The sequence below is a fragment of the Crocodylus siamensis genome, chromosome 5, assembly GCF_052110815.1.
Source record: "Crocodylus siamensis isolate JL-2025a chromosome 5, ASM5211081v1, whole genome shotgun sequence".
NCBI lineage: Eukaryota > Metazoa > Chordata > Crocodylia > Crocodylidae > Crocodylus > Crocodylus siamensis.
Genome location: NC_143399.1, coordinates 132,830,541 through 132,974,719, shown reverse-complemented (window position 1 = coordinate 132,974,719; position 144,179 = coordinate 132,830,541). Strand labels below are relative to the sequence as shown.

The window sequence follows — 144,179 nt, the reverse complement described above, 5'->3', positions numbered from 1 at the left end:
CTTTGCAGTAGAGGGCACTTCCAGAGGTGCTTTTTCCTTGGGTGTGTGGCCCTGTAAGGAAAGGAAATAGCTGTCAATTTCAACCTCCACCTCCCTGATTCCCCTCAGCCTGCTAACCTCCTCCTGGAGCTCCCCCACCTATGCCTCCAGTGCCCTAAGGCAGGCGCCTGCAGGACAGGTGTGGGGGTCCCCAATCCCTGCCCCCTCAGGCCTTGCTGGGGAACTCCCACAGGCCAGGCGGTGGGAGGGATGCCAGCCCCCGCACGGTCTCTGTCTGGGTGGAGGTCTCAGACAAGCCCCGGGAAGGCTGTGCCCCCCGGGCAGGGGCCCTGGCAGTACTCCGTGTCGACATCATCGTAGGAGTTGCTGCTTGTTTATGGCTTATTGCAGTGCCTTCACCCTGCCCTAGCAGGAGTCTCCCTCCTGGCCCTTCCTGCTCACCTGCCGGCGCGAACGCCGATGCAAATGCCAGCACGCTCTGTTCATGCAGCGTGGCTCAGGAGCACAGCTCCCTACCAGCTCAACTAAGAGGGATCCGGGGGGCTTCCCCTCAGGATCTGGCTTAGCCGTGTCTGGTCCCTCTGCCCACTTACCTTAGGGGGATCCTGCTGCTGCCCCTGCTGCTGGCTCCGCTGCTGCTGCATCTGCCTCCGCTTCGGGTCAGGTAAGGTGTGTGTGGAACACATGTGTGCCTGGATCCCTCCTCTCCTCCCTGCTTCTGGCTCCCGAGTGCAGATGGACCCAGGGGAGGCACCGCCATAGGGTCAGGGATGACCTAGTTAGGGAATTGTTGGAGGGGCTGGACATGTTTAAATCAGTAGGTCTAGATGCTCTTCACCCAAGGGTGCTGAGGGAATTGGCAGGGGTCATAGTGGGGGCCCTGGCATGGCTGTATGAGTGCTTGTGGGGCTCTGGCTAGGTACCAGAGGATTGGAAAAGGGGCAATGTGGTCCCCATTTACAAGAAGGGGAGAAAGGAGGACCTGGGTAACTATAGTCTCACCTCAGTCCTTGGGAAGACCTTTGAGAAAATTGTCAAGGAGCACATCTGCAAGGGCCCAGCAGGGGAGGCAACCAATATGGGGCAATCAACATGGGTTCATTGAGGGAAGATCCTGCCTGACTAACTTGGTCATCACAAAGTCCCTGGATGAGGGCGTTGAGGGGGATGTCGTCTTCCTGGACTTTAAGAAGGCCTTTGACACTGTTTCCCACCACATTCTCTGAAAAAAGATAGGCAACTGCAGCATTGATGCCTACACAGTCAGATGGGTGGCAAATTGGCTAGATGGTCACACCCTGAGAGTGGTGGTGGACGGGTCATTTTCAACCTGGAGGAATGTGAGTAGTGGAGTCCCCCAGGACTCGGTCCTGGGGCCTACACTGTTCAACATCTTTATCAGTGATCTGGATGTGGGTGTGGAATGCACGCTGCCCAAATTCGCTGATGACACCAAGTTGTGGGGCAAGGTGGGCACGCTGGAGGGAAAGGACAGAATCCAGCTAGATTTAGACAGGTTACAGAGGTGGGCGGATGAGAATAGGGTGGAATTCAATGTAGAAAAATGCAAGGTACTGCACCTAGGAGAAGGAACCTGCAACACACCTATAGGCTGGGGAATACCCCTCTTGTCAACACGGTGGTAGAAAGGGATCTTGGAGTCATTTTTGACTCCAGGATGAACATGAGCCACCAATGCGAGGAAGTGGTCAGTATGGCAAACTGTACCTTGTTGTACTTCTACAGATGCATCACAAGCAGGTCCAGGGAAGTGATCCAGGGAAGGGGCGGGGGTGTAGCTCTCTATGTGAAGGAAAGCTACATGTACCTGCAAGCTGATGTTGGCAACCAGCATGGACAGCTAGAGACCCTCTGGGAAAAATTCGTGGGGAATACGGCACAGGGGACACAACGGTGGGAGTCTACTACAGACCTCCCACTCAAAGTCCTGAGCTTGACCAGGAGTTCGCCCGGGAACTGACTGAGGCCGCTTGCTCCAGGACCTTGGTTGTCATGGGTGACTTCAATTATCCGGACATCTCGTGGGAAGATCACTCAGCAAAATCCGAGTGGTCACAAAGCTTTCTCTCATGCATGGATGACCTCTACCTGACTCAAGAAGTCTATGGGCCGACGAGAGGCAAAGCGCTGCTTGACCTGGTGCTGGCTACAGGGGATGACCTAATCGGCAACCTAGTGATCAATGGGAAGCTGGGTGACAGCGACCACGAGCTGATCACCTTCACCATCCACCGTAAAGCTGGCAAGTCAGTCAGCAACACAGAAGTCCTTGACTTCAGAAAAGCCGACTTTGACAAGCTCAAGAGGCTTGTCGGTCAGGCCCTCAGGGACCATGACCCCAGGGAGATGGGAGTTCAAGAAGAGTGGTTGCTTCTCAAGGAAGCGATCCTCAATGCACAAGCTAAATCTATTCCAACACGGAGGAAAGGCAGCAAGAAGGCACAGCAGCCCTCCTGGCTCTCCAGGGACCAAGCAGATCTCCTGCAGCTAAAAAGGAAAGCCTACAAAGGATGGAGGACAGGATTCACCTCCAAATACAATTATTCTGTGTTGGTCCGGTCCTGCAGGGAGCAAACCAGGAAAGCCAAGGCTGCAACTGAACTCCAACTAACTTCAAGCATCAAGGACAACAAAAAGTCCTTTTTCAGATATGTGGGGAGCTGGAGGAAAAGCAAGGGCAATGTTGGACCCCTGCTAAACCAGATGGGGCAACTGACAACTGACGCCCAGGAAAAAGCCAACCTATTAAATAGGTACTTCACATCAGTCTTCCATCAGTCCCATGGGACGCCCATGCCTGCTATGGGACAGGGAGATCCGGGTGATGGGGATCCCCTACCCTCCATCAATGCTGACCTCATGAAGGAACACCTTGAGAAGCTGGATACCTTCAAGTCAGCCGGCCCTGACAATCTGCACCCCAGGGTACTCAAGGAGCTGGCAAGCGTCAGAGCCCAGCCCCTGGCACGGATCTTTGAAAACTCCTGGCACTCTGGTGTAGTGCCCGAAGACTAGAAGAAGGCCAGTGTGGTGCCAATCTGCAAGAAAGGGAGGAGAGTGGATCCGGCTAACTACAGGCCCATTAGCCTGACTTCTATCCTGGGGAAGATCCTAGAAAAGTTTATTAAGGAGGCCATCCTTGAGGGACTGGCCCAGGCTAACATTTTAAGGGATAGCCAGCACGGGTTTGTTGTGGGTAGGTCTTGTTTGATCAATCTCATTTCCTTCTATGACCAGGTGACCTATCACCTGGACAAGGGAGAAGAGATTGATGTCATATATCTTGACTTCAAAAAAGCTTTTGATCTGGTATCCCATGATCACCTCTTGGCCAAACTGGCCAGTTGTGGCCTTGGCTCCACCACGATCCGCTGGCTGGGAAACTGGCTCCGTGGTCAGACCCAGAGGGTTGTAATTGATGGCAGTCACTCATCGTGGTGCCCTGTGACCAGTGGGGTCCCTCAAGGCTCTGTCCTTGGACCCATACTGTTCAACATCTTCATGAATGATGTGGACATTGGAGTCAGGAGTGGACTGGCCAAGTTCGCTGATGACACCAAACTTTGGGGCAAAGCATCCACGCCAGAAGATAGGCGGGTGATCCAGGCTGACCTGGACAAGCTCAGCAAATGGGCAGACGAGAACCTCATGGTGTTTAACACCGAAAAATGCAAGGTTCTCCACCTTGGGAGGAAAAACCTGCAGCACCCTCATAGGCTCGGCAGTGCTACGTTGGATAGCACTACAGAAGAAAGAGACTTGGGGGTCATCATTGACCACAAGATGAACATGAGCCTGCATTGCGATGCTGCGGCTAATAAAGCGACCAAAACGCTGGCTTGCATCCATAGATGCTTCTCAAGCAAATCCCGGGACGTCACTCTCCCCTTGTACTCGGCCTTGGTGAGGCTGCAGCTGGAGTACTGCATCCAGTTTTGGGCTCCACAATTCAAAAAGGATGTGGAGAAGCTTGAGAGAGTCCAGAGGAGAGCCACGCGCATGATCAGAGGTCAGGAAAACAGATCTTACAATGACAGGCTGAGAGACATGGGACTCTTTAGCCTGGAAAAGCGTAGGCTCAGGGGTGATCTGATGGCCACCTTTAAGTTTATCAGGGGTGACCACCAGGATCTGGGGGAACATTTGTTCACCAGAGCGCCCCAAGGGATGACTAGGTCGAACGGTCACAAACTCCTGCAAGACCGTTTCAGGCTGGACATAAGGAAGGATTTCTTTACTGTCCGAGTCCCCAAGGTTTGGAACAGTCTGCCAGCGGAGGTGGTTCAAGCACCTACATTGAACACCTTCAAGAGTAAATTGGATACTTATCTTGCTGGGATCCTATGACCCCAGCTGACTTCCTGCCCTTTGGACAGGGGGCTGGACTCAATGATCTCCTGAGGTCCCTTCCAGCCGTAATGTCTATGAAATCTATGAAATTCTTCCCCTCTTTCCAGCACTGATCAGGCTGCAGTTGGAGTACTGCATCCAGTTCTGGGTGTCGCACTTCAAGAGGGATGTGGCTAGCACTGAGGAAGGCCACTCATATGGTCAAGGGGCAGTGGGTCTGGTCCTACAAAGAGAGGCTGAAGGACCTGAATCTATTCAGCCTCCACAAGAGAAAGCTGAGAAGGGATCTGGTGGCTGTTAGTAAACTCACTAGGGGGGACCAGTGAGAATTGGGGGAGGCTCTGTTCCCCCGGGCACCACTGGAGGTTACTAGGAATAACGACCACAAATTATCAGAGAGAAGGTTCAGGCTGGACATCAGGAGGCATTACTTTACAGTTAGGGCTGCCAGTCTCTGGAACGGACTCACAAGAGAGTTGGTGCTCTCTCCTACCTTGGGGTCTTCAAGAGGAGGCTGGACAGATATTTGGCTGGGGTGTTATTGCTCCACACTAGTTCCTGCCCGGGGCAGGGGGCTGGACCTGATGATCTGTTTAGGTCTTTTCCAACCCGAAGTACTATAAAACTATGAAACTAAGACACAACAGTCACATTCTAAATATTTCCCCTAAAAAAGGGGAAGTGATGATGAAACTTGGTTGAGGCACAGACGTGTTTAGTTGTAACCTTCAGAAAAGAGAAGCCAAACACTATGCACTCTCATCTTCCTCAGTATACTGCATGTTTGCACCCTCTCTGACTTTGCTGACAATTGATAATACAGCCTGGCTGCTATTAAAACACTATTCCCACAACACTATACCTACAGCTAAACAGTGAGATTTGTCCTCAGGTCACAATCCTGCAAAGACTTTAGCACATGCTTAACTTTACATGCTGAAGCTGTTTCCCCCACTTGACTTCAGTCAGACAGCTTATGCTGTGCAAAGTTAAACATATATATGTTGCAGGAACCAGGGCAAAGACACTGCTAGTTCCAAATATTTTCACTTCTGTGTAGTGGTGTCTCCATGGGGTTACCGGACAGCTCCCCTAACAGAGTTTATCTCAGCTAATGGGGGGAAGAATGATAGCATTTGGCTGGACCAAAGACTGGTGATGAACCTGGCTTAGGGGATAGATGGACCTACGCATATCCTAATATAATTTACATCAGAGGTATCCAGAGAAAACACACACTGTAGACAGAGATATAGGTAATAGTCTGCTTGGCTTTAGCAAATGACTACCCCAGAATAGATGCAAACAAAACCTAAAGCAGTATTACTTATGCCAATGGAAATTTTATCTTCAATTTCTACATAGGTAATTCTCCATCAAATTGGGTCAGGTTACTCTGGTTTAGGGAGTCTGATTCTTCTACCCTCTTTTTTTTCCACACTGGCATAATGTCAGTTATGCAGCTGTACACACTATATCACTCCATGCCCTTATGGAAAACTCCTTAAATGCGTGCATGATGTTGCTATTCATGATGCTTTCAAAAAATGAATCCTATTTGACAGCAGATTTTGCTAGAAGAATCAGATACTTTCTGAAACACTTCAATTCAAAGGAATCAAAATGGAGCTTTCTAGCTTGCCAGCCTCTGCCCAGGTAGCCTAGCAAACCAGCTAGCTGGGGAGCAGGACAGTACCTAGAGCCAGCTAAGCAAGCATCAGTCTGCTCAGTTTTTGATTAGCCTGGTAAGCCTGCTAGATGAGCCAGGGTGTCTGGCAGCTGACTAGGCAAGCCTATAGCAAATCTTTGGACTCAGCCCAGTCCAGCCTTGTGAGCAGTCAGAAAACTTGGGAGTCTGCATAATCCTAACTCCTTGGCAGCCCAGGAACTTCTAAAAACCCAGCTGCTTAGTGACCCAACAAGTTGATCCATATAGGCAGCTCAGGGAGCCCAGGCTGGCAGGAAACCAGTGGACAGACCAGTAGTGTAACCAAAAGTGGACAGGTGGAGCACTAGCCCCAGGTGCTGACTTAGAGGGCATGCCAATATTGCCCCCTCCCTTCAAGAAGTCCTTGCCAAGGCAGGGGCAGCATTGCTCTGCTGCCAACCAGGGGAGCTGGGCAGGTGCAGCCTCAAGCCCAGCAGAATATCTAGGAGAAGAGGGGTGGTATAGTGCCCCTTCACTGCAGGAGCCACAGGCCTGCCTCTGGAGATAGAGGGGTGAGCAGGCACCAGAAGTGGATTCTGGGGACACCATGATGTTATCTGTTCCTTGGCACCAACAGCCCAAGCCAGTTCTGCTGCAGCAGGTAAGACTCCTCTCCTTTTCTCTGTCCCTTTCCCTCTCCCAACTCTCAGCATAATTTGCCCACCCTGGCCCCCAACCCTAGGCACTGAAAGAGCGCTCTATGCCTCTGGGGCAGACAAGCTAGTCATCAGTTTTGACCAGAAATACTGTCACTGGGGAGGGAGGCTTGCAATACAATGTGTGCGCTATGTTAGGATTACTCGCAGGTCTTTTCATCCTGTAAAATTGCTCCAATGAATGGAATTCTAAACCCTGCCTCTGTGCTCTTACCTATGTGCCACCCATCCCATCCATAAATAGATAGCTAATTCTTAGTCTACACAAAAAATTCACACTGCATTGGCTGTACCAGCATAATTAAAGCTGTCCAAACCCCTTGGTGTGCAATCAGTCAAACTCCTCTTAGGCCAGCATAATGTCAGTATGTCTATTTGGACACCTCCATCCAAAAATACCTGTGCTACTACAAAATCTGTGTATAGCCCAGGCCAAATTCTGGAATGCCTAAATCTGAATATAGTTCAGCCTTTTCTTAGGAATTAACTAGCACTGGTTTAACTAAATCACTTTTACAGACACATTTAGTTAAACCTGAACCAGTTTATGCATAGAATTTTTTTTGTAGGAGATCATTTCTGGTGCCTGATGAGTCAATGATTCAAATCATAGGATTATAGAATCATAAGGAAGGGACCACCAAAGGTCATTTAGTCCAAACCATCCCTCCCAGAAGCTTTCTAGTCCAACTTCCCTGCCAGGGGGGAGGTCCAAACCATCCTATACAAATCCATTGTCTAACCCAAGGGTTTTCATCCATTGTCTAACCCAGGGGTTTTGGATCAGTGTACATCCGGTGGCCAGACACAGAGTTGCGGGGCGTGGCACATAGCTGGATGTGAAGCAGCGGCAGCCACCACCTGTGAGATTCCCCCGCCTCCCGCATCCGACCAGGTGAGCAGTGCCTGTGCAGCAGCATGGAATGGTGTTTGGCATCGCTCCATCCCCACCTGCCCGTGCATGCATACCCCTTAGGGCCTTCTCAAGTACCCCCAGGGATATGCATACCCCCATTTGACAACCCCTTGTCTAACCTATTAATAAACCTACAGTCACCCCAGACACAAGCATAAGGCATAACATGCTTAAGGTGCCACAGGTAAAGTAAGGGGACCACGGTGGCTGATGTCCTGCCATCCTGCCACTACAAGGGTTGTTTAAGCATACCTAAGGGATCCAAGAAAGATGACCATGCCTCCTGTCCTTCCTCCATATAGAAGAAGACAAGAACCTACATAGTCCGTACCAGTCTGACCATGGGCTAAAATTCATTCCTGACTCTGTATATAGGTCTAACTGAGTGGAGGGACAAGACCAGCTAGCTGGAAAGGTCCTAGATAATGATAAGATAACCCTTTATATTTTGGGCCAAAACTGAAAAGGTTTTTGTTTTTCAATGAAAAGTCAGAATCCTCCATGTCAAACAGCTTTGAACATTTTCATTAAATCAAAAGCAAAATTTGTTTTTCCGTGGTAAATTTTTCAATCAGCTCTGCTAATCACTAGTTTTAATACTCTTTTGGCTTTTATGAATTGTGTTGTGTCTCCTGTTTTGTTTACTACTTTTATAAGTTATTTTGCCCTCCTCTGTAAGCTGCCCTGAGCCTTTAGAATGGCAACATATCAGTTAAATAAAGATATAATGAAAGAATATCATAATCACAAAAATGTTTTCTTTCTGTCCCTATTGATCATTATCTTTGGATTTAATTGGGAAACTAGCATATGTCTCCGCACATACTGTACTTGGTAGTTAAACAAGAGTGGGCCATATATGCTGCCATATGTTACTAGTTCTATATTTGCCCCAGAAAGTGAAAAAAGTAACTTTCAGGGCAGCTTAAAGCTAAACATGCCCAGATGCATCTTGTAATTGCATGGTGTTTTCTATATAACCACGTCATTGTCATCCCATTATATTCAATGTGCACTGGATTGCAAAATCTGCACACTTTGATTCATTGATATCTCATTGATCAAACATGAGTCCTCATGAACTATTTTAAAATTATGAACAACAAAAGCTGATGATAAATATGTTTTTAAAAATGACATTGGACCTTATTTCCCTGAGCAAAGCTATTATTTAAAAAGAGAAACAAAACTGGATCCGTTTACAGACCTCGGAAAATCACACTTCCTCCTCTGTAAATTGAAAATGATCCCTGCAGGATTATATGTTAAAGGAAAAAAGAAGCTCAGGCAAATAAAATGACAAGTGAAAATCAGAAAAGCTGAAAAGCAGAAGTTGGTTCTGATGAACAGCTGAAACTAGCCAGAGGGCCTGAGTGCAATCAAAGCAATAGATGTTATTAAGGTTTGCAACAATGGTAGGAATTCCTTCAAACTGAACAATGTATTTTTTTCTCTTCATATTTGTCCTCGTGATACCAATTCTGCCTTCAGGCCAAATTCTGCTTTCAGCTGCACTGTTGCGAATCCTGAGTATTTCTACTAACAGTGGAGCTATTTGCATTTATCCAGTAACACTGTGTTTTCATAGTTTCATAGTTGGTAGGGTTGGAAGGGACCTGAACAGATCATCAAGTCTGACCCCCTGCCATGGCAGGAAAGAGTACTGGGGTCAAATGACCCCAGCAAGAGGATTACCTAGCCTCCTTCTGAAGACCTCCAGGGTAGGAACGAGCACCACTTCCCTAGGAAGTTGGTTCCAGATCCTAGCCTCCCTGACTGTGAAGCAGTACATCCTAATATCTAGCCTGAATCTACTCTCAGTCAACTTATGGCCATTATTCCTTGTTACTCCTGGTAGTGCTTGAGGGAACAGGGACTCTCCCATTGGCTGCTGGTCCCCTTGCCCAGTTTGTAGATGGCTACCAAATCCCCACTCAGCCTTCTCTTGTGGAGGCTGAACAGGTTCAGGTCCCTTGGCCTCTCCTCATAGGGCCTGCCCTGTTGTCCCCTGATCATGTGAGTGGCCCGCCTCTGGACCCTCTCCATGTTGTCCACATCCCTCTTGAAGTGCGGCACTCAGAACTGCATGCAGTACTCCAGCTGCAGCCTGACCAATGTTGAATAGAGGGGGAGGATCACCTCCTTGGACCTGCTTGAGATGCATCTGTGGATGCATGACAAGGTACGGCTGGCCTTCCTGACTGAGTCCCCACGCTACCGGCCCATGTTCATCTTGGCATCAGTGATGACTCCAAGATCCTTTTCTGCCTCTGAAATGATGAGAAGGGAGTTCCCCGGCCTGTAGGTATGCTGCTGGTTCTTCCTCCCCAGGTGTATCACCTTGTATTTGTCAGTGTTGAAACCCATTCTGTTCTCATCCACCCACCCCTGTAACCTGTCTAGGTCTGATTGCAGCCTATTCCTCCTGTCTAGCGTGCCCACATCCCCCCAACATCTTAGCGTCGTCAGCAAATTTGAACCGAGTGCTTTTTACCCCCTCGTCCAAGTCACTGATGAAGATGTTGAACAGTGCGGGCCTGAGGATGGAGCCCTGCGGAACCCCACTGCCCACATCTCTCCAGATCGAAAATGACACATCCACCACCGCTCTCTGGGTGCGGCCGTCCAGCCAGTTAGTGACCCACTTGACTGTGTAGGTGTCAACACCACAGTCCCCTAGTTTTTTAATGAGAACAGGCTGAGAGACAGTGTCGAAGGCCTTCCTAAAGTCCAGAACGACTACGTCCACTGCTACCCCTGCATTTAAGGATTTTGTGACCTGGTCATAGAAGGCCACCAGGTTGGTGTGACAGGACCTGCCTCGAAGGAACTCGTGTTGGTTGCCCCTAAGTATAACCTCTCCCACTGGCCCCTCATGGAGATATGTTAGGATAATTCTCTCAAAAAGCTTACCCAGGATTGAGGTAAGACTAATTGGCCTATAGTTTCCTGGGTCCTCCTTCCTCCCTTTCTTGAAGATGGGAACTACATTGGCCCTCTTCCAGTCCTCTGGCACCACACCAGAGCACCACGAGTGCTCGTACAGCCGTACCAGGGGTCCCACAATGACCTCATCTAATTCCCTCTGTACTCTGGGGTGCAGATCGTCAGGACCAGCTGATTTTAAAACATCCAGTCCCTCCAGAAGTTCCCTGACTAAATCATCACTGATCCTTAGATTGGGTGCACCTTCCTGGGGCCTGAGGGGGTCCCGGTGGGGGTGCTGATCCAGTCTCTGCTCAGGAAAATGGAGGCAAAGAAGTTGTTAAATAGATTAGCTTTGTTGTCTGGTGTGACGACCAAATTTCCTAGTGTAGCTTGCAGGGGCCCCACGTTACCCGGTTCCTTCTTTTTACCCCCTATTTATTTAATAAAGGACTTCTTGATGTCCTTGATCTGTGTAGCTAGTTCCAGTTCCATCTCCGCCTTGGTCTTCCTGACCGCCCCCCTGCGGCCCCGAGCAACGGCAGTATAGTCCTCCTTGGTGATGGCCCCTCGTTTCCATTGGGTGTACACCTCCCTTTTAGGTAGGAGACATTCCCAGATGCTTTGGTGAGCTATGGGGTCTATTGCGCCCTCTTGTCCCCTTTGATCCATGTTGGGATTACCTCCCTTTGGCCTTGGAAGATCGTTTCCTTAAGGAGCATCCACTCTTCTTGGACACCCGACTCCCCTCCCCTCCGTGAGTTCAGTGCTTCCCTGACTATTCTCTTTAGCTCATTGAAGTCCATCCTCCTGAAGTCTAGGGCTGCTGCCTTGCTCCAGGCCTTTGCCACCTTGCACTGAATGGTGAATTCCAGCAGATGATGATTGCTGTTGCCCAGATGGTCAAGCACCCATAGTCCCCTCACCAAGTCATCGCCTGTGCCAGGACCAGGTCCAACAGGACATCTCCCCTCATGGGGCTGTGCACCTCCTGGGTTAGATGGAGGTCCTACATTTCAGCTAGGAACCTACATGAGTGGTCAGACCTGGCTGACTGCTCTTCCCAGCAGATGTCTGGAAAGTTCAGGTCACCCATGATGACCACATCTTTTGACCTAAATACCTCCATGAACTGACTTAAGAATTCCCAGTCTAGTTCTTCTCCTTGCTTGGATGGCCTGTAGTAGACCCTCACTGTTAAGTCTCTTTCCCCTCGACTGCCTTGTAATTTAACTCAGAGCACTTCAGTGTGCCCCTCCTCTGACCCTGTGCTACTTGATGAGGTTGTGTATTCCTCCTTGATGTAGAGCATCCCACCCCCACCTTTCCTCCCTGTCCTGTCCCTCCTGTACAGCCTATAGCCCTTGATATTCACTGCCCAGTCATGTGTTGGGTCCCACCATGTTTCTGTGAGCCCCACTATGTCTGGGTTGGTGTCAGCTAACAGGAGGGTAAGTTCCTTCTGCTTGTTCCCATACTATGAGCATTTGTGTAGAGGTATTTGAGGCCTCCTGAAGATATGTGCACCGGCCCCCTAATCTCAGTATTGCCTTTGCCCCTGTTGCTTACCTGGGTATTTGTTCTGCTCGTCGGTCTAGGCTGGGCTGTACTTGTGGGTGCTGCTTGGTTTACCAGTCCAAGGCTTCCTCTGCCCTCATCTTCCCCTTCCCCCAACGAGCCTAGTTTAAAGCCCGCCAGAGGAGATCCGCGAACCTAGAAGAGAACACACGCTTACCTTTGGGTCCAGTGGCATGTGGCAGGATCACTGATGGTTAGTGGGTCTGTGATGGCAGAGAGGTGTCTCTGGGGGTGGGACAGTCAGAGGGCTAAAAGTATCCTGGTTGAAGAGCTGGGGGGATTAGGAAAAGCACAACACTAGGAGTGGGGCAAGTAGACCGGCTTTCCTAGCCCCAGGGCTGTGCTCCAAACATGTGGTCACAGGTTAGCCCAATCTACATAGTGCATCTCCTTAGATGAACTAAGTGAGACTATGCAGGCCATTTTCTGTCCGATCTAAACTCCCCAAACACATGGGGAGTTCAGCACTTAGATTGACTAGTTAGGTCATTCTAAGTGTAATGTCTGCACATACCCCAGGAGTTTTGCATTAATTTTAGAGCTCTTTGCTTCAGACCTGCAAGGCACTGAATATTCCAACCCTTATCAACTTCATTGCACTCCACAGTTTACTCAATCAAATATGAGCTCTTGACCATAAAAGCTGGTGAACAATATGTTTAACTTTAATCCATGGCTCTACTTCCATACTTAGGTGCTTTGCTGAATTGAGGCATTAATCTTTAACTATGAGATTGATTCTATTTATGATGAGGATGAAATTCTTGTAACACCCAACTTGCAGTATGAAGAAAAAACTATAGTCAGACTATTTCATAATTGTTTGCAGTGATGTTTCTGAACCTCCTTCAGAAGCATGAGGCCTGCGTTGCCTTCTTGTCCCTTCAGATGATGCAAAAGCTGCCAGCAGGATCTTCAACAAAAGTTCTGCCAATGGCCGAGTACCTGAAGATGGCAGTTCTGCATTAGCTATTGGTATGCCAGAAGCAGTCCTACAGGGCCTGAGGTGATAAGAGTGCCACGTAAAGAATGATGTGGAGGAGGTCATTTGCATGACTGACATGTGCCCCGGAGCCTGGGGGAGCATGGTGACCACCTGCAGGCAGCAGCGGTGGTGTTGGTGGTAGGGGCATGGCAACAGTGAGTGGGGAGCTTCTGCAGGCAGCCACAGTGGTGTTGGTAGCAGGGAGGAGGGGGCGATCACCTGTGGACACCGCTGGCAGTGTCGGTGGCTAGTGGCAATTGGGGATCACCCGCAGATGCTGCCAGTGGTGTCGGCGGTGGGGGGAGGGTGGCGAACGCCCGCAGGCACCGCCGGCAGTGTCAGTAGTGCTTCTGGCAGGGAGTGCACCGTCAATCTCAGGGGATGCACGTACACCCATGTGCACCCCCTACGCATTGCCAATGGTCATTTTTATAGTACAACAAATTCAATTGGCTATCCAAAAATCCAGGAGTTTCATATTCTAGAGAGCCTTCATATTTTAGAAAGTCTTCTACTAGCACCTTGTATGTTTACTATTTGCATATATACTTCTGTAACAAATGGAACTACTGATTTTTACATGTCTATTTTTTCTTATATTGGCACTGAAATTTTGCCTGGTTTTGATATCTGCAAAATAAATCATTGTGACAAAGCATCAGGTGGGGGCAAAGAGTGAAGAACTCAGTAACACGTTTGGTTTATTAAAAATATATGTTTAAGAACAATCTAAGAGCTGTATTAGTTTTGCAGTGTCAGCACAACCCTAGCTGGAATTATCCCTTGTAAAATATTCAGTCATTGGCAGCTATCATGTGCAAACTGGCCAGACTTATTTTGGAATTTTAATTTTAGAATTCTTTCTTACTTGAGACCTGCATTCTGCACCCAGTGGCTGCATCTATTAATGCACTTTAGGACTCAGACAGAAGTAACAATTTTTGCCCAATCTGGCCACAGAAGGCAGTTTAGCTGTGACCAAACAGAAGTGCACAAATGAAAATCTGACCCCTCATTGTATGAGGAGTCAGATGAAGACATTGCAAAACAGAGCATTCTGCATCAAAATATTTAGCTTTCAGTGCTTGTCAGGCATCACACATTTCCATGCTTTTGTTGTTCATCCATGGATGATTCTTTTTCTTAGCTCTTACAAGCAAATCTTTTGCTGTTTCTCTGATCACTTGAGCAAATCCATCTGTAATGTTTTGTAAGTCAGTTAGCAACAAGAGTGGGTCACATTTTCTTCCAATCTTTATATTGAAGCCAGCCTTTATTGTGGGATCCCTGAGCTTTTCTAGGTCATATTTGACTCTTGGTGTATTTTTGTTTGCAATCTTATTCTGTTTCAGCTTTATGGTCATCATTACTAAATTGTGGTCACTGCCAACATCAGCACCAGAAAATGATCTACTCTTATTCAGGTTGATAAGTGATTGGAATCTATTGGCAGGGCTGCCCAGAGGATGTGTGTGTAGGGGAGCAGGGGGACAACTGGGGCAATTTGTCCCGGGCCCCTGCAAATCAAGGGGCCCCTGCCTCAGATCCTGTGTGTACTGTTGCCCCTGCCCTACAACACTGCTCACCAGAATTCTTGGTATTTTGTTTTCATAAGAAAGAGGAAATTGGTGTATTAGAGTGTAAGATGACACTGAGTCATTCTCAACATGTAATTGTGACATTATGGGACCCGTCCCTGACCACAAAGATGCTAATTTGAGGCTTAAGTGATAGTTGCATTGATGTCCAAGAAGGAGTCTAAACCAATCATAGTAAGGTAACATCTTTCTTTATCACTAGGCAGCAAGAGAGACAAGGTTGATCAGGCAGGTTTATGATTGGCCTAGCCTAGGGCCTAGGCCAAGTAGCCCTGGTTACAGAGTCTGTTGTGAGGAGAGAAGGAACAGGAGAAGCTTTAAGGAGGGATCGGTGGCAGAGCTGGCCTGTTGTCACAGAAAGACCTCCAGGGGAAAGAGTTCAAGTCATGAGTGAATGCAAGCTCTATGAGTTCTTAAAGGTCTAAGTCAGAAATGAATTTACAAGAATATAATAAGTAAAACAATATCTATTGTTTTCTTTATGTTTGTCAAAGAAAATGACAACATTAGACACAACACATATTCAAGTTCACATATTTCCCCACTTTAAAAAGTACTGAAATGCAAAGTGTCTATGTAACTCTTCGGGGAAAAAAATATTAAAGTCCTTCTTGATTGAAGAAGCTTGTGCTTCAAACTGCAAATCTTGCTTTCAGTATTGCAGAGATGACTTGCTCAGTTGTGGTCCTTCAAACAGCAGCAGTGGCTTACTAAGGCCCGTAACAATATGCATAGTCTCACAATGCCCTTAATCAAGGGGTTAAAGACTAAATATACCAGTTTATTCTCCAGGTACAGTACAAAGACAATCTTCCTTCCTCTGTCTACTTTCTCTGCGGTTCCTTTCTTTTTCCTTAAACAGGGACAGGGCCTGCTTCTCCTTGTCTCTAGTGGGTTATGGAATAGAGAAAGATCCCACACAATTTACTGATTCATTTGATGCGCCTGGCTGGGGGAGTATTTGGTTGATTGCACGATTTCACAATGATTGCACACTTAATTCATACAACACAATTTTATTTTAAAATTCCTTGCTACGCATATTACACTGCTTAGCTTTAAGAAAAACCACAAACATTAAAAACACAATAACGACACATATTAGAAACAATGCTCCAAACGCACTTCCTTGCCAAACAATGCTATAAGAATTAGTATTACAAAAACACCTACAATTACAAGTAAAGGTTAAATTGGAATCAATACTAGTATTTCTCATGGTATACTTACAGTCCTCGAATTCCGAGAAACCAAATCCCCAAGGATACTTTCATTCTTTAGTTACGGTTTTAGGGTTGGTCTCAGCAGTGATAGGAAGAAGTCCCCTTCCTTCGGTCCCACTCGGGCGCTCCATGGCTTAAGCGTGAACGGGAGTTCTTGTTCATGGAGAGGGTGGTTCAGGTGATCAGTCTGATCCAGCCTACACTTGCAGTTCTTCCTTTGGTGTTCTGCAAATGAGGTTACCTCCAAATTGGGATGGTAGGTTACACTTTTTATTGGGCGAGTTGCCGTCTTGGGCCCCTCCTACCCAAACCTGTCACTACTCCCTGTCGCGGGGCACTCCCGTGCTCCGCTCCTAAGGAGATGCCCCCGGGAAGGGGAGAGGTGTAGCAGGGCACCAGGGTGCCTGCTACTAGCAGGAGGAATAGGGCTGCTGAAGCACCCTGGAGTAACACAGATGGGGGTTGCTAGGGCAACCAGGCAGGTCATGTGGCCAAGAGGGGGCAGGGCCAGGCCCTTATAAACAGCTAGGCCAAAGCCTAGCTAGCAGTACCCTTCTGGATGCCACAGGAGCAGGAGCTCAGTGGCTGAGCTGAGTGGCCAGAGTCGGGGGTTGCAGCCTTACCTTACTGACCGGCTGCGATGATGCTAGGGACGAGGACACCCTGATAAGAGGTAGGGCTGAGAGCCCGAGAGGGGCTGAGAGTTTGCATTACGAGCGTGTAGGCTCTTTGTTGGTTTTGTTACAGCCGTTCGGGCTTGGCTTGAGTTATGGTTAACCGGAGGACCGGGTGAGGCTGTAGGGGAGCGAGGAGGCCTCAGCGGGGCTCCCCAGCAGCTTGGGAGCTCCGGGTGCCCAGTAGGGGCACAGTGCCAGGGGGGCACAACTGTTTGTGCCGGAGTGGCACGGAGCCGGGGTTGGACCCCGGCCCGTAAGGACGGCACTTTGCCCAGTGGGGCAAAAGACCCAGGAAAGGGTCAAGGGGGCCAGGCACGGCTACGGCCACCTGAGCCCCAAGCGCGGGAGGCGCGCAGCGCCGAGAGCGCGGTACAGGCCCCAGAGAGGGCGAGGCCCCAAGAGAGGGCGCAGTGCCGAGAGCGCGGTACAGGCCTAAGAGAGGGCGCAGCGCCGAGAGCGCGGTACAGGCCCCAAGAGAGGGCGAGGTGCGCAGTGGGCGCGGTATAAGGCCCCAGAGAGGGCGCAGCGCCGAGAGCGCGGTACAGGCAAGGGTCAAGAGCACAGAAACGACCCAGGAAAGGGTCAAGGGGGCCAGGCACGGCTACGGCCACCTGAGCCCCAAGCACGGGAAACCCGCAAGCGCGGAGAGCGTGGCAGAGACCCCAAGTGGGGCCGCAAGCGCAGAGGGCGCGGCGGAGACCCCGGGAGGGGTGAGAGGAGCTAGGGAGACCCAAGGGCGTCAGTAATAGGCCGGTGGGTGAGAGCCTGGCCCAGGGGCGCCAGGCGGGTGATGAGCCCAGGGTGCCAGAGGGAGAGCACCAGAGGGGCAGGGGACCAGACAACGTCCCCCGGGACAGCTGCGAGGCTTGGGGCGTGCTAAAGGGGAGGTTTGGAGGCACGCATTTGCCCATAAGGCTGGGGTGAGAGTACCCCCCACTTTGGAACGGAGGGGATACCATCAAGGTGCCGTTAGGTGTAAGTAGGCAGCCTCCCATTCTGGACCTCAACAGCAAAGACGTGGCGGGCGAGTAGAGGGTGCCAGACCACCCTAATTGGCACGGCAAAGGGGCACTCGCGAGCTCACGGCCGCTCGCGGGGCCATCCGTGACACTCCCAAATTTGGGCTTGGATCTTTTACCCAACAGATTCCTTCCCTGGGTCTTCTTCGGGAAATTTTCCACACCACTGCTGTGACCTCTAGTGCCAATCCCCTTCCAAAAGCCTCTAGGTTTCAATCTCTCGAGAGCGTTTGTTCAAAGGTCACTTTTACGTTAACTTTGTTAAAGGCCTCTAGAGATAAAATTCAAAAACCAAGACATTCAGCATGTTCGCTGTAAGGCCTCTAAAGATAAAATTCGGAATCGACATTCAACATGTAGGCAAAAACAAGCAATGGCCTAGACAAGAAGATGAACCTTGCCTTTTTTCTAAACTGGCTAATGGGTATTTATTACAAAAATTCAAACTATTACATTCAATATGACACTCCTCTGCCAGACCCACAAGCCTGAACCAAGTACAACCCAGCTTATGGGGGTTACATGAGAACCAGCTAAGATTTCTAGGCAAGGTCCCACTGGAGAGTAATTTTCTGTGGCAGTTATCACAGGGAAAAGGCCTAAGAGTGCTGTGAGGCCAGGCCTTAAGGGAAGAATCCTTCCTTTCTGAGTAGTGGAGGTGCCCAGCCAACAGGCCACAACCTGAAGACCTGTGAGACTGAGCCAGGCCCCAGGAAACTGGTAGAAGAAAGAAGCTGTGCGAGAAGGTGTTTGGAATTCGGAGGTGCTCAGGAGAAGTACAACCATATTCCTACCCCGTGTAAGAAAAAATGAAGTGCACCTATCAAGCTGGGGCGTCAAAAAGAAAGGAGACAAAGGAGAAAAAAGCTTGGGATGAAAAGGGGGGCAAACACTGGATCAGTTTGGATGGGTGGTGAAAGGAAATAAGGAAGCTGGAAGTGGAACAGGTGATCCAGGTGGCACATCACTTGCAGGGCATGAAGATATTCTGATCATGAAAACATCAGAAAGGAAACAAGCACTGATGTAGTAGGAGAATGTGAAAATGAGTCAGGTTTGGTGGTGCAAGCTGAAGGAGACATAGCATCAAATGAGAAAAATGAGACAATTGATCTGGTTTCTGGATCTGCGCCTGAGCTTCACCAGGACATGTTCTCTAATGACCCAGCCACCTGGGCGCATCCTGATAGGTTGCAAAGGAATCTAAATTGTGTCCAAGGGCCCACCACCCAAACCTGCAACTTTCCCACGATTCCTCCAAATGGTCATTCCCTATATCTGTTTTCTGCAAGACTCTGTCCAATGATGAGTGTGGGAAAAGAGACTGACTGATTTGGAGTCACAAGGCAGCTGGCCTGTTCTGCTTTCCATGCTGTCTCTTCCACAATCAGAACAAAAAACAAGCCCTGTACCGTTCCAGATTCTGCCATGGGGGTATGAATGATAACTGGAGAAAACTGTATGACAACGTGAAGTCTCAAGGCCAATTCCGGTAATCTTCAACATTATTTACAGTGAAAAGGTCTTGCAAATGCTGTTAGTGGAAAAGGAGTCATTGATAATGCTCTTGAAAAGGTTATACATTCATAAAAGGAAAAATGGTGTAAGGTGTTGTGTGGTCTGGTTGATGTTACCCTGTTTCTGGCAGAGTGATATTTGCTGTTCTGAGGATCTACCCTAGAGCATGACAAGTGGAGGGGTTTCCTTTCTACCGTACAGTTCATCAGTAACTACAATCAAGAGCTGAACTGCCACCTTGAAACTGTTATGGAGCATCGAATGGCTGGGGAGAGAATGCAAGCACACTACATGTCCTGGAATAGTCAAATCAATATTTGGAGGGGTGTGCCAAGAAAGTACTAAATAAGATTCTTGAGGAGGTGAGAAATGCTCGCTACTATGGAATCGTCATAGATTGGATGCCTGATGTCTCGCAGCAGTTGGTATTTATCATGAGATATGTACATGAAAAAGATGGAAAATGGGATGTGCAGGAACAATTTTTGAAAAAGGTAGACTGCAATTAAAAAAAAAAGGAGTAGACATCATAGAACAGATAAAGAAAGTACTGGCAGAGTGTAAGTTAGAGTTGCAGAAGTGTAAAGTCCAAGGGTACGACAATGCTTCATATGTCTGGGAAATACCAGGACATGAAAACTAGGATACAGGAGGTATCCTAGTTAGGTACTGTTTTCACCCTCCAGTGCACACTCTGAACCTATGTGGTACCCATGCCAAGGAGAAAAGCCCTGAAGTGAAAACATATTTCAGAAATGTACAGAAGCTGTACACTGTATTTTTGTGCAGTCCTGAAAGATGAAAAAATCTTCAGGAAACTGCAGGACTCTCTCTTCACTCCATGTCAACAACTAGATGGAGCTTGAGAATCGATCCTATTCACCCCCTCATGAAAAATCCTAAAGGGATGCTGGATTTTCTCTTCAAAATTGAGGAAGAATTGGACTTGACAGCAGAAACCCAGGCTGATGTTTTAGGTCTCATTGAGTGGATGCATTCCTTTGAGTTCATCCTTCTGACTACAGTGTGATACAAGATATTGCAGTCCATCAATATCCAAAGCAAGCTTGTCCAAGGATCCAAGCTCATCATGGAAGAAGGGGTGGAACATGTCAAGAGCCTCCTGGAAGAAGTTCAACGGTTGAATGATTCCTGGCCAAGCCTTCTCATAGAAGCTATGGTCATCACTGAGGGGCTAGGTATCACCACCAAATTCAAGAGACAACACAAAAGTATCTGAAGGATGAAACGTTTCCATGATAAGCCAGCCAATACATAACACACAATCTCTTCCCCTGAAGATAAATTCAGGGTTGAAGTTCATCATATCCTCCTCTCAGATCTCCATGACCTAGCTGAAACTATGGGGAAACTCTGAAGCTTGTTCTCACCCATACTTGACCCACCAGCTGTTGCAGAGAATGAAGAAATTACGAAGTTTGTGGAGTCCCTGTCCACCACATACCCACAAGATGTGAACAAGGATGAGTTGCAAGAAGAACTTTGCCTGTTTTACAAAATCAGGAAAGACTCAATTTGTGTACCTCTGGAGAAGCCATGAGCACTGCACTTAAGCTTCTCAACCAGATTTATGGAAAAGGTGTAGAATCTGTGTTCCCTCAGATATGCATTTGCTTGAGAATGCTCATTGACTTGCCAGTCTCTGTTGCATCCAGGGAATGCACTTTTAGTAAGCATAAGTTTATTAAGAACTACCTGCGGTCAGCTATCGGGGAGGATAGGCTGAACCATTTGATCATGCTCTCAGTGGAGAATGCACTTGCAAAGCAAATAAATTATGATGATGTAATTGATGACTTTGCATCCATGAAGGCAAGAAAGAAATACTTTATTTAAATTTTCCTCTTCACATTTTGTTTTTAGGTTCCTAATTTTGTAGCATAGGTTTAATAAAAGTTTCAGTTGCAAAGCTGTTGATGTCATTTTGCTGTAGTAACCTGTCTCCACGGTAAATTATCTCTGCCTAGCCCTTCTTGCCATGGGAACAAACGGGGCATGGGAAAGACAACCTGCATGTGAGAATTCTCACATGTGATGCATGTGCGCAAGAATTCTAGCGTGTTGTCCCCCAGCTTTGTACACACACATATGGGTCCTTGTAGGGCCCCCAATATCACACCTGCCCCAGGCCCCATAAACCTTCTGGGTGGCTCCGACCGAAGCCAAAGGCCTACAGCATGCCTGTGAGGTACCTGTGATCCACTCTGTCAAATAGATTGCATAGACATTAGGGCTGGAAGGGACCTCGGGAGATCATCGAGTCCAGCCCCCTGCCCAAAGGGCAGGAAGTCAGCTGGGGTCATAGGATCCCAGCAAGATAAGCATCCAATTTACTCTTGAAGGTGTTCAATGTAGGTGCTTGAACCACCTCTGCTGGCAGACTGTTCCAGACCTTGGGGGCTCAGACAGTAAAGAAATTCTTCCTTATGTCCAGCCTGAAACGGTCTTGCAGGAGTTTGTGACCATTCGACCTCGTCATCCCTTGGGGCGCTCTGGTGAACAAACGTTCCCCCAGATCCTGGTGGTCACCCCTGATAAACTTATAGGTGGCCATCAGATCACCCCTGAGCCTACGCTTTTCCAGGCTAAAGAGTCCCATGGCTCTCAGCCTGTCATCATAAGATCTGTTTTCCTGACCTCTGATCATGCACGTGGCTCTCCTCTGGACTCTCTCAAGCTTCTCCACATCCTTTTTGAATTGTGGAGCCCAAAACTGGACGCAGTACTCCAGCTGCGGCCTCACCAAGGCTGAGTACAAGGGGAGAATGACGTCCCGGGATTTGCTTGAGAAGCATCTATGGATGCAAGCCAGCGTTTTGGTTTCTTTACTAGCCGCAGCATCACATTGCAGGCTCATGTTCATCTTGTGGTCAATGATGACCCCCAAGTCTCTTTCTTCTGTAGTGCTAACCAACGTAGCACTGCCGAGCCTATAAGGGTGCTGCAGGTTTTTCCTCCCAAGGTGGAGAACCTTGCATTTTTCGGTGTTAAACACCATCAGGTTCTCGTCTGCCCATTTGCTGAGCTTGTCCAGGTCAGCTTGGATCACCCACCTATCTTCTGGCGTGGATGCTTTGCCCCAAAGTTTGGTGTCATCGGCGAACTTGGCCAGTCCACTCCTGACTCCAATGTCCACATCGTTAATGAAGATGTTGAACAGTATGGGTCCCAGGACAGAGCCTTGAGGGACCCCACTGGTCACAGGGCACCACAATGAGTGACTGCCATCAATCACAACCCTCTGGGTCCAACCATGGAGCCAATTTCCCAGCCAGCGGATCGTGGTGGAGCCAAGGCCACAACTGGCCAGTTTGGCCAAGAGGTGATCATGGGATACCAGATCAAAAGCTTTTTTGAAGTCAAGATATATGACATCAATCTCTTCTCCCTTGTCCAGGTGATAGGTCACCTGGTCATAGAAGGAAATGAGATTGGTCAAACAAGACCTACCCACAACAAACCCATGCTGACTATCCCTTAGAATGTTAGCCTGGGCCAGTCCATCAAGGATGGCCTCCTTAATAAACTTTTCTAGGATCTTCCCCAGGATAGAAGTCAGGCTAATGGGCCTGTAGTTAGACAGATCCACTCTCCCTTTTTTGAAGATCGGCACCACATTGGCCTTCTTCCAGTCTTCAGGCACTACACCAGAGTGCCAGGAGTTTTCAAAGATCCATGCCAGGGGCTGGGCTATGACGCTCGCCAGCTCCTTGAGTACCCTGGGGTGCAGATTGTCAGGGCCAGCTGACTTGAAGGTATCCAGCTTCTCAAGGTGTTCCTTCACGAGGTCAGCATTGATGGAGGGTAGAGGATCCTCCTCACCCAGATTTCCCTGTCCCATAGCAGGCATGGGCATCCCATATGACTGATGAAAGACTGACGCAAAGTACCTATTTAATAGGTTGGCTTTTTCCTGGGCGTCAGTTGTCAGTTGCCCCATCTGGTTTAGCAGGGGTCCAACATTGCCCTTGCTTTTCCTCCAGCTCCCCACATATCTGAAAAAGGACTTTTTGTTGTCCTTGATGCCTGAAGCTAGTTGGAGTTCAGTTGCAGCCTTGGCTTTCCTGGTTTGCTCCCTGCAGGACCGGACCAGCGCAGAGTAATCCTCCTTGGAGGTGAATCCCGTCCTCCATTCTATGAAATCTATGAAATCTTCTTTTTTTTTTTTTTTAGTGAAACCCCACAGACTTCCTCAGGCTCACATATGTTTTGTCCCAACCCCACTATGGCTGTCCCATCAGGAGCCAGGATACACAGAGCACAGGTGGAAACATCTGCCTCTCCCAAAAGAGGTCATCCAGTCCCACTGGAAGCAACTGAAGCATGATTAGTCAGGTTTACCCTCTTTTGTGTACACAATAAGCATAGTAAAAGTGACCTGCAAACGGGGACAAAAAGATTGCACTTTGTTCTGACAAATAAAGGTGCTGCTTGGGTTGTGTTCAGGAGGTTCTGAACCAGGTACAGGTTGTCAAAGATGGAACGTCTAGGCACCATGTACATCTGGTCGGGATGGATCACATCTGTCAGCATGGACCACAGGCGCAGCAAAATGGACTTCGCTGCTACCTTGTAGTCCATCCAGAGGAGGGACATGGGATGCCAGTTTCTCAGGTCACGGGGATCCCCCTTCTTCAACAGATGGGTAAAGATGACCCTCCAGCATGATAGGGGGAGCTCCCCACTTCTTTTGGATTTGGCCCAAAGTCTGGGCTGAGGATGTCCCAGAAGGCCCAGTAGAACTCTGTGGTCAGCCCATCGATGCCTGGCACCTTGCTGCCAGGCATCAAGTGGAGGGCGGCCAAAAACTCGGCCAGGGTGAGAGGAGCCTCCAGCCAGCCCCAGTCACCCATGCTGGCCTGTAGGAGTCCCTCTCACAGGGTCTGACAGGCTTTGGCATCGGTCAGATCCAGAGAGAAGAGCTCTTCGTAGAAGGCCTGCATGCACCAGCACATCTCACCTGTATCTGTGAGGGGTGTGCCGTCACCCACCAGAAGGCAGGTGATGTACTTCTTGGCCCCCTGCCTCCTCTCCAGGCCATAGAAGTGGGAACCATGGCCCATCTCCCAAAGGAACTGGGCATGCAAGCGAACAAATGCACCACAGGCGCAGTGGTCATCCAGATCACAAAGCTCTTCCCTCGTCTCCTGACACTCTCCGCAGATGGACAGGTTGGTTGGGCCAGGCATCTCCCTAGTTCCAGCACTTCCTGCCTGAGCTGCTCCTGGACCACCTCCCTTTTCCAGGTGTGCCCCCGAGTGTAGCTGTGGCAAAAAAGCCAGGTGCGTACATTCCCCACATCCGACCGTCTCCAAGCTGAAGCTGCCTGTTGCTCCTACCAGACCAACCAAAACTCCCGGAAGGCCTCCCTGAAGCCCATATCATCCAGAAGACTGGCACTGAAATGCCAGTAAGCTGACCCTGGACATCCAGGCTCTAGCATGGCCTGGGCCCAGATAAGGTGGTGATCACTGAAAGAAGCTGGCCAGATGCCAGAGGAGTGGGCCCAGGCAAAATGCAGCAAAGAGATGCCAGAAGTGGCATGCCTGCTCCTCCCCCACCCTCACAATGGTGAAGACAGGGGGAGCATTAGGGTCACAGGCATGCCAGACAACCCCCAAGAAATTGTCCATCAGGATCTCCCTGAGGATGACCACAGTGGCCTGGTTCCGCTCCCTGCCAGACTGGTCTAACACATCTAGGGTGACATTAAAGTTCCCGCCTAGGGCCAGACACTTGAGAAGGTTGAGGGTGCTGATGTAAGTGGCCGACTGGCGGAAAAAATCCACTAACTCTGGGTCCTTTGCAGGGGCATACACATGCAGAAGGTTCAGGACCAGCCCCTGCACTTGGACCCAGAGGTGCAGCACGTGGCCTGGCACCACCTCAACATCCTGGAGAACCTCCAGCTGTAGGCCTGGGGAGAAGAGGTGGCCACAAGGTGACTAAAAAAGACCTTGCCTCCCCACTCCAGCTTCCAATTAGTTTCACCATCTATAGTCATCAGGGTCTTCTGCAAGAATACCACGGGGTACCTCCACTCCTGAAGAAAGGAGAGCGCCTGGTAACCATGGATGTTGAGGGTTGTGATCTTAAATGACCTCATGGCTGGGGGATGGAGTGGACAGTTCAGCAGGGACCTCGCGCATCTCAATGCCCAGTTTGGGGTTTGCTGGCTCATGCAGCGCCTTTCCATAAGTATAGAGAGTGTCTATGAAACTCCATGTCTGCCTATAGATCCGGGCATTGCACCTTTTGGGCCCCTTGCCTTCCCTCGCCAGTGCCCTTGCAGTGGTGAGGACGTTGTCAAAATCTCCCCAGGGGTCCAAGGCAAGTATTGACCTTGCTGGCAAACTGCCGTGTGTACTTGCGGTCAGGAAATGCAAGTAGCTCACCCCTGGGGACTGCAGGGACCGAGAGGTCCACAGGCTCCATGGAACCTGTCAGTTCTCAGGCATCCTCCTTCTGGTCCTGGGACTCAGCAGGCTCCTTAGGCACTGTCTGAATCCCTTGGGCTAAGACCCTGGACTCTGGTTGGGATTGGGAGAGCTCTGCAGCCCCTTGGGATAGGGGTGGGGTTAAGGATGGGGGTGAGGCTCCTTTACAAGATGGTAGGGTAGAGCTGGAGCCCCAGGGGGTCTGCACAGGGTCTGAAACAAGATTGGCCTGTTGATTAGGGGATCCCACCCCAACCCCCTCTGGTGTGGGACCATGGGGCAGGCTGGAAGTAAGGTTTTCTGGGAGAGGGAGGGAAGAGACCTGTCAGGCACCAAGGTGGCTTCGGTGTCTGCCTTGGGGTCCTGAGAAAGGGGACCTTCCTCCTCAGGATTTACTGGGGTGAGCTCCAGGGACCCTGTCTCCCCCAGATTGTCAGAGTGGGGGGCCCTGCTGTTCGACCTTCCTTTGGGTCAGCCAAGGCCTCAGCCTGTGCACCTATGGTCTCAGAGGGTAGGCCCTGGCCATCAGAGTGAGAGGCTTCCTCCATGGGCTCCTGTTCAGGACTGTCCAGCAGCCCTGAAACCTCCTCCACAGGGATCACCCATTTGATGTTTCCCAGGGGTGGGGTGTCAGGCACAGCCAGGGAAGCCCCCAGAAGCTGGGCCGTTCCTTCCCCCCGTGTGGTGGTCTTGGGATGGGGGGAGGAGTCCCCCACATCAGAGGGCTCCAGCTGCACCCAGGTCTTCCTCTTGGCTTTGCACATGGAGGCGACCTGCACCCACTCAGCCATGGCATGGTCCTCAGGTGGACAGGCTGCAGTAGGAGGTGAAGGTTGAGGGGGTGGGGAAACTACAGTGGGGGCATGACTAGGGGCTATGAGAGATGCCTCACTCTCTCTTTCCTCTTGGCTGCTGCTGCCCTCCCCAGGACCCCACCAAACTTGGCTTGCGGGTGGGGTCCCCTGAGCTGACAGGGGGGATATATGATGTGGCTAGGGTGCCAGGGGGACCTGAGAGGGGAGGAGTACTGGTGGCAGGGGTGCCCCCTCACCAGTGGGACCTGTGGATGCCCTCTCCTGCTGGCCCATAGGGCACTCATGACGCAAGTGCCACAGTGCATGGCACCAGAAGCATCACAGGTCCCCTAGTATATAGAAAAACGCTCACCAGGACCCCCTGAAAAGGAATCACAAAGCACCCCTCAGCCTTCAGCCACGTTCCCACCACCAGCTGGATCATAATCTGGCAATGGAAAGAGTGAGTGTGACGGAGACCAGGGTCTCAGCACCCCAGCGAGAGAGCCACCACTAAGGAGATAACTCTCCCCAGGGTTTGGAAATGGGGGAGCAGGGCCCAATTAGGGATATAGTGATACAGGGAGGGATGGAGCTGAGGACCACCTTGATCCCCAGCTCTTCTAGGGACTTGAAGGGGATGTACTCATCCTCCACTACAAGCCTCCTCTCCACTGCCTTTTGTGCAACAGCCTCCGAGGCAAAGAAAAAGGCCCCCTTGCAATGAAAGGAGGCCACCATGATCTATGCAAGCCAGGGCCTATACCCAGGTCTCAAAGTGCAGGTTCTCCCATGGGGTAGTTGGCACTTCACCCCATGCCTGGGGGTGAGTGCTGGAAAGGGGGCCCCACTACCCAAGCTAGAAGGGCTAGAGGTGGAGGGTCCAGGCCCCATGGCTTCGGGTCACCCCACAGCCGCCTGTGCATAGCTGCAGTTCCCCCACTGGGGGCTGGAGCTAGGACCAGGGACAGGCTGAGTGGGTGTTCTTGCTAGTGTCCCTCAGGTCATGCTTGGAGGTGGGGCCCTTGCCTTCCCACCCCCCAGGTGTGGAGGAGGCTGAAGAGGAACCCTTCCCACTGTCCCTGCCCTTGGTCCCTGATGGTGGGAGAAGGGGCTTGGCTCCCTGCTGGAGTCCTGCCTGCCCTTGCAGTGAGATCAGGCTTCTCTACCCCTGAAGGAGGTTGGTCGGACTCTGCCTCCAGGGTGGGGGCTGCAGGGGCATGCATCCCCTTGGGGGGCTCACCTGGGATCTGCCCCCATAATGGGTCCCTCCTGCAGAGGACCACTCCTGCAAGTTCTGTGGGATCTGCCCCCCCAGAAGTTTCCTGCCCTGCCATTGCTTCACATGAAGAAGGGGAAAACAATAAAGAAAACTAAAATATACAGTGGGGATGGTGAATCTAACAAGGGCAGGCTGGGGTTGTGAGGGAATTGCGGGGGGGGAAGGGGGCTGAAGCTTACTGAGATACAGTCCCAAAGAAAAAAACCCAGGAGGGCTATGCTTGGGGAATGGGGGGGGGAGGGTGAACACATACACAAGGGCCAGGGAGACTCTAGCTGGCTTACTCAGCCACACAACAAACACCAGAGCAGGGGGAGTGGACCACACAAGGGCAAAAAACACACAGGGAAGGCTGCTGAGGCAGATGTAAAAGATGGCTGGAGCAGTGGAGGGGCATAGTTTGTTGAAGATCAGTCCAAGAACCCCTCAGGCCTCCAGCCAAGCACTCAGCAGCAGAGCAATGAAAACAAAGCAGGATCAGATGTAGTGAGGCAGCTGTGGGGGAGTGCAGGAGCAATCCATCAGTTAGGGAGTAATTCAGTGCAGGTGTGGTGTTGAGTGGTGCAGGGTGGTGCAGCAGGGAATCTCCTTCTCTCATGAGAGGGGCAGCAGCAGAACAGATGGCAGCTGTTGCAGAAACAGCAGCAGCGGTGGTAGCAGTCATCCAGTTCAGCCACTCAGGTGTTCTTCAGGTGAAAGTGGAGTTGAAGGGGAAGGATGGCTTGCCAAGGCAGCTGGGGTAGGCACAGCAGCTTTAGGTTCCAGCACTGATGGTTGGGGAAGGGCCCACAAGCAGCGCAGGCTCCATCGCCGAGCTGTCTCCTGACTGCAGCTTGGTGGCGGGCCGGGCAGCAGGCTCGAACAGGGGTGCAGAAGCTAGGTTGCAGTGCAGTGCAGCGGGCCCCTCCCCAAGGGTGGGCAGCAGTGTGCAGCAGAGGACCCCTCCTGTCGGGGGGGGCACCAACAGCAGCAGCAGCAGCAGCCCAAGGCAGGAAGGGGTGCAGGCAACTTACCTGAGGCCCACACAGGTACTGGCCCCAGCCTCTAGCTTCTCCTGGCTGAAGATCTGGGAGAAGGTGGGCAGGGTCAGCTTGCCTCAAGTGGCACAACTTGCCCCACACGAAAGTGTATGTTCAGGCACATGTGCTGAGGCACAAATCTCTGGCACAAATTTATGCCACTCCTATCTGAGCTGCTGCAAGCACACTTGCCTGCATGTGTGGATGTGCCCTTTGGTAGCATTTGGAAAGGCATATTTAATTTGACAGTGTTTGCACAACATAGGTTTTCTTTCAAAGTGACTTACAGTTGCAGTGTGGAGATGCTTCAGTATGTTAGAAGATGGTCACACCATGTTGCTGAGGGAAAAAAAGAAATAAGTAATTTACTAGCTTGATTACATATATAAGTACAAAGATACAGTATGTGAAAAATTTAGAATTGATGATGGGGAGCCCTCCTAAGTAAAATGACTGTGAATCCCCCGCCTTCTTTCAGACCTCATCTCCTTGCTAAGGTAAGGGTAGAAGGTGATTTGTTCAGAAAGCTTCAGATTGGTAGGAACTCCATTACGAATTACATAAATTATGAAAATATATTAACTGAATATATAGTTTAATATACCAAACTCAAAGACATTGAAACTGTTACCTTTCAAAAAACAAGAAGTCTACTTTCAGTTCCTTTGTGTTGCTAGATGCAGTTTGTTAGGTACTTCTGTGGATCTCCAGGTCACAGGGAGGAGGCAGGTTCCATTCTACCACCAAAATCTTTAGGTTTCTTTTTCCTCTGAGGCTTTGCTACCTACAATGGGACTTAAGCAGTTTCTTCACACAAGCAAAGAGGGCAATAAGCTGCTTGTTTCCACTGAGCTGCCAGTGTCTATTCCCAGTCTTTTGAGGGGAGAGGTGACCAGGTTGAAGGGCCTAGTCAGGACTCAGGAGGAGGATATATGAGTCTGTCTCCACCAAACTCTAAATCAAAGGTCACCAGAGGAAGAAAGGCTGCAGGCAGTACAGAAATACATAAGCAAAGGAGGTCCTGGATCCTTCCTTCCCCCTCCTGTGCAGATGGCAGCACCCTGTGGGGGAGGAAATGCATCTTGGATTTGAAAGTGGTATTATGTCTACCATATAAAGGAATTGTAATGATCTAAACGTGTAGATTGTCTTACATAAAACATCTTCATGTTATATAGTTCTTAGAAATCATTTTGAGGGAGTAAAGGACAGCTGCAATAAACAGAATTTGAAAACCTTTTCTTAAAAAGCATTTCATTCATCACTCTAAAAGAAAATACTTCATAAGAGGTTTTTTTCCAGTTTTTCCCAACATTTCTAATTTTTCCATGGGGAAAAAATCCTTGTTTTTTTTCAAATCTTTTCCTTTTTTTTCCCTCCAGGGTAAAATCTTTCCCATTTTTTCCCCACATTTCTAGGGGCTAGAGAGAAGATGACACTAGAGGGGCCCAGAGGCCCAAACAGGGGCCAAAGAAGCTTCCTGCCTTTTGGGCGGGGGGCTCAACTCGATGATCTTCTCAGGTTCCTTCCAGCCCTAATGTCTATGAAATCTATGAAGTCCAGCAGCCCAGAGCAGGACCAAGACAGATTGGGACCAGAAGGGTCCAGCAGCCCAGTGAAGGGCCAGGAAAGGTGAGGCCCAGTGAGGGGTCAGGAATTGTGTAGTGGGACCAGAAGGGTCCAGCAGCTCAGCAAGGAGCCAGGAATAGAGTGAGTCCCAGCGAGGGGCCAGGAGGAGTGAGGCCCAACAAGAGCCTGGGAATAGTGCAGTGGAACCAGAAGGGTCCAGCGGCTCTGCAATGGGCTGGGAATAGAGAGAGACCAAATGAGGAATCAGGAATACAGAGGGGTAAGCAGGGTCCAGAGGCCCAGAGAGGGGCTACATGAAGATCCCCAATGTGGTCCCCATTTTCAAGAAAGAGATGGAGTAGGACCCAGGAAACTACAGGCCTGTTAGTCTTACCTCAGTCCTGGGGAAGCTCTTTGAGAAAATTATCCAGGAGAACATCTGCAAGGGGCCAGCGGGGGAGATCATGCTTAGGGGCAACCAACATGGGTTCATTCGAGGCAGGTCCTGTCAGACCAACCTGGTGGCCTTCTATGACCAGGTCACAAAATCCTTGGATGCAGGTGTCACAGTGGACATAGTCTTTCAGGACTTTAGGAAGGCCTTCGACACTGTCTCTCACCCCATCCTCATTAAGAAATTAGGCAACTGCAGTGTCAATGCCTACACAGTTAGATGGGTTGCTAACTGGCTGGAGGGCCACACCCAGAGAGTGGTAGTGGATGGGTCGTTTTCGACCTGGAGGGATGTGGGCAGTGGGGTCCCGCAGGGCTTGGTCCTCAGGCCCGCACTGTTCAACATTTTCATCAGCGACTTGGACAAGGGGTGAAAAGCACCCTGTTCAAATTTGCAGATGACACTAAGACGTGGGGAGAAGTGGGCATGCTGGAGGAGAGGGACAGGCTGCAGCTAAATCTAGACAGGTTACAGGGGTAGGCGGATGAGAACAGGATGGGATTCAATACTGACAAGTACAAGGTACTGCACCTAGGGAGGAAGAACCAGCACCATACCTACAGGCTAGGGAACTCCCTTCTAGTCAGCACAGAGGCAGAAAAGGATCTTGATGTCATTATTGATTCCAAAATAAACAAGAGCCACCAATGTGGGGATGTGGTCAGGAAGGCTAACTGTACCTTGTCATGCATCCACAGATGCATCACGAGCAGGTCCAAGGGGGTGATCCTCCCCCTCTATGCGACATTGGTCAGGCCACAGTTGGAGTACTGCATCCAGTTCTGGGTGCTGCACTTCAGGAGGGATGTGGATAGCATCAAGAGTGTCCAGAGGAAGCCCACTCATATAATCAGGGGGCAGCAAGGCAGGCCCTACGAGGAGAAGCTATGGGACCTGAACCTGTTCAGCCTCCACAAGAGAAGGCTGAGAGGGGATCTGGTGGCTGTCTACAAACTGGCCAAGGGGGACCAGCTGGCTATAGGGGAGTCCCTGTTCCCCTGAGCACTACCGGGAGTAACGAGGAACAATGGCCGTAAGCTGACCGCGAGTAGATTCAGGCTAGATATTAGGATGTACTACTTCACAGTCAGGGTAGCTAGGATCTGGAACCGACTTCCAAGGGAAGTGGTGCTCACTCCTACCCTGGGGGTCTTCAAAAAGAGGCTAGACAATCACCTAGCCGGGGTCATTTGACCCCAGCATTCTTTCCTGCCCAGGGCAGGGGGTCGGACTTGATGATCTGCTCAGGTTCCTTCTGACCCTACCTACTATGAAATTATGAAACTATGAAGAGACCAAGGGGCCTGGCAGCCTGAAGAGGGGCTGACTGAAAGGCCTGAGGACCCAAGAGGGGCCAAATGAGTGACCAAGGGATCTGGCAGCCCAGACTGTGGCTGAGTGAGGTACCAAGAAGCCTGAACATGTGAGTGGGGCTGTGCAAGAGACCATGAAGCCTGAAAGCCCAGAAGAGGGCTGTGTGAGAGATGGGGGGTCCGAGCACCTGGAGGAGGGCTGCATGAGTGTAGGCATGTGACAAAGAGAACATCCACAATGATGCCATCTGTGAGGCATGGGACATGGTGTAGGGAAGGTTTGGAGCTATGCAATTAGCCCATAAGGCAAAGGACCACAGCCACCAGGTGGTCAGTAGAGCAAGATCAGGTCCAGGAAGCCCTGGGACAGCCTCCCTTTTATAACCATAAAAGACATCAAGACATGAAGGGCAAGCAAAGGGGAGGCTATGGTTAACAGGGAAGTGTAAGAGGAAGCTTCTTCTATAGGTAAAATGGCATATGAAGTTTTACTACTGCTTTTTTGGTTTAAAATTGCTGGCTTTGAGGATCTTCCTACTCACTACAGTGGAAAGTGCATCATCTGCACATTGAAATGGAGTCAACACCTTGGGATGAAAGCATCTACAACAATACTTTTGACTACTATACTCCTGACAATAGCAGTGATGTTAGCAACTTGTGTGAGATGAATGACTTATTTCTATTTAGTAGCCTTTTCACGACTATCCTGTACTCTCTGGCCTTTTTGTTCAGCCTGCAAGGAAATAGTCTAGTGTTATGGATCCTAATGAAATATGAGAACCTTACATCTTTAACAAATGTGTTCATCATGAATCTTTGCATCTCTGACCTGGTGTTCTCATGCATGCTGCCCTTCTGGATTGTGTATTCTTTATACGGCTGGATTTTCGGGAATGTCCTTTGCAAGGCTGTAAATGCTGTTTTCTCCATCAGCTACTACAGTGGTATTTTCTGCGTGACCATGATGACTATTCTCCGATACCTGTTGGTGGTGAACCCCCTGTCAACCCTGAGAACACACACCCGCCAGTACGGTGTTCAGGCGAGCTTGATGATTTGGACTTTTAGCATATTGATTGTGGTTCCTGAGATCATGTACACCCAGAAGCAACCTGATTTTGAAGACAGCTTTATCTGCGATTACAGTGAGAAGTACTGGAAGGATTTGGACCGTTACATGAGAATTGTCTCCTTTCTGTTTTCCTTTATTGTCATTGTATATTGTTACCTCAGGATACTGACAATTCTACTCAAATCAAGATCACAGAGGAAACAGAGAACTGTGAGACTCATCCTCATTATTGTAGTCTCCTTCATTTTCAGCTGGGCACCTTATAATATAGTCTCTCTTATGCTTTCTTTTCCATCTAAAAGCTGTCAGTTTGAGAGGAACATTAACATTGCCTTCTACATCAGTCGCAAAATTGCCTTCTCCCACTGTTGCCTCAACCCTGTGCTCTACGTATTCGTTGGGGTCAAATTCAGAAGGCATTTGAGGCACTTGTGCAGTCACTATTGGACATGCATGAATGGTCCAGTCGCCAGCCCCAAGATTCCTTTTCATGGCAAGTTCCACTATGAAGATGCCTCCATTTACTGAAGCAAAGTCTGTTCTGTGGTGCAAATCCTGAGGGAAATATTCTAATTTAGAAATGCCTTATTAATAGCTGATTTCAGAGGCATTCATCTAAAAGCCAGGGGGAAAAAAGGGAAGCCATTTGTTTTGCTTGTAAATACTCCTTTCTGAACTTCTTAGGCTCTCATTTATACCTATTTGTTTCCATTGCTCTCAGTAGTTTTGCACTGGTAGAAATCAGAGCAGCATTTGCCTCTTGTCTCTTCTTGGGTGAAGTCAGGTCTTAGGTCTGGAATTTGGACTCTCTGATGTTCTTTTCCCCTTTTTTGTGTTAGTGGGTGCATCTATGTGTGTGCTTTACTACAGAGTGGACTCATAAGCTCCACAGTAAAGCATGACCATCTAGACATGCACCCACATTAGGGCACAGTAAATTAATTAGCTGTGCTGTAGGATAGTGCTGTCCGAGACAAATACTATACTACAGTGGAGTAGTTACGTGTGCTGAAATGCACGTGTAGACTGTGACCAGGGCCGGCTGGGACACGAGGATGCTACAGTGTGGAAGCTACCTGCTGGCTAGACCCCACATTGTAGCCCCCTTGGGCCCCAATCAGCCTGTTGAGCTGGGACACAGCAACCCTGGGCTGGCAGGCTGATCTCCCAAGCACCCTGCCAGCTAGAGTTGCTTCACCCCAGCACAACGTGCTTAGGTCCTTAGTGCACGGATGAATGCTGCGCCTGGGAACAATAAACTCTGACACAAGCTGCACCATATTTTATTGCTATGTACTAATTGCATACATAGATGCATTTACCATTCAATAGCTAGTGATATCAGCTTAGTTCAAACCCTTTTTTATTGTTAGAGTAGTTTGGAAATTAGTAAAAGGAATTACATTTTCAAATACACTAATACGTACTTAATTCTTGTAACCACAAATGGTAGAATGAATAGCCATTCTGAATAAAGCTGAAGCTTTTTACATTTTAATAGTTATTATCAAAATATAGTCTCCTTTATTTGTAACATATGCTTTAGGTTTTCTTTTTCAAGGAATGATAGAATTGAATTTGCTCCATACCCGTAATGTAGCTGACTTGCAGATGCTCCTGATACTATATTTGATATCCTAACCTGGGTGTAGAATCTCAGATTTAATAATGAGGTAATATTTTGCAACAGACCTTGAAATAGTGCTCCAATTAGCAACTACTTTTCTTAGGCAAACACTTCGCAGTATCTTCATGGAACCGACAGTGCAATTTTGTTTGATCTTTAAAATGCACTTGTATTCAACTACATATTCAGCCAGTCCCTTAAAGCATTGTTTAAGAGCTTTATTGTGGTTTTTAGGGTTTGTGCTTGAATATAACTGCCAGAAAACAATTCATATCTTTTTACCTGCTGTTAGAGCCACAGTTCAGTCCCAACATGGCAATGCTATTGTGTTGTATAAAGACTTTTGGGAAATCTAGTTACGCATTTTATACATTAAATTTGAATGAGTCTTTCTCTTTTTGTATAGCTAGCACATCTGGGAATCATGAGGCTTTCACCTTTCTTAGCTGAGGTGCCTTTCCTCATGAAGGAGGATTCCAGACGCAGGTCCTTCTCAAAAAGACCCTTGATGTCAATGGGACTCATCCCACCAACTTCAATATCCTTCAGAACAGGCCTTTCATGCCTTCAGACATATCGATGCAGGCTGCCCAAAGGACAAGTGGAATACTTCTTCCATGTACATTTTTGTAAACAAGAGTAACTCCATTGACTTAAGCCTGGATTAAACAGATCCTGTGTGTTGGAGGCATTTGAACAAATTGCTTTGAAACCTGAACTCTCACTAAAGCTACCAGGGACCCTCTATAACTCCTGTTGTATATACATTCTATAATCTATATAACTCAGGTAATATACTAGAGGCATATGAGACTCTTTTTCTTAGTTTAATATGGCTTGCTTACAGCAATTTTCTTTATAACCTGAATATGCTTTGTGGTAAGAAACCTCGACACCTGAAAGTAAAGTGCATGCAGAAAAACTGAATATACTAAATGGATTGTTACCTACTGTAACCTATGTTCAGCAAATGGACTCCCTCCCGCCCCCCACACCTATTCTTAAAAGGAACTAACAAATATTGAGAGAACCCCTGTAATAATATGTTGTAGATATTTTTCTCCATCTTTAAATAAATCCTATTTAAACTGAAATGCTTGCAGTCTGACATGTAACTGTAAATTCTCTCGGGTGGGTGAGGGAGGGGAACAAGACCCAGGCAAAGATTATGGGGTGTGTGGGAGGGTGTTAGAACTGAAGCTGGGGGGCACTGGAATTGAAGCAGTTATGCTCATAGTCCAGCAGCTATAAGTCTGGGCTGTGTGGAGAGAGGTAGGGAATTGGGCATTAGGGTCAGGAAGGGTCTCGGGTCCTGGCAGATAAATACAGGGGAGGAAAGAAGCAGGGGATAAAAACAGGAGGCACCCCCACTGAACTAGGGGTTATATTTTGGCAGCACCTTTGAGGGCTGTCAGAACAGTAAAGCTGCCCTGGCTCCATCCTAATCTCCTTCCCCAGTCTGTAGAGCTGCAGTCTCAACAGCTGGCAGGACCTGAGAGTACCTTGCTTTCACCCACTGGATTTTGGACACCACCCAGACCCTCCAATGTGCATCTTGGTTCTCCCCTGCCCAGCTTGGTCCAGGGTGACAAAGAAGCTTGCTATATCTCTGTCCCTCAGGACAGACAATCCCTGAATTAATCTAAGCTGCATAGCAGGCAAAGTAGTATTGTGTCCATAGTGTTGCTTGAGAAACATGCAGTTTCAAAGCAATGTTTTTTTGGCACGCCCCTTCCCTCTTCTTGCATCTAGCACATTTCCCAAGATATAGAATGTGCCAGTGCAAGTTTGGGTGTCTGAATTTCAGCACAGCTCTCCGGACTGCAGGTCTGTGGGCCACTAATTCATTGTTTTCTTATAAAATGACCCACTTGTTTAAAAAAAAGAAAAGAAAAATCTCTTTCCTTCATTTGACTGTGGGAAAAGATAAAGTGGGGCTAAATGCAGATCTGGTACAGTACAGTGCACTATGTGGTAAACCCTAATGCCCAGAGAACTTTGAGAACTGATTTAAAAACAAAGAAAAGTGAAATTACAGTGTGTGGTCTGAGCAATGCAGAACTGAAAGAAAGAACCATGAATGGTGAAAAAGAGGAAACTGATTTGCTAATAGAAACTGCTGTCATAGTGGAAGACATGTAAGAGTTAAATTAACCCATCTCTCTTATAGGAAAAGGGTTGCTCTTCTGCTGTTATGGTGCCTATATTCTCACCTGTGGAGGCACTATTATTATTATTTATAATATTGACTTGCTCCTGGAGGTGACAAATAATATTGACCTGCTCCTGGAACTGACTTCAACAAATAACAGTTGAGCACAGTCACCTTTTCATAGGAATTGCTTGATGCCTAGCAGGATTGGGTCCGTAGCATCATAACTATGGTTTAACACTGAAAAATATAAGGTTCTCCACCTTGGGAAGAAAAACCTGCAACATCCTTATAGGTTCGGCAGTGCTACTCTGGCTAGCACTACAGAAGAAAGAGACTTGGGGGTCATCATTGACCACAAGATGAACATGAGCCTGCAATGCAATGCTGCAGCTAGTAAAGTGACCAAAATGCTGGCTTGCATCCATAGATGCTTCTCAAGCAAATCCCAGGACGTCTTTCTCCCCTTGTACTCAGCCTTGGTGAGGCTGCAGCTGGAGTACTGCGTCCAGTTTTGGGCTCCACGATTCAAAAAGGAAGTGGAGAAGAGCTTGAGAGAGTCCAGAGGAGAGCCACGCGCATGATCAGAGGTCAGGAAAACAGACCTTACGACGACAGGCTGAGAGCCATGGGGCTCTTTAGCCTGGAAAAGCGTAGGCTCAGGGGTGATCTGATGGCCACCTATAAGTTTATCAGGGTGACCACCAGTACCTGGGGGAACATTTGTTCACCAGAGCACCCCAAGGGATGACAAGGTCGAATGGTTATAAACTACTGCAAGACCATTTCAGGCTGGACATAAGGAAGAATTTCTTTATTGTCCGAGCCCCCAGGGTCTGGAACAGCCTGCCATCGGAGGTGTTCAAGCACCTACATTGAACACCGTCAAGAGCAAATTGGATGCTTATGTTGTTGGGATCCTGTGACCCCAGCTGACTTTGTGCCCTTTGCTGATCTTCCGAGGTCTATGAAATCTATGAAATTTATGAAACTATGCACATGACACCTTAGTGCAAGCCAGGAAAAAGAGACAAGAAAGCAATGTGTAAATTCTGATAGCTCTATTGATTTCAATGGAGCAATGACAATTTATATGAGCCAAGGAGATGCCCGTAGCTGGGAAATAATGTTGGATTGCCAATGGGCAACCAAGGTGACTAAATGGATTCCTGCCATCTCTAATATCTATAGCTGTATGTAAAAAAGGAAATATTAAGACCTTCAAACATAGAAAAACCATCCCTATTTCTACTGATGTCAATTAAAAATTGTGCTGTTGACCCAAGTAGAGTGTAGGCCACTTGGGGCACACCCACAAGGTTGGCATGTTGTCAGATGTGTGTCTGGCCAGGCACCTCTGCTCCTGGCCAGTTTTACTTTAGCTTCCCAGTGCCCTGTTCCAGGTCCAGAGTCTGGGCCCCTGAGCTGCTCTTGCAGTGTAGGTGCTCAGACCCCAGGCACCCTACTCCCAGACACTCCCGACTCTTTAGAACTTAAATCTCCAGCTGACTTTGGAAGCCCTGCCTGGGCTGCCACTGGGGTTTGTTCAGAGCCCCAAAGAAATGTGAACAAAAAGAACTAATCTGCTCAGTCGCCATGGTGTGGCTACTCCTCTGGCTTCCCCTTCTCACTCAGGGGTTCACCCACAAACTCCTTACAGCCCCCTTATGGACAGCCATAGCAACTCTGGCTCGCTCCCATCTGGCCCCTGTTGCTCTTCTTCCCTTCCCTCCTATTCCCTCCTGCATCCCTGGTCACCTGACCTCTTGGCCAGCTGAGTCCAGTCACCTGCCATTGTCTGGCAACCCGATCAATCAGGTCAGCTGCATGCTGGCCATTCCTATATGGGAAGGTGGCTCCAAGCTAGGGACAGCAACACAGCTGCCAGAGAGGGCCCTGGGCGAGGGTATAAGGGGGTGAAACAAGATCAGGTTTCCAGGGGAGAGAGGGCTGGGGGACGGGACCATGGGGGGACACCTACCAGCCCCCCTAACCCCACCCCCACTCCCCCAGTCCCTCCCCATGGCTGCCCCCACTTGCCCCAGCTTGGTACTTTAAAAAAAAGCCCTAGTGCTCACCAAGTGCTGCTGGGTGGAGGGGGGGGGTGATCCCTGCTGCCCCCCCACTGCCCCACACCACATAGGGGACTCTTCCAAGAGCTCCCCAACCCCACCCTGCTCCCCCGTCCCCCACACAGGTGCCCTGCCCAGGCCAACTCTGGCCCTTTAAAAAAAAAAAAAAAACAAGAAAAGCCCCAGGACTCACTGCACCTTCAGAGGCCTGGGAGCTTCCTGGGGCTCGTGCAGAGCCCCCCACATGGTGTGGGAGGGTGCGGGGCAGCAGGGATTTCCCCCCGCTGGCAGGAGTGGTGAGTCTGGGGGCTTTTTCATTCTGTTTTTTTTTCTTAAAAGGACAGAGCTGGCCTGCATGGGGCACCCATGGGGAGTCTGGGGGAGGGTCAGGGGCTCATGCAGAGCCCCTCTTGGAGCATGGGGCAGTGGGGATCACCCAGCAGCACCTGTTGAGTCAAGACTTTTTTTAACAAGTGCCGGGAGCTGAGACGGGTGGGGCAGCCATTATCGGGCTGGGAGAGCAGGCAGCGGATAGGCCTGCCCTGGGTAATTTGGAGATTCAGAGATTTGGCAGCAGCTGAATCTCTGAATCAGATTTGGCCAAATCAAATTGGAACAGTGATTCAAATCACCAAATCGAATCACTGTCCCCTGAATCAGGCAAATCCAAATCTGAAGCAAATACTAGCCACTTCACACAGGCCTAATGGCCTCTGTCTGACAGCCTCCTGGCCGCTGTCTGCCTGAGCCCCTCTGGTGCCAGGCCCCTAGCCCCTTTCTCACCATGCCCCTCTCAAGCACTGGGCCCCTGGCTCCTGGCTGCTCTTTAGCGTTGCACTCCACCCTACTCTGGGCTCAACAATAGCTCAGGCTTTGAGCTTGCCCCTAGCAAGGTTTGTGTTCCTTTTGGGCACTAGTGAGACCTCTGTAATTTCCCCTTGCAGTCCTAACTGAAACCACTGGAACAGACATAAATATGAGACCCCAGGCTATAATATTAATAGAAAGGGATAACAGCCCTCTGTTGCTTTAAGGTAATCCTGCACTCACTACTGCAACACGCCTCCCATCCTGGGCCCCTTGCGAACTCCCTGAGTGTTAGAAATATTATTAAAAATGCATTATCAATAGCTGTTAGCTCCTATCAATAGTGTTGTCCTCTGAATAAGCACGGCTGCCAGCCCTCCTTGTCTCCTTAATGAGAGAGGGAAGGGGGGGGGGTTGGAAACTGAAGGAAAAACTCCAAGAGCTCTCTTTGTTCTGCAAATTTACTATCTCTTTGTTACACTAAATCACACTTTCTTTCATGGCTCCCACGGTTCTTAGGCTAAGATAAGAGTAATTGCCATTTTAGCCTTCAGGTTGAACCTTGAGTAACCTTGGGTCCCTTTTGAGCACGCGTAATAACCTAATACATATTAAGCCTATCCGCCCCGCATACTTAAGTAGTTAATTATAATACACATGGGATGCATGATCTGACGTATTCTCATGCATGTTTGTATGAACCGGAAATGAGTTGTAAGAGTTCCTGTTTCTGTACACGTGCCAGAAGAGAGGGGATAAAAGCCTGCTAATGATTGTGCTGGGGGGCAGAGGGTTTTGATCTTTTGTCTTCTCCCTCTGACCCTATTTGCAAATATATACCTTTTGTCTCACCAACAATGTGTGCCTAAGGATTTGTTATTCAATGAGCCTCCAAAGAAAACAAACCGAGAGTTTTTTTTACCTCATGAGCATAACAATTCCTGTAGGCAACAAAGCCTAGCACCACCCCCCCAGCTTTCCTAGGCAAGTGCCCCTTCCCCTGTGGCTTATATATTCCCATAGCCCTGCCTACATCAGGTCAGCTGACCACCTGCAGGTGCCTTTTAATTACTCCATTAACCTGTTGCCCTAGGGACTTGCTGCTGCTGCTTAGCCTGCAGTGCTCCCTGGCTGAGCTGCTATTATCTGAAAGCCTGCGGCTCCCTGTTACACGCCACCCCTCACTTACAGCTGATAGGTAAGGGAGGGCATGGGGTGCTCGGTTGCTACCTGGTTCCTCTTAATCTTCATCGCAGCTCAGTGGGCACAGATTTCCCCATCTTTTATTAACATACCCTTATAACACTGGTTCTCAGGCTACCTGTCTTGTGATCGCTCTGGCTTTATTCCTGATGCCCCTGAGGACTCTTCAACTATTTGGGTTTTTCTCAGTTCTCAGTCCTTCCTCTGAGGTCACACCAGTTGATGACCTCAGCTACTTCCTGGGCAGTTTCTTCATTTTGCCATTTAACCACCCCTTGGTCACTGGGTCTCCCCCCAGAGTCTTTGTATGAGTCCACAAGTGTAATGATCCTTGTTTCCATTTGCAAGTGGTCTTTAATAGTCCACCAAGTTGACCACTTAGGGAGGTTATTCAAAAATACCCTTCTGCCACTCATGATTGTCCCAGTCTTAGTCTGCCATATCTTATCTCCTGAGCTGGGGTAGGCTTCATTTCTCCTACCTTGGGCTGGATCAGCTTTTGGCTCATTCCAGGGCAAGGTGGGTGATTTCTTTGTAGTCTGTGTCCAAGGCTCTCATACTGGCTGTTGAGTTCCCCTTGTAGATAGCAGGACCTCTGGCACACTGCAATTCTTCTGCCCCCCCTGCTCACCCTGGTATGGTTGTTCCCCAGGTGGCTCAGTATCCCAGGGTATTTTCCCCCTGTAATAGTCTCTTCTCCCCACTCCTGGAAATGCCATGTCCCTTTGCCCTCAGAGAAGTGTGTCCACCACGGGGCATCATGCCCTTCATACAAGTAGGGCCATATTCCTGCTGCCCACAAACTCTGCTATAGCAGCCTTTACCCCACATGCTTCCTAGGAGCTTACCTGACCTTCCTAGAGCTGGGCGGTTCACTCTCTGGTGAGCTCTGTTTTTCTGCAGGCCTGAGTTCTGGTTCTCCAAAGCAGGTTCAGTGCCACTTCAGGCCTGGACAAAAAGACCTGTTTCCCCTTTGGCATCTCTTTGAGCTTCTCTGGGGTCCTCTCCTGGTACCCTGAAACTGCAACTCCCCTTTGGGGTGAGTCAGTCTTCTCCCTAATAGCTGCCATCATGGACACTACTGCTGCCCCTTCTCTTGGTTGCATTTTGTGTCAGAGCTGTGCTTGAGGCTGGGTTCTTGCAGCTTTCTTGCCTCCATCATTTGTCACAGCGTTGGGAGTCTTCTGTGGCTTTCCCTCATGGGGTATGGGTTTCTGGGAGCACACCTCTTTTTGGGGTCTTATGTGGGACTTTGTTTTCTGACCCCACAATCTTGGACTCAGTTTCTCCACCTGCCTCTCGTGCCTGACTCAGCTTCTGTCTAAGCTCAGTCTAAGCCCTCTCCAGCTCTCCCAGCTGCAATGCAAGGCCCCTCAGTCCTTGTGCAACTTCTTCTTTGAACTAAGTCCAGAGTCGCACCTCAGCTGCTCTAGGCCAAACTTTTTGCTCAGCTTCTGGTTTTCATTTGTCAGCTCAGCATTGGCTCACTGGAGCACTGTGAGTTGTTCCTGGTTAGCCTTCAAGAGTGTTTCTTGCCAGGCTGTTTGCTCACCCTGTAAATAATGATATAAATATGGATTTCATAGATTTTATAGACATTAGGGCTGGAAGGGACCTTGGAAAATCGAGTCCAGCCCCCCGCCCGAAGGGCAGGAAGTCAGCTGGCATCATAGGATCCCAGCAAGATAAGCAAATTGGATAATTTACTCTTGAAGGTGTTCAATGTAGGTGCTTGAACCACCTGCAATGGCAGGCTGTTCGAGACCCTGGGGGCTCAGACAGTAAAGAAATTCTTCCTTTTGTCTAGCCTGAAACAGTCTTGCAGTAGTTTATAACCATTCGACCTTGTCATCTCTTGGAGCGCTCTGGTGAACAAATGTTCCCCCAGATACTGGTGGTCACCCCGATAAACTTATAGGTGGCCATCAGATCACCCCTGAGCCTGCGCTTTTCCAGGCTAAAGAGCCCCATGGTTCTCAGCCTGTCCTCGTAACGTCTGTTATCCTGACCTCTATTTATGCGTGTGGCTCTTCTCTGGACTCTATCAAGCTTCTCCACTTCCTTTTTGAATTGTGGAGCCCAAAACTGGATGCAGTACTCCAGCTGCGGCCTCACCAAGGCAAAGTACAAGGGGAGAATGACGTCCTGGGATTTGCCTGAGAAGCACCTATGGATGCAAGCTAGCATTTTGGTCGCTTTACTAGCTGCAGCATTGCATTGCAGGCTCATGTTCATCTTGTGGTCAATGATGACCCCCAAGTCTCTTTCTTCTATAGTGCTAGCCAGAGTAGCACTGCCAAGCCTATAAGGATGCTGCAGGTTTTCTTCCCAAGGTGGAGAACCTTGCATTTTTTGGTGTTAAACACCGTCAGGTTCTCGTCCAACCTTTTGCTCAGCCTGGATCACCCGCCTGTCTTTTGGTATGGATGCTTTGCCCCAAAGTTTGGTGTCATTGGAGAACTTGGCCAGTCTGATTCTGACTCCAATGTCCACATCATTAATGAAACTGTTGACCTTGGGGCACCCCACTGGTCACAGGACACCATGATGATAGACTTCCATCAATTACTACCCTCTGGGTCGGAACATGGAGCCAATTTCCCAGCCAGCAGATCATGGTGGACCCAAGGCCACAATTGGCCAGTTTTGCCAAGAGGTGATCATAGGATACCAAATCAAAGGCTTTTTTGAAGTAAAGATACATGACATCATTCTCTTCTCCCTTGTTCAGGTGATAGGTCACCTGGTCGTAGAAGGAAATGAGATTGGTCAAGCAAGACCTACCTGCAACAAACCCGTGCTGGCTATCCCTCAGGATGTTGGCGTCGGCCAGTCCATTAAGGATGGCCTCTTTAATAAACTTTTCTAAGATCTTCCCCAGGGTAGAAGTCAGGCTGATGGGTCTATGGTTAGCCGGATCTACTTTCCTCCCTTTCTTGAAGATAGGCATCACATTGGCCTTCTTCCAGTCTTTGGGCACTACACCAGAGCACCAGGAGTTTTCAAAGATCTGTGCCAGGGGCTGGGCTATGATGTTTGCCATCTCTTTGAGTACCCTGTAGATTGTGAGGGCCGGCTGACTTGAAGGTATCCAGCCTCTCAAGGTGTTCCTTCATTGATGGAGGGCAGGGGATCTCCCTCACCCAGACCGCCCTGCCCTGTAGTGGCCATGGGCGTCCCATGGGACTGATGAAAGAACTACGCAAAGTACCCATTTAATAGGTTTGCTTTTTCCTGGGTGTCATTTGTCAGTTGTCCCACCTGGTTCAGCAGGGGTGCAATGTTGCCCTTGGTTTTTCTCCGGCTCCCCACATATCTGAAAAAGGACTTTTTGTTGTCCTTGATGCTTGAAGCTAGTTGGAGTTCAGTTGCAGCCTTGGCTTTCCTGGTTTGCTCCCTGCAGACCGGACCAGTGCAGAATAATCCTCCTTGGAGGTGAATCCCACCCTACAACCTTTGTAGGCCTTTCTTTTTAGCCTCAGGAGGTCTGCTAGGTCCCTGGAGAGCCAGGGGGGCTGCTCTGCCCTCTTGCTGCCTTTCCTCCGAGATAAAACAGAATTAGCTTGTGCATTGAGGATCGCTCCCTTGAGGAGCAAACACTCTTCTTGAATTCCCCTCCCCCTGGGGTCGTGGTTTCTTAGGGCCTCACTGACAAGCCTCCTGAGCTTGTCAAAGTCAGCTTTCCTGAAGTCAAGGACTTCCGTGTTGCTGACTGACTTGCCAGCTTTATGGATGGTGAAGGTGATCAGCTTCTGGTCGCTGTCACCCAGCTTCCCATTGATCACTAGGTTGCCGATTAGGTCATGCCCAGTAGCCAGTACCAGGTTGAGCAGCGCTTCACCTCTCATTGGCCCGTAGACTTCTTGAGTCAGATAGAGGTCATCCATGCACAATAGGAAGCTTTGCGACCGCTCGCATTTTGCTGAGTGATCCTCCCACAAGATGTCTGGATAATTGAAGTCACCCATGACAGTCATGGTCCTGGAACATGCAGCCTCAGCCAGTCCCTGGCTGAACTCCTTGTCAAGCCCTTGACTGTAAGTGGGAGGTCTGTAGTAGACTCCCACCATTGTGTCCCCTGTGCTGTGTTCCCCACAGATTTTAACCCAGAGGGGCTCCAGTCATCCACCCTGGTCGCCAACATCAGCTTGCAGGGACGCGTAGCTTTCTTTAACATAGAGCTACACCCCCGCCCCTTATATCTACACAATCCGTCCTGTACAGGATATAGCCATCTATACACGTGGTCCAGTCATGGGTGGACTTCCACCAGGTCTCCGTTATCCCTAAAATGTCATAATTATTTGTATTTTAAGCGGAAGGACAAGCTCCTCCTGCTTATTCCCCAGGCTCCTGGCATTTGTGTACAGGCAGGCAAGTGTCCCCTTGGGGGCTCTTGCCTTGCCCACAGGTTGTACCAGGGGTGGGCTCTCTTAAGTGCCTTGGCCTGCTGGCTATGCAAGGGTTGCTCAGCGGGCCAGCAGTGGTGGTAGTCCCCCCGTCTCCCAGCAGGCTTAGTTTAAAGCTTGGTGGAGCAGGTCAGCCAGTCTAGCTGAGAAGAGCTTCCTCCCCAGGGGGGAGAGGTGGAGGCCATCTCTTGCCAGCAGCTCGCTGCCTCTCTCACCAAAGAGCAGGCTGTGGTCATGGAACCCAAAGCTTTCCCGATGACACCAGTGCCGCAGTTTTTGGTTAACTACATGGATCCTCCTCTCCCTCCTCAGCCCATAGCCCAAGACTGGGAGGATCGAAGAGAACACCACCTGTGCCCCCAGACCCTTTAGCCCCGCTCCCAAATCCCTGTAGTGCCTCATGACCTGGCTGGGAGCGCTCCAAGCTGTGTCATTGGTGCCCACATGAATAAGGAGCATGGGATAGTGGTCTGTGGGCTGGAGGAGCTTAGGGATCCTCTCCGCAATGTCTCGGATGTGGGCCCCTGGGAAGCAGCAGACTTCCCGGGCTAAGGGGTCGAGGCGGAAGATTATCTCCTCAGTCCCCCTCAGAATGGAGTCTCCCACAACAAACACCTTTCGTTTTGTCATGGGGAGAGCGGGGGCGGTAGCTGCTGTTGAGCCTGTGTTGCCTGAGGAAGCTGGCAACTCAGCAGGCTCTGATGGGGCTGCAAGAGGTGCGTACCTGTTGCTAAGCTCCTGGGGGAAGGGGCCGTGGTGCAGCGGGCCTTAGGGCCCTTGACCACCTTGGTTCATCCCTCTGACTGGACAGGATGGGAGGTCTCAGAGTCCTCCCTTGTCCTGGAGGGAGACCGTGATCTACCTTCAGGTTTCCAGGGGAGAAGGGCCTGGCAGTAGGAGTCAATCTCCTGCTCACAGTCCCTGATGACACACAGTCTCTGGACTGTGGCCTGGAGCTCCTCCAGCTGGCCCACCAGAGACCCCAAAAGGGAGCAGACCCCACAAGGGGAGGTGGCCATGATCCCAGGCCCCAGAGCCTGAAAAATGGACAGGCAGCCCCCGCAGCCGAGAGCCAGGGGCTCCGTCCGCGTGGATCCCGGAACCGTAGGCTCCGTCTGGGTGGCCGTCTCTGAAGTGCCAGAGGGAGGGGCCACAAAGACCAAGGGGACCCTTGGGGTGCGGCGCATGCCCATCTGCATCATGCTGCTGGTAGGCTGGGACTATCTACCCTTGGGGGCTCGCAAGCAGGGCCTCAGGCCCTCCCTCGCACCGTCCTGCACAAACTCTGCGCTAACTCTCATGCTGGCAGACAAGCGTGCCTGTTTGCAGAGACTGTTTGTGTGGCTCCGGTCGTGTGGCTCCCTGGGGGGCTGGGCAAAGTAGGGGCCTGCGCGGAGCGAGACCTGGCCCGGCTCCCACTCAGCCGCCTCCTTCCCTTCTATAGGGGTTAACCCCTCTATAGGGGTTAAGCCCCCGCTTACCTCCGGCTGTGCTTGGGGTTGGTGGGGGTCTCTGCGGCTGCTGGGGGGTCTCTAGGCGGCTTCGGAGGAGCAGGGGCACAGTGGGCTTTCACCCGTGTGTTAGAAATATTATTAAAATAGAAATATTATTAAAAATGTATAGTGAATAGAGTGTTGTTAAAACTGCACAGTTTGTATCTCGTACCTAATAAGCAGAAACACCACCAAGGACATCTCGCTAATTTACTATCTCTTTGTAACGCTAAATCACACATACCTTCAAACTCCTCTGCCTCTACTCTTGTAAACTACAAAGGCTGTGATTTAATTGGCTGTGTCCTTGGGAAAGGGGGGGGTTTGAACTTTTGGTAACCTGGAGAGCTTTCTAAGCATGTGTAATTAGCTAATGCATGTATGCCTATCCGCCCCGCATACTTAAGTAGTTAATTATAATGCACGTGCGACGGATGACGTGACGTCATTTCATATATGTTTGTATGAACCGGAAATGAGTTGTAAGAGTTCCTGCTTCTGCACACGTGCCCAGGAGGGAAGGGATAAAACCCAGCTGAGAGTTTTCCTCACGGGCAGAGTGTGGTCTTTTGTCTTCACTCTGACCCTATTTGCAAATATACCTTTTGTGTTGCTAATAGTGTGTGTCTGAGAGTTCTTCGCCTCCCGAGAAACGAACCGCAGCATTTTTGCAACAGAAATCCTGGCACCCCAGATGGGACCTTCTCGTGGACCACCCCGAAATCCAGCAGCGGAGCGCCTCCGGCACCATGGGGAGTGCACACCGAGCCAACTTTTTGGGCTCGCCTCTGGAGTCTGAGGCATGAGTCAGGATATTCGGGAAGTTAAAGGCTCCCGTGCAAATTTTCAGTTTCTGGAGACGTCAGACACACTCCGGTATTTTGATTGAGATCTCTGGGGTATCTGAGTGAGTATACGAATTCCCTTTGCCCAATTTGGTATGGATCCAAAAACAAAGGATGTGTATGTCAGCTGAGGAACTTTTGGCTCAGCTCTCATGGTAAATCAGCTGTTGTTAAGGATTTTTTTTGGTATTTGGTGTGCCTTGGGTGCACATTTGTGGGCAAATGGGTACGGGTCGCTCCCGTGTAGAAATTTCGGATACGCCCTTAAAATTCATGTTACGTCATTTTAATAAGTTTGCAAAGCCGGCAGATTACGGAGTAAAAATGAAAAAAGGTGATTTAATTAAGTTTTGTCAACTCGAGTGGCCAACATTTGGGGTCCACTGGACCCCGAAAGGATCCTTTGTAGTAAAAGAAGTGATAGCTATCCATGAAATTTTTATGCAGAACGGGTATTGGAATCAATTTCCTTATATTGATTGTTGGTTGTGGGTGGTTCAAAATCAACCACCTTAGATTAAAAATGCTTAGTAAAGTCTCATGTGATGGTTGTTAAAGGAAAGACTCGAGGAGGACCGCCTGTACTCCCTGAGTCTAATGAGGGGGGGGATTCTGAATTGGCTGAGTATCGGACCCGCTCTCCGGTTGCCCTGTCAGGTAGTGAGGACTTCAGATTTATTTAACTGGAAGAATCAGAGCCCCTCTTTTCGTGAAGACCCTGAAAAGATGAGGGACCTGTTTCGATCTATTGGGCAGACTCATCGACCCACTTGGGCTGATGTCCAGATGATGCTCCAGACCCTCCTGACCCCGGAGGAAAGGAGATTAGTGTTGGGGATGGCAGAGCGTATTGCAGCAGCCAGAGTTGAGGCAGAGGGGGCTGCTGGTCGTACCCTGCGTGATACCTGCCCTGTTGAGGAGCCGAGATGGGATAATCATACTGCAGAAGGAAGAGAGCTGAGTGCACGGTATCTGGGGATTATAGTGGAAGCAATGGGAAAGGCAGTGCCTCGGGTTACTAATCTGTCTAAGTTGTATGAAGTGAGACAGGGAAGAGAGGAGGATCCCTCAGCTTTCCTAGGGAGGCTGTATGAGGCGTTTCACAGGTTTTTGGATTTAGACCCAGAAGCCCCAGATAATCAACGCATGCTAAATCTTATGTTTATTGGTCAATCCGCTGCTGATATCCATAAGAAGTTACAGAAAACTGAGGGAGGTGCTGGGAAACTGATTTCAGAGCTGGTGGAAATTGCATATAAGGTATATGGGAATCGTGAGCAAGTGCAGGAGCGCAAGGAGGATAAAAAGGCTCAGCAGCAGATGGCAGCACTAGCAGCTGCTATAACTAGAGGTAACCCTGGAAAGGCTGGGATACAGAAGGGGAAAGGAGAAAGAGTGGGACCAGACGTTTGTACTTATTGCAAAGAGAAAGGACACTGGAAGAGGGAATGCCCAAAGTTGAAGGAGAAGAGAGAGGGGGAACCGAGAGGTCACCTCATGCGGGCAGAAGAAAAGGGTGAGGACACAGAATGAAGGGGACAGGGATCTAAGACCACTACCCTTCGGGTTGGAGCCTGAGAAGATCCCATGGTAACCATTAGGGTTCGTGGCAAAAACTTTGAAGCCTTGGTGGATACTGGGGCTACATTTTCAATGATTCCAGAAAAAAACCCCTGTGCAGGAACTAGTGAACAGCATGTACTTGTGGAAGGAATTGAGGAAACGCAAACCCGACTCCCTGTTTGTAAACCACTCCTCACCAAAGTGGGGGACCATTTGCTCGAGCACTCCTTTGTATATTCACCAAGTTGCCCGGTTGCACTCCTTGGGCGGGACTTACTCACAAAATTGCAAGCTGAGATCTTTTTCAGAGACGATCAGATGGTGGTCCAGCTACCTGTCAAGCAGGGCTCGAATTATCAGATGGCTCTCCTGGAGGACCGGCGTCCTGCAGTAAGTTCGGAAGGTCACATGACTGGAGTGGACCCTTCGGTATGGGCTGATGGAACCCCTGCACGAGCTAAGTCGGTCTCCCCGGTAAGGATCATACTCAAGGATGGGGAGGGGCCCGTTCGGGTAAAGCAGTACCCACTCAGCCGAGTGGCCAGAGCTGGACTCAAGCCGTTAATAGAGAAATACAAGAGGTGCGGATGGCTAGTGGAAGGGTCCTCACCCTATAACACCCCCATTCTTGGAGTGCCGAAGGCAGATGGGGTCTCATACAGACTGGTCCAAGACCTACGAGCAGTAAACAAGAAAGTCCTTTCAGACCATCCTGTAGTCCCGAACCCTCACACGATTTTGACACAAGTACCGGGGGAAGCTGAAATATTTTCAGTGCTAGATTTGAAAGATGCTTTCTTCTCCATTCCCCTTCACCGAGAAAGTCAAAAATTGTTTGCTTTTGAATGGGAGGATCCAGATACTTTCCATAAAGCCCAACTCATGTGGACAGTTCTCCCACAAGGATTCGTAGCAGCCCCCCATATTTTCGGACTTGCCCTTCAGAAGGACTTGGAGGAGTGGAAGGGATTACACCCCACAGTGACTCTCCTCCAGTATGTGGATGACCTGCTAGTTGCAAGCCCAAACTTGCAGCTTTGCGAGGAAGCCACCAGATCACTGCTAAACACTCTGGGGAAAAAAGGATATAAAGTCTCTAGAGAGAAAGCCCAAATATGTCAGCCTCAAGTCACATTTTTGGGATATAAGCTCTCAAAAGGAGTCAGAGCCCTGAGTGGAGATCGCATACAGGCAATCCAAGGTCTAACCCCACCGAAGTCACCCAAGGAGCTGCGGGCATTCCTAGGGCTAACTGGGTTCTGTCGACTATGGATACCAGATTATGGTGGGAAGGCTAGACCACTGTATGACTCCCTGACTAAGGAGAGTCTCACTAAATGGAAATGGAATAAAGAAATGCAGCATGCCTTTGATCTGCTTAAGGCAGCATTAATTCAGCCCCCTGCCCTGGCCATCCCAAATAGTAAAAAACCATATCGACTGTATGTTCATGAGAATCGAGGGGTTGCATCAGGGGTGCTGACACAGCCATCGGGCCCGACCTGGAGACCCGTGGGATATTACTCAAAGGTTCTAGATCCAGTTGCACTTGGGTGGCCAGCCTGTCTTCGGGCTGTGGCAGCCACAGCAGTGGTTGTCGAAGAAGCCCAGAAGATAGTCATGGGTGCGGATATGGAAATACTCACTCCTCATGGAGTTCCCCAGATCCTAAGGACTGAGGGAGGGAAGTTTCTTAACCCCTCCAGACAATCACGGTATGAGATATTTTTGCTCTCTAATCCAGGACTTACTTTCAAACATACTACAGCCTTAAACCCTGCAACCTTGCTGCTGGAGCCAGGGAAACCGACGCATGACTGCCTTGAGGTCCTGAATCAAACCACACAGGTGCGGCCTGACCTTGCTGAGGACCCAATTGAAGACCCAGATGCTGAATACTTCGTAGAAGGCTCCAGCTCTGTCATTGATGGAAAAAGACGAACAGGATGTGCAGTGGTAACCTTGGATAAGGTAGTATGGAGGGAGTCATTGCCGAGCTCATGGTCGGCACAAGCCGCGGAACTCACTGCGCTCACCCGAGCGTTACAGCTGGGGACAGGCCAGCGGGTTAATATATACACTGACTCTCGCTATGCTTTTTCTACAGTCCATGCGCACGGGCTATTGTGGAAAGAAAGGGGTTTCATTACGGCCTCTGGGAATAAAATTGCTAATGGCCCCCAGATTATCAAGCTAGTAGAGGCACTCCACCAGCCTAAAGAGGTAGCAGTCATTCATGTGCGGGCCCATGGGAAGGCTGCTGAGGAACAGCATAAGCTTGGAAATGCAAAGGCTGATGTAGCAGCAAAGGAAGCTGCATTTATTGGGGGAGAAGCGGAGGAGGTATCCAAGCAGGCCATGTCCCATGCCATATGGCCATACGTCCAGGATTTAGTCCCGCAATATTCCCCTGAAGAAGATAAATTTGCACAGAAAGCTTGTGCAGAAAAGAACTCCCAGGGGTGGTGGATAGTACCGGGAGGAAAGGTCATGATACCCAGGCCATTGCTTCGGGAGGTGCTGCAACAGCTCCATGCAAGAACCCATATGGGAGGCTTGGCTATGGGTGATTTAGTGATCCGTCAAGCAGTAGCCCCAGGGCTATATGTAGAAGCTCAGCGCATTGCTACCAGGTGCATCACATGCCAGAAAGTAAACCCTCGAAGGAAACCCCCTGTGCCAATGGGAGGTAGACCCTGGGCAGCGTACCCTGGACAGGCATGGCAGATTGATTTTGCCAAGCTCCCACGGTCCGGACATCACGGGTTTTTACTTGTCATGGGACCAGCTCTCTGGTTGGGTCGAGGCCTGGCCCACCAGGACTGCCACTGCGGCTACAGTAGTGAAGTATTTGTTGCAGGAGATCATTCCCAGGTATTCCCTGCCTGAGTCCATTGAGTCGGATCAAGGACAACACTTCGTGGGAAAAGTGGTTCAAGAAGTCGCGCAAACTCTCAAGGTTACTTGGAAACTACACACACCATGGAGACCACAGAGTTCAGGACAAGTGGAACGCATGAATAGGACTTTTTAAAGACTCTGCTTACCAAGATCTGTATTGAAACGCGCCTTAAGTGGCCTCAAGCATTGCTGCTAGCTCTTACTTGCATTCGAAACACTCCCCGACGGGGCCTCAAATTGACCCCATATGAAATTATGTTTGGCAAACCGCCTCGAGTCTTACCCCCTGGAATGCGAGAAAATGTAACTTTTGAATTAGGTAATAGTGAGCTTCATATGTATGTTATTGCTTTGCAGTCTGTCTTGTCTTCTCTTCACAGGTATGCAGCCTCCTTTCAGCGTCTGCCTTTAGACGTACCGGTACATGACTTCTCCCCGGGAGACTGGATCTTGGTGCAGCGGTGGAAAAAGGAACCTTTGACTGAGAGGTGGAGTGGCCCTTTCCAGGTACTTCTAACAACCCACACCGCTGTAAAGATTGCTGGCCATGACCGTTGGATACACCATACCTGTGTGAAACGACATCCACGAGCATCAGAGGACATCAACTCCCAAGAAGAGCTCACTCCGGAAGCTGAGTCGTCTTCGGAACAAGAAGCCAGCAAGTGGAGCTGTGAACCTATTGGTGATCTCCAAGTGCGCCTGAGACGGCTTAATCAAAGTTCAGAAAATTAGTCCAGAAAGTAAAAGGGAAAATATGGTGGGAATTTTAATGTGCCTTGTTGTTATCTGCATAATGAAAGAAGCAGGATTGAGTAGTCTTAGCCGCTGGCCTATACCCCCGCTTTCCCCAATTGCTTCCCCAGGGACAAATTTGTATGTTGACCTGATGGAAAGAATTGCAGGTACTTTTAATCTTACCAACTGCTGGGCCTGTGGGGGACTCCGAGAGGCCGGAGGCCAGTGGCCTTGGAGGGCTTTTCCTTTGGCCCCAAAGTGGCTAGTGAGTAGCAAGGCAGATGTTAAGAGTACTAGTCGAAAATGGGATGAGAACCACAGCTGGGAACTTTCCCAAGTGGCATTGGGAGAGTATTGCATCAATAATAATGGTACAGGAAAAAGCTTGGGACATAGCCGTTGCATATGGACTTTAAAAGTAAGATCGATGAACCCTACAAAATTAGAACAGCTTTATTATCCTAACAGCCCAGGGTATAATCGGCTAGTGTGGCAGCATCCTAATGGAACAGTTGCGTGGTTTAATAAGTATTGGAGTGCCACAAATCAAAGTAATGATCGGACAGATTGTACAGACAAGAATCAGGATGGGCTATGGGAATGTTCCATGAAAGGAGGCCTCACAGCCGCTGGTCCTTTGGGTCCAGAAGGAGGCTTGGGGTTTCCCGAGATGCCCTATGGTTGGGCCCCTCTAAATGCCACTAATAGAGAAAATAGGGCCTTAAGAGGATACTATTGGATTTGCGGACGACGGGCCTATATGATACTACCACAAGGATGGACAGGAACTTGCTATCTTGGAGTGATTGTACCAGCTTTCTTTTTGCTACCATCAGAGGTTGGAAATGGGTTGGGAGTCTCTTTGTATGATGATTGGAAAAGGGCCAAGAGAAGTATTGATGTAAGTTTGACACAGGGTGGCTTCCAAAAGTGGAAGGAGGATGAGTGGCCTCCTCAAAGGATCATTGAGTATTATGGACCAGCTACATGGGCTAATGATGGGAGTTGGGGATATCGGACACCTATATATATATATATATATATATGCTAAATAGAATCATCCGGTTGCAGGCAGTCTTGGAAATAATTACTAACCAGACTGCCACTGCTCTCGAGTTACTGGCCCGGCAGAGTTCTCAAATGAGAGCAGCCATATACCAAAATCGGATGGTCTTAGACTATTTACTCGCAGAGGATGGCGGAGTCTGTGGAAAGCTCAACCTTTCTAATTGTTGCCTCCAAATAGACGACAACGGGAAAGCAGTCTTAGAGATTGCCAAAGAGGTCAGAAAAATAGCCCATGTACCAATACAAACGTGGGAAAACACATGGGGTAAAGACTGGTGGTTTAAATTATTTGGAGGACCCTGGTGGAGAAAAGTAGGGTTTGTGCTTTTGTGTGCTCTGACTGCTTTGATTTTTATCCCTTGCCTTATTCCTTGTTTCACTAGATTGATAACCACCACAGTAGAAGGGATGCAAGTTGCAGCAGTCCCCCTTAAAGCACAGACTGCAGCAAAAGTCATGGTCCTCAGAAAAATTCCTCGTAATTATCTTGATTTGCCTAAATGAAGTAAGGAGCAGAAAGCATCTTGAGGGGGGCTATTGTTAGAAATATTATTAAAATAATAATATTATTAAAAATGTATAGTGAATAGAGTGTTGTTAAAACTGCACAGTTTGTATCTCGTACCTGATAAGCAGAAACACCACCAAGGACATCTCGCTAATTTACTATCTCTTTGTAACACTAAATCACACATACCTTCAAACTCCTCTGCCTCTACTCTTGTAAACTACAAAGGCTGTGATTTAATTGGCTGTGTCCTTGGGAAAGGGGGGGGGTTTGAACTTTTGGTAACCTGGAGAGCTTTCTAAGCATGCGTAATTAGCTAATGCATATATGCCTATCCGCCCCGCATACTTAAGTAGTTAATTATAATGCACGTGCAACGGATGACGTGACGTCATTTCATATATGTTTGTATGAACCGGAAATGAGTTGTAAGAGTTCCTGCTTCTGCACACGTGCCCAGGAGGGAAGGGATAAAACCCAGCTGAGAGTTTTCCTCACGGGCAGAGTGTGGTCTTTTGTCTTCACTCTGACCCTATTTGCAAATATACCTTTTGTGTTGCTAATAGTGTGTGTCTGAGAGTTCTTCGCCTCCCGAGAAACGAACCGCAGCATTTTTGCAACACGTGCATCTCTTGCCACTCCTGGGGCCTAACTAAGGTTTTTTGCTGTTGGCAGGCCCTTTTAAACTACGCGCATGCATAGCGGGCCCGTCATTGGGGAAGCTGTTCTCAGGCTAGGGGGGCCTGGGATTTGGGGGGCCCTGCCCCACTGGAGAGGGGCTGGTAAGCACCCTCCCCCTACCTCTCTCTCTCCCTGGCGGGCTGGGCCAAGTAAGGGCCTGGGGGAGGCAAGAGCCAGCCCAGCTCCCACTCAGCTGCCTCCTCCCACCCTCTAGGGGTTAACCCCCTCCCATCATGGACCCCGCTTACCTCCGGCTGTGCTGGGGGTCAGCGGGGGGCTCCATGGCTGCTAGGGGGTTTCTGGGGGGGGGATCAGCACTAGGGCTTGTGTACTAGTGAAATCTTCCTGCAACACAGACAAGAGTTGCTTGCTCTGTATTTACCTCTCTTGCCAGTCCTGCACCTTCTGCTGCAATTCTTGCTGATACTTATTTTGCACATCTAACTTTTTTCGGGGCTGCTACCTCGGCCTTCTGCTTTTTCCCTTCCCCTGAATTGTCAGGGCTTTCGTTCTTTATTCATTTCATTCTGGGCTCAACAATAGTTTAGGCCTTGAGCCCGCCCCTGGCAAGGCTCAATGCAATTGTGTGCCTCTGTAACCACACCTTACAGGATGAGCTACTATATCTTAAAGTACCAGGGAGGTCTAAGCTATCTGTTGCAGCGGTGAAGGGACAAGAAAAAGTCCATCCCCCAAGTCTGAAAGGCAAGAGCATCCACTTTGTCTTGGAGGGCTGGTAGCTTTGCCTCCCACTCTTGGTTTCTTTCTGTCTCTGCTGTTATTAGCTGTTTTATTTCTTTCCCACTCTTGGCCTCAGCTACCAACAAGTGCTTCAACACTTTGCTTTTGCTTTCTTTGCTTCCTGTCAGCATCTGCTGTCTTATGAAAGTGATCTGTGTCTCAGCTTGCTTGCAGGCTCAGCATTCTGCCTCCAGTTCCCACTGCAGGCACACAGAGGCCTGTCCACCAACCTCACCTGCAAAGAGTTGCACCTTTAACAGTTTACATTCCAGTTTATCTATACAGTCAGCCTCCAAAACTGCTTTACTTCTGCTACCCAGGAGCTCCAACCCCTGGATGACCGTCTCTACTGCACCACTATCCAAATTTGCTGGGCCTCTGTACTCTGCAGCTGATGTTTGCATGCTGGAACATGCTGGAACATCTGCAATATTTGCTTCAGCATATCTTGGCTAGCCACCATCTGGATTCCAGCCTGCTGAAGCTGCAAGTGGACTACCTCTCCAATCAGGCCTGCTCAGTCGCAGCAGTCTGCTGCTTGATTAATGCCTGCACTAGCTGCTCCATCTCTGCAGCTATCTCTACTTTCTACACCTCCTTCCAACTTTGGTGCTTGGCAGGGGCTCTATCTGTTTCCCCCCCAACCTCATTTGACCCACAGTTTTCTCTCAGTCTCTTGTACAGCCAACTTTCCCAGCCAATGCTTCAATGTAATAAGGGCAGGGTCTCAGGGGTGGCCAATTGGTCCCTGGTAGCCCTACAACCATGCCCCACTCCACCTCTAGGTCACCCTCCCATCTCTCCTGCCATGCCTTGATGGAAATATAGGTTTCCCTTGCTTTATGCTGTACATGCATTCCTGGAAAATGGAACATAACTCAATTGTGCATAAAGGGAACCCACTTTACAATGTAACAAATAGGGATATGTTCCAAGACCTCGACTGTACTGACCTTCAGACCCATTTCTACCACTTTTACACGACAATTTCGGTACTCACCAACAGCAGACAGTACACACAAACACAGGGTGGTGGTGACTGTTTAGTTGGTGTGAAGAGAGAGTGGTGAAAGGTCTTCAGTGTCAGACTCCACATCACTGGTAGGAGGTACAGGCAGGGTAACATCCATAGAAGATTCAACAGGCTCTCATCACCCTCCAGATAGAGGTAGATGAGTGAGGCTTAGAAGCCATAATGGGGATGGCAGTTACAGAAACATTTGCAGACAACAAGCGAGGAGCACAGACCCACACAGGAGGCTATATTTTGGTGCATGTCACTCTCACAATGCACTACACAAGCAGCTGACTGCAGGCTGCCACCACACCAATCACATAAGAGTGAATTTACCTTGCATATAATTAGTTTTATACCTTTTGATATAAAAAGGTCATTGCATAAGAGTGAATTTGCACATACAGAGCCCACATAGTGAGGGGAACCTATATAATAAATAGGGAAGCCGCCCACAGACCTTCATGAGCCCTCAGTCCAATTGGACCAACTAGGCCTTGGTCTATAACTATGCCACCAAAGGGTACCTCAAGCCTTAAGGGCTAATTGCGTGGCTCCAACTCCTTCCCTACACCATGCCTCATGCCTTGTGGGTGACACTGGTATGATGTTGTTTGCTCTACTGGGGCTCTGACCTCCTTGGCCTCCACCCCTTTAATCTCATTAGGCCTTCTAGCTAAGGCGCACTGCATTGGACCTGGCTTTGAGGCACTAGCTTTAGTCTACCCTCTCTGGTCACTGGGCCCCTGGCCCCCGTCTGCTGGGTCCCTGGCCCCTGTATGGCTGCACTCCTCTGGCCCAGGCCCCAAGCCCCTGTCTCACTGCACCCCTCTCTGGCACCAGGCCCTTGTGTGGCTGCACCCCTCTGGTGCCAAGTCCCTGGCCCCCATGTGGCTGCGCTCCTCTCTGGCACCAGGCCCTGCTTACTCTATAGCCTTGCACTCTACCCCTTTCTGGGCTCAACAATAGCTCAGGCCTTGAGCTTGCCCCTGGCAAGGCTCAACGCAATTGTGTGCCTCTTGGGCACTAGTGGTACGTCTGTAACCACACCTTACAGGATGTACCAAGGAGCTCTAAGCTCTCTGTTGCAGGGGCAATGGGACAAGAAACACCAGTTGGGGCTGGGGATGCCTGGGTCATCCCTGCTCCAGCTCTCCTAGTAACTGGAGTTGAGGCCCCATTACACATCTCCCCATGCCCTCTTTACTGTGTATGGTGCTTCTGAGGTGATGGTTCCATATCCTTGCTCTTCTCAGCCTCTGTTCTATGATAAAATAATACTCTTGGAGACTTATGCTATACCACATTAGCCATGGATTATTGGATTTTACTTTGTTCAGCCATTTTAGCAGGGCACGTTCTGTTACTACCAACAATGAGGGCCCTGCCAGGTAGTATCTAAGACTTTCTATAGCCTATTTGAGGGCCAAACATTCCATTTCTATGCTTGCATAAGTTTGTTCTCGGGTCTGTAGCTTCCTGCTAATGATTCTTCCAAGCCATCTAATGCCACCTTGGATGCATCTACTTGTACAATGAACAGCTTTGTGAAGTCTGGGGCGTGTATTACTGGGTGCCTACACAGGACTCCCTTCACCCTTTGGAAGGCCCCTTTACTTCTTGGGTCCACTGGACTTGACTGGGGGCTGTATCTTTGGTTAGTTCTGACAAGGACAACATTATTGCTGAGAACACCAGGACCAGGTGCCTATAATAGCTTGCCAGTCCCGGGAAGGTGTGCACCAGCCTCTTGGTACAAGGTAGCGGATATTCCTTGAAGGCTTGCACCTTATTGGCCAAGGGCTTAATTGAGTGGTTCTCAACACATGGCCCATGGGCCTTATGCAGCCCAATCAGCACACTGCCGCAGCCCATGTAACAGCCTGTTAAAATATTTTTTAACGGATACACAGGAAATAAGTTGTGTGCGTGGCCCACATAACACATTGAAAACTGCAAGCATGGCCCACTATGGTGATACAAAAATCGCGGTTCGTTTCTTTGGAGGCTCACGAATAATAATTCCTCAGGCACACATTGTTAGTAACACAAAGGATATATTTGCAAATAGGGTCAGAGTGAAGACAAAAGACCACTCTGCCCCCGAGGAAAACTCTCAGCTGGGTTTTATCCCTTCCCTCCTGGGCACGTGTGCAGAAGCAGGAACTCTTACAACTCATTTCCGGTTCATACAAACATACATGAAATGACGTCACGTCATCCGTCGCATGTGCATTATAATTAACTACTTAAGTATGCGGGGCGGATAGGCATATATGCATTAGCTAATTACGCATGCTTAGAAAGCTCTCCAGGTTACCAAGAGTTCAAACCCCTCTCTTTCCCAAGGACACAATCATTAGAATTGCAATTTCTGCAATCTACATGAGAAAACAGAGGGAGTGTGTGATTTAGTGTAACAAAGAGATAGTAAATTAGCCAAAGAAGAAAAGGGAGTGATACTTTAGCACAAGGAATCCTTGGCAGTGTTTTTCCTTATCAGGTACGAGATGTAGACTGTGCAGTTCTAACAACACTCTATTCATTATGCATTTTTAATAATATTTCTAACAATGGGAAACAGGTTGAGAACCACTGGCCTAATGATTCCCCTCTGACCTTTTCCTCCCCACTAAAAATCCCAGGTACTGAATCTCCTCCTGACCTAGAGTGCACTTTTTCAAATTAGCCATTAAGATCAGCACACTGCAGCTCTACAAGGAAGTCTTTGAGGTTCTGTAGATGTCCTGCTTAGGTCTTTGAGTAACTAATTATATCATCTATATAAGCTGCAGCATATCTGCAATGGAGGGGCTAACATTTGATCTATCAAACACTGAAACATTGCAGTGGCTCCATGGAGCCCAGAATACACGCATAAAAACTTGAAGACCCTCCATGAAGCAGCAAATGCTGTCTTCTCCCATTATGGAGATTCCAGAGGAATTTGTCAATTGCTTTTGGCAAGGTCGAAGATGGAGATATACCTTGCGCCTCTGAGCCTTTCTAGGAGATCCTCTATGCGAGGTATGGGTTAGACATCGAACTGAGCTATGGCAATAACTTTGTGGAAACCTATGCACAGCTGCATTGTTTTGTCCTTTTTAGGCACCATAACAATTATGTTGTGCCATTCTCTGCATGACTCCTGAATTACCTGTTGTACCAGCATTTATTGTATCCAGTGCTGTGGCAAGGAAGTTTGGCACCTGGGGCAAAGGCCGCAGCAGCAGCCCATACTCACCCCATTCACAGATTCAGGGGACACACGTACTTGCCCCATGCTTGCCCAGGAGTGCATGCCATGGCGGAAAGCACCCTCCCCCTGCCCCCTCCAAACAAGCCGCTCATGGCTCTGTCTTGTGCCCTGCCCCACCTGGGCAGCTCCTGTTGGCACCCCTTTGCTTCAATGCCCAGGGTGGTTGCCTACTCACCCACCCCTTTGCCCCCCCTGCTACAGCACAGCTATTATCTCTTCTTGTACTGTCCCTTTCAGCTTCTGCAGGATCCACCTCTAGGTTTCCCGGACAACTCAGCCTGGTGGGATCTCTATCAGTGAGGTGTTCCCCAAGTAGGAGGAGAGTACCCCAGGTCATCCCCACCCCCGCCTAGTAACAGGAGTTGGGTCCCCAATGCACGGAGGAAGCTCCAGAAACTTAACACACAGGCAGATGCAATATATTGAATGAAGAATGGCATGCAGTGTTTACTGCTCAAAGTGCTGGGATTTCATAATCCAATGCTCAGCAATCTGAACCATTATCACTAAAATCCAGAATAAATATTAATGGGGTCCTTTCCATTCTTCCACCTAGATTTAAACAAATATTTATGCTGCCTGGTAAGAATACTGATTATTGGTTTAAGAGGGCATGGTACGTAATAGGCAAAATTCCTATAGAACTTTGCAGAAATTGGTTCAAATATTTGAAAATGTATGTAACTGGATAGATGTAAATCCAAACGTCTACAATAACTTGCAAGAGGCCAACCATAAGAAAAACAAACAAGAGACTACAGTATTGATATGTTAGTGAGAGGAGAATGAAGAAGGTACCTAAGCCTTTGCAACACTAATGAACAAGTGGGATAGCAATTGTTTCAAGGGCTTTAGAGCTATACTGTACACTACATATGAATAGATCATTCTGAACCTTGGATGTCCAACCCCTGGCCCATGGGCCAGATTCAGCCTGTGAAGTGGTATCATCTGTCCCATTATCCTCCCCATGAGTCTGAAAATTTGGCTGTAGGGGACAGTAGCTGTGTGAATTGTCACCCCCCTGCTGCCAAAGATCCTGGTCTACTGGGCCCAATTCAGGCACACAGGGTTGGGCCAATGTGGCCTGGGACCCAGTCCCACAAGGAATGCAGCCCACAGACCGGCCCTGCATTATTCATCTGTCCTATGGGGCCAAAAGTTCAAGTATCACTGTTCTAAACTGCATGCAGCATGCTGAGTGCTTATTCTAGCTATCCTCACAGTGCAATGTGCTATGGAATTGCGTGACAATAAAGAGTAAACATAAGATATGGAAATTATTGGCCAGCATTCTTCCTCTTTATGTTGCAAGTCTTCACAGAAGCCTGGAGAAGCATGACAGATTGCATCCTGTCCTTCAGTTATATCACTGAACTGCACTTGCCACAGGCACTTTTTGCACTCAGCACCCGGGGGCCCCATGGGCAGCCATGATGCCTCCTGGTGGCCATATGGCTCCTGCCTGGCTTAACCTCTTAGATAGAGGTCCCTTGATTACTTGCCCACCACACCTTGCTCTTAATAAAGATTAGGAAAGGGAGGCTAACCATGGGCCTTAGAGTGAATCTTAGTCTTTCAAATTGCTAATTGGTCCCTCCAGGGCTACTGTGACCTTAAGAGCCAATTATGTAGCTCCATCCACACCTACACCGTACTCCAAGCCTCACATGTCTTATCACTTCTGATGTTCTCTTCTTCTTTGCTCCTCCTCCAGGCTGTGAGGGGGACTCTCTATAGGGGTCCCCCTGCAGTCCCTCGTCTGGGCTGAAAGGGATCCTCCATACCCCTGTCAGCCCCTCCTCTGGGCTGGGGGGACCCTGTGTGCCCTGCTCAGCCTCTCCTCCTGGCTGGGGGTGGGGAGGAGGTCCCTGTATCCAACTCAGCCCCTTCTCCCACTTGGGCACAGGGCCCTTTGTACCCTGCTCAGCCCCTCGTCCTGGCTGGGGGGAGAGGGTAGACCCTCTGTACCCTACTCACAGCTCCCTCCAAGCTACCAGCTCACTGGATGTGCTTTGAGCCTGCCACCAATAGGGATCAGGGCTTTTGACTCAAGCAAAAGTATCAACATAAATTAATGGCCACTTGACTGCATAAACCAATTTCTCTGTACCCAGACAATATTCCCCTGTTCCCCAGGCCCACAGAGTGCCTCGATCCCTTGTTCTTTCAGGAGCTTCACTACCTTGCTGTCTGGAGCTCCTCTCCTTAGCTAGGCAGCTTTTCCTCTGAAAAGGGCAGGCACGCTAAGCATCCTGCCCCATTTGGCATGGGTCCCTGGCTGCTTAACTGACTTGGGCAGACTTCCTCCACTTCTCTGACCCATGTTGTGCAAACTTGAGCTTTCTTCATCTGATCATTTTAATGATCACTTATGCTCCCAAAGAAGTCTCTTTCAAATTTAACCATACCTACGAGAAGGTCAAGCCTTTTAGCTGTACTTGTGATGGTGCTGTTTTTCATATAAAAAGACTTTTTGTAGCTCAGCATGCAGCAGTGCAAATGTAGAGATGATAGGCCAGTAAGCATACCTTCCTGTGTGCACATTATATAAAGGAAGGAAAGACAGAAGATGAGTCATACCACTTAACATGGTGAGCCCCCCCCCAGATCACTGCACCAAGCTTAGCCTTGTCCTAATAGAGCAGTCATCTAGGTTGGGATCTGTAAGAGATATAATAACACGCTGAGCAGAAGGCTGAGTAGAGATGCCCCTGATAGGCTAACTGAATCAGAGATGTATAAACTTATACGAGCAAGACTTCACTTCATCAGATGCTTATGCACTTCTGATTCAGTTAATCTATCAGGGGCATCTCTACCATGCCTCCTGCCTGACTGCAGAATAACCTCTCAATAAACTGAACAATAATAGTAATTTCTATTTGAAAGTCTCCCCCAGTCTGAAAGTCCCTTTTTGATCTTTACATGCAATTGCTAAGAGTGAGTTTCAGCTTGAGGCTCTCTCATCCTTACATATTTGGTTGAATCATTTTTAAGCAGATCTTTCCATCGCTCGGGACACATTTGTTGTAAAAAGTGTCATAAAAATGTAGAGTATCAGCTGTGCTCTAATCATATGGGTAGCAATTTACTTTGGTACATCTCCTTTGATAATCAATGATGTGTGCAGATGTGCACAAATCTGTATAATGGAAATATCTTTTATTCCTTTTCCTTAAATAAAGGTACTCAATGCTTTGTTAAGCAATAAAGATAAGCAAAAGCCACAGATTGTTTTGGAAACAAGTTTTTGTACTGTTGAATTGAAAAAAGGTGGCTTTTTCTGGAGATAAATAGAATGTTTAATTTAGTCCATTTAAGGAGCCTATTACTTGATAGTTGAATGATGAGTCCAAAGTAATGTCTGCCTGCTGTTACTTTCAGATTGTTTCCCTGGTGTTTACTAACAGCCATCTGTTTCCCTTAAATTATATATGAGGCCAATAATGATTTATTTCTCTCTGCAGGCACTGTAGCTATGAATGTGACCACTGCATAGAAAAAAGAAGAGACAGAGAAAAAACAAGGAACCTGCGAAAGCTAAGCAGAAAGAAGACAATTTCTGATTCACTGAGGCAGCGCAATTTCCCAAGTACAGTGTTTGCTGTTGAGTCTGGACACTTAACTGCTTTTCCCAGCTTTACCAATAAGTAAATGTGAGACCATGTGCACTTCAATTCCCCTGCTCTGCATGTTACATTCTCCTTTTGTAAAGGGGTACAAAGTCTATAGATAAAAGCAATACATAAGAGCTAGGTATTATTTATTAAATGGCAAAGATGGTGATGATAGTATCTTATCCCTCCAGCACCCAGGATGTTGCAGAAATTAGACCACTAATGTGGATCTAATCTAGGCCAAGGTATCCATGAGTTTGGGATGTTTTCACCTTTCTCAGTATTTTAGAGCTGCCCATCAGTACTGATTTCTGAAGGAAGTACAATCTTATAATAAAGTCAATTTCCAATTTACACACAGTTGTTGTGGTACTGCCTTCATTGTGAGATCCCAGCACATGACAGACAACTAGTATTATGAATATCCTTCCTTTGCCCTGGACTTTTCTCAGTTCCTGCCATAATCAGTTGTATTTCTTCTTTTACTTTCAGTTGAACTTTCTCATCAAACAGAAAAGTTCACCATTAAAAAAAAACAAAAACTCTACCACTTTCCTTTTTATTATCATAATTTCAGGCCTTCCACAACCCTCCTTCCTTTCTTGATCCTGATTGCTGAAATTGTTATTTATTTTTCTGGGCAACTAAGAGTTAAAAGGAAAGCAAATGCAAGTGAATTATGGGAGTTGTAGGCCAGATGAATCATGTGAGTTGTAGTAAAACCTCTTCAATATAGTCCTATGTAATGGCTGCCTATGCTGAGGTAATGTACTTTTCCCTTCTGTGGGATATGCTTATTTCTTAACTCATGTATATACAGTCCCTGAGGGTGAGCGATAGGAGAACAGTGATGCAGAGTCTGGCAGTAAGTGGCTGGTAGGACCAGGCAGAGTCAGTTCTGACAAGTTCTTGCAAAGGGCAAAGTAACTTTCTTTTATTTTCACTTTGCCACTTGTTGCTACTGCTCCTTTCCCTTTGGTGTGTGTTGTTGCTGTTGCCTTTGCAGGCAAAACCCCATGACAGGGCAATCCACGCTGTACGAGCTCTTGATTTGGGAAGGACATTTTCTAACTTCAGCAATATCTTGGCCACCTGCCTACTTCCCTGACTCTCCTAGTTTCGTTTGTTTCAGCTGAGAAAAAAGAAGTGTGGGGCAGAGGGCCAACTTTTCTGCCTCGCTCAACTTTTGGGAAGTTTCACAAGTTGGCAAGAGTCAAAGTTGTTTCCTAGCAGAATTTCCAGCGTGTTGTATAATCTGGTTGCCTCGTTCAGAAGGAGCCTACAATAACCAGCTTCTGTCAGAGCAGCTGACAATCATTTTTCATGCGTGGCTTAGCCCATTTCAGGAAGCAGCATAAACAAGGAGTGAAGATGTGTCACGCAATGGATTATCATGCAAGATGCGAACTGCTATTTCAAGCTCTTGCGCTTTTCTCCCTTCCTTCCTGCTGCCTCTGTCTCGTCTGTCCCTGCTTCTGCATCTGGCTCTCTCTCTTTCATGCTGTCACCCTGCTCTACCCTTAGCCTGGGAAGCGCTTTCTCTAACAGGACAATACTGTAACCTGTATCTGGACTGTGAACTCTCTTGTGCAGGGAACTTTTTTATATTCTGAAAACGCAAATAACAACAGCGGCATTTCCCCCAAATATGGCCTTTTCTTCAAAATCCTGAATTCTCTTTAATCGCCCACAATCTTCTCTTTGGAAGAGAGTTGTACAAATTCCCTGAAAATGCAAGTGAGTTTGGATGACTGCAGAAAACAAGGCAAATGTAAAGTGCCACACCAGCCCACCCCCACCCTACATTTCTAAAATGCTGACATGTAAGTATTTTTCAGGGATCTAATCCTACTGTCCTTGTTTAGGCAAATCTCCTGTCAATGACAGTGAAGGTTTTGCCTGAGCAAATACAGCAGGGTTTGTCTCCAGAATATATGGGCATGTAACTGTAGCACCCCAAAAATACTTGTCCCGGTAATTCGTGCCTGAGAGGTGTGAAAAACTGGCATCATTCTGGGATGGTAATCCCTTTTGCACTTTGGGTCCTTGTTAACTAGAACCCCCTTTTGCAGCTGGCCCACATGGGATAGAGTTATATTACCCATTAGGAAAAGAATCGGGGCTGGTGAATTCATCACACTTTGAACAGCAGATTGGGAATTTATGCCCGATTCTCCTTTCACAATATTTTAATATCCAAGAAACTCCATAAAGTTAGCTTAGAGCTGTTATTGATTGCATACAGGCTTGTTTAGCATATAGAGTTATTCAGGAATAAATACTGCACTTTACACTCATGCCCTACCTTCGTCTGAATTAACTTTCAAGTGTAGACAGGTACCACAGGAGAGGAGCATTGAGCCCTTAATCTTTCTTATTCTAAAGCATATAGTTCTGCAGTTTATGTAATTCTATGACTATATAAGTTTTCTTATTATCACTTCATCATTTGAGATAGATTGGGTTTTCCTTCAGTTACACAAAAAGTGAATCTATATAATCAGTAACACTACATTGTTTGATGAACTGTATTTTTTATTTTTGACTCATCATAAGCTGAATATTTAATGAAGAAGGTAAAACAACTTCCAGTGGGCAGTTTATATTTTAAAGATGAATAGATTTAAGAATAAATGTTAATTACCTAGCTATATTACTATTTAGAAGAGGGCCGCCTTGAAATTTTCCAGTCATTGTAAAATATTATATTTCTTTGAGGAATATTTGCTGTTGTGAAAAGTAACACCTAAGATTACTAGAAAAGGAAAAGATTACAGAAAAAGTGGCTTTATATGGTGTGTGGGTTTTTTGTTTTGTTTTTTACTTTGTTCGTTTCACGGTTTCCTCTACATTGGTGGTTCTCAACCTTTTTAGACTCAAAGCACCCTTTGTTAGATCTGAGGCACTCAGAAAATGCCTGCTTAGTTTTAACTTGTTTTATAACTACAGAAAAATAGTAGAGCAGTTCTCCTGTTGCAAATAACTCAGAAAGACCACAATGGGACTTAGGAGGACTTTTAACACTAGGACTTTTAACACTAGAAGGAGTTCCTATTTGAAATCTCTGGATTTGTGTTGTGACTCACATTTGCACACTTAACTAACATTGCCACAGCACCTTGGTTGATAATCACTTCTCTACAAAGTCAGTTGGATAGTCATGGCACATGAGAGTCCTTTATACAGGGCCTTGGTGTGCACCACTTTGGACAGTTCAATTTACGCTGCATCTTTAAGATCCTGATCTTGTAAAAGTTTTATGTACGTATTAAAGTCTTTTCAGAATCAGTCAGTAATGCTGCAACCCAAGGGAAAAGACCCATTACAAATTCAAACAAATGGGATTGTAAAGCCAAAGGAATCGACAGACTTCAAGGGAAAGTTGGTATCTAAAACTCAGGTTTTATTTTATAAGTTGATTGGATGTTGACATTTTCATTTTAAGAGAATGCCATTAAGTAAAGATGTTAAACATCCTAGCCTTTGTTATTAGTACAGTTTAGAGTGCTAAAACAAAGGGACTATATTAATTACATCAATCATATTGCTAATATCCCATTATAATTAATCATGGCAATAATTAATAAGATTATTATTTATTGTATTAATAAAGGCTTAATAGTTCATTTACTTGGTTATATTATGTATAATCAATATAAATATATTTCTTTTAATGAACAATGAAAGGAGACTAGATCTTTCAGTTCCACTTTGCTTTCTAAGCCAGTCATATTTAGGTTCTCATGTGTGGTCACTCAGCTGTTTTTCTGGATTCTGAAAATTGTGGAGAGGTAGTTATTCATGTAAGTCTGAAGTCAGGCAGAGGGTAAGGCACCGCTGCACCTTAAAGGCTGAATTAGAGATTAAAATTTACGGAGAATATTTAACTCTAAATAGTAGGTTTTGATTTAAATATAATATAAAGGGAAACACGTCCATTAGTAATTAAATTGGAGGAAGAGGAGAACATAGTTCAGCCAAAATCTCCAGAACTGAATGGCTAGGGACAGAAATTGCACGTGAACCGGTATCAGTGATCAGAAACTGGTTCAAATCTGTAATGCAACAGAAGTTCAGAGCACATAAACCACTTTCAAAGTGGCTGCAACTGGTTTAAGATAAACCTGGATGGATATAGGATCAGACTTAACTGATTTAGATTAAGCTGGCTTTCTCAAAATGATCTCTGTTTAGACAGATCACAATGGATCCATATCACATTGAACCATGGGTCCAGGCCAACCTAACCCAGAATTAAGTTGTCTGTCTGGCCGTCTAGTCAGAGAAAATGAAGTGATAACCAGTCTTGTATGGATCCTTTTCCCCAATGCCTTTGCATTTTGATTTTGTAATCCAAAACAACAAATAAAATGGAAGGCCACAACTGACCACTACTGGAAAACCTACTGGGACAACAGAGTGCAATGGGAGCAATTCATACTTCCTGACTTTACCACAAACGCATGGAGTTGTGGGTGGAAAGACAGAAGAAGAGGGCTGCTAGTAACCTTCTAGTCCTTGTGACAGTCTGATTCACTCCACACTCAGAGCTCTTTGAAAATCTGTCATTTGTTAACTTCCTTCTAATATATTGCTTCTTACTTACCAGGCTTATGCTCTGGGAGGTTGGGTAGGACCCACACTTGTAATTTTTTTACTATAGCTTGCTATCAGTTTTTTGCAGAGTTCTGTATAATATAAGGAGTATGAACTCGGGGCCCATTCATCATGTCCATTGCCATCTTCCTGAGAGCACACAGACATTTCCCAGAGTCCATCTGACAATATTTCAAGGTATTAAATAGTGGCCAATCTTTCAGCACCTCTGAAATTCATTTTTGGAAGGGTATGCTATAGCGACAGTAGATAGTTGAGTAAAAATAGTAATAATGACTCTCTTCTCAGCAAACAAAGTGGGTATCAATAGTTATTATTTTTTCTTTTTTTATAATATCCAAAAGTATAAAATATGTCATTACAAAGAAATAGGCTCCAGTTCTCAAGAGTGGCTAATGATCTTGGGTGCTTTGGTCTGTCAAAGCCTAATGTCAAACTCTGGAAGGGAGCCTAAACAGTCACCTGTAGAAAATTCAGTCCAAGTTATGCTGTGTATGTTTTACCCTTATTAGCTTGTGTCCTACTAAAATGGGACAACGCATAGAATATGCATTCATGTCTTATAATAAGCAACAAATAGTCTATAAGCCCTTTTAAGGTATCTCAAAGTGGGGCACTCTGAATTATTAGTAGGTGCTTTCAAAAAGGTGGGCCACTTACCACATCTATCTGGGTATCTTTGTGGCGTGTGTTACTACAGTATCTCATTGCTGACAATATGGTCTCTGCATCTGGAGAGCTTGATGTTAAAAGTGGACATGAAGTAATAAAGGAGGTATCAAAGTAGCTAAGTGAGGTTAAGAAAGAGAGATCAGGTTTTACAACACGATAAATCAGGTAGTTACTCAGAAAGGTTTGTGTGCATCACAGTAAAGCAAATACTCTGACTCACTGTATAACCATTATGACAAACACGGGTCCGAAAGCTGATTTAGTGTGATGAGAAGGTAGTGGCCTTCCATAAACAGCTCTGAAAGGTATGCCAGGTGAAGGTGGTAGTATGGAGGTATGTATAGGAACAGTACATTGGTGAAGTGTGGACAGCACAGTGATAGCATCTCATATGAGCTGAGGTCAAATGAACTTGCTAAGAGTAATACCAGTGTAGTTCCTTCAGACAAAGAGCCTTCTGCTCTCTATAAACTGGCTACTTCCTCTAGTATTTAACCTCTCTCATCATCAAACAGTGTTGCCTTTGTCTGTTTGCCCAAAAGGGTAATTTTGCTTATTACTTAATTTTATTACTGGGATGAGGAGCATTAGTGACAAAACACTGTACGTTGCAAATCATGGAGGGATCATTATAGTATAGCAGCCTTGTTTAATTTTTTATTTTGAGAGGTTTTAACTTGACTTTGGACTTGGGAGTATTGGGCCTGTTTCAGTGTGGAAGCATAAAAATGTTGTGGTTTGTTGTTTTTTTTCCTTTTTTCCAACGTTCTTCCACTCACCGTCCTCCTCCATGGTGATAATGAGATTCATATAAACTGTACTCCACCCTGTTTTATTTTACCAGCTGCACACTGGTACCTTTAAAAATAAAAAAGACAAGTTATTTGGGTGAAGAAACTGCAATTCAGATTCTTCCTTTATAATTTTTGTCCTGTATTTGAATTTTTAAAATGGCAAAAATTATACTTTGGATAGATGTGTGTGTGTGTATGCAACAATTATTGTACTAACTGTATATATATGATGATAGTTGTGCATGTAGTGACAACACTGTATATTGTCCCTGAATAGTAGTTTCATTCTTCAGTCATCTGTTTCCTTAGAAGATAAGATCGTGGCCATGAAGTTGTATGTTAATGGAAACAGTTCTTAGCTATTAACAAAATATTCCTGTACAATATTCTGTTTAGCAGTTATACTTTGGCATGTTTCATTTTGGTAACTGCGTTAATATTCTGTGATATTTTTCAGTAGTCATGGTTTTTTGTGTGCACACGTTTCTGCAAGAATCTCATTTTATTAAAAAAAGGATAATCCTGAGTTCTCAAAGAGCATGTGGGGAAAAGCTCATTCTTTTATATTTTGTCTGCTTCTCCAAGGCCCAACAGGAGTATAACAGCCCAGGGAACTTATTTCTGTAACTGAAATCAGCAGATCAGATTGTCTTACTGAACAAATCCTCTCCCTTTGTTTTCAACCAATTTCACCCACTCATTCTACTTTCTTCTTGAGCAAAATCGTGCTTTAAAATCCCTCAGATATAATCTTTCATTGACATGCAGACTTAAAGCTGTTCCTGCATCAGCATGCCTTATTTAGGTACAAGGCAGGGCAAGACAACACCTTAAAGCTATCCTGACCTACCTTCTACCTGACTTCAGACTAATACGCCTAACTACCATGCCCTATTTAGCGAAACAGGCATTTTATCAGAAATCTTATTATCTTCTGTTAAAGCATAATGGGATGAGTTTCCCCTTTTTTGTGAAAAGGGTTAATGTTACTATCACTATTGCAGTTTAGCTCAAATTCTTAGTAAAAGCCAACAGTGTTCATTGGCAGACAAGGTTATTTGGGTAAATGTGATATCTTTTATTAGCCCACTGAGTAGTTGGAAAAATTGTTCTTTGCAAGCTCTCTTCAGGCATAGGGAGAGTCTGCTCATATTTATCTGTTCTCTAGGGCTGAACAGAAGCCAATGCAGGTCTGTGAAAATATAAATGCTTGGCAGGGAAGATCAGAGGGGATAAGAGTTAATGCTATGTCCTTAGAATAACAGGCTGCAACCAACACCCCCAAAACAGTGTTAATTAGCATTTGTAAATGTACCAAGAAAATTGAGCAAGCAAGCTGGAGATAGTTATACCATCCCCCTGAAGCAAGATAGCTTCAGAAAAATAGATAACTGTTTGTTTCCTTTAGTGTCAATGTTTTTACCATGGAATCATTATCATGAAGTATTTAGCTTAGGGTCTTCCCAAGAGTTAAAGTTCTTTCCCTCGCTACTTTCTTCAGCATTTCAGTGAGATGTCTGTTGGGTGACGTTTCTGCATTCCTGTTATTTGTTGTCAGTATGTTCAGACCATGGTAACTAGATTTTTGTGTAACCCCCAGAAGTGGCCTTTGACATTAGAGGTCACAGGAATGAATCTTGATTACCTGGTTTTAGTGGTAATAGCTTTAAAATATTAATGGGGCCATGGGCAGAACAAGGATTTTATAAAAGGAGGTGCAGGACCAACAACTGGTGAGGGTGGGTGTACCCCTGTTCTCAGGTTCCCTCTTCCCACCAGGATGAGCCATGGGAGGAGCAGTCTGGGACTTTTTTTAAGTCCCCAGATCAGGTAAGAATCTTCCCCATGCTTTTCTCAGCACCCACTCCCTTCCCTTTAGTGCTCAGCACCTTCCCCTCGATGCGCAGAACCTGTCCTTTCCCATTCACCCTCTTTCCCCACCTGCCTCTGCCGTTGTACAAGCTGCTGTGCAGTGCCTTACTGCTGGGGACAGGGGTAGTGGCAGGCAAGTTCCCCCTCCCTGAGCCCATTCCCAGGCTGGTACGGGGGGGGAGGGTCAGGCAGGGGGGAGGACCTGTCCATTGCCACCAGGGCTACTGTCCCAGCTGGAGCAGGGCAAGAACAGCCCTGGAGCTTCCCCTGCCCTACCGTGGTAACAGTGGCAGCAGTGGGCAGCAGAGGAGGAGAATAGGAAGGGAAGGGAGATGCCTCTGACCACAGAGGGGAAGGGAGAGGGGAGATTTCTACCTGATTCAGGGTCTTAAAAAAGTCTCTGGCTACTGCTCCCATGGGGTGATCTGAAAGGTGGGTGTGAACGCACCACTGTGTCCTTTTCGGATCCATCCTGGAATGGGGCTAATCACTATAGTAAGAGGATTTGTTTTGGCTCCTTTGGCACATGTGACAGGATTGAATTGCCAGCAGTGAATATGTAAAGGTTTTGCAGTATTAACAGGGTCTGTGTGATGGGTTGCCCTTGTTCCTGTCTGTGAGCAAAGTATAAAGGAATATTAGCTTAAGATAAAATGACACTTCGGCGGAGCCCCCCCCCCCCCATTAATGAACTTTGTCCAAGCATTTTGCTAGTATTATGGGGTGAAAGCAGGCTTGTCTGTATTATTGATGTAATTAAAAACCCATTATATTTTTGATGTTTGGGGGCATCTTCAAGGCTTGTGTATTGTTCGCTGCTGGCAGTCCAGGGTCATAGTCCTAACCTTTCCCGCTGCACCAGCATTGGAAACACTTCTGCTGCCATAGGTGCTGACAGATAAAAGGGGTTGTTGTTTTTCAGAGCACAGTTCTACCATGAATAGGGTTACCATATGTCTGGTTCAAAAAAGAGGACACCTGTCAGGGGGGCACCTCACTTCACCCAAAGCCCCCTGGCACTGCCAGTGCCCCTCACTTTCAACCTGCAGCTCCTCACCAAGCTGCTGCCCCTCACTTCTGACCTGCAGACCCCTGGCCCTGCCTGTGTCCTTCACTCCCAACACACAGTCCCTCATCCCCCCCAGGCTTTGCTGGTGCCCCTCTCTCCAAACCCACAGACCCCAATCCCTGTGCTGACCCTCACTCCTGACCTGCAGACCCCTGGCACTACTGGTGCCTCTTACTCCCAACCCACAGTCCCTTTCCTCCCACCTCCCCCAAGTCATGCTGGTGCCCCTCACTCCTGACCTGCAGTCCCCTGGCACTGACAGTGACCCTCACTCCCGACCCAGAGCCCCCTTCTCCCCTCAGCTGGCTCCAGTTTGTGCGGGCAGTGACAGGGCGAGTCCAGTGCTGGCACGGGCAGGAGGGAAGAGGGGATGCCTGTGGCAACTCCTGTCCTGGGCTGGGGACTTCAGCACCGCACCAGGCACTCTGGCCACAACCCCCTATAGGCAGCATTTCCCAGCTGGCCCAGCCCCATGAGCACAGGCACTGACCATGGTGCCACCAGCATGGACACAGAGCTCCCTGCTGCCCTCAAAGGGTCTCCTCACCCCCTCCCCCTCTGGAAGGGCAGGTGCCTGCCCCTCACCCCTCTAGCCTGCTATAGCCCCAGCACCTGGACAGTTTCCCCCAGTGCTGGCAGCACTGCCCCCATCACATACCCATTCCCTCCACACACCCCTGCCACACAAACAGCCCCCCAGACAGTCCCCAAGCCCTGGCCCTCCAACCCCTGTCCCCCACAGGCTTCCCTGCATCCAGCTGCCGGAGCTGCTTCCATGACCTGCCTGGCTGCATGCCAGCCGCATGTGTGTGTACGTGCAAACGCGCATGTGCCCACTGCCTCCAATCGCCCTCACCCCATTCCCACCAACAGAGCAGAGCAAAATCCCAGACATTGGTTCATATTTCAAAAAACTGCCTGGATGGAGATTGAACTGTGCTCTGAAAAAGAGGGCATGTCCAGGATAATGCAGCTGTATGGTAACCCTAAGCATAAACAATATGCTGTGGATTTCCATAGTACCTGTATGGAGCTAATCAAGCTACGCTGTCTATATTCACTCCTTTTCTTTGTTAGCTGAAGCCCCTTCTGGTGTAAATCCTTTCCTTTGCCAGCCATCTCCCTGTTTAATTGTCAGGATCAACCACACACACTTGTATTTATGTCAGACAGACAGGAAACATAGCTTCCTCTGTACCTCAGTAGGCACACCTTAATGCATGTGTAGAGACAGTGGTGAGCTGCTTATCTCTCTCACTCTGAAAATCAGAGGCCAGATTTGAGTTGGTATAAATCAGTGGAGGAGGGTTGGTCCCATCTTATGGCATTAGATTAGAGGTATTCTGAAGTGCCCATATGCACCAAAATCATCAAAAGCATACTCAGATGCTAGAGTGATGAGAGCAGGCTGTGCCTGTCTATCCTGTAATAAAATTATAGTGTATTAATTCACTTCTTACAATCCTACACGTCAGATAATTTAATGCTTCCATAGTAGTAGTTCTCAACTTTTGTAGACTCAAGGCACCTATCTCTTGTTAAACTCAAGGCACTGCTCCTATGCCAAGCTCTTAATTTTCACTTGTTTTTTGGACTACACAAAAATAATCAAGCAATTCTTCTGTTGCAAGAAGCTCAACAAAATCACAGCTGGTCAAAATGTTTTTAACATTATAGGTTCCTATTAGAAGTCTGGGTTTATCATGTTTGCACACCTGATATTGTGCAGCACTTCATATCACCCTTGAAAGGATCTCAAGGCCCTGTGGTTAAGATTCACTGTTACATAGGAAGACAGGAGTACAAGTAGTAGATTGTATCCTAAAACAGTTAGTGTGAAAATTTTGAGTCAGTCTGAGGCAAAAAGTGACATGACATGCATGTCTCTTAGAGACATTTATGGTCCCCTTTGCTAGAGTGCCTCAGATATACTACATCTAGGTGCCTCAGATATACAGCCTTGTGATACCGTGTGAGAGAGGAAGTGTAGCTATCCCCCTTTTCCCCATTCCTCCATGGGGAGCTGAGTCAAGGGAATATAAGTAGATTCTTCCCTTGCAGAATAACCCAAGCTAAATCATCCCATCAGCTTCAGGGTTCTGTTCCCATGCATAACCCTTGGACAGATAAAACCTGGAAAGGGACAAACTACAGCTTTGTGGCACCTTTTCCCAAACTCCTGAGACTTGTCTGTGGAGCTTGGATCTTAAGAAGCAGTGAGCCAGGAGTCCAGCAGTCAGAGGGCGAGTCACCTACAGGATGTACAAGGTGCTGCTTCCTGCTGGCTGTGAGAGAACAGGGGTCTGACTCTGCCCTTCGTACCTTCTTTGGAAAGGCTTTTGCTGTTATACTTTTTGCAGTGATTGTTTTGCATCATGTCTCCTGAGCTTTGGAATTGTGATTGTAGCTGCCCCCTGCATCGGGGCAGGACAGGAGACTTCTGGTGATCCCTTTCATCTTCTACCTTCATGCGGGACAAAATGCTAAGTACGTGACTGACTTGCAGCAGAACGCACAGTACCACTGTGGCAATGCCTAGAACGGAACCCACGTCTCCTGACTCCCAGCCCTTTGCATGTGCACTTTGGATGAGAAAGCAAGCAAGCAAGATGCTCTGTTACTGAATATACCCTAACCAAACTCCCCATGTGACCAAGAAACATGGAGATATCATTTTATGCAATCATTAGGAATAATTATATATGAGTCATGAGAATAAGATTTTGGTAGTATGAAATGAAAGCTAGGCTTGTTCTCTTTCTGAAAATGTCAAAAGATAGGTTGATTTGCTTCTGTTCTGACCTGCATCAGTTTTTGCTGGAGTAATATTTTTGGCTTCATTGGAGTTACTCTTGTTATATACCATGAGGAGGTTAGAATTAGACCACTAAAACAGAAACTCAGTTAAGGTAAACTGGTGTAGCCCCATTACCATTGATGCAGCTACTTCAGATTACATCAGCAGACATTCTGGCTCATTTTGTTTATTGATGGTGTTGCAGCTTTTACATTGCCCTGATAATAATGGATGCCCAAAGTGGCAAAGGTATATGCTTGTCTTAACTATTATATATTGTTGAATTGTTTATGTAACATCACAAGTATGCCAGGGCCTTCAGAAAAACAACTTCCCATCCCCAGCTAGCACACAATAAAATGCATCAGTTTGGTAACACAATTAGTGACTAGGCCTGTGCGAGTAGGCAGCTGTTCGATCCAGCTTTGGATCTGGCTGCTTCGGATGTCAGTGATCCGATCTGGAGCTCCAAATTGGGTTCCCGTTTCGATCTGTCTGAAGTGGCTCCAAAGCTTTGGAGCCGCCTTGGAGATCCGGCCATAGGGTATAATAGGCAATCAATGAAATAGCTATAACTTTGTTTTTTTTGTCTGATTTGGATTATATGTGCAGGTGTAGTAGCCTCTGTTGAGAGCATGAAGCATGCCAAGTTTCAAGAAGATCGGTGGGGGGGGTATGGGGGGAACTGCACCCTAAATTGGTGAAAGCAAAACTCACGTTAAGGCCCAGCAGGCTGAAAACTGCAGGGGTGGTGGCCCCTGCTCAGGCCACAAAGCCTGCCAGCTGTCAAGGAGATTGGTGCAGGGCTTCTGGGTTTTGGGCTCTGCACCTCTAGCTGCTGATAGACAAAACTCATGACATGGGTGCTTGTGCAACAGTGTGTTTTGGGGCAGCTGATTATCTGTATTATTTCCTCACCTGAGTTTGTAGTTTGTAGGTGTTAATCATTGCTCGTTAACTCATTAACACCTACAAAACCACAGACTAAGGAGACCACCCCAGCAGTTTTCATCCCACTGTGCCTTAACACACACAGGGTCATCTATGTCACAAGTTTTTCCTGTCAGCAGCTTGAGGTGCAGTTCCCCCCAAGCTCCTGCACCTATCACCTTGAAACTTGGCAGGCTTTGTGCTCTCAGCAGAGGCTACTACCCCTGCAAGTCTAATCCAAATCAGACAAAAAACAACAAAGTTATAGCTATTTCATTGATTTCCAATTATACCTGTGGCCGGATCTCCGAGGTTGCTCCGAAGCTTTTCCGAAGCAGTTCGGAAGCTCCGAATCACTTTGGAAAGCCTAAAGAAGCCAGCGCTTCAATCCAGATGTGCTGCTTCAGATGCTAAAGCGTCCGAAGCTCCTCTGGATCTGAAGCATGGTCCAAAGCCTCACGCAGCCCTATTAGTGATGGCAGTGGAAATCAATAGATGACAAAAGTTGGCTGTTCTGAGAAATGCCCTCACAAGATTTTTAGCCAGAGTGCTGGGCATAGGACCAACCTACACAAACAAGTTATCAACACTTATGTTTTAAGACGTGTCAGCACTGTGACTCATCTGAATTCTTCCAATGCCTTCTGGGCTTTTTCTGTCTAGGTATTCTAGGCATTTTAAGAATGAAAGAGTGCAACACATCCTCAGTTGTCTGATCCCTTGGGTATTCAAATGACAACTTTAAAAACCCCCTAACTTTCAACTTCTGGTATCGCATAACAAACTGTTGTCTGTAGCATTATCTAATACAGTACTTCTGTACTCTAATGTTGTCTAAAGCATTGTAACTTGTAGCTTATTTGTAACTGTTGGGGCATGATTTTGTTTTTTGTAAAGCTTTATTTACTACAGGGTATATATAGCAGGGGTAGGCAACCCCCAGCACAGGTGCCAGAGTGTGGCACTCAAAGGCATTTTGCTTGGCACATGCCTCAGGGCAAACAGCAGCAAAGGGGCCAGGGCTGCATAGTCACAACAAGGATTGGGCCCCTCATGACTTCCCCACCATCCACCCCTGGGATGCCAACAACATCTTACAAGTTGAGGTCACAGGTGTTTTTGGCAGTCTGCCCAAAAATGTTGCTGACCCCAGGTGTATATAATGACCATATTTCCTGTGTCCTAGTAGGACACAGTTCTCCCTGCCCCATTCTCTACTCAGCTGTCTCTGAGCTCTGAGTGTGCCAAGGAACCCTATTACGATCCTGTATCTCTGCTCTTAGGTTTGTTACAGCAACTGCTTCACTTATCCCAATGAATTTAGCTACCCAAATGGCTTTTGAGCATGTACTTTCCAAGGGGGTTTGGATAACCAGGGCTGTTATCAATTTGTGCACTTGTTTAATTGGCTAACACCAGTATTTGAGGTGCTGTTATACTTAAACTCCTCATTGTTATAAATATATTAAAATATATCCATATGGTGTCAGATTTTCAGAAACTTCAGCATTGTAGGTGCTGAGATGTTTGGAAAATCTGGCTGTAAGTGTCACCATTGGAGCTGCTATTTGCTCTTTTGGGAAGCTGGCCTTGAGCTTGGTCCCTAAACAGAAGCTGAGACCTTTAGGAATTTCTCCCCAGTTTAAGACAACAAGCAAATCTGACCCTTTGTGTTTATCTAGCTTTGTAAAGTGCCTTGATATCTATGGATGAAAAATTCTGCAAGGTGTTGCATGTACCATTATTATGATTCACTTGTCATTATGAATGGAACAGAAAGTGGGATACTTAAAAAAAACAAAAACCCTATCATCCAGGGATGCCATGCAAACTTAAAATAACATGTTAGTCTTTCCATCAGGGGTGCCAAACTCACCTGGGGGCCCAGGTTGGATATGAACCTCAGGCTTCCTTGCAGGCTGGATCCAACTCAGGCACAGGGGTCACTGCCATGGCCAGTGCAGTGGTGGTAGGCCCAGTGGTAGTGCAGGGTCTGAGGGCCATGAGGAGTCCTGAGGATGGGGCCCAGGTGCAGAGTGACAGTTTGGGGATGGCAGCTGTGATCCGCGTTCACCACTGAGAGCCATGGCAATAGAGCCAAGGGGCCCAGAATTTTGCAGCAGCCCATGCCCTGCAACTTCCAGTGGCCTATCGTCAGCCCAGCAGGCTGGACACAGAGGCTCCACAGGCTGTATGTTTGACACCCCTACGTTACACAGACTGGAAACTGGATATACTAAGATCTGACCAGACTTGCCTTGAGTTTTTGGACTGCAGCGGTTATCAGTGATTTGAGCAGATCAGACTAGGAGTGTCATGTGATCTCAGAGGAGGGAATCAGACCTTATTTCACCTAGAGCAGAACTGGTCATTCTTGGTAGTGTGGCTAGTAAAGCTGAGGCTCACTAGAGGGAATTAAATACGCTTATAACAGTGTTCTCACAAAGAAGTGGTGTAGCATAGAGTTCCTGCAGGGAAACAATCATGTAATCAGAAATTCCTTTGGATCAGAAACCCAACTGTCTAGACTCCCAGGTTGGAGCAGCTGGTGAGAGGAGCCTCTGTTGTAGCTCTATTGAGGGGGTGAAACTTGTTGCCCGAATTGCCTGGATAACTTTGATAATGGGAGGGAGGGGGTAACACAGAAACCCTGAACACAAAGGTTAATTAGAAAGAAAGTAGTAAGTTAGGGCTGCTAGGGGGAAACCAGCTTTACAGAAACCCATTTAATATTTAAAACTCTGAAGTGCCACAACTGAGCATGGGTGCATTATTAGCATCAGATTATATATAAAGAAGATCTTCTACTTCCAGAGCTTCAGATTCTACAAAGAAGACTGATCTTTACCAGCTGAGTGGTCATCATGGACATGGAATCTGCTGTTTCTTTGTAGATGGATGAAAAGTTTAACATCATAGGCTTGCAGCCCCTCTGGTTTTCATGATGGCAGCAACCAGTGGAGAAAGCCAGCTACAGAGGATTATCCGGGATTTGCAAGGTACGCTGCCTGTTGACAGACATGATTTTACAGGCCAGTCTGCATTCCTCATGTTTTTGCTATTTTGGCACAAGGTTGGTTTGTTTATAATTGTCTGAAATCTGTGCATGGCATTTATAATTTGACATGTTTGTTCGGTGTTGATGTAACTCTTATCTCATATTCTGCATGAAATTTACTCTGCTGTATTTAGGATATCAAATTGTGTACTGTATCAATTTTATAATGAAAAACATCCCCTTGGGATTAGGATTCGCTGTCTCTGCAAACAGTAGGCAGGATTCTTCTCTTACACTGGTATAAATCTGGACTATCTCCAGTAAAATGAGCAGAGAGACAGTCCTGTAAAATTAATGTAAGTGAGAAATCAGAACTTTCTTTTCCGTGTTTATGGATCACAGATAGTCACAGGAACAAAAATGTTATTCAGACAATGAAGTTAGGCCTCCCAAGGTACGGAAGAATGGGAGAGAAGACAGGGAAAATTTTGCCTGAGTAATGAAAGACGGGTGTGAGGAGGCAGAGCTATGAAAGATGGTTTTGTGGATAAGACACAAATAAATTAGGAAGTCATTGCTGTTTTCCCAATTTTGTCACGGATTTCCTGTTCAGACTTGAACTAAGACATTTTCAAAATCAAACAATGGTTTTGGATATAAGGTTTGAGATGCCTCTTGGCCTACTTTTTATAAGCACTGTGGGTGCCTATACATGTGCTCCAGGGTGGGGGGTGGCATTTTAATTAGAGCAGCTCTTGAGAGCCGCTCTAATTAAAACACCTGCAGCTTTTTGTATTCAGCATCCCGCACTTTAGAAAGGCGGAAGTGCTTTAACTAAAGCTTGTTCAGTGAGTGTTAGTTAAAGCATCACTGCCACCGTTTTGAAATGTGAGGTGAATACACAAGATGCTGCAGCACACTGAAGCATTGTGATTACAAAACTCTGGCAGACTCGATTAATCAAACCCATGAACGCCGCATGACCCTGGAGGCTGGGTGGGCATGGGAAGCTCCTGCAGGTGGCAGTGGCACTGGGGGTGGCAGGAGCATGGCAGCAACGAGCAGTGAGGTCCCACAGGGAGCCACAGCACTGTCAGGGACCAGGGGGGCGGCAGGTTGCAGGCAGCGGCAATTAAGGACTGGCCGCAGATGCCACTGGTAGTGTTGACAGCGAGGGGAGAAGGTGAGTCTGCTCCAACGCATTCTAATCAGAACATGTTGAAGCATATGTAAAAGTGCCCTGTGAGCCTACAAATCCAGCTGCAGTGGAAAGGAAATGCAAGTGCTCAGCATCTCTGAAAATCAAGCCCAAGTGATCCCAGGAGTAACTAGGAATAACGGCCACAAGTTGATCGAGAGTAGGTTCAGGCTAGACATCAGGAAGCACGACTGCACAGTCAGGGCGGCTAGGAACTGGAACCAACTTCCAAGGGAAGTGATGCTCACTTCTACCCTGGAGGTCTTCAAAAGGAGGCTAGATAGACACCTAGCCGGGGTCATTTGACCTCAGCATCCTTTCCTGCCCATGGCAGGGGTTTGGACTTGATGTGCTCAGGTCCCTTCCAACCCTACCGACTATAAAACTCTCCTCCTCAATATTCCTAAAAAAACTTGGAGCTCCTTAAATCACTGGACAGTATTTTTGTCCTTCAGTTTCCTTATCTCAGAAATGATCATATTTTCATTGGAGGTGTTGTCAGTGCTCAAAAGTGTAGGACATAAAACTAAAAAAGGCTTGCTGAGAGATCTAGTTTGGAGTCCTATCAATTCAGGTAACCACATGAATTTATAAAGATTCATCTTCAAATCAGTTAGGGTTATTCCCCTCACTTCTCTTGTTGGAAAACTATTTTAGATCCTCTGATAGTTAGAAACATTCTTCTAATCTGTCTCCTGAATTTATTCATTTTTACTTTTATTTATTTATTTATTTATATGTATTTGTCCTTGTGCTGATACTGTCTAACTTAAACAGCTCATGGATATGTGTTCCCTTTCACTCTTCATTTTGCTAGGTTGAACAAGCCAAGCCTTTTAGTATTCCAGCTTGAATGAATCTTTCTTGAATGTGGTTGAATAGAATTATACATGGTTTCCTAGACATTAATGGAATATATAAAGCTCTAGATATACTAGATAGTCCAGTTGTATTTCCCTATCTCTGCAAGGATTGCCTCGTATAAGCCAGGATTGCAGTTGCCTTTTTTGTGGTCTCATAATATTTGTGCCTTCTAGTCACCCTGTGATTTATACACCTAGGCCTTTCATCGTCCCTGTTGTTTCTAATAGATGAGGACCAATTTTATTAGTTCCGATATGCATAACCATGCATTTTGTATGGTTTTTTTATTCCTTTTCTGTAAATTCAGTCTTCAAGAACATCCAGTTCTTTCTGGAAGTTATTCTGGTCCTCCTCTACATTGATAGTGCCTCCTAACTTTGTGTCATCAGAAAATCTCCTTAGCATATTCATACTTTTTGTGTTAACACAGTAGTGTTAATAAAAATGTTAAATAATATTAAGCCCAATACTGATCCTCAAGAAACTTCACTAGTAACATCCCTCTATTCCAGTAAGTGAATTAAATAATATTCCTCCAGGCAAGGAGTGCTGTATGCATGCAAAATAATGTATGTTGTCAATATGTGACCATAAACAGTCAACAACTACAATAGTTCTACAATTTAAATTGTTATTTATTAATATGATTAAAATGAGCATCATTAGCCACTATTTCATAAGACATCTCAGGGGAAATGAGACAGGAGGATGGCATGGAAAGGTTCCAGTTAGTAGGGGTGTACAAAGCTTTGGTCGCCTATTTGATTCAGAGAAGATTCGGCCTGATTCGAAGGCTGAATCACCAAATCCGAATTGAATCAGGAGACCAAAACAAACCTCCAAATCGATTTGGAAAAGATTCAGAAGAAGATTTGGAGATTCAGAGGGCAGTCTTTCAGGGGAACAGAAACTGAGAAGAGGGAAGGGGAGTGTGGGGGGAAGACTGACATCTGTAGCTGTCCAGTGACTGTCATCTTTCCCTGAGTCCTCTTCCAATCACAGGGCTCTGGGAGAGGGACGTAGAAACAGCATATAAGCCTCTGTCTGCAGGCTTTCTGTACTTTTTGTGAGCTGTTTCTGCCCGAGCACCGAAAAGGCCCCCCGTTACAGGCTGCCATCCCTGCTGTTTTCACCCCGCTGTGCCTTAACACATACATACAGTCCCACGTCACGAGTTTTGCTTTCAGAAGCTTGAGGTGCAGTTTCCCAGAAACCCCTGCACCTATCTCCTTGAAACCTGGCAGGCCTCATGCCCTCCGAAGGAGCTACCATCCCTGCTGTCTTCATCCAGATCTGCCAAAAAATGACAACATTATAGGTATTTCAGTGATTCCCCATTATAGGCTGTGACCAAATCTCTCCAGATCAGTGCCAAATCTTCTGAAGCCGATGTGGCCGAATGGATTTGGGACAGTGATCCGAATCTCCAAATCAAATCACTGTCCTCTGAACCGGCCAAATCCAAATCCAAATCAAATACTTCCCTATTTGCACAGGCCTACCAGTTAGGGCTGTCAAACAATTTTAAAAATTGATCATGATTAATTGTGCGATTAAAAAAATTAGTCTCAGTTAATTAAGTTTTTAATTGCACAGCTAAAAACTCAATTATGCAGGTACTTTGTATGGGTGGGGTTGGGGGGTGGAATTTGTGAGGCTGTGGGTGTGTGTATGGGGTTTGGAGCCTGTGGGGGTCTGCGCAGGAAGGTCTGGAGCTTGGGAAGGGGGGATCCCTGCATGGCCTGGCAGGATGTGGGGTACTGTGGGTCAGGAGGGGGCGGGCAGCAGCAGGAGGAAGGAGGGGAAAAGGCAGGGGCATTGGGGGTGCAGTTTGAGGCCGTCACAGTGAGGGAGGGAGTGGGGCAGGGACAGGGGCAGGGGCTGGGATGAAAAGGACCCTGGGGTCAGGGCAGGTCATGTGACGGAGCCGCGGGCAGGTTGTCTGTGGAGGAGGGAGCATGGCTCCCTGCCACTGTGCATACCCCTGGGGGAGACGTGGGGGGCATGTGACCCTTGGTTTGTGCATGTGTCAGAGGCGGGATGCCCTCTGTGCCCTGCTGCCTTTGCCCCGGGAGAGGTGGCACCTTAACTAACAGGTTCAGAAAGCTATATGTTTTTTTTACGTGATGGTCTCCATCACCAATGAAAGCTTATACTTCTCTGAACCACTTAGTCTCTGAAGGCACCTATGCGCGTGCCCAATGCCTACTCCAACACATGCTAATTAACACACGTTGGAGCAGACTTGATTAATCAAGTCTGCTGGAGCGTGCTAATTAGCACCCTCCAGCAGCCTTTGTGTCACATGTGTTCAGCGTGCCCACGCTTCAGAATAGCTAATGAGCTTTAGTTAAAGTGCCCCCACCACCATTTTGAAGTATGGGATGCTGAATATATGAGAGTCTGTTGGCACTTTAATTAGAGTGGCTCCTGAGAGCTGCTCTAATTGAAACCCCCCACCCTCACACATGTAAAGATGCCCTGAGGTGCACTTTGCCCTGCCGTCTGCCTTTCACACTTCAAGTGAGGAAAAAGCAAAGATATATTACATAGCAAAGCTGGAACTCAGCACAGAGACCCTATTTGATTTGCAGCAAGGAAGGATTATCCTACCTAGCCTCAAACAATTTAATGAAGCTGGACTGGGGACCTAAAGCCTGGTCAAGCCCTCCAGGGGGATAGAGAACACTATAAAATCAGTCATTTGTGATACTACTTGAAGAGAAGCCGCTGAGATAGATGGATTCTTTGAATCAGCAGAGCTTTACAGATAGGAGCGGGGGTTATTTTGTTTGTTTCTAGTTTTGTAAATATGTTTCCCCCCCCTTTGTGTATTGTAACAAGGGCACTCTAAAGCTTCCAGAATAAAACACTGAGGAGATAAATGTGCTGATCAAATGGCTGTTCTTGTTACTGAACCCACTGATCCTCTTCAGCAGCTTACATTTGCTAGAATTCTCATTGGCCCTGCAAACCAGCAGTCATTGATGTTCATAAAGATTGGAAAAAATACCTTCCTCCATAAAAGCAGCAGAGGGAAAATGTGCTTTGAGGTTTTCAACATTTTACAGTTGGTTTGCTTTCTACAGCAGCTTCTGGGAGGGTGGGGTTGCTAAATATTATTAACTAGCTATGTATGCAAGAGAAATAAAACAATATTACAAATTAACACTGTTTGAACTGTAACTTTTTGCTTTGCTCAGCATGGGATCGTGATCAGAGCAGCAAAATTCTGCAGTGTCATTCAAATGCTCTGACTGAAAGAAAAAGAACACATATGCACTGTGTAGAGAAGCAATCCATGTGTTCATTTATTGGTTTAAAGTTACTTAGGTATGCCAAACATCTCTTTTTAGTTACTTGTTCTGGTGTGTTGTTTTAAAGATGCTGTGACAGAGTTAAGCAAAGAATTTAAAGAAGGAGGGGAGCCAATCACAGATGACAGCATCAACTTACAAAAATTTTCCTACAAGCTTGAGTACCTTTTACAGGTAAGAAGCAACATTTGCTACTTTCTCTGTCAGATCTGCTGAGGGATTTTCTGTCTTTTTTGTGTTCCTTTAAGATTTGGTATTTAGATAGCAGTAAAAAAATCAGAATGTATTAGAGCAATCACAATACAAGCCATCTTCCTTTTAGTTATTGGGTTGAAGTGCAGGCCAGTGCTTATTATATCTGTTGTAATGTCTTTTATTCAGCAATCTACTTTGAAAATACAAGGGATTTTGCACTGTTTAAGGGGCTTTTTCACTTGGCTTTGGAAACGCACCATGTTATATCAGCATACAGAACTTTTCGTAATAAGGTCTGTGAGAGTTTTTAATGCAAGATAAGTATATCTAGCTATCCCTGATAGCATAATTGTAATGACCAGAATAACATATAGGTTTTTGATTGACGTTATTGTGCAAAATAATTTGAATAAGTACCAGGGATCACAGGTGGGGTTTTTAGAGCCCACGCTGTAGCCAGTCCCTCTGTAGCTTCCCTGTTATTGATAGCCAAACTAGCCAGGCACCTGGCCCTAGTGGAGACAGAGACTGAATCACTGTCATACAGTTCTTTTTCCAGATGATCTAATTCATTTCGTAATTCTAGGAATTGCTCCCTTTTTGACCATGGACATGTCATTTAACCAGTCTTTTGCCTTAGTTTATAAAACAGAACTGAGAATGCTTCCCCACCTTTAGGAAAGCTTTTTGAACTCTGCCTTGCTTTCATCTTGAGCAGTGTGGATTTATATGCCTATTTTAGGTAGTTTTTACTGAATGTGTTCACCCACACTAGTACAAGACATTATTTTGGGAGTGATCATAGACCGCAGCACTCAGCTAACATAATTCTAAATGGGTTTGGATGGTTGTTCTCTAATTAAGCTGAGGATTCTGATTTATATTGTGAATTACAGTACAGCATTCGGATTCACCAAAGCTCACTGATAGAGTTCAAGGGCTTCTTCCTTCTTCGCACATGCCTGTCCCATTAATTAAAATGAATCAGAGCTGTGAATGTGAATACTCATGCAAGAGGAACATGATATCAGTATAGCCATATGCATTTCAGTGACTTCAGGTTTTACCCACTATGGTTTTTTCCATCCAAGTTTGACCAGAAAGAAAAGACCACGCTGCTGGGGAACAGGAAAGACTACTGGGATTATATCTGTGACTGTCTGGCTAAAGTCAAAGGAGCTAATGATGGAATCCGCTTTGTCAAGTCTATTACAGAAGTAAGTAGATTGGGTCGATTAATCATTCCAACAAGTAGTTCATATTTCTGTATGCCTACTGGGAGCACTACAAAACCCCTCAGATATAGACTTATGCTGTTCCTGCTTTTTATATAGTAGAAGAAACTTGGAACTTCATAGAATACCCATCTGAAAGGTAAGCCACCGTAACTTGTTCGCCAAATTATTTAGAAGGAGACTGTGTAGTTATGCAGTTACTCATACAATTTGTCCCAGGGACCTCATCTTAGCCCTGAAGTATCTGAATTAATGTCATGTTATTGGTTCCCCTAAGAAAAGAAAACAGTCGATGAACAGTGGGAAGGATGCCTTTTTAGTGCAAATGCCTATAATTTACTGCTGGGGTTGGATCAAAATACAATCAAGGGAGTCAAGCCTGCCTTCATGTGCATAGGTTACATAAGGGCAGGATTTGATCCAATGAGAGAGAGAAAACAAACGTTTACCTTTCTCATCACTTTTCAGTCATTCAGTGAGATTGAATGAGAGTAACTGAGCAAAGCATTTGGCTTCATGTCCCTATTCAGGCAGTGTTTGCACAGTGCTCTGAGGGTATAAAACACCATGTAATCATTTGGAGGGGTGGAGGGAGTGGTTTTTATCGCCTGAGGTATGCTGCCATGAAGAGGATAAAAAGTGAACTTGTTCTCATGAAGCTAAGCAAAGTACACACTGGTAAATAGCACAGTAATAAAACCTCAGTCCAGCATCAACAGAGAGCAAACCTTAAATCGTTAAATCTATTAGTGAGGTAAGTACTGTGAGAAGTTTTTTTGGGTTGATCCTTTCTGAGTCTGTGGGGGAAGGGATGACTTGAATCAGACATGAGGATAATTGGAGCATTGCTGAGGGTGTGCTGAGATGTCTAGTTTTACTGTCTCCTGCTGTGCTATTTGTGTGATGTGGTGATTATACAGATGTTTTCATCTCTTCTCTCAGGATTTCCCTGCCAGCAGCCCTGACGCTGTTATCTTGGGACTTTTCCATGTAGTCAAAGAGCCAGTTAGGAGACTAGCATGACTGCTACCAGAGCAGTCAGTCCCTGCTTTCCCTATCCATTTTTCCTTCTCCTTAGGCCCTTTTTCCAGTTTTCTTTTTGGCTATCAAGAAAACCCTTACTCCCTTCCCTGGTTTCTGTCTGGACTTTCAGATATGAAGCATCTTCTCCTCAGCCTTTCTTCAATTTCCACTTTCAGCTCAGGAGGTTGGGGAGACAATTAAATTTAAATAAAAATCAAATATTTTTCCCAAGTACCTAAAAGACATCTGTATAGACAGAAGAGGTAAGAGGAACACAGGCCTCCCATGTTGGGTGGCAGACCTTCTAGTCTCAGAGCCAGCTGTCCATGTGTGTGAAAGCTCCTTCCCAAGACAAGGCAAAGCTAAAACTAAGGCATTTCTTTTCCTAATATTAGATTCTACCAGTGTCTTGCCTCTTGGGCTGGAATTGTTACCCCATTGACTTTAAAACCAGGTATTCATTCCCTGCAGAATTCTTCTTTATTTGTGGTCTTTTTGCTTGCTTCCAAAGCCACACACAACCCCAATTCACTGCATCCTGACTTTCTGTTACTTTATATCCCTGCTGAATTGCATGAGTTGCAGAGATCTGTTTTACATCTGTTGATGACTTCAGTTACACTTAAAAGTATATACCTCTGCTGCTGCTTCTGGCTAATGGTTGGGTGGAAATCAACAAGAAGTTGCAATTTTCTTAAACATTTGCATACATTTTCAGTTCAAAGCTTCTAAAAACACTGATTTTAAAAATTACCACTGAAAAGTAACAATAAGGAGGAAAGAAGGAAAAGGTGGTAGTAGAAAAACGAATGAAAGGTTTTTTTGTTTTCATTAAAGATTGAAAACAATCATTTTTCTAAATTTTCCCTAAAAAAATGGTATTCTTATAATACTTACGGTTTTTAAACAAAATAAAGTCTTACTTGAAAGACAGCTACATGCTCTATATCAGATCTCTTTTAGACCTTTGTGAAGAGTGCTTTTTAAAATACACATATAGTGGTCTAAAGTAGTCTAATCTCCAGCTTGGCAAAGAAAGGTTTTCTGTTTGAACTGGAAGACTCACATGTCATGAAAAAACATCATCTGTTAATTCATAATTGATTATTCTAAGAAGTGCTTATATTCTAAAGTGAGAAGAATATCCAATAATATCACTGGACTCATTTTTTTCCTCTTTATTTCTCCTCAGCCATTTATTCCCAAGTGGGGACATTGCACTTTTTTTAATAATAAGAAAAGAGTTATTAAGTTACTGAAACAAAATTGTTACTAGAGAATTGTTATAATGGATTAAAGTTGAAGATAGAGATCAAGACCTTCAGATTAAAACAACATAATTTACACTAGAGAAATTTTCTTAAAGTATAGTTAACTGTCATGCCATCTCAAAATCTACATTCCTCTCTTCCATTTTTTTTAGATCAGGGGTGTCAAACATAGCTTGCACACTAGATCTGGCCTGTGGAGGTGGGTCATCTGGCCCACACAGCTTCTTTTTGGTGGATGAATTACCTCTAGATCTGTCCGTGGGGCTTCTTACTCTGGCTCCCAGAACCACTGTGTTGGCATGGCCAATACTGAGGCGTTAACACCACTATGACAGCTTTGCTGAAAATAAAGGCAATCAGTCTGATCTCCCCAGTCACCTGCAAGCTGTAGCTGCCTGTCATGATTCCCCTGGTCCCTGCTTTACCTCCCTTTCTCTTGGCTCTCCTACCACACCTCGATTTACCTAAGTTCAGGAGGCAGGCGGCAGTCGGGGGTTATTTCCACTACATGTATTGTTCACCAGACTTTTGCTCTTTGCTTCTTCTGCCCTACCCCTGGAACGGGCATCCTGCTTTGTTTACCACCTCCCTAGGGGCTCACCCTTTCTGCATAAGCACCACCTTGTTGGGGCTTCTTTATCCACCTGGATCCTGATTCTCTGGAAGGAGCCACTCTCAAAATCCACTGACTCCAGTCTCATGATGTGGGGCCTGTGACCATTCACTGCTCTTCATGGGCACTAGGCCCCCGGCCACACCTCTGCCCACTCAGGCTCTTATTGGGACCTCTTTCCTCCTTTCACAATCCCATCCCAAACCACTGGGATCGCTTATGCAGTGCGAAAGAAAAAGAAAGGAACAATACAGTCATATCCCGTCTAATCAGTCTCTCTCAGCATTCAGGTTTCAGTAGTAGGCTGCTTTGCCCCTTTCCACAGTCTCCTCCAGCTAAGGCATCCCACTTTGGCATCAGGAGCCCCTCACCTCTGCTTCAGACATCTTGTTCTGCAAACACTGATTCCAGTTTTGCTTGAACACTTCTCCCCTCCCTTCCCATCCTCTGGTAGGGATTTAAGTAGCCAGGTCGGGCTTTCCAGTCTCAACCTGTGAATGAGTTGCTTAATGAGTTAATTGGTGAGTCCTTAAGCCACTGCTGTTTCATCTTTGAGGATACTGGCTCTCTATACTCCAGCCTGTGACTCCCTTCTCTTCAATCCCTCTGCCCTCTGTCCCTCCATCTCTCTTTCTCCACTGTCTAATAACAGGGCAAGTGTTCCCTGTTACAACCACCTGCCCCCTTCCCTGCAGCAGAATTTCCAGGTGTTGATTGCCACCTGGCATTTAAATCAGCAGCAACAACTTTACTCCTCATGTGCTAGCCCTTGCAACTCTAGTGAGAAGACCTGTGTGCTGGATCCTGCCCATGAGAAGTCCTGTAGTTTAAATGATGCCTACCAATTCAAATAGGTTTGACACTCCTGCTTCAGATAAAAATGAAGGTGTATTTATGTTATCTGACCATATCAGCCCCAGATTATGGTGCACGTAATTGTCTGCATGTGGTGAGAGGCATATGAACAACAGAAACCTTTTATTAAACCAACTCAGATAGTTGGAAAAATTCTTCTTAGCAAGCTTTCAGGCATAAATACTGAAGTTCAGTCAAAGGTCCCAAGCTAAATACTGAAGTATTTAAACCTGAAAGCTTGCTAAGAAGAATTTTCCAACTATTTGAGTTGGTCTAATAAAAGAGATCAGATTTACCCAAAGAGCCTTGTCTGCCTGTGTCCTTAGACCAGAAGGCTACAACCTACACCACAGAAACCTTCTGCATTTGTGTAGTTTAATAAGAGCTTCGTCTGATCTTGTTTTTTCCATATCTAGCTTGGAAACTTTGATTGAACTTTGGTTTGACTGATGATTATTTTAAATTCTGTGTCTTCTCTTCCCAGTTAATACTGATTTCTTCTTGTCTGCCTTAAGGTTTCAAAAGATTTTTAAAACACCTTACGGTGGGCTTAAATTTCACCATTCAACAATGTTGTGTTCTTTAAATAGCTGCAGAAGTTTGGGGGATTTTTTTTTTTACTTGTGGCTTATGATTTAAAAAAATCAGTTGACTACTTCAGGTAGCAGGTGTGTAAGATTCTGTTTCTGAAATGAAACAATAGAAGTCAGAGGAGTTGCTTTTAGGCTATTTCCCCTGACTTCAGGTGGAGATCAGCAGTTGAAAGATGAACCTGTATATGCTTCCAAACCATAACTTGAAGTGTTTTCCAGGAAGAATGTTTTCTGTTTGGAAGTAGGGAAATGAGAGGATGTGATGTTAATCACAGTTTTAGAAATCATAGAATAATGAATAAAGAATAACTTTTCCCTTCCCTCTTTGTGCAGCTACAGTATATATTCACTAGGTCACTGAGTGAGAGAGCTTGTGAAACCCATTAAAATTGCATCCGCATTAATGAAGCCGTCCCTAATGTTCCAAATTGAGTGAACCAAGCCACTGAGCTTATTTTTCTTATTCTCAAAGGAAGAAAAACTTATGTTAAAATATATCTTTTTGTGTCTTTGCTTTTACATCTCTTTCAAAAAAACTTTACTGTCAGCAACACTGTCCATACACTATTCCCACCAGCTGGAGGCTTTCATTCATTCTGGAAGTGCTGAGAGTGCCCAGTCTTACCTAGCTCTATTAATTCTGGCAGGGTTACAGGACAAATTGTAATGGATTGTACTCATCAGCTGAGCAGGGCTCCTGACGGAAAGGCAGCAAAGCAGAGTATCCCAAGCAGGGGCGGCACTAGGGGAAGTCTTGGGGGGCTATAGCCACCCCAAACTTCCCCGTAGCTCTCCTGTAGCCACTCCTCCCAGCACCACCACTGCTGACCACCCCACACAGCTGAGCCCACCTTGCTCCCAGCCCTGGCCCACCCCTCCGCCAAGAAGAAGATGGCACAGCCCCTGTCCCCAAGCCCACAGCGGGCAGCCTGCATCCTCCCTGCACAGAAATCTGGAAGAGGGAGGCACATACTCTCCTGTGCCTCCCCCAGGGGTGCACACAGCAGTGGGGAGCTGCCCGCAGCTACATCCTGCGCCCCACCCTGGGTTTCTATTCACTGCCCTGGCTGGCTAGCACCTGCCCCTGCCCCAGCCCCTGCCCCACTCCCTCCCTCAATCTGCACCCCCCCCATACACCTTCCCCCAACCCGGCCTACAGATTTACCAGCAGGACGTGGTTCTCCAAGCTGCCCAGCTGCATTTCTGTAAATCAGCGATCAGATCAGTATTGGCTGATATGGCTGGTTAATAGTCAGCTATCAGTATTGGCCAAGAAAATCTTTTATCGGTGCACCACTACTGTTTAGTTTAATCCATAAGTTTTGGGGGAGCTCATACCTGGGCGGATAGGGTGTTTGGTTGCTTATGAAGGGCTTGAGATGAGAATCAGTCTCATCCCACTTTTTGTGGTGTTGTTCAGGTACCCATAGGGTGCTGCTTTCAATCTACCTATTTTAAACTACTTTCAGTGTACCTATCTACTTTGGTTGGAGCATCATATATCTGTAGTACAAGTTTTTAAGAGCTAATATTTACTTAGTCTACAAGGTGCAAACCTACCCTGCCTTCTACTTGATTTCATAGTAACACCGCTAACTACATCTCTCTATATTTTGAAGGGTACCAAATAATTTGGTTGTAAAAACAAAACAGACAGATCTCAAAAGCAAAAAAAAAAAAAAAAAGAGTTCGGCAATACTTACGTTGACTAGCACCTCACTTCATGAGTTGACTCGTTGACTTCAATAGATACACTATTCCTGAAATATAGTATTATGCAGTATAACGATGGCACAGTCTAATGCAAATTTACTTGTCTTGTATAATCTGAAGATATTTTATATGTACATTTGGGGGCACAGTCTGTCCTTTGCTACCTTCTGTATATCTGTTTCCTATCAGTAAAATGACAATTTCGTATTTGTCAGACACAAAAGACCACAACTCAGTGTTGGGATGGTGAGAAAGTCTGGTGGGGATGTACCTACCATCACTTCTAAGAACCCAAATTGCTATTCATGCTTTCTGTATGTGTTGTGTATGTATTTAGTGTTTAAAAGTTATTGTTTTGTTGCTTGTTCTTCCCAGCTGAGAACATCTCTTGGTAAAGGAAGAGCATTTATACGTTACTCCTTAGTACACCAAAGGCTAGCTGACACCTTGCAGCAATGTTTTATGAACACCAAAGTAACAAGGTAAATATCAAGGTACCTTTGTGAGGATTGGAAGATGCAGGATGTTCATCTCTAGCTCATATGCGACTGATCCAATAGTTATTCAGATAAATTAAAAACCCTCCATGAGGTTGGCTCAAGAATTTGAGAATAGGATACAAAGCCTGTCCAGTCTAGGTCACTGGTTCATACCCATCTTCAATCAGCAGATAGTGAGATTTGTTCCCATCTCACAGCTGTTTTATGGTGTGTATGAAATGAGTTGTTGGCCCCAGTCTAGTTCCTCTTAGACAGATGTTGATAGTGTTAAGCAGTCATTACCACCAGCACTACTAGTCTCAGTAGGGGAGTTAGGAAGGAAGTGAATAGATATGGATACCAAGCTATCCTTTCACCTTCTAGAGCAGCAAGAGTGAAAGTACATGGGCACAGGATTGTATGAGAAAGATTGCCAGTTTTATATTAATTCTGAAGACAGAGACTTTTAGACTCCAGGACATCAATGGAGTACTTATTAAAAAGGAGTAAATTCAATAATATTTCAAACAAACCCACTGTCACTGGCTAGCCGGTTTTCTACTTTTCAATACATATTATGAGACCAGAAGTTAGCAACCTATGGTGTGCAAGCTGGATTTTGCCTGTGGAGCTACTGGATCTGGCCTGTGGAGCTGGAAGTCTTTACCTCATCCCATGCCCATGCTGGACCTGGGCATTAAGGAGTTGCACTGGAGCCAGGCAGCTGGAAATTGCACCTACATCACCAGCACTTCTTCCTGCTCCATGCTGCCTGGCTGCAGTGCGAGTGCAGCTTCTAGCAGATGGGAAACTAAGCTGGAGCCAGGCAGCTTCTAGCTGCACCTGTACTACAGCGGGGAAGATCGGGTGGGGTGGGGTGGGGTGGGGAGTGCAGGAAGAAGTGGCAGCAGCAGTGTGGGTGCACTTCCCAGCTGCCTGGCCCTCACTCAGCTCCCCTCCAGTTACTGGAAAAAGTGGCGGCACTGGCGCAGCTCCTACTGCCTGGCCCCAGCACAGACCTGGGTAAACCCCCTTTGCTGCTGATTCCCTATAAAACCACCCAGCCCGCACCTGACTGGAGCCAGAGTATTCCAATCTCATGGTTTGAAATGATTGCTGGCCCTGTACTAGACAATAGAAATAACAAGCATCAATGGTTAGTTATGTATAACTTGGGGATCACATACAGAAATATTTTAACGTATTTTACATTAAAAAGCAGAGTGCAGGTCATGAAAAGTTTTATCCCTGGTTTGTTCTGGAAATATGTGAAAAATATATGGTGTTTTGGAGCTTGTATATCTTAAAGTTTTCTGCCTTCCATGCTGGAGATTCAGCAGAGCTTCTGGGAGAACACTTTCACAGATCTAGCTACAGACATCATATTTATCCCAGGATAAGCTGTTTTTTCCCAGTACAAAGTGCAGTTGTCAGACATGTGTGAACTGTCCTGGGATAAATCTTAAACATGTCTGTGAGATGAGAACTACTCACAGTACTAACAGTACATCCCAACGTGCATCTGAATGGCTATCCCAGGGTTGCATTATTGAACTAGTGGCAAAAAAATTGCAGCATGTTCAGCTGCTCATTAAACCTTTATTGGAAGGGAAATATATGTGCATACTAATCGTGGGATATTCCTGTTCTGGGATAAACACAGGCACAACTTGTCCAGGGACAAATGTAACTTATGTTCCTAGCCTCATTGTACCTAAGTCTAGCTGGTGCAACCTGTTACTGCACCCTGTGAACATTACATTGGCTTATGTTTGCTTAAAAAGAAGAAATGTTTGCAAAATATAAATGTATGACCAGAGAATACAGTGTAACTGTCCAATATGTAGCAAATTCTTTTCCCTTGCCATACCCTTTCCAAAGCCCAAAGTAAAGATTTATTGTTTAAGGGGTTTTCAAGTAAGGAGATCCATAGGTTTCAATAGCCCTACTGTCACTCTGAGGTCCTCCCCCTTTGTTCCCAAAAAAGGGGGTCAGAGTTAGTCAGTGGTTAGTCTGATTGTTACAAAGTGGATCCTCTTAATTTTTCTCTGACATGACAGATTGTTTTATGTCATAATCTTGACAATGATGCTTCTTTCTGTGTATTAACCAGTACTACTGACTTCTTTTTTTAGTGATTGGTACTATGCAAGGAGTCCATTTCTGAAATCTAAAATGAGCTCTGACATTGTGGGTCAACTCTATGAGCTCACTGATGTTCAGTTTGACCTGGCATCCAGAGGCTATGACTTAGATGCTTCTTGGCCAACATTTGCAAGGTAATGTAGACAAGCTTTATAATTTTGCAGATGGTTGGAGCTGTAACATATATTAGCTGATCTGCAAGGTCTTCTGCGATGTTTATATTTAAGGGAGGAGGGGAGAAAAAGGTTGCACAAAACTTTACTTTCTGGCAGATCTATGCCCAACCTGGTCTTCATTGTCTTTATTATACTGAACATGAAGACCCAACTCTAGTGCCTAATGAAGTCCCGAGGAATGTTCCTTCTACTGCAAGGGGCACTAGCTTATGTCCCATGTTGACTCAGGTATTCACAGTGACTGTGAAAAGTGATCTGAGTTCCTTCTACTCCAAAAGCTGAGGCTCTGACAAAACTAATAGTGACCTCTTTCACTTACAGTATTAAATGACCTTATGACATACATTTGCTTCAGTGGGCCTGATCCCACTTAAGAGTGCAACAATAAACGCAAGGTCTGATTTGTTGGCATGGAGTGCACACTTAGCAAATTTATAGATGATACTAATTTGGGTTGAGGTGCAGACATTCTGCAGGGTAGGGCTAGGACCCAGAAGTACCTGGATAAACTGGAGAAATGGTCCACAGTCAACCAGATTAAATTCCACAAGGACAAGTGCAAAGTCCTAGCTGAAGCAGAGACCATGCACACTAGCATGCTGTGCTTCACGGTCTGCTGTGGCTGTACCTAAAAGAATCCCAAATGTTAGAGCAGACAATTTGTGTCTGTGCATACTGACGGAGGGGGCATGTGCATGTATGTTTAGCCTTTCAAAATAGCATGTTTTTTCCTTGTGATTTACAGGAGGACATTGTCCTCACTTGGCTCTTCAGCATATTTGTGGAAGCCTCCAAGTCGCAGTTCAAGCATGAGCAGTTTAGTCAGCAACTACCTACAGGTAATGGAATAACAAATGAAAGTGTGTCAATCATGTTTCCTTAACAGTGCAGATCTTTATATGATGATGTAGCCAGTGCCAGTCTAGAGGCTGTCTGATACTTGCGATTTTAGGAAGCTACAAAAACCCTGACAATAAAAATAAAAATAAATTCTCAATTGATAATGAAATCCAACATTTAAGTTGTCTTAAACATAGTTTACACAACTGTAGACAGCTAGAAAAACTTGCATTAGTGACAAGGAAAACAGACCCTTTTCCTTGGAGCTTTCCTTTTATAGCACTGGTAACCTAAAAACTAACATCACTGATAATTTCTGAGAAATTTTCTCTTGGCCCAGCAGAGCATTCAAACTCATGTTTAAGAGCCATTGAAGTCAACAAGAATGAAGTGCATGTTTAAATGCCTTTCTAAATTGGGGCCTGAGAGCAGACTGACCTGATTTTTCCTTAGTTAAATAACATGCAAAGAATAAATAAATAACAAATGAAAGTAACTTAGAATTTGAATTTGGTTTAAGTGCTTGGACCCTGAATCATGAGCTCTATAAAAATGCCTGTTAATTAAAAAAAAGTAATTGAAAGGGATTATCAGTAACACGAGTCTCAAAATGCTGACTTCTAACTGTACTGTAGCCCCAGAATATTAATGTTACCACCACCCAGTATTAATCAAAAACCATTAAGCCATTGTACAATCTAACGTGGTACAATCTAATCTGATACAGGAAAAATGCAACAGTTTTTTAAATCTGAACTCTCTGTTCTCCCCCAACCCTCTGCTCCTAGGCTCAGGAGTGTCCTTCTAGCCCCGATGCAAATAATTCCTTAAATCCTGAGCAACTGGAAGGTTTTGAAGAGATGCGTGTGGAGCTTGACCAGGCAGAGTTGAGGCAGAGGGAGCTTCAGGATCGGATTCATCAGCTGGAAATGGAAAATCTGGAGTTTCAGGCAGCCATTGGCCTTCAGAAAGAACAAGTGCAAGTGGAGAAAGAGAAGAGCAGCAACTACAGTGAGGAGAACGCCAGGCTGACAAAAATGATAGCAGAGCTACAGAAGCAATGTGAAGTCTCCCAGTCCACGCAGAGTACTGTTCATGACCTGCAGAAATGCTTGCGGTCATTAGAACTGAACGCGGCTGAAAAGCAAAAGGAATACTATATGAAACTAGAGCAACTGGAGTCCAGCAAGGAGGCCTGCACCTCAAGACTGCACCACTTGAATCAGGAGCTGGAAACTACTCGAGCTTTGGTCAGCATGAAGGACCTTTGCATCAGTGAGCTTAGTGACAAGCTGAGCTCTACAGAGCAGAAGAACCTGGAACTCATTGCAAAAATAGATGCTCCCGTGGGTGAGAAGGAACAACAAACCACCACTAACTATGACTGTGCTCTAAAGATCCAAGAATTACTAGAAAAACTTCATCAGGCAGAAGAGGAAAAGGCTGACATGCAGAAACTAAGCAATGAACACCTGTTCCAGCTAAAGACAGTGAGAGAAGAACTGCAGCTGAAAGAGGTGGTACAGAAAGAACTGGAATCTAGATATGATTGCCTTGCTGCTGACTCCAGGGAAGAGAGTGAAAAATTACTTATGAGCCTGGAAACCATAGCAAAGGAAATGGATGCACTTCAGAAGGCACTGACGGTGAAAGGCAAGGAGGTAGCTGACCTCCAGATCCAGTTGAAGGGCTCGCAGGCTCAGGTGGGTTCACTGGAAAAAAAACTTGAAGAGGTCAAAAAAGAAAAAGACCAACTTGAGGAGGAGTCCAGCATCATGGAAAGTACCCAGAGACAGAAAGTAAATGCCTTTGCAGAGCAATTGGAGCTTCTGGAGGACCGCACAGCAAGGCTGAGTCAGAATGTGCATAGCCTGGAGGAGCAAAAAAAGAAGCTTCTTTTTGAGAAGGACCAGCTCAGCCAAAAAATAAAGGCCTTGGAGGAGTGCACAGAGCAGCAAAGCTTAGCTCTGAGCGAAATGGGTGAAGACAACAAAAAGCTGAAATCTGAAAATACAAGTCTGCAGCAAGCCAAGAAGAAGATGAAAGAGAAGCTGAAAAACTTGGAGGCATCTAAGGCATCTTTAGAAGCTGAGGTGGTCAGGCTGAGAGCTTCTGAAAAACAGCTCCAGAGTCAGATTGATGATGCCGTGGTGTCAGTGGATGAAAAAGAAAAGAAGCTCCGGGTCCAGAACAAACAGCTGGATGAAGACTTGCAGAACACCACAAGGCAAAACCAACTCTTGGAAGAGAGGCTACAGGCACTATGTTCTGAGTTCCAAGAACTGAGACAAAGAGAAGAAGCCACCAAGGAGTCTTTAGCTGTCTTGCAAGGAGAGCACAAGAGTGCCAGACAGAACAGTTTACAAATGGAGAAGAGTTTGTTGTCCCTGAAGGAAAGTGAAGAATCTCTTAAGTTGCAGATGGCAGAGAAGGATATGAAGCTCCAGGACAGGGAGCAGCAGTGCAAGCAGCTAGAGGCTGAGCTGGAGAGACACAGAAAAAAAGCAGAGGCTCTGGAGATGGAAAAGCTAAGCATGGAAAAAACGTGCCTTCACCAAACAAAACTGATTGAATCCCTTACTACTGAGAAGAATTCAGTGGAGAAAGTCCAGCTGGAGCAGGCAGCGTGTCAGGAAAAAAAAACCCAAGAGCTAGCTTCCAGACTGGCCGTGACTGAAGAGCAGCTGCAGGTCAATCATGGTGAAGTGTCTAGGCTGCAGACAGAAGTCATTGAGCTGCGAGCCAAACTTCAACAGACAGCTAATGAACGAGAGAGGGTGCAAGGCAAGCTGGATGTCACCGAGGTGGTTCTGGAAGAACAGAAAATGCTGGTCCAGCAGCTGAAAGAGCAAAGTGAATCACTCAACAGAAGCCATGTGCAAGAGCTGGTGCAGTGCAAGCAAAGAGAGGAGGCTCTAACAAAGGGGTGGGAAAAGGAAGCCCATCAGAAAGCTGAGATGGAGGAGAACTTGCTGAGTCTCAAGGAAGAGCTGTCTAAGGTGAAACAGTGTTTGGAAACTATAAGAACAGAAAACGTGGAGCACAAAGACCTTCTCCACAGGACCAACACTGAGATGGCAGAACTCGGGATTCAGATCTGTTCCCTGACCTCTGAAAAGGTGACTGTAGAAGAGAAGCTGGCCCAAGTCAGTGAGAGGCTTCATGAAGTGGATGAGCAAGCAGCAAAGGAACAGGAGAGGCTGCAACTTGACATCTCTGTGCTTAAGCAAGAGAACCAGAACCTGGAAGAGAAACTGAAGGAGGCTCAGGTATGTGCTGCAGCTGTTCCAAGCCTGCAAGCACAGCTGGAGATGGCTGAGAAGCAGACACAGAACTTCCAAGAGACCAGCAAAGAAGAGCTGTCTGCAATAAAATTTCAAATGAGCACAGAGATTTTAAATTATCAAACAAAATTCAAGGTAAGTTGATGCAATATTATTGGGGTGTACAGTGTTCATTTACATCAGGAGTGCCAAAGATCTGGTCTACACTGCCCCATCACCTGGCCCATGGTACTGCCTGGTGGTCTCAAACCAGTCCCACCAGCATGTGCTGGACCTGGCCGCACACACTGCATGTGGCACACGGAGCTAATCCAGCATGTGCTTCATGTGGCAGGAAGGGCCAAACCAGGATGTATGATGCTTGTGGTGCCCATGGCAGACCAGCCCTCTTTGTTGGATATGGTGCCGGTCTGCTGGTAACGCAGCATTTGTGGCCAGTCTGGGGCTCATGCTGCATGCAGCACCTGCATCGGACTGGCCCTGCTCACTGTCTCCAACACTTGAGACTAGTCTATGGACCTGATCTGGCCTGCAGACCAGCCCCACACCCGTGATCTGGATTATAGGGCCAGATGAGCTTGATGCCCCTAATTTACATAGTAGGGAGGAACAATTCCCTCCACAGCAGAGATTATTGGCTGAAATTCTAAGGCTTGTGTTATGCAGGAGATCAGACTACATATTCACAGCAGTCACATCTGGCCTTGACCTGTGAATCTATGAATGTAAAGAGATTTGTCCCTGAAAACCATGTGCCTGACTGCAGTGTGCTAAGCAGCGTTGGGTCCTGCTGACTTTTAGTACTGAAGTAGATTCAGCTTCTCTAAAAAACAAATGACCCAGTATAGATAGGTTGGGGATGCACACTTTTTAAGGAGATTTTTGAAACATGGGTTCTGAGACTGGACGACTGCTTGGCTTTAGTAAATATTTATTCATCTATGACCTTGAAACATTTCAATTTGCAGTGTACCATTTAAAAAAAAACAACCCGTTATCCAAGTGGGGCCCAACATGCAGGGTGCTTTATAGCTGCATTGAACTACCTGCCCTCAGATCTTCTTGATTCTCTGATAAGAGGGGTTGAGGTATAAAAACCCCAAAAGGTGTTTTCTCAAGAGGTACTTGCAAACCAGCATCACCTTACTCATGGCACTCAAAGAAGAGGTCTGTCACAGTAAATTGTGCAGAGCTTATGATCCTTCTTCCCTTTCATTGGGTGCTATGACTAACAGAGAAACAGTTCATATTGTTAACTTTGAAGTTGTCATTGGGCTTTACTATGCTGTTGATACAAACATGAGTAGTTGACATCTATCTTAGCGGCAGCATTTGAGGCAGACTGCACGCTTGAAAACGTATTGCAATATTGGTTACACTCAGCCCACATCTTAAGGTTAGCTTGTGTGATCAAAGAGCTAGACAACAAAGTTAGGACACCACTGGCAGCCTTTGGAAATCCCCACTCTGAGGGGTTTTTTAACCGCCACCGAGATAAATTTTGCTTCAGCCAACCCAGTTCAATTCCTGCTCTTGTAGGATGAAATCCCTGAAAAATTAAGCAGAGTGTATATGTTTTTGCAGCTCTGGAACTGAGATTAAGCCTCCTGGATGATCAGATTTTTACATCCCTCTGTACCCTGAGATTCTTATCATGTGAAGAAATAGCTCATTTACTTTCTACTTTGTGCATTTTAGTTTCCTACTTGTGAATATGACATATTTCTTTCTTGCACTCTCAGGATGATGTTTACTTGTTTAGTAGACTGGGCTGTTTCTGTTAAAGGATACACAGGCCCACAAACATAGCCTGATTACCTCAAAAGGAGATTATGCCATGAATTTTAGGCTCAAAGGTCACTTGGGTTCTCATCAGAAATTGAGCAGCCACATAACAGCCCAGGTTTTTCCCTGGTTCAACTTGAATTGTTCATTCCTCATCAGCAGGAAACTCCCAAATGGGAGGTGAGGGGGGGAGACACAAGTCTAGTGTCAAGTCTAATGAATGTTTTATGGACTATACTAGGATGTCAGGGAGGAATGCGAGAAAGTAAAAGAGCAGCTCGAGGAGCAGAAGCAACAGCTGGGTGCAACAGAAGAGGAAATTGCAGAGTTACAGGTATGTGCTTGATCTGATTAAAAGACTGGGATGTGTTGTGTCAGCAATCATTTGGATTGTAGTTGATAAGACAGGCAGCCTTCCTGGTAGCTTCCTGGAGCCTGAAAAACCACTTGAAGAAATAAAGGTTCCCAGGTCAAAGTAGTCTCATACTTGGGTGCCTAAAGTGAGAGATTTTTAAAGGTACAAATGGTAGTTGAGCACTTAGATGCCTAAATACAGACCCGGGGCATAGCAGTTGGCACCCTAATTTGAAAATGTTGCGTGTCACATTTAAATAGAACAGGTAATTTTGTACTTCCTTTTACGTGTAAGCCTTATGTTAATGAAGAAGCCCAAAACTGGATATTTTCTTTTCATGTTTCTTTTAAACTTTAAAATTAAAACTTTAACCTTTTGAACATTAAATTTTTCTCTGGGGTTTCTTATTTCAGCCTGTAAAATACTGCTTGCTTCTCATGAAGTTTATTCATTGGCTGTCTTCCTTGAAACATTTTTTTCTGCAACAGAGAGATAAACACTCTTCTGCAAAGGCCTTTGTGTGGTGACTAATGAGAATTACCGGGACAGTTTAATGCTGTCTTACTTTACCAGCTATCCCTTATTCAGTGTGACATAAGTAATCAATCCCCAGTATACAGTTAATTAGCATCTGATGATACAGTAATGTTTTAATTAATGCTTTGGCTTAAACTTCCCCTTTAAAAGCATTATTTAGCTAGTTTACTATGTTAAGTGCATAATGGTTGGTAAAGCATTATTCCTATATTTGTGTGTGTGTGTGTATAAATACATGTGCACACTTTTTATAAATTTTATACACCTATAAAGATATTTTATTATTTTTACAGGCTGCAAACACAGAGCTGTCTAACAAATTGGATCAAGCAACAGAGAAGCTTACTGAATATGAATCTGTCAGGCTGAAAAAGGAAGAGGAGGTTATGTCACTGAAAGAAAACTTGGAAAGGTAAGCACTGTGCATCTATTGCTTAGGCTGTACACAAGAAGCCAAGTCAGACAACAGCAGCCAAAGCAAATGAAAATTGCTGTTTGCGGCATATGGGGGCAGCAGAAATAATACATGAGCACTGAGCTTGGATTGGCATTGTAGACCAAAAAAAATGTGACTTGCCAAGAATGCAAATTTCTTTCTCAACCAAAGTGATGTATTACATTCATTGCATTCCTTATCTCCTTTATGAAACTATCCTACACAGTGCTAGACTTTCTTCATAGTGGGCTGTTGGGACATTTATAATATCCCACAGCTCTCCAGAACTCCAAGTCATTTACACCACTACTGCTATGTTCACTCTGCAGATCCTGAGCGAACTACTTCTGTCTCTCAGAGAATTAGTTAGTCTGATCACAGCATGTGAATAGAAGTAGTGTAGTTGTATCCATAAAGCACCACACACTGTTGTACCAGCTCCTCTCAGCAGATGCATCTACCTGCTTGTGTCATGGCAATATTTTTTGGGAGAGCAGGGGAGAGGACCTAAAATTTGGGTCTGTCCTGGAAAAATTGAGATGGCTGGTTGCTTTATTTATGGGTCTCTCTGTGCCCAGTTTGCAGATGACATCAGTCATTTATGACACTTTTTTTAGAGAGTCCTGGATGTTTAGCTCAAGCCTTAACAGCTCATGATTCTAGCTATAGGGAAACTCAGTTCTGTCCTTGGTGTCTCAGCCAGGGGGACAGCCATCATAAGTGTACCTGTAATAAGGGAGCGGGAAAATGGTCTCTGGTCCCTAGAAATTACTGATTGTCAGAGGTGCCCCTAGGTTAACATACCTTTGCATAGCTCCAAAAGTGCTTGAAAAGCTAAAATGAACCTTATGTGGCAGCACTCATGCTGAGAGAAATTTCACTGGAACTACAGATTTGATCAGGAGACATTTCACAACGGCCTCGCTTAAGAAACAAAAATTGAGTTTACAGTTAATGTGCAAAATGAATTTGCATTTAAACAGGACCCAAAAGGAAGTTGACAAAGCAAATGAGCTAGTCAAAGAATATAATGAAAAGCTCAACAAAGTGAAAATGGACAGAGAGAGCAATGACCAGAAGTTGTTTGCTGAGCTGGATGATCTAACAAGAACCAAGCAATTCCTGGAAGAACGTTTAATAGAACTCATCAGGTTGGTACAAAAAAGCCCAAATCATTCAATTGCAGGGGGCTTAAATAGTGCTACTTGGAGGATCTAATCTTCTATTCCTCAACTGGAAATGAAGGTAACAGACAAAATTTATGAAATCTTGTTAAGTAGTAGTTAAGTTCAATAGTTAAGTGATATATAAAGTAATATAAAAGTAATATATCCCAAATGTTACATTTTGTGGGGAGATCTGTTTTGCTATGTAATTCAGAATTCGATACGTTTCCATCTTCCCCCTCAAAAGTGATTCTGTATTTTTTTCCAGCCAGTATTTTTTTTCTCCAATGTGTAATGCTTACAGTTTGTCTCTACAGTACAGTTTTTGAAAAGCTGAGCCTAAGTGGCTTGCCGAAGGTCATGCATGCAGGTAGTGGCAGATGCCAACTGAACTTCAGTCCCCCAGTCTGCCTTGTGCCTTAACCACAAGACAAATTTTTCTCTCAAAAAAAAGACTTCCGTACACTGCCTGAAAATTTCTAACCACTTTTAGAACAAAAAGACAAACATGTTGCAGTATATGATAAAAAGTCAGGGGTGTTCTGCTTTCAGCCTTCTAAATGTTTGATCTTATGAACTTGTTGACATGTAGCAACTTTGGCAAAAGGTGTAAAATAATGCTACTATTAGATAACACAAGCAACAGAGTGCTGAGTGGTTTCTCACTTCTTTATGAATCATGTCCTCCCCTTCTTACACAACAGTGTTCTCCAGACTGGAAAATCTTCCCTGCTTAAATCAAATTAAGAATGAAAATGCACTTCAGCCATCAGATATCAATTACTCAGCAGAAGATGAGATCCTATGGAGAGGTTCCTTCTACATGTCATTTTGTGAGGCTGGTTCAGAAGTAGAACTGGTACTATAGTATGCTTTTATCAGTTATTACTCCCCTAAATGCTGTCAAAAATTTGAAGAATTTATGAATTTAAGGAATTTATTAACTTATTGGACTAATGCCCAGAAGTACCCATTCTTCTCCTCGGGACTTTTCGTATTGTCCAATCAGAAAACAGAGATAGTTACTTATTAATGATAGTTGTCCAAGGAGTTGTGAACTTAACTTGACTTAACTTGACAACTTAATGATCAAGAAGACACAAATGTGTAAAGTCCCTAAAAAGGAATATAAAACTCTAAAACTCTTGGTTCAGAGGTGATACCTTTTATTAGACCAACTAAAAAAAAGCAAAAAAAAATCTCTGAACCAAGAGTTTTAGAGTTTTGTATTCCTCTTTGTCTTAGACCAACATGGCTATAAAACAGATCCCTGAAGTCCCTATAAATTCTTTTTATCACTTATCCTTTCCCAGATATACATAGTGATGGTTGCTAATTAGTAGGTTTAAGATAGCTGTAACGTTCTTTCTCACTTCCAGTCTTTCCAGAGGCCATTTTCACAGGTGATGCATGAACGAAGAATCGATTATGCTAATTTTTCAGGCATCAAGGTTAAGTACAGACATTTGGGAGGTTAAATTGGGTTCAAAATGGCTGCCTGATGTAAACTTAGCTTGTCCCAATGCTAACCTTATGCTTATAGACTTGGTCTCAGTGACCAGCAATCAGTCTAAACCTGTAACAGAACAGGAGTTCCATGCACACAAACTGGTCTAAAATTGCAGAACCCAGTTTAAAATAAACCTGGATCTGTGTAGTATCAGACTCATTCGATTTGGGTCAAACCAGTGCATGCAATTTCTGTCCACTTTCCCTATGCAGCCCTGGGGCTGGGAAAACCCAACCACTGGCCCCAGCCCCAGGGCTGCTCTTTCCACTCCCCTCTTCTCCTGCACTGGGCTATTTTTTTGTCCCCCTGGTCCCTTGCTTCCTTCCCAGCCAGCACTCTCAGCCCCCATTCCACAAGCAGCTCCTGTACAGATGCTTTTATCAATGTGCTGCCAGAGCCAAACAAGTAAGTCCTGGTGTGGGGAGGGGCAGGAGAGATGGAGAAGTAGGTTTGCTGGGGGGGACATCACCCCACCCATGGGTTGAGCCTGTTGCCGCCACTCCTCACAGGTTGCACCTGCTCCCACACCTGTGGGTCACACCTGTTCCCCTACCCCACCTGCAGGTAACGTTTTTCCCCCATCCCCTGGCAGACCCTTGATCCCTTCCAGCCTGCTAGATCCCCAGCCCCCTGACTAGCCCTCCCCATCCTGACTTACCTGATATCAGACAGCCATTTTTACTGATTTAACCTCCCCCTAATGCCCCTGAATGTTTGTACTTAGCCCTTTAAACCCAATTATGCCCACTCTCAGACATTTGGATGCAAATTGGATGCTTATCTTGCTGGGATCCTATGACCCCAACTGTCTTCCTGCCCTTTGGGGTGAGGCTGGACTCGATCTTCCAAGGTCCCTTCCAGCCTTAATGTCTATGAAATCTATGAAATCTAGCGGAGTCTAAGTTGGTGTGGCCTTCCACTGAAAAAGATACCACTGAGAGCAGTTTGGCTTGATCAAGATTTACCTTCTACATTTTACAGATGGGTAAACTAAGAAGAGGAAAAATGAAGTAGAGTTATAGAATAGAATCACAGAGCTGGAAGGGACCTGTACGGTCATCAAGTCCAGTCCCCTGCCATAAGCAGGAAGTATTGAGCTCAGATGAGTTCAGCAAGGTGCCTTTCCAGCCTTGTCTCGAACACCTCCAAGGAGGGCGACTCTACCACCGCTGCTAGGAGCATGTTCCAGATTCTGGTGCCCCATACAGAGAAGTTTTTCCTTATACCCTCTATTACTTTATGCTCATAAGTCCTCATCCTCCCTTGAGGTGCCCTCTTAAATAGTTGCTCTCCTAGTCCTTGATGCTCCCCCTTGAGGTATTTGTAGGCAGCTATCAAGTCACCTCTCAACCTTCTCCTCCTCAACCTGAACAGGCCCAGTTCCCGGAGTCTCTCCTCATCAGGCCTACCCTCCATGACCTTAATCAAATGGGTGGCCCTTCTTTCTACCCTCTCAAGTTTATCCATGTCCTTTTTGAAGTGCGGTGCCCAGAACTGGGCACAGTACTCCAGCTGAGGCCTCACCAATACTGAATAGAGGGAGGAGTACCTCCCTGGATCTATTGGCCACACAGCGGCTAATGCAAGCCAGAGTTTTATTGGTTCTTTTGGCAGCCTCATCACACTGTTGGGTCATATTCATCTTCCAGTCAGTCGTGACCCCCAGGTCTCATTCAGTTGTTGTGTCAGCCAGTAGGCCACCACCCATTGTATAGTTGTTCTTCCTACCCAGATGAAGGACCTTAAATTCTTTGTATGTGTCTTTGTAGGGATAAGGATGCTCTCTGGCAGAAATCAGATGCTCTGGAATTTCAACAGAAGCTGTCTGCAGAGCAACGATGGCTGGGAGACACAGAAGTAAACCAGTGTCTGGACTGCCAGAAAGAGTTCAGTTGGATGCTACGCCGACACCATTGCAGGTTAGTTCACTGAACTGTTTTAAACATGTTTTTAGAAACCTGGAAATAAATATGATAGTTTGCATAAAAAATAACTATTGTTTCAATATTTCTGCTGTTCAGTTGGATGAATTATAAAATATGCATGTTACATGGGATGCCTGCTTTAAAAATTATTTTCTGAGATAATTTTGTCGTTTTTTTGCAACACTCGCCTAGTTACAATCAATGTCCTGTTGTATTACATTCTGTGCGAACATAATTCACTGCTTAGATAGAATTTGTTAAATTATTACTTTTAATGCATAAATCTGATTTAGATGTCTGCTTTAAAATACAGAAGAGCTAATTGATCCATTTTCTACAAATTTAGCCTCTTTTTGTATTTTTAGCAGTATAATGATGTTACTGGACCTGCTTGAGCAGTATAATGATGTTCACATATATATTCACTGAAAAGTTTGAGTGAATATATTTCACACTCTTGACAGAGCATTAATTTAAGCAATCAATAATATTTTGTATCCCTTGTGAGCAATTGATCACATAAGACACATAGAACCAGGGAGAAGAGCTTGACCAGGAATTCTTGGGTCAGCTCACAGGTAGTGAAGGCTAAGGATGTGGTAGTCATGGGGGACCTGAACTTCCCGGACATCTGCTGAGAAGAACAGTCAGCCAGGTCTGAACGCTCATGTAGGTTCTTGGCCAGAGTGCAGGACCTCCATCTAACCCAGGAGGTGCACAGCCCCACCAGGGGAGACGCCTTGTTGGACCTAGTGCTGGCCATGGGTGATGACCTGGTGAGGGGGCTGCGGGTGCTCGACCACCTGGGCAACAGCGATCATCGTCTGCTGGAATTCACCATCCAGCGCAAGGTGGCAAAGGCATGCAGTAAGGCAGCGGCCCTAGATTTTAGGAGGGCAAACTTCAACGAGCTAAGGAGGATAGTTGGAGAAGCGCTGAGGTCCCAGAGGGGAGGGGAGCCAGGTGTCCAAGGAGAGTGGTCGCTTTTTAAGGAGACGATCCTCCAAGCCCAAAGGAAGGTAATCCCAACGAGGATCAAAGGGAGCAGGAGAGCACACAAGCCTCCATGGCTCACCAAAAGCATCCGGGAATGTCTCCTTGCTAAAAAGGAGGCTTACACCCAATGGAAAGAAGGGGTCATCACTAGGGAGGACTATTCCATAGTTGCTCGGGGATGTAGGGGGGTAGTTAGGAAGGCCAAGGCAGAGATGGACCTGGGACTAGCTTCCCAGATTAAGGACAATAAGAAGTCCTTTTTTAAATACGTAGTGGGTAAAAAGAAGGTCCCGGGTAATGTGGGGCCCTTGCAGGATGCGTTGGGAAATTTGGTCGTCACACCAGACGGCAAAGCTAACATGTTTAACGATTTCTTTGCCTCCGTCTTCCTCAGTAGGGACCAGAACAGCCACCTCCCTTCTGGGCCCCCCTCGGGCCCTGGGGGAGGCACACCTGGGCCACGGGTTAGCGAGGATTTAGTTAGGGAGCTTCTGGAGGGGTTGGACGTATTCAGGTCAGCCAGCCCAGATGATCTCCACCCTAGAGTTCTAAAGGAACTGGCCGAGGTCATTGCAAGTCCCCTGGCACGGCTTTACGAGCACTCGTGGTGCTCTGGTGAGGTACCGGACGACTGGAAGAGGGCTAACGTGGTTCCCATCTTCAAAAAAAGGCAGGAAGGAGGACTCGGGAAACTATAGGCCAGTTAGTCTTGCCTCTATCCTAGGCAAGCTGTTTGAGAAAATTATTCTGGCACACATCCAGGAGGGGCCAGCAGGGGACTGCATGCTTAGGGGCAACCAACATGGGTTCATCAGTGGCAGGTCCTATCAGACCAACCTGGTGGCCTTTTACGATCAGATCACCAGATCATTAGATGCAGGGGTAGCAGTGGATATAGTCTTCCTGGACTTCCGGAAGGCTTTTGACACTGTCTCTCACCCCGTTCTCATTAAGAAGCTGGGGGGCTGTCGTGTAGACACCCACACAGTCAAATGGGTCACCAACTGGCTGGAGGGCCGCACCCAGAGGGCGGTGGTGGATGGGTCCTTCTCAACCTGGAAGGACGTGGGCAGTGGGGTTCCGCAGGGCTCGGTCCTCGGGCCCACACTGTTCAACATCTTCATCAGTGATTTGGACAAGGGGGTAAAAAGCACCCTGTTCAAATTTGCTGATGACACTAAGATGTGGGGGGACGTGGGCACACTAGAAGGATGCAACAGGCTACAATCAGACCTAGACAGGGTACAAGAGTGGGCGGATGAGAATAGGATGGGTTTCAACACAGACAAGTCAAGGTGATGCACCTCGGGAGGAACAACTGGCACCATATCTACAGGTTAGGGAACTCCCCTCTTGTCAGCATGGAGGCGGAAAAGGATCTTGGGGTCATCATTGACTCCAAGATGAACATGGGCCGGCAGTGTGGGGAGGCAGTTTGGAAGGCCAACCGCACCTTGTCATGCATCCACAGATGCATCTCGAGCAGGTCCAAAGAGGTGATCCTCCCCCTCTATGCGGCACTGGTCAAGCCACAGCTGGATTACTGCGTCCAGTTCTGGGCGCCACACTTCAAGAGGGATGTGGACAGCATGGAGAGGGTCCAGAGGAGGGCCACTCGTATGATTAGGGGACAACAGGGCAGGCCCTACGAGGAGAGGCTACGGGACCTGAACCTGTTCAGCCTCCACAAGAGAAGGCTGAGGGGGGATCGTGTGGCCTGTTATAAACTAGTCAGGGGGGATCAGCAGGCATTGGGGGAGTCACTGTTCCCCTGAGCACTGCCAGGAGTGACCAGGAATAACAGTCACAAGCTGGCAGAGGGTAGGTTTAGGTTAGATATCAGGAGGCGCTACTTCATGGTCAGGGCAGCTAGGGTCTGGAACCAGCTTCCAAGAGAAGTGGTGTAGGCTCCTACCTTGGGGGTGTTTAAGAGGAGGTTAGATGAACATCTTGCTGGGGTCATTTGACCCCAGTACTCTTTCCTGCCATGTCAGGGGGTCGGACTAGATGATCTGCTCAGGTCCATTCCGACCCTAGAAACTATGAAACTTGCTCAGTTTTCCAATTCAGTAACATTTTACTCTAGGGAATATCGTGCAGTTGTTGATGAAGAGGTAATACCTATCTCCCAGGATACATTTTCAAATGAAGAAATTCAGATAAAATTTGTACAAATTGCTAACAGTTTTGCCAGAACACGCTGATGTCCCAAATACTTATGGAAAAACAACTATTATTGACATTTCATTAATAGCGGCAAACTGGACTGGGTGCTCTTAATCATGAAAAGAATAACCAATTTACTTTAAAAGCATTAAATTGGTCTAACAATAAGAAAGTATCCTGGTATACATCTCTTTTTCTCTCTCTCATGATATCGCTACCTTTTTCCTTTTTTGGAGAGCATGCAGCTTAAATGCACTGAATGATTTGGATTAAGGATGGTTTCAGTAATATGGGAATGAGCTTGTTCATACTACCCAGTACATTTAAAATCAGTGGAATATTATGTCATTTTTATTTGTTGATGTTTATATTATTTATATGTGTCATCTACAGATTCCTTTTCCTTTGTCATTTATTTGTATTGAGACTATAAGGTACCAGTATGCCCCTCTAGACTTTGAATGCTAGGGAGACTTGATTAACTGCAAAAAGCAGAATTGTCTGCACAAAGAATGTTGCCATTTAACCTACAGAAAATGTAGGCTTCTCTAGGGCACAAGACACTTTTTACCAAAGCCTCAACCATTGTGACATCACTACTTCTGGTTTTAAGCATGATATATTCATGCCTTTGTTTTTGTTTCTTTTTCTAATCTCTAGAATATGTGGTCGCATTTTCTGTTACTATTGCTGCAACAACTATATGATGACAAAAAGTGGCAAGAAGGAACGTTGCTGTAGAACTTGCTTTAATAAGCCTAGAGTGGTTGTCGATAATGCAGATGGCTCTGGATCTCCTGTCAGCCAAGGGACATCAGCATCTCCATTAGAGTCACCAGTGTCACCAAACAGGAGAGTTACAGGTTAGTCAATGTACTGCTATTAAATAAAAGGCTTGATTGGACTTTCATATCCTGACTGACTTGCACTTTCTACAAATCCAATTATGTCAAACAGATCTAAGTCAAGGAATAATTTGTACTACCGCAGTTGTGTACATTAGTTAGTGGGTGCTAATATTCATAAATTAATATAATTTCCCATTTATATTTAATACAGGTAAGTCATTGTGGAGGTTCCCACTTAATCGTATACTAAAACTTCAGTGTAGGCAGAATAACAGTCTTATACATAAGCTTTGAAACAATGATTGGCACTTCTTGTAATGTTATAACTGCATTTTATATGCTTTTATGGTAGTTACCAATGAAACCTCCAAACCACAAGATGATGCAACATTCGATATCATCACAGATGAGGAATTGTGCCAAGTGCAGGATTCCAATTCTGCCCTCAATGAAAGTCAAACTGAAGTAGAATCTGTGGACCAGAGTGTGACAGATCTGTAAGTAAACACTATTAACATAAAACCGGAATAATCTGGTGTCTTTTTTTCTGTATATAAAGAGCAAATGGGCATTCTTAGCCAGATTGATATTTATTTCATATTAAGAAAACAATAATGCAAAAAAGTAAAGTCCCCCTTTCTTTTATGACAGTTAATGGAACCAAATGCAAAATGGCTGCCCATCAGTGCAGACAGGAGAGTCCTTAGAAGTTTAAAGATACTAGACACAAGTACCAAAGAATAGCAATTGCACACTGAAGTCTAACACATTTATTTTCCAAAAAAAGCAGAAATAACCACATCATGATGTTGAATTCTGTTACTAATTTAATCAATTTCTAAGTAAATCAACCAGAAGCAGCAAATAAGCATTCTCTGTTTTTAAATTCACAAACTGCATCATTCAATAATATGAGTTCATGTATATGTCTACGTTAAGTAAAAGTTTAATTTTACATTACGTTATAATCATTTGGATATAAAAATCAGTCCATTTGGTTGGTTGTGATCATCATTTTACAGAGGGGGAAACAGACATGGGGAATTATGGGACTCTCCCAAAGTTATAGGATGACTAACCTCATGATTCCTCAAAAAAGACTGTAATGCATCAGGGTGTGAGGTCACCCTGCTTAGAGCACATACAGTACATTTGCACCACAGCTGCAGTGTGCTCAGCTGAGATTCTCCTGAGCAAACCCCTGTGATGTGCCTCTAGCTGGTTTTGAGGCTGCTAGGGGTAACTGTGGAGCAGCATCGCAAGATGTGACCAGGAGAAGATGGGTGAGTTGTGTTTGGGACATACTAGGCATGTCTACACGTGCATTTACGCAGGCTTAAATTTACTGCTCAGTAAGCAGGAATAAGCCGGCATCTACACATGCAGGTGTTAAAGCGAATTAACGCTATGTGTGGACTGATTTGGGACTAAAGTTAGTCCCAAGCCAGTCCACACACACAGTGTTACACGTGTGTTACTGCGCAGTAACTAATCTGGCATATGTTTGATATCTTCATGATGTAGGTATCAAATTTATGTTCAAGTTAGCATAAGTCACTATGTTTACTACACAGGACAGGTGTGCATGTGTAGATGCATGCCCGTACTGCGCAGTAATATCAGTTGCAGTAAATATGCATGTGTAGATGCGCCCACTGTTTTGGGGGTATAAATATTATGCCCTTATACACCTCCCTAGTCTGTACAGGATCACCGTAGTTGGATGCCGAGGTGATAAAACTGGAAACCTACATACAGCAGCCAAGAATTATCCATTCCATGAGACCCCATTGAAGTCAGTAGATCTTGCATGGTGCAAAGGTTATCCCTCAGGCCTCCAGTGGGGAACATTCAGTTGTAATCACTCTGGGGCAAGGACCAGCTTGAAATTAAATGTGTGTAGTTCTTAACTGGGTTGTGCTGGTTGAGTAGCTTGCTATGGATCCACAGGTGTGAGTCTGAAACCATGTCAAAGGCTCCCCTAGCTATAAACAGGTTATTCAGGCTAGTTTGAAAAAAGTGCTACCTACATCTTTCCTTTGTGTGCCAATGGCTACAGAAACCAGTGTGCCTTAACTGCAATAGGCATTCTTAGACTCATCTTTGACAATTTGTTTGAAAATGCCTAGCACAATGTAGCTGATCCCTAACTGGAGTCTCTCATATCAGGTCCAATACAAATAAAAACCATCGTCATCATCATGAGAAATGTATGGTTTAGACAAAACTCAGTTTTTGCAATAGAGTTCATCTTGGAGGGACAGGAAGTCTTCACTAGGACAAGTAGGATGCAAAGGGTCCAGAGTCACATTCGCAATTGTCTTCTTGTTTGTTTGATTTGGTACAATAGTTGTATGCAAATACATAAATAAAGTATTATTTTATTTCACTTGCTGAGTTCTGCTGGGAGCAATCCAAACAGTCTCTCATCTGCCAGGGACTTGAAACTAGCCAGAGCCCTCCAAGAAAGGGAAGAAACAGTTGAACCAATAAGGGTCTAAGCCAGGTTGGCTGAGAGTTGCTGATTTCAGCATCTTTCTTAGGACTCCTGAATTGACAGAGTTCCTGTGGAGTATAAGCCTCATTCCAGCAAGAGCAAAAGGTTTGGTACTGCCTTAGGCTTATTCCACATGAAAATCCTCACCTCTAGGTACTGCAAGTTTAAGTTGTTCTTATAGAGAGGTGCATCTGTCTAGTCTATGGTTTCATGCAGCTGAATATAGCTGTAACAATGATTTGTTTTCCATCTGTCCCTCTGTATTTTCTATGTGTCTGCTGCATATCTTCTATTGCAAACTTATTTTTCTGTTGTTAGCCGCATTAACCCGGTCTCTGCATCTTTCTCCCTAAAATGATGTGAAATGATGACATCAACTTCATTTCATAACAGGAAATTCTGCCAGACCTCCTTTCTCAATATACCTCTCAATTCAGATCATATCCCGGACTGAATATGAATCATGCTTTACAATTAGAAAACCTGTTTGAACTCATTAACCACACATTGTTCCACTTAAGTCCCACAAACCATTCAACACCCTAGTTACACAATTAAGACTGGGCAGTATAATGTTGGCCTTAAATTCTGCTGTTGGTCCCACAGATAAGAATTTGGAGTATTACATTAAAATCTGACATGTGCAATTATGGGAGAAATGTGTGGTTGTGCCTGTATTTAGCACCTTTGGTTTTGCTTATTTTCTTTTTTAAAACTGCCTTTTATTTTTACCATGTTCAAATTTGGAAAGTATGTCCAAAGTCAAGGCTGAGGAGAAGTCCAGCAGTACATTAATGCAACCAAAAGAAAGCAATATACACCTTTTGTTTAACACTGATCTTCTCCTTAGCACAGTATAGATATCACATACACAGACATAATAATAGATTCAGGAAGAGTTAGGTAAACCAGAAATTAAAATTGCTCAGCCCCAAACAACATTGAGGAAGCTACAGCACTGCTTATCAATTTTCCAGATGTACTCCAAGCTGTGTGATTTTTTTCTTTTTCATCTGCTATTCTGTTTAGCAAATGTCTGTTTTGTTTTTTATAAGAAAAGAAGGTGGAATTCTTTGCTAGTAGAACTGTGATGATTCTTGATTTTGATTTCATGGGCTGTGTAGATGAAACGGGGGCCTTAAATTGAAGTGGTGGGTTTTTAAAAACACTGCTTCAATTTAGGGCCCTTTAAACCCCCATGCCATGCACACACCCAAACTTACCTGCCTCCCTGCTTCCCTCCATGGCAAGCCTCCCCAGACAGTAGCCGCTTGCAGGCATCTGGCTCAAATACTCCTGGGGGACACCGCAGCCGCAGAGGGCCCCATGCAGCTCAGGCAGGCAGACAGGCTCCAGGGAAAAAAAAGATCAGGCTTGCCACTGTCTTGGGCAGAGCCTGCTTTCCCAGGCTACTGCTAGGCAGCCTGCAGGGCTTCCTGCTGAGCCCTTGAGCTGCATGGAGCCTGGTGCTTCACTCAGCAGCTGTAGGGCAGCAAACTAAAACTCCTCTGAGGAGCCCAAGTCATTTAAGGCACATTATGCTGCTGAATTTGCTATAGCAGCCGGAATTATTGCCGCTGATGCGTGCAAACACTGACACCATTAAAGCGGTGCAAAAGCATTTAACACGCTTTAACGTGTCATGCACACATGCCCCTCGTTTCATGTACACATGGAACATTGCACCAGTGTAAATCAGATATGAACTCTGTTGACGCAAGCTGTACAAGTGGGAGCAGAATTGAGCATTGTGTCTTTAAACATTGATCTATCTGTCAATTTATTATTTGCTAATCATTTTAAAGGACAAGTGATTAATTGTTTCCTTTAGGAGTTTTAACTAAGTCAAAATTCTAAAAGTTAGGGAATGTACCCCACACGTGTATTGTAATTTAACTTTTAGTTGTGTGTTTTCATCTGTGGCTTTTTTTAAAAAATGTTTGCTTGATAAATATTTGTTCAGGTTGAAAGGGTAAGCCATAGGTAACCTCAACAAGCAACTGGAAACAGAAAATGAAACATTTGAACTGTGCACTATAAATAAACTGAGACATGGCAAATACTACCGATATCATCCATACCAAAATACAGATTGCTTTGCCCCACGCCATTATTTGGCTTGACTTACATTGGCTTTGGTTGCTTGAGCAATAGCAATACACCTGTCAATATTTATACAGGTTAATGTCAACACTGAAGTGTACAGATTCAAGTTATAAATACTTCGTATAATACAACACATTGTGGTGCCAAAAATCCACTTGTAAGCAGCAGAATATGCCCAGAATGGCAGGATGTAAAGAAAAAGTAGGTCAGCATTAACCAAGCCATCAGGTAACCAAAAATACCAGCTTGTAGGATCTTAAATTTCTCTTAGAGAATGTACACGTTAAGGAACAGTTTCCCATCAGCCCAAAGACAGAAGCAAATGAATACATAAGGGCACAAAGATTTTGCTAAAGGTGAAGAAATTATCATTCAAGATGAAATCAGTGGGTGTGAGGTTACCATACAGGTAACTTAAATCTATTTCCATGTTGTCTTCTTTTTAAAAGCTACTTGTAAATATGCACATCAACAAACTATTTTAATATATCTAGCAAATGGACTCAGTGCCACTCAGCTAGTGTATAAAAGCAAGGAGATAATTGTGGTAAAATCCAACATTTAATTTACCTGGTGAGGTCACATTATCTCTGCCATGTGGTAGAAAATGAATCCTGGATGCCCCAGAGAGGACAGCTAGTGAACTTTTAGCATCCTGGAAGTAGACACATCCTCCCTTAACAGTTACAGTTAAGGGGACTAAGTAGCATAAACAGCAAGAGCGTGATGCAAAGCTTGTTCAAGTCGATGGAAAGACTCAAATTTTATTTACTTGGTTTTGGATGAACCCAGAAGAGAAGTCAGAAGAGGTGGACTCAGACTAAAAGTATGAATTTGGATTTCAAATGCCAAGTTGTTAGAGGCATTTGGTTGGATCCAGGAATGTAAAAAGCAGGATCATTTCAAGTTTAGATGAGATTTAAGTTTTGAAATGCCTCTAGTTTCAGAGTTAATTGGAGTAGGGTTTTGGTTTAGTCCTGTCTTTGGGACTAAGGTTTGAGTCCTTAAAAATTTAAGGGTCTTAGCACCAGGATATCAAATTCCCCCCATCACCTAAGGGGATTGTGAAAGTGGACTGTATCTTCTTGGATTTGGGGAGAAAAGAATCAGTCCCATCTACCATCTCAGCTCTGATGGGACACACCTCTTTTTTATCTTAATTTTCATGAATAGCTTTTAGATAATTCCAGCGTTTCCATTCAGTAGCCACTAATATATTGAATCCCAGGCATATCTGTCCACTTCCTGTCTTGCTGCTCCAATGTTAGACAGTGAGCTCTTCAAAGCAGGCAGCCTGTCCTCCTACATTTGTGGACACTGACATCTGGGGCCACTACCAGAATACAAATAATAAATTTGGATAAAAAAAAAATGTGCAAATAGCTGGTTTAAGTCACTGTTATTCAGAAGAACCCTATTCATTTTTCATGGTACATGCAAATTGTGAAAGCTTTACAGATTTTCATATAAATATATTTTTCCTCCCCTAACTGCATTATTCATTATTTCCCATTTTTCTCCTGTACAAAAAAGTACCCTAATCATCTTCTCAGAACACAATGCCATATAGCCTGTATCAGGGGTTGGCAGCCTGTATCAGGGGTTGGCAACCCCATGGGCCAGATCCTCTATTTCTCCATTATTTAGTCTTTTACTTGAGGTACTTAAATTATAATTCTGAAAATAAACTTGTTAACTAATTTCATCCATCCAGAAAAAAGGGTTAATATTGGCCTCGAAGGTTATCTTTAAAATTATTTGAATAGTTGGGGTTTTGCTTTGTAAGTTTTTGGTGGTGTCAAGGGAAGTGATTTTTTTTTTCCTTTGCAGGGTACACACATGCACATGTGTGTGTTAAGTATGAGCCTTTTTTCCTGGTCAAAAGACTTTGATAGCAACCACCTCTGCAAAATACCCCACTTGCACAATTGTGCATTTGTCCTTGGGTTAGTATCACACCTAAAAAAGTATAGCTCAATTTTTTTTCAAAGACACTGCAAGCTTCTAACAGGAGAAATTCAAATAGAAACCTTGTCTCAACAATATCCATCATGTTTCATATCCACTGGTATCTAATATTAAATTATTCAATCTAGGTCTTTTAAAAGTTAATGCTTAATCAAAGGTAACATTTGTTTCAGCTTTTTTTCAAACTATTTCTAACATATGCTATTGGCAAAGAGGTAGAAGTATACGTAAACTATGAGAACTACCTACTACTGAAATGGAAAACAGTGGACCTGATCATTAACTGGGATAAATTGCCTCAGGTTCACTGAAGTCAGTGGAGTTAGGATTATTTATTGAATCTGAAGATGTGACCCATTTGTTCAATAAAACTCAAGCAAGTAGTTTCCTTTTTTCCCCACTGGTGACTAGTCATAAAAGAAGTATGTGTAAATACATTATTCAAAAGAAAATGATGATTTATTCTTGAGAGAAGCAAGAATTTGTGTGGGTTATATCTTTTATTGGACCAACTGGATGGATGGGACAAGGCTAGACAAGCTTTCAGTGCAAGGTATTCTTCATCTGGTCTGACTTATTCGTGACATATTTTTAACATTATAGCTGATATATTTTAAAAAGTGATTTTTGCAAAGCATTTAAAAAAACAGTACTCAGCCTATTAAACTATATAATCCAAAGCGACATTGTTATTGTTACCATTATATTATTAATCGTATTATTTTTAATACTAATAATAATTAATAAATGGTAATAACAACAACTCTGTCCATCTTGTGTCTGATTCAAGGGCTTAAAAATAAAAGTAATTAACCACAAAGATTTAAACTAGTTAAAACACTGTATAGAAAGCACCTTTAAATGGCTTCCTAAGATACAAAGACTCTACCTAATTAGATAGAATTTATGTGGGAGATAAAGGGCATATCTGGAACTGAGAGAGTTGCTGGATGGTTAACCTTCTTTCTCTGTCCTCCATGTGTGTTATCCTTCCAATCTGAAATAAGAGAAAATAGTCAGTTACTAGAAGATGTTGTATCTTGACGGAATATAATCACCCTTCTTTCAAAGGGTGTCTGAAACAGTGGATAGTCTCGTATTTATAGGTGTTTTAGGTAATGATATTTCTTGTCCTGTTCTTTTCACCCAAAGCAACACTTTGAGGATTTGCTATATCTTTATTTCTGGGTAAAGCCTTTTAAGGTAGATTTTTCTGGGATGTAGTGAAAAAAGAGACTGTTGTGTGAGACTGTTGTGTAAACTTTGAAGTGGCTTTCTATGTGTTCTTAAGGGGTCTTGCAGGAAATACGTGTTATGGTCCAGGTCATAAATGCTAGTTCGATTGAAGTGGATAGATTTTCTGAGATTGAATTATTGTTCAAAATAATTAGCACAACGTTTTCTGCCCTCTTTACCATTTCTCAGTTTTTTATCATTTGCAAATGGATTGTGTTAGTTAATGATGAGTACTTCATTTTCCGCATTTGACCTGTTTTGATTAGTTTTGATTAGACTTGTAAATTGCATGTTTCCTGTGATCATGAGCTTCCTGCAATTTTTTTGTTCCTTATTCTGAGAACTTTGTAACACTTCATTGTTGGAAGTTAAAGCTGGTTCAATATTTTGAAAATTGCAGTGTTGACACTTTTATCAAAAGAGACATCAAGTATGCTAAAGATTACTGGAAAGAGAAAATTTATAAGTGGTTCTTCACATTTACTTGGGTTAGGAAAAATAAATGGACTTATATTGTGACATGAGAGATTTCAGCTGAACATTAGGAAATCTTTGCAACCATAATTACTGGCAATCATGTGAACATAGGGAAGTTGTGGAATTTCCCTTACTGAAGGTGTTTAAAAGCAGGTAGGACAAGCATCTGTCAGGAAATGTATTTGTTGGCAGTCTCTCGAACTCAGGGATGATGTCAGTCAAGCTTGATGGGTCCTCAGGTAACTAAGGAACCCAATTCTGGATGCACACTTTCTTTGGCAGTGGGGGCATGTTGTTGTGTGGAGGAGTGGGATTCACAGCCCTGGGTTGGTCTCCTTCTCCTTCCTCCACTGCCACTGTTCCATCTCAGTATCGAGTCATCGGGCCTCAAAGTTGAGCATGCCTTGGTGGATCCGGTGGCGCCATGCTGAACATTCAGCAGCTTGCTACTCCCAGCCATTGGTGTTAATGCCTCCATGCTTAAGGGCAGCCTTGAGCATGTCTTTGTACCTGTTTCCTTTGGCCACCCTTTGAAAGTTGGGCAACAGAGAGCTGAGAGAAGAGAATCTGGTGAGGGAGGCAGTTCTTAGACATCTAGGCGCAGTGGCCTGTCTATCAGAGTTGATTTCTCAAGAGCAAGGCTTTGATGCTGGTTGACGCAGCTTCATGGAGGATGCTAGCACTAGTCCAGCAGTCCTACCATTCAATCCCAGGATTCAATGCATGCACCACTAGAATGAGTAGGGCAGGAACATGGACTAGATCTTTCAAGGTCCTTTTCAGGCCCGTTTTCTGTGATTCTGTGATTGTGATGTTCAAAAGCAATCATATTGCAAATGGGCAGGCAGAGAAATACTGCCGACCTGTGAAGGGAAGACCTAACTTTGTTCAGCCAATTTTATGGAGCAGATAACAAACACTGCCACCTATTGAGGTTAAGTGTGAACACAGAACTAAAATGTTTCTTAAGTTAAATTCAGGAAACTCTCATAAAGTGAATGGGCGCTTGTACACATGATGTAATTTAATCCTCATTTAATGAAAATGGTTTATTAAATTTAAAATGGTTTATTTTAAAACAGTGTGTCAATGTTTGCACGTGATAGCCTTTACAACAAATTAAGCCTGGTGTGCAATTCCCAGTAAATTCTAGCAGGGGGAGCTGCACACCAAGCCATCCTGCTGCTGTCTTCAGTACTGAATTATAGCAGGGGGCACATTTAAACCACTGATTCCCTCCCTTACTCCTGAAATGGCCCTGAAAGTCCCCCTACACCTGAAATCAGGGATCCCCACACTAAGCTGTGGTCATCACCTCCCCCACCCACAAGCCCCCAAGTCACATGGACTCCCATGCCTATCCACTTATGAAAAAAAAAAAAACACATCTGGAAGGAACTGTATGAATTTTAACCTTTATTTCAAGATTTAAACAACTTTTCCATAAAACGTATATGATATTTCATAGATTTCATAGACATTAGAGCTGGAAGGGACCTCGGGAGATCATCAAGTCCAGCCCCCTGCCCAAAGGGCAGGAAGTCAGCTGGGGTCATAGGATCCCAGCAAGATAAGCATCCCATTTACTCTTGAAGGTGTTCAATGTAGGTGCTTGAACCACCTCCGCTGGCAGACTGTTCCAGACCTTGGGGGCTCGGACAGTAAAGAAATTCTTCCTTATGTCCAGCCTGAAACGGTCTTGCAGGAGTTTGTGACCGTTCGACCTCGTCATCCCTTGAGGCGCTCTGGTGAACAGACGTTCCCCCAGATCCTGGTGGTCACCCCTGATAAACTTATAGGTGGCCATCAGATCACCCCTGAGCCTGCGCTTTTCCAGGCTAAAGAGTCCCATGGCTCTCAGCCTGTCATTGTAAGATCTGTTTTCCTGACCTCTGATCATGCGCGTGGCTCTCCTCTGGACTCTCTCAAGCTTCTCCACATCCTTTTTGAATTGTGGAGCCCAAAACTGGACGCAGTACTCCAGCTGCGGCCTCACCAAGGCCGAGTAGAAGGGGAGAGTGACGTCCCGGGATTTGCTCGAGAAGCGTCTATGGATGCAAGCCAGCATTTTGGTCGCTTTACTGGCCGCAGCATCGCATTGCAGGCTCGTGTTCATCTTGTGGTCAATGAGGACCCCCAAGTCTCTTTCTTCTATAGTGCTAACCAACGTAGCACTGCCGAGCCTATAAGGGTGCTGCAGGTTTTTCCTCCCAAGGTGGAGAACCTTCATTTTTCGGTGTTAAACACCATGAGGTTCTCGTCTGCCCATTTGCTGAGCTTGTCCAGGTCATCCTGGATCACCCGCCTATCTTCTGGCGTGGATGCTTTGCCCCAAAGTTTGGTGTCATCGGCGAACTTGGCCAGTCCACTCCTGACTCCAATGTCCACATCGTTAATGAAGATGTCTGAACAGGACAGAGCCTTGAGGGACCCCACTGGTCACAGGGCACCATGATGAGTGACTGCCATCAATCACAACCCTCTGGGTCCGACCACAGAGCCAGTTTCCCAGCCAGTGGATCGTGGTGGAGCCAAGGCCACAACTGGGCAGTTTGGCCAAGAGGTGATCATGGGATACCAGATCAAAAGCTTTTTTGAAGTAAAGATACATGACATCAATCTCTTCTCCCTTGTCCAGGTGATAGGTCACCTGGTCATAGAAGGAAATGAGATTGGTCAAACAAGACCTACCCACAACAAACCCATGCTGGCTATCCCTTAGGATGTTAGCCTGGGCCAGTCCATCAAGGATGGCCTCCTTAATAAACTTTTCTAAGATCTTCCCCAGGATAGAAGTCAGGCTAATGGGCCTGTAGTTAGCCGGATCCACTCTCCTCCCTTTCTTGAAGATCGGCACCACATTGGCCTTCTTCCAGTCTTCGGGCACTACACCAGAGCGCCAGGAGTTTTCAAAGATCCGTGCCAGGGGCCGGGCTATGACGCTCGCCAGCTCCTTGAGTACCCTGGGGTGCAGATTGTTAGGGCCGGCTGACTTGAAGGTATCCAGCTTCTCAAGGTGTTCCTTCACGAGGTCAGCATTGATGGAGGGTAGGGCATCCCCCTCACCCAGATTTCCCTGTCCCATAGCAGGCATGGGCATCCCGTGTGACTGATGAAAGACTGACGCAAAGTTCCTATTTAATAGGTTGGCTTTTTCCTGGGCGTCAGTTGTCAGTTGCCCCATCTGGTTTAGCAGGGGTCCAACATTGCCCTTGCTTTTCCTCCGGCTCCCCACATATCTGAAAAAGGACTTTTTGCTGTCCTTGATGCCTGAAGCTAGTTGGAGTTCAGTTGCAGCCTTGGCTTTCCTGGTTTGGTCCCTGCAGGACCGGACCAGCGCGGAGTAATCCTCCTTGGATTATAAACCCTGCAGCCATTATAAAAACACAGAATAAAAATACAGTATGTATAAAAATAAATTTATAGTATAAAAAGTAAAAAGAAATGTAAAAATACAGCAGTTTTCATTTTGTGCTTAAATAAAAAAGTAAATAAAGTGCTGTAAAAAAATAACTACTAAAACATACATTAACTGTATTGTATTCATGTTCACACTATATCTATTATACTATTTATACTCTATTACTATCTCTAATCTATTTACATATCTATTTCTAGATGTATTCTACTTTATCTTCATATCTGCATATCTACTGTCCATCTCTATTCTACTCTATTTACATATCTATCTATACATCTATTTGCTAGGGCTGCGTGAAGCTTCAGTCCCTGATTCGATTCAGCAGAGATTCGGCCCAATTTGGTGGCCAAATTTCCAAATTCAGATCAAATCAGAGGATGCTTTAATTTCTCCACACCAAATTGGAACCCTCCGAATCAATTCGGAGAGACTTGGAAAGAGTCGGAGATTCGGACATAGACATAGCTTTAAATGTTTTTTTTACATACATCTAGGTACCAGGCAGCTCATGAATGCTGCAATGCTGGGGCACATGGAGTGTCCCACAGAAGCATAGGGGGCTCCCCAGCATGCTCAGCAGACCCAGAAGTGGGCCAGTCCACTTTCAGGTCCACCAGGGAGTGTGCAGGAGGGGCCGCACCCCCATTCCCACAGCTCAGTGGCTGGTGCCTCCTGGGTCTGGTGTGGGGGGCAACCAGTGTCCCTGTGCAGCTGATCACTGGGCCAGGGAGGCACAGGAGGGCCCCCCAGTGCACTGCTTGGCAGACCGAGAAGTGGACCAGAAGTACTTTGGTTCACTTCCAGGTTCGCCGCCAAGCAAATGGAGGGCCCCTCGCACTCCTGTGACATGCTCCATGTGCCCCAACATCACAGCGATCACAAACCGTGTCTGCTACTTCAAGGAATGTAGAAAAAACTTTTAAAGCTGTGTCTATGACCAAATTGCTGGTTCTCCAAATCCGCACTGAATCTTCAGATTTGGATTCGGCCGAATCGAATCAGGGACAGTGAGCCAAATCATTCGAATCACTGCCCCTGATTCGAGCCGAACCTGAATTGAATAGGGCCTGCTTCTCACACCCCTACTATCTACATACTCTATCTACATATCTATTCTAGTCTATTCTATCTGTAATGTTTCTAACTCTATTCTATATCTGTGTCTATCTTCTCATTCACTTTCTTCTTCATCCTTCTGCTGTATCTCTAATCTTCTAAGAGGCCTGCAGGAAAAGAAAGAAGAAGGGGTTTTTGGCCCATACTCCCAAAACCACCTGTTTCACCTCCCCACTACTGGCTACAAAGTCACTGGTGAGAGTTTTTTGAAATTACCTATATATGACCTGGGATACAGCATATCCCAGGCAACAGGTCTGACGCACATTGTCTGCCGTGTACCAGGTTCCTGGAATGCAAATATAAAAAATAGGAAAGTTACCCTGAAATATTAAAGTATCAACATGTGCCAAGGCACACTCCCTCAGTTGCAAACTTACCAGTGGCTGCAATCCTATGGCAGCTGCTTGTCCTGGGTGCTGAGGGGGCAGAGAGACCAATTTTTCCCTGGTATAAAAAAAGTAGCTCCAGTGGAGAGTAAGTCCACTGGAGCTATTAGTCTTGAATTTTGACTATCAACTTATTTGAGTAAAAGGGAAAAACAACTCTGCAAAGAAGGTGAGAATTTGCCTAAGGGCTTAAACTCTGCTGGGTGCATCTACATGTGCTATTAGTGCAATGCAATAAACTGTGTAGGAGCTAGCTGCTTCTGGGTGCAGCATTTATACATATACCTGGGACTGCAGCAGTCTGAGCTGGGACAGAGCAGCCCTGGGATGGCAGGGGGCCCAGGGATGGTGGCATCAGGCAGCAGAGGGGCTGTCTGGGGCATGCAGGTGGTACAGTGCAGGGCTAGGCAGGAGGCAGCGCCCTCACTTTTGCACCCTCATGCCCCAGCCAGCCCTGGTCACCATCTATATGTGTGTTTTGGCAGAGTAAGTTATTCTGCCATAGGATAGTACTATGCCTATGACAGTAATACTGTCTGCGACAGTACTATTCTATGGTGGAATTAATTTACTGCTCCCTAATACTGGCATATGTATAGACAGTAACAAATTACTGTGGAGCTAATTAGTCAACTCCACAGTAAAGCGCACATGTAGATGCACCCATTGTGTCTAATATCGGGTGTAAGGTATCAGGTTACTTCCTTGACATTGACTGAAGCAGAAGTTTAGGAAGTTGGCTGCCATCCCATTCCAAAGCGAAGTGCACCAAGTGTTGGTAAGCAAAGAAGCTTTTCTTCTCTTCTGCCATTGTGGCTGCAAAGTGCTGTCTGGCACAACTGTTCTGGGTGGTGAACAACCTGGTAAGTCTTTCTTGTCCCCATCCATAAATTCAGTCATCCACAGTCTGCTGTGATGATTTTGCCCCTAGCCTCACGGACAAAATTCTGGCTTGGGGGCCACCAGTTCAGCTGAAGAATCTGAGTTTGGGATTGCGGAAGCTCAGTCTTGTCTGGTTTATATGGATCAGTTTCTATTGCTTTTGGCTACTGATGCATAGGATGTTGTTGGTAGAGTGTGGGTGACCAGCTGTGAACTGCATCTGTGCCCATACTGGCTTGTGAAAGCCAGCCTTGAGAGGTTGAGGCCACTGCTGGTAGGTGTTGTTAGTGCCTCCCTTTGGGAGGGAAGGGTGCCAAAGATTTTTAATCCGACAATTGTCAAGCCCCTGGTAACAAACTGCCTTTTGACACTGATCCCTGCCAGCCGCTAGCTACTGCCCCATTTCCAGCCTTTCTGAGGGAGATCATTGAATAGGAAATTGCCTGACAGCTTACAGGTGATATCTGTCTGCATTCAGATTCCTTGACCCCTATCAATGTAGCTTTCATCCTGGGTATAGCATGAAGATTGCGTTTGTGACTTTACAATCTTCCCCCTAGTATAACTCGGAGATCAACAGAGGAAACTGTACTCTGTTGATCCAAGTAGATCTTTCAGCAATCTTTGATATAGTTGACCAAGAAGTGCTGATAACACATTTGTGTGACCTGGTAGGTGTTCACGGAGCTAGTCTTAATTGATTCCACTCTTTCCTAGCAGGGAGGTCCTAGAGGGTGATGACAGAAAAGTGCCTGTCATCTCCTTGGGACCTTACCTGTGGGGTCGCCCAGGGCTCTGTCCTGTTGCCCTTCTTGTTCAATATGTATCTGAGGGCATGGGGCAAGACTGTACAGCAATTTGGAGTGAGGTGCCATCAGTATGCTGATGATGATGATCACAACCAGCTATCTTGCTCCCTTTAATCCAACCCAGGACCTGCAGTCTCGATCCTTACCAGGTTTCTGTCTGCAACTGGGGATTGGGTATAGATGAACCAGTTGAAGCTGAATCGAATCCAAATACAGGCTGAAATAGGTGGTGGTTGGCAGACCTCATGACTTGGGGTGGATAGAGACACATCATTGGTCAGGTTCTGCCTGCCCTTGCCACTCAGGTTTGCAGTCTCTTAGGGTACTCTTGGATCCTTTGCTGCACCTGGATTCTCAAGTTGTGGCAGTGGCTAGGAGCACCCATCACCAGCTCCATCTGGTGAGAAGGCTGTGACCATCTGGTGAGAAGGCTGTGACCTTTTCTTTCAGATTTCAGACTCATCCACACTTTCATAACCTAAAGTCTAAATGGTCTGGGCCCTACATGCTGAAGAAACTGCCTTCTCCCTTATGGTCCATTGCAATCCCTAAGGTCAGCCATGAACAACCTCCTGCAAGTACCGTCACTGTGCCAAGTCCACCTGGCAACAATGCATGGGGGGGAGGGGAGGGGGTGTCATTCTCCATTGTTGCTCCTCAGCTCCTTCCCTCTTGAGGCCTGTCAGAGCCCAATCACAAATATGATTCAGAAGCTCTGTAAGGCCTTCCTGTTTGGGCAGGCATTTAGCAAATAAAACTAGGTAGAGATATTGTTTAGGGGGATTCTGTTTTAGTTTGATATTCTAGTTGCCTTTTAATTTGTTTTGTTCTCTTGTTCATTTTAGTTTAGTGAAAATACATGAGAGGTCATTCTCAGCAGTTGCTATTCTGCTTTGAATCTCCTTCCCCTCAAGGCCCATCAGAGCCCAAATCTAGACATCTTCCAGAAACATTATAAGACCTTATTTAGGCAGGCTTTTAGTAGGTGGGGTATGGTTTGGGGAATTGGTTTTTCACTTACTGTTTTAACATTTTGGGGGGTTGTAATGGACTTTGTTTCAATTGCAAGCCACCAGAGCCCTTTTGAGGGAGGGAGGTGTAGGGGAGAGAGCAGGTATGAGAATATTACATTGAGCAGCTTTCTTACTCCTAGACTTTACCCTGCTCCCAGCATTTCCCCTATAGTCAAGTCCTATAGAATTTAATACAACTTTTCCAGGAGTTTTGGAATTGGTTTATAGAGCATCCCAGAAAGGTCTAAATCCTTGCTGTACAATTCCATTGTTGTGTTCAAGAAAAACATCTTGCAAGCTTCATGCTCTGTTAAATGATTTTAGCTTGCAGTTAGATTTCTAAAGAGCCCTGTTAGTTGCATTACAGATTTTCATATGTATGAAACTTTTCCAGAAGTATGTCAGCCTAGCTGGCCCTGTTTTGCTACCATCTCTCACATGGAACAAAGGCAAGCTAAATGCTGCTTTGTATAGCAGGAACTGGTCTGTGTGTGTTCCAACTTCCATATCTTTCAGAGGGGTATGTGCCGTATAGAGAGCCAGCTTTTTAAATCTGATTGTTCCCATAAGCACCCTGCCTTCCTTTAAACCTCAGCCATAAAACTTACATATTACTCCAGCATGTATGATGAAAGCAGAGGATCTGTTGCCATACAGCCATAGTTCCCTGCATCTTCAAAACATGAGGCAAACATAAGCTAACTAACTACACAATTGAATGTTTTCATGACAAAGTCTTTAACTGGAAAAGGAAAACTGTGATACAAGGACAGCAGGAGTAACTGAACTGGTATCAGTAGAGATTTGTCTGTACACTGATAAAACCCATGTCTACTAGGAATGTGCAAAACGGGCCATATTCAATTCAGATTCAGCCCAAATCAGGGACAGTGATTCAATTCGTTGATTTGGATCACTGTGCTGAATCTGAATCTGAAGATTTGATGCACCCCACAATCACAGCATTCACATGCCCCTGCTACCTAGAGATATGTAGAAAAAACATTTAAAGCTGTGTCTATGTCCAAATCGCTGAATCTTTCTGAATCGATTCTAGGGGTTCTGATTCAATTCAAAGAGATTAAAGGGTCCTCTGATTCAATTCAGATTTGGAGATTCAGCCACTGAGTTGGGCTGAATCTCGGCCTAATCGAATCAGGGACCAAAAATTCTCACAGCCCTAATGTCTACCACTAAATCTTAAGCTATGTGGGACTTATGACATTCTATTGATATGTTAGAAACATGCCCTTAGAGCAGGGATGGGGAAAATGCAGCCTGCCAGATTCCTTTTTCCGATCCACGGGGCCCCTAAAAAATTTAGAAAATTAATATTTATCTGCCCCTGGCTGCCTGTCATGTGGCCCTCAATGGCTTGCCAAAACTCAGTAAGCAGCCCTCTGCCCAAAATAATTGCCTGCCCCTGCCTTAGAGGCCTTACCATACTTATTATTGTACTTAGTGTTGTGTAGACATTTATAGACAGTGGGTGAAAGTCTCAGCCTACAGCAGGGACGGGCAGTTATTTCAGGTGGAGGGCTGCTTACTGAGGTTTGGCAAACAATCGAGGGCCGCATGGCAGGCAGCCAGGGGCAGATGAATATTAATTTTCTAAATTTTTTTAGGGGCCCTGTGGGCCAGATAGAATGGCCTGGCAGGCCACATCCGGCCCCCAGGCCTACAATAACTCCCTTCACTACATTTTACTCTACTTATCATTGGACTTCCATAGAATCGGGCAACTCAGTGCGTTACCCCTCTCTGCGAGGTTCCATGCTATCTCTGAAGGGAGAGGTCTCATGGTTGAGGCATTCAAATAGGACTTATATCAGAGAACAGCTTCTAGGTTTATCAGACGATTTCTGTGCCTCCATTTTTTCCCTGAAATATGGTACTAGCTCACTTTCTCTTACCATTTGCTTTTCTGTTCCACTTAGATAGCAGGTTCTGTGAGGCGGGAACTGTTTCAGGCTATATGGCTGTACAGTGGTTAGCATGATGGGTTGGAGTCTGGGTTGGGATCTCTGGGTGCTACTAAAATGCAAAGAATACATATAATTGAATTTGACCCCAGGGCATTTCATAAAACTTTTGGAGGGATACAGGCATTTAAGGCGTAGCTGTGATTGCTTCTCTTTGCTTTATATTTTTTCAGAGATTATTAAATAACAGTGTTTTTCTTTCCTGCCATAGAAACAGCATGTATAATTCATCTACCTTTGATGAATCAGAAGAATTGCAAATGGCCCAAGATGCTGAGACATGCTTGCTGAAGTCAGGAGAACTGATGTAAGCAGAGTAACTTGTTACTACGTGTTTTAAAAAAATAAAGGTAAAATCAGATCTGGGATGTTTGAGCACAAGTCTCATTGCCCTCAGTGTGACTTAACTGATCTGTATCTGACAGCTGAATATGGCCTATGGAGAAATATAATAGTTAAATAATGAAGTAGTAGTCAGCTCTGTTGTCCCATTCTAATTTTGCAATGCTCAGGTGCACCTGGGAGGTAAAAAAAAAAGAGAGAATCAGCTTGCTATCCTGTCTGCCCAACTGCTTTCCCATTATTACTGCAGTCCTGGGGGAGGTGTCCAGGGTTCCAGCAGAGGAGGGTGGAGAGAGTGTTACATTAGTCCATTTTGTTTGGTGGGGGAAGGGGTTTATTTTCCATCTCGTCTACTTACCTAAAATGATGCTGGCATAGCTGTTGCAGTCAATGTCTTTATCCTTTTTAGTCTGCACATATAGTATGGGCTGAACTTTCAGTTGAGTCTCAGCCCAATTTTATATGTGTGTGCACAACCCACCCCTCTCCGCCCCCCACACACAAATACACACCCTCAGCAACGTACTAACTACTCAAGTTTTTGCATGCAGTTATGCTACTTTGATGCCCTGCTGATAATAGGGTTTGTATGCACAAAACCCAGGATCTTGGAACTCACCTGTGGCAGTCTACATAGAAAAGTTGGCTCAACTGTGAGTTGAATGACAGTTAAATGATTTGGTCTGTGCAGGTCCCTTGTTGCTACCAGGCAACAGAGGATGACTGCTGCTTAAAATTAGAGTGGTTGGGAAAGTTAGGTAGTTGTGTCATCTAGAGCAGGGGTGCTCTACTCTTGGGCCGTGGAGCCATGGCATCCAGTCCCCTGGACTCCCCATGGGTCGGAAAATTTGGTGGCAAGAGAGTAGTGACGAATAACACTGCCAACCATCCCCTGCATCCAAATTTCCAATCCCTGTGCCGCAACAGCCGGGGCCATTGCCACGTGGCCGCATCAAGCCTAGGCTGATGCAGCTGGATTGCACCCAGGTTGGGTTGTTGCCATGTAGCTGGATCAGGCTAGACCTGGGCCATTGTCATACAGCTGGATCAGACCCCAGCCATGCCTGCCTTGCCTGATGGATTGGGCCTTGCCTGCCCCATATGCTGCATTGGGCCCACCTTCTGGATGCAGCCCACAGACGAACCTGGCACTGCCCATCCAGCCCACAGGGCAAAAAGCTTGGGCACTAGTAATCTAGAGTGCAAGTACTAACATTACCAGTAAAGTTGAACTAAGGCTAAAAATGCAGTGTTCAGCTTAGCCTGGTTACACTTGTTAAAATTCATCAATTGGCACTAGATACCACACAGTCGTGACTGAGAAACCACAGGCTTCCCCATATTCAGAATAGGAAATAACACCATTGTAATTTGTGGTATGAGTCTGCAACTGTTTTCCGTAGTTGGCAGCCAGTGACCTATTGCTAGGCTTGGCAGAATTCAATTTTTATTTTTTTTATATTTTTGACAGCTAAAATCATTGTTTATTTCTAAGCATTTGTTTTGATTTTTAGCTATTTACATTTTCAGGATTGCGCAAAATCGGATGTGGGTGCAGACAAGTTAGTAATGACAGTATATTGTTAAAAGCTTTATAAAATCACGTCAAAATATAAGAAGTAAATATCCATAAATCAATAAATCATACCTGCTTTAAATCATTCTGTTCATTCATTGCTGGGGAAGAGCCAGGTGGGCAGGAATCAGAAGAGGAAGACGAACACGGGGAGGGATGGCAGCCACCTTTGCATCATGTGTTTAACGGGACCAGGCAGCATTTCCCTCTCTTCCCCTTTGAGTAGGGGTTTGTTTAAGCAGCCTGTTTCCTCCCTCCAGTCCACTTCTACACCTGTGAACGAGCAGCTAATTGTTTAATTGATGAGTCATTAGGCTGCCATTGTTTTCCTTTTTAACCCCTCCACCCCCTGTCCTCCATCTGCCTTTCTTCGCTGTTCAATAACAAGGGTAAGTGTTCCCTGTTACAGTCCCCTTTCTATACATTTCTATTATTACCAATGGACGTATTTTTTTGTCAATCTGTGTGAGAGAGGTGAACTCACCATTTACTGATAAAAATGGAATTCTGCTAATCCTACCTATTACTGGGTATCATAATACTAGGATCACAGAGTTCTTTCATTTGCACTAACATGAGGGATGGGCAACTGGGGCACCAGCCCTGACACTCACTTAGGAGGGGACACAAAAAAGGCAGCCACAGCTGCTGTCAGCCTCGCCCCAGCTGCAGCTGGCCCAGCCCCTGCCACCCAGGGCACAGAGTCTAGTAGTTATGTCTCTGTTAGGTCAGAGGTAATTTCTCCTGATTTTACTGCCAGCTGAGAATCTAACTGTTACCATGAAGTATATCATAACAGTAAGATTGTTTGTCCAAAGAATTAAAGGGTCCTGGAGAAAATTAAGTTTTAATACCAGGATCCAGCCTGCATGACTTTTTATAGCATGAGGCTTGAGGTTAAATGCCCCAAAACTCCCAGGAGAGGGAGCACTGTGCAACAGGAATAGAACTGCTGCTCACATCTACCTAGGGCAGTAAATTTGTCCATTCCCTCAGTGCTAATTTCTCAATATGAAGGATTTTTCTTCCTAAAAAAGGCAGCAGAGGGCAGCAGAGTCTTCTTTGTCGGGGCATTTTTTGTTACAAATTTTACAGCGGGGGCGGGCAGTTATTTCAGGCGGAGGGCCGCTTACTGAGTTTCAGCAATCCATCGAGGGCCGCATGACAGGCAGCCAGGGGCAGATATATGTTAATTTTCTAAATTTTTTAGGGGTCCCGCGGGCTGTATAGAATGGCCTTGCGGGCTGCATCTGACATGTGGGCCACATTTTGCCCACCCCTGCTCTACAGGCATGTCTATACCACTTCCCTAGTGTGTTTGGGATGCCTGCCAAAAAGCAGAGCCCACCTGCTCCCACCATAAATGAAGTGATGAAGCTACACTGAGGTCACCCTCCACTGCCACTCCCAAGTCTACTAAAGACAGAGAGTTCAAGAAGGCCAGTGGGGAAGATAGAGCACCCCCCAGGCTAGCTAAGTCTCCTCGGGCATTTATACACGTACCTTTGCCTGCTCCAACATGTCGGAAATCCAGCACGTCAGAGCAGACATTGCATGCGTTTGTATAATGGCAAAATGCTCATCAAGGTTGAGAAAAGGGTAGCCATCCCCTTTTGAACTAAAACACCTTTGTTGTGTTTTAGTTTAAAAGCATGCTGCCGCCATTTTCTCAGCACTGATGCACATTTTGCCATTTATACAAATGCATGTGCCACGGCGCTGGGTGCTTTTAGAAGTGCCCAGTGCTGCAATGCAAGCACGTGTTCAAATTCCCCGCATTTCTGTGTTTATTAGAGGTGGAGTGGGAGAGTGTGTCCATGCCTCTCAGTGGTGATCTCAAGAGCACCTCCAAAAAGGTATAGATATACTTTAAATTGGGCACTAGCTTACTACAAAAACCTATTTTTAGGTCTCTGTACCAGTCAGAGTTACTTTTTACTGTTCTGGAATAAGTGAGTGATTGAAACAAAGCTAGCATAAAGCATGGGATTGTGATCTGATTTAAGGTTCTTGCTTTCATCCGAGGTTGGATTACTGTATCTTGTTGATACACCTCTAAGACACTGAGGAGCCTTGATCAAGAAAAGGAAAATAAACAGTTGCTGTATATTATTCACACCATCTTCGCAATCAAATTTAACCCTTCAGGTTACTAATTTTTTTGTTTTGTTTTGGTTCCCCCCACAGGATAAAATTACCCATTACAGTGGAAGAGATAGCAAATTTTGGAGAAGACAATAGAGAGCTGTTCATTAAGTCCAGCACCTACAGCGTCATTCCCATCACCGTTAAAGAGACTGGCCTTACAATAAGCTGGCTGTTTTCTTCAGACCCAAAAAGCATCTCATTCAGTGTCATTTACCAAGAATCAGAAGAGGCAACATTGGATCAGTGCAAAGTAAGGCAATTATTTGATGATGGGTTTTTTACCCCTCTCCGAGATAACTGTGGAATTGTGCTGTGAGACTAATTGGCTGACTACAGCTTTTAACGGCTTCAGAAAGTGGCATGTGTTGTTACGTCACTGTAGTAACCTGTATAAAAGTCTCAGGCTGTCTCATCAAGAGAAGCTTTCCTTGTCCAAAGTCTTATTATACTGCTCCTGTAAAGGTACCCTTTAATTACTTAATGTTGCCCAACAAGACATGTTCTCTTGATCTCTGAGAAGAGAAACAGAAGAAATAGGTTGTCATTGCACTGAATGGCATTATACATCCTAATGTTAGTATTTAAAATAAGTACATTGTCACTAAAATGAAGAATTAGTTCCATTAGGTCAAACTTTCAATTCTCTCTTGGGTTTATCTCATTTTTTCCTTAATATCTATCTCTTAATAAATGTACCTGTAAATAACATAGGCCTTGAATCCTGCAAGGCCTGGAACAAAAGGCAATGATTTGTAAAACTGATTAGTTGATGGCACTATTCACACACTAAATATTAGGGTGAACAGGAGCCAGAAGGCCCAACATCTTGTAGGAATAAGCCCAGGGACCCACACTGCAATCCTTATTCACAGTGCTCATTTCTACATTATAAATGAGGGTGTATTTTTAACTAGCCCATGTTAAAAGTTCAGTGAAGACAAGGCAGTTGTAGTTTTTACCCATGTTAGGAGAAAACCGAGGTTTGTGTCTTCACTGTGAAAAATAGGTGTCTTGTTATAATGAGAGTTAGCTCACATTAGCTGTCACAGTGTAAAATCCTCACAGTGACAAGCCATAGTAATTCTTAACCTTGGTGCATCTAATTAAGATTAACCTTACTTGATGGGGCATGAGGTTAAGTTTGACTAGCTACATGAAATGAAACCTTAACTGTGCCTGGTCTTGTGTAGGATTTCACATGGTTATGACAAGATTATTGTCTCATTGTAAAAACACACTGTTTAAATATCTATATGAAAACACATGCCGAAGTCCCATGGAAGTTCCACCAGTTAAGCATGTGCTTATAGGCTAGATTTCTTAATGCCTGTAGGTTTGCTTAAGCTCCATTAAGTTGGTCACCTTAAACTTTTAGGCTAAGTACAGACAGTCAAAAAGCCCCAGGCTGAATTGGTTCAATCTTTGCATGTTTCTCTAAACTGCGTAGATTAAACTAATAAGCAAGAGAACAGGCATTCACTTTTGATTCTGGAAATGCAGCCACATGCCTGCCGTGGCCCAGACCAGAAGCTAGGGGATGCTAGAACACAACTCCCTGCTCAGCTGGACCAGAGAGTTTGGGCCAGAGCTAGTCCATCCACCCTGCAAGGGGCGAGGGTAGCAGGGGAGGTGCAAAGCATTCTGGGATGCTGGAGGACTTGAATCTGGAGGTGATCTGGGACAGAAGTTCAATAAACTGATTTATCTTTAATCAGTTAAGTCTGATTTTACATCCATCCAGGTTTATCTTAAACCAGTTTGGGCATTTTGAAAGTGATTTATATACACTGAACTTCTGTTGTGTAATAGTTTTGAACCATTTTCCAGTCACTTATACCATTTTTTGTGTAATTTCTGTCCCTAGTCTTAAACATCTGGCCCAGATTGCTGTGCTGAACAGCATCTGGCCCAGATTGCTGTGCCTGTTTGCCTGCAGGTGCTGATACTATCAATTGCAAAACAAGAAATCTACTGGTTTAAGCCGTGAGAGTGGTAAATGGAGCATCTTGGCAGTTTCCTGCTTAGAAGGTGGGGTAGATTTGCACCTCATAGGCTAACCATATAGAGACAGATATATTCTGTATGGTGCAAATCTACCCAGCCTTCTACGTGACTGCAGACTAACATGGCTAACTATGTCTCTCAGTTTCCTGCTTAGACAATGAAAGGTCTCATGGGGCTTGATTAAAATAGGATGATAACAAGTTTGAGACAGAAGGCTTCCTGTGGTATTACCTGTACAAATATGTTCCCTTTTCAGCAACATGGTGACTGCCAGCAAAAGGCTCAGAAATACAAACTGACTTTAAACAAAAGCTTTTAGTTGAACTAAGTTTTCCTGGTTTTCTATGCACCAGCAACAAAAGGGGCTAGTTTTCAATTAAATGAAGAAATATGACTGGAACATTCACTGATACCATTTTAAAATGATGAGTTCTTTCGGATTTCAAGATAATTGAGACATGTCTATTCTTTGCTTCACAGTGTCCCTCTATTGACACAGATAAAATTGCTCTGGGTTTGTACCAATGTAAGTGAGATGACAATTTAGTCCTATCTTTCTTCTTTTAAATTTATGACTGAAGTTAAATTGGAAAATGCCTAATCCATTTTAGCATCTATTTGTGGGAATAGTTAATCACAATCAAGGCAAACATATTTGTCCATAGGTGCACGCATACACACACACACGTACTCTCTCTCTCGCTCGCTTCTAGGGTGGTGTAAGTCTAGACAACTTTTCCTGCAGGCAAAATATATATTGCAAAGTTTGTTTGGGTTTTTTTTTCAACTCCAGGTTCTTATTCCTCTGACTCGCTGTAACTCTCATAAGGAAACAATCAGAGGGCAAGTGAAAGTCAGAAATGCTGGTGTCTACATGCTGATATTTGACAACACGTTCTCTAGGTAGGTGCATTTGGAGTATAAAGGTTGAACTGTACAAAGTTTTGTGACTTGTAGAATTGGTTAGACTTCCTATTATTTTGGTGGCCTCAATTTAATTTTTTATGAATGCAGCTTTTCCATATTTCCATAACATCATTCCATGCTTCAGACTTCTTGACCTCTGAGAACAGCCAGTACAGAGTCAGAATCATCTTCTTGTAGGAGCTGAACCTATTGGATCTAATCTAGCTTGCCTACCGTGGGCAAAACCAGTGGAAATTTTGCCTAAATAAGGACAGTTGAATTTGACCCCTTGTTGTGTGTGGGATGTACCTGTGTTTCACTAACCTGATCTTGTTCTGCTTTTGTTTGTACAGGTTCATCTCAAAAAGAGTCTTTTATCACTTGACTGTTGAACGACCTGTGATCTATGATGGAAGTGATTTTCCATAGCCTTGAGTATATGGTGTTATTTTTAAGCATATTTTTAAGAAACACTATTATTTATATATATGTGTGTGTATGTGTGTGTGTGCGCGCGTGTGTGTAAGCACTAAAAATACCACTGTGTTTGAATACCCTTTAAAACTATGCAATAGTTTAAAAAAAAGCACTTACTGTATGTTTACACCTAAGAAACAGATACCATTCATATGAACATAAATGGTTCTGTACTGTGTACAGATTGCTCAAAAAAGCAAGTTGTTTAGTAGGGTTGGACAGAAATTTTCCACCATTTATTTTTATTGAAAAATTGGGTCTATAAAACAGATTTTACTAAACATTTTTGTCAGTAAACCAAATATTTTCGCTAAAATTAATTTTTTAATTGAAAAATGTAAAAATTGTTTTTCTTGACATTTAGAACAGGACATAAAAATAACCACTTCTAACGAGCTGTATTTTCTTATGAAAACAGCAACTATGCAATAGTCCATTCATTAAAGACATGTATCATAATCTTTATAAAATTATTACCTTTTTGCAAAATTTATAAACAGCAAAGATAGCTTTTATATAACCAGTTTAGGCTTAAAATATCTTACTGGCTGTTTTAAAAAATGCCAGTTACACAGATATGCTGCAACAGCTATATAATTCTGAATTACTTCTGCCACTTTGGCCTTCTGTACCCTGTAAAGAGTAAAAGTTCTTGCAGAGGAAGGAAGGTACTTCTGAAGGTGAATAACATTGGCAGAGTAAGGGCACAATTCACTGAATGAATTGGACCTCCAGTGCATGACACTAAAGAAGAGAAAATGGGCATGGTTCTTCTTCCTTTTTCCTGTTTTGGCCCTTAAACTACAGCATTCACAAGAAAACAAAAATACTTTAAGATGGAAAATGACAAAAACGGTTCCTTTCTGTACACTGAGTGGAAGGTAGCATGTAATGGACCTGATAACACTTGATTCAATCTAAAGAAACCCACCCAGGCTCGAATATATCAAAACACAGTGGACACATCTACCTGAGATGCTTAATGCGCAGTAGGCTAATTCTACTGCACATTAGCGCTTCATGGCAAAAACTGTGCTAATGCACTAATGCTCAGTAGAATTATTAGTCTACTATGTATTAAGCACCACAAGAAGCCATGCCCCGTTTGCTACTGCACTTCAGCTGCGCATTTATGTAGTACCTCATACTAGAGGTACTAAACTTAATGCACAGTAACAGCGGTGCATTAATGCAAGTGTAGACATGCCCAATGAAACCTTCATCCTTCTCCTCTTTTCTCCTATCTGTCTCTCTCACTCTTAGCAGTTCCATTACATCATTTTTTCTTTCTTCTTTTTCATCTTTCCCCTATTTCTGCTTCTTCAAGTCACATTCAGCCTGAGCCTCTCCTCCTTTAAATCCAGGTTAAATCAGGTGACACCCATTCCCATTCCCCACAGTCCACCTGACCTTTCTACTTCTTTTCTGCCATTTCCTCACCCCATTTTCATCTCAATTCCCAGCTGTAGTGTTCAGTCGCTGCTAGGCCCAGCATCGCTGCCATATGAAAATATGCATTTCTCAAGAGAGTTGGCCAAAAAAATTGCTGCCAAAGCTGTTTTCAAAGGATTTTTTTTCAACAAAATAAAATATCTGCAAAGTTTCTGCTCTCTATGGACAATATCAATATTTTGACAAAACATTTGCAATTAAAAAGATTTAATTTTTTGACAGAAAGTCAGTTGGGGGCGGGGAGGAAGGGGAGAGCCCTATTTTCAAGTCCAGACTGAGGCAGCTGGTTATCTATAGGGGACTTTAAGGACGGAGAGTGGGAAGACAAAAAAAGCATTGAGTGAGGCTGGGGGCAGAGGATTCTTCATCAGAGTTCAGTTCAGGCTGAGATAGATGTTCACATTGTTATTTATACTTTTCTAGCTGAGTTTCTCATCCCTAAGAGGCCCCATTTATTGTGATAGACCTGGTACAGACTGTTGTAGGTGATTGCAAAAAAGCTGCTATTCATTTAGACAACAATTTGAGCACCTGACATTTTGTAGGAACTAATGATCATCTGAAAGAAGAAGGGTTAATTGTCCGAGATAAAGCAGAAGACTATTAATCCCAAGTGCCCAGGTCATTACTGGTGTTATAAACTGCAAATTAAAAGGCAGAGAGGAAGCTGTGGACCTTTGCTTTAGGTGATTTAGTTTGTAATTGGTTAATATAGGGCATTTTTATACAGTGAAAGCTCTTTAGATAGCCTTTTATGCAAATATAAATCTTATTGATTTCAACAGGTTTTGGATTGGGCCCAATATTAGTCAGTCACATTACCCGACTCGTATTGTAACATTCCATTCAGTTTATAATCTAGGTCTTCTTTATTGTTACTGTGTGTAAACTTCATGAGGAAGATGCATCAAAGGAGCTGAGAGGTCAAGAACAATTAAAATTAAACTCTTATTTTGCTGCAAATGTACTTAATATTTAAGAATTTCATCAGGGTGGAGAAGAGATTAAAGTGGATAGTGAATAAGCAATAAAAATTGTACACATTATTTTTCTAGAATATTATTTTAGTGTTGGAGTTATAGTTTGTATTTAATTAGGAAATAAGAATTTATTTAATGGAATACCATATACCATTCACTATGTAGTATAATGGAACTGAAGTCCACAGCAATTTTTCTTAAGCTTTTTAGGTGTGATTTTTAAAATAATTTTGTTACTGTTTTAGTTAGGATACTAATTTGACTAGGATAATTTTTGTAAAATGCCAAATGTAATTTGAAGGAACACTGTCAAATATATTATCCTTAGCTATACCCATTACCACTGTAAATATTTTGATAGAGAGTGGCATCTAGACATTGTTTCTGTCTCTCTTTTTTCTCAAACCTGTCACTCTGTCCCAAAGATTAGTTTTGAAAAGCTACTGTTTGTGTAGCTCCTAGGATAAATGGTTCTCTGCTGCACACACAGTATTTCCAATAATATTTCTGACCCTTAATGGTCATGAGTTTAGCTTTAAAAATTGTGAGTGGTTTGTTTGTTTTTTAAAATGATAAATACTGGGGGCTTTAGAATGCACTTGCTTCCCATTTTCAAGCTTTTCTCTGTAATCATAAGGGCTAAAACCTCCATTTTTGGAAAATGAAAGCTGAGCATTCTCTTGCAAATACCCCGATTCTGAGAGCTTGGGCTTTAAAAAAAATTAAATCATTAAAAATCTCAAGAATAGGCAGTTTTGAAAAACAGCCATTCAGGATCAAGATCACAAATCTATGAAGAAAGCCCAGTCTTCAGAACTGTATAGATGTCACTTACACAAATAAGATAATATCTGGCAACGTAGCAACAAATGTACTATATTAGGAGGCCACAATAAAAAAGAAGAAAAAATATAGTTTCCCAGAGTCTCAGCTTTATTAGAGTTCTGCAGTGTCTAAGGCTGTTGTGGCTCCTGTTATTGTTTAGAGCAGTGGTTCTCAACCTTTCAAGACCAAAAGGCCCCCTCATTAGATGCAAGGTGCCCCTCAGAAAATGTGAGCTCTTTAATTTTCACTTTTTTTGGAGTAGAGAAAGATAACAAAGCAATTCTACAGTTGTAAAGAAGTCAGAAAGACTAGGAAAGATAAGAATCTTTTCAACACTACAAATTCCAATTTGAAATCTCTGGATTTATTTTGTGAATTGTGTTTGCACCCATGTTTGCACCCTGATTGAGAGAAACATCTTTCAGAGGTGGCTGTGTGCTCTATTTCAGTTGGAGGTTTGTATAGGAGGAAGTGACAGCTGTATGTCAGCTACCTGGGGAATCCCCACTTGTTCCAGTTGCCTTTCTGCTTTCTGAAATAGGGCAGAGAAGCAAAAAAAAAAAAGAAAAGGAAAGATGGGAGAGTATTTTCAAGTCAGGAAAAGGTTCTAACAAATAGTTTGTTTAAAGGATAATGAGCTGGCCTTCCTTGATTTGTATGGAGCGCCGGAAAGACAATGAAAATCCAGCCATCTTATCTGAAAGCATAACATTTTGCCATGTATCTGCCCATTGTGCAGTACAAGGACTACAGGCTCAGCCTCACTGGTTTTCCATTAATGAATGGGCCCAAAGCAGTACCTAATGGAAAATATCACACAAAAGAAAGAGTTATTCAAAGGGCTTAGATCAGTCTCCATGGGCCAGATGAGGGGACTGAAGCTGGCCTGTGAGCCATACTGGGCACCTGCAGCAGAATTGAACTCCATATTATCTCTGTCCAGCTTGGCCTCCTATGGTCTCTGATGCCAAAACTGGGCCCCATGGCTCTGTGCTACCTCAGCCCAGCATTCATAAACCAGGATTTGGCCCTGGGGCTGCACGCTGCCTCTGCCCAGCCCTGCTCACTGGGATTGGGCTCTGGGACTCTCTGCTGCCCCTCCACACTGGTATCATGCCCCATGCCACCCTGAATGCCCATTCCAGTGCACAGGGCCATGCTGTCTGACCCCACAGGTCCAGAAATGTGATAGCAGAGGAGTGGTACCACTGGATCTGCCTCACGTGCTGAGGGTTGAACACCTGTACCTTAGATGCCCCCCACCCCCCGTTCAACAAAGGGCTGTTGCACAGGAAGAGTCGCATCGAAGTCAGTCAGGCTACTCATACTTAGATATGTGCTCAAAAGCTTTAAATCAGTTCTTTTATGAACTCAACATCCCCCGTAATGGATATAAAAGACTCATTTTAATCCAGGGTGAAACTAAATGAAAAGGGTACAGTCTGGTGCTTTTGTAGTCAAGAAACTTTTGTATCCAAGAAAGTACACATAACAGGCAACATAAGTGACTGGGTTCCTTTGTGGGGTATCAGGGTGATGTGCTACATGATTCTTTTCTCCCCGAGTTCACCCTTTTTTTTAGGCATAGAATAAAACTTAGTTGCTTTTTTTTTTCAAAATTTGGCAGTGTTCCTTTACATTTCTCTAAACATTATTGCAAATTGGTTCATGAAAATGTCTCACGTGGAAGAGTTTGCAGATTTAAACTATGGTAAATGTGTAAAGATACTATGCACGGCTGCTGCTTTGTGTTTCAAAATTGAACTTGCACTACAGCTCTAGCAATCCTCAATTGTAGCTTGTTCAGAACCATCCTTTGCTCATGACTGCCAAAGAATTGCACAGTGAATTTGCACCAAACTTCAATTTATCTTTCGCAGGGAAATAAAGATTTCCATGTATTGAAGTCTGTACATTTATGGGGATGTAGATGGCTGTGTACTGGAATGTTGATGCTTTTTTTTAACTCAGGAAATAAATAAAAATCAGTCTACTTTAAAAATGAACCTCCATTTTTGCTTATAGGTACAATTTTGTCTCAAAGATGAGAAAATTTTGAATACTAGACCATTTAATTTTAAGCAAGGAAAAAGATCTTAAATAGTTTGAAAAATTAATCTTGTTTGTGTTGCTCTTGTCCTGATAAAGTAACAAGAGTTCAGTTTACCTCTGCATGGTCGTTAAAATATAGACTGTGCACAGAGGTGAATTTCTCCCATAACAAATGTCATGAATCGCATTCTTCCGTGAATACAGAGTCCTGTTCCTGTATAAGCACCAGAGTAGTAGCCTGCTTCTCAAAAGGGCTGAATATGTGTCTGAAGTGTATCTACCATTACAATGTTTTGAAAATCAACACTATAGCATTTGAGGCCAGTAGTGGCGATGCCCAAATATGGAAGGAAGAACTTAACTTTAGGTACCCAAGTATGAAAATTCTGGCTTTATCTCATAGCAGTGGTTTTCAACCTTTTTTCATTTGTGAACCCCTAAAAACTTTTGAATGGGGGTACAGACTGCCATGAATGCCGCAAGCCCCCAGAGGCTGGGGGGTACCGTGAGCTCCTGCAGGCGGCGGCAGCTCTGTCAGGGGCAGGAGTGTGGCGGAGGCAAGTAGGGAGCTGCCACAGGCAACCTCAGCGCTCTTGGCGGGGGGTTGGGGGGTAGCAAGACCAGCTAGTGGTCAGCAACCACCTACAAACACCACCGGCAGTGGCGGTGGCAGCTGGCAGCGATCACAGATGCCACTGGCAGTGTTGGCAGCAAGAGGGGGGTGGCAAGTGGCGATGGAGGCGCAGACCCCATTGAATTGTAAGTGTAGGCATTTACATACTTTTGATTGATCATGGTAGTCTTTCATGGACCCCCTAGACATAGTCTGTGGACCCCCAGGGGTCTGCAGACCACAGATTGAAAACCTGTCCTATAGTGAAATAATAGTGGAGAAGATGAGTAAGGTACTGCTGGGGCCATGAGTGGGCATGAAAAAAAACCAGTGTTCAAATGGCTGAAAAGAAACAGCATCACCCAAAATAGCAATACATCCTAAAATGACTGTGGATGGGATGGACAACTGCCGCTCTCCTAAAATATTTTCCTGCTTCCACCAGGGAATCTGTACACCTGGCAGGGTAAGTGAGCAAACAACCCAGCTGGGGTCTCAAACTACCTGTGAGAGGTGAGTTTCTGCTAAGGAAATAGAATCATGGAAATGTAGGACTGGAAGGGACCTCTGGAGGTCATCTAGTTCAATCCCCTACCTGAAGAAGGGTCATCGCTATCCAAACCATCCCATTTAAATCCTTGTCTATCTGAATACTAAAACTATAATCAACCCTGTCACACAATCACAAGACATGGCACTTTAACCTGCCAACGGTAAAGCAGAGGACAACAGCAGCCAGTGTCATGCTGCTGCAAACATTGTTAACATAAGCTCAGGAGATCCAAAGAAGAGGACCATGCTCCCTACTGCAGAGGAAGGCAGAACCACCCCCCACAAAGGCAGCAGTGAGCAAGGCTGGGGTGGGAAGGGGGGGAGGGGAGAGGAGGTGCTGCTGGGCACAGAGGGGAAGTAAGATGGAAATTCTTACCTGATTTAGCGACTTTAAAAAGCCCCCAGCTGCTGCTCCTACCATGTTGTCAATTGAAGAGGGAGATGTCTGCTTCCTCTGCCCCCCCTCTGGGTAGGCACCAAATTTACCAGTGGTGGTGCCCACTTTTTGCATAGTAATGTAATAGTGAGAGGTGGTTAGAGCACTCATTTAGGTAGTGGGACACCTGTGCTCTAGGACCTTTCCAGCATGAGGAGATTCAGCTTTCATATGAATGCTTTCTTTATTGGGCTCCCTCCTGCTTGCTCCCTCCTCTATCCCGATCACTCTCATCTTCCTGCCTGGCTCATGACCCAGCATCTGTAGAAGCAGATGGTGCCATGGACAGATTATAGTCTGGTCATTGGGGCATTTTCCTGAAAGCGGGTATCTGGGTTTGGCATGTTGAGGATGGCCTAGAAGTTTCCTTAGCCTCCTGTACCCCACAGCCTAGGTGAGCACTGCAACCACACAAGGCTACTCTAAAATATGGGTTCCCCGCTATGTTCTTGAATTCATTGACTGAAATCACTGCTGTTGGGATGGATTAGTCATGCTCTATGAGCACTTAAGGAATTGTGTCTCTGTTGGGAGTTAGGGGGAGTTTGGCTCCCCCCCTAGTTCTGATCTAGATCACAATAGAAGCTAGGTACTTGGTTGCTTGAATAGGATTGCTTTTGAGCAGGTGCAGAGGCATGAGTTCAGGCAAGTAGGGCTCTTCCTAGCCCAAAAGGCAGATGCCTAATAAATTCAGGTGTCCAAGGAGATTAGCTGATGCTGGAGTAGGGTTGCATCACTTTTTATGACCTAGTTGCTGAAGTGTTGCCTGAATTGCTTTTCAGTGTCTAGTTTGCAGATCAGGATAC

General features: G+C 45.5%; 2 protein-coding genes across 2 annotated transcripts; both read left to right on the top strand.

Annotated features, from left to right (window-relative positions):
- The first annotated feature begins 32,637 nt into the window (after window positions 1-32,637).
- XCR1 (X-C motif chemokine receptor 1) lies at window positions 32,638-33,819 on the top strand. Its single transcript, XM_090048916.1, has one exon. The coding sequence runs from the start codon at window positions 32,638-32,640 to the stop codon at window positions 33,664-33,666; it is 1,029 nt and encodes a 342-aa protein (XP_089905042.1). The 3' UTR covers window positions 33,667-33,819.
- Window positions 33,820-64,565: 30,746 nt separating this feature from the next.
- On the top strand, window positions 64,566-141,718 carry FYCO1 (FYVE and coiled-coil domain autophagy adaptor 1). The gene is made up of 18 exons (XM_090046348.1): window positions 64,566-64,603; window positions 79,406-79,590; window positions 85,036-85,142; window positions 86,255-86,380; window positions 92,842-92,948; window positions 95,081-95,224; window positions 96,012-96,105; window positions 96,895-99,525; window positions 101,417-101,509; window positions 102,361-102,479; window positions 103,487-103,654; window positions 106,949-107,098; window positions 110,927-111,129; window positions 111,467-111,611; window positions 129,222-129,317; window positions 133,116-133,326; window positions 135,874-135,983; window positions 136,340-141,718. The coding sequence occupies exons 2-18, from the start codon at window positions 79,533-79,535 to the stop codon at window positions 136,413-136,415; spliced, it is 4,638 nt and encodes a 1,545-aa protein (XP_089902474.1). The 5' UTR covers window positions 64,566-64,603; window positions 79,406-79,532; the 3' UTR covers window positions 136,416-141,718.
- Window positions 141,719-144,179: the final 2,461 nt, after the last annotated feature.

Excerpts from the sequence above, each read along its gene's own strand:
- XCR1 (XM_090048916.1), top strand. The coding sequence starts at position 32,638 with ATGGAGTCAACACCTTGGGATGAAAGCATCTACAACAATACTTTTGAC.
- FYCO1 (XM_090046348.1), top strand. The coding sequence starts at position 79,533 with ATGATGGCAGCAACCAGTGGAGAAAGCCAGCTACAGAGGATTATCCGG. Across the intron at positions 103,655-106,948 it reads CGTTTAATAGAACTCATCAG|GGATAAGGATGCTCTCTGGC; the intron begins GTTGGTACAAAA and ends GTGTCTTTGTAG. Across the intron at positions 107,099-110,926 it reads CTACGCCGACACCATTGCAG|AATATGTGGTCGCATTTTCT; the intron begins GTTAGTTCACTG and ends TCTAATCTCTAG.